The 144,179-nt window shown below is 36.3% G+C and overlaps 1 protein-coding gene across 1 annotated transcript; it reads left to right on the top strand.

Moving 5' to 3' along the window:
* The first annotated feature begins 65,749 nt into the window (after positions 1 to 65,749).
* Positions 65,750 to 132,296, top strand: LOC112052897 (uncharacterized). Its single transcript, XM_024092139.2, has 7 exons — positions 65,750 to 66,138; positions 88,320 to 88,534; positions 109,720 to 109,928; positions 111,990 to 112,125; positions 120,595 to 120,728; positions 124,319 to 124,736; positions 126,312 to 132,296. Exons 2-7 carry the CDS (start codon positions 88,432 to 88,434, stop codon positions 126,368 to 126,370), a joined length of 1,059 nt encoding a protein of 352 aa, XP_023947907.2. The 5' UTR covers positions 65,750 to 66,138; positions 88,320 to 88,431; the 3' UTR covers positions 126,371 to 132,296.
* Positions 132,297 to 144,179: the final 11,883 nt, after the last annotated feature.

The following is a 144,179-nucleotide window of genomic DNA, read 5'->3' as shown; positions in this document are numbered from 1 at the left end:
TGTTTATGTTCAATAAAAACCAACAAGAACCAATGAAACCAAACTGACTTAATAACTATAAATTTTTTTGTACCTATATAAACTCTATATTTTAGTTACCTTACAACACTTACTCTTCTTATATAATATCATGAGGAAATTCCGCAAAGTAACGCCTGCTTCTATCCAAAACTTACTCTTCTTACTTACTTTTTTTTTTACTTGGTTTAACTTATTGCGCTCAATCTCTGCAGTTATAATCAAAATGGAACGCAACGAAAACACCAAGGCACTCGTAACATGAAAAAATAATTCTCCCGCAAAGATTGTGGTTAATCTAGCCCTATAATTAAACGGGTTATCCGATCTGGGGAACGGTTAAGCTGTTTTGCGTGATAGTTCAAAAATTTTAATTTAATTTTGTCAACATGGCAGCTATTAATTAAAAGTTACACGGTAATTAGCCCCGGTTGACCCAAGCGCTGATTTATATCGCTATGGTCGGGTCTGAACTTTCGTGCCAAAAGTCTGACGAACATTTTTTGTAAGAGGTCCCTGTTGAACAATAACTTAGTGGCTACGGTTTGAATAATTTCCGCGATTTGAACGCTTCAGAGTTGAGTCCCGGTTGGCTTGAGAAAAAGGTTCTACATCGTCGGAGGTCTTATTATTCTCAATTTATACTGGGTGTGATTTCACTGACGTAGATCCTGATTTCGCGAATAGTCTATATGCTATTGTAGACTATAATCTATCTCTGTACGAGCTATGCTTGGAGTTTCTCTGCGTGATCGAATCAGAAATGAGGAGATCCGCAGATGAACCAAAGCCACTGACATAGCTCAGCGAGTCGCGAAGCTGAAGTGGCAACGGGCAAGTGATGATGATGATGATGATGATAATGATGATGATGATGATGATGATGATGATGATGATGATGATGATGATGATGATGATGATGATGATGATGATGATGATGATGATGATGATGTACCAGATTTTATCCAGATATCTCTAGTCGTTCTACAACTACGATCACACATACCTTTCGCAATACCGGGATTTTCAGAGATAAAATGAAGTTTTTGTATTAATTCAGGGCATAACTTACCTCTATTACAACCAAATCGGTACAGTGGTGTGGCGTGTAGGAGTTTTATTTTTCTATTATAAATTTTGGTAATATTGGTGTGATAGGCTTGCACTTAGACTTTCACTTTTACCTTGTTCAATATTAGACATTTAATGGCTTAACGTATACTCTCCCATCCAAGAAGATACTTTAACACTGTCTTTTTTTTTACAAGTTGGCCCTTGACTACAATCTCACTTGATAGTAAGTGATGATGCAATCTAAGATGGAAGCCTTATATAGGACTACCTTGTTCGAAGCTTTTTAGAAGCTCACCCCTTTCGGTTTATATACGATATCGTACTGGAACGCTAAACCGCTTTGCCAAGCGTGTTTACCGGTAGGGTGGCCACGGACGAAGCCTAAACTTCAATCGGCTCAGCCAGGGATCGAACCCAGGACCTCTGTCTTGTAAATCCACCACACAGACCACTGCGCCAAGGGGGCTGTCAAATTTTTCTCGACGCGAATTCAGTACTGCATGCTAAGTAGCTAAAAAGGAACCTTTGGAACAACAAAGCGAATCATTGAAGACCAGTTTAATTGAATATTTTGATATGGTTTACGGTATATTTTCGATTATCGTCTTGTTTGTACTTACCTACTACTTTTTCTATATAATGGCATTTGTGTATTCAATAAGGCGTAGCTTACTTTGATGTTAGAATTTAGCCTAAACCTTTTACTTTGCCATTTCCTCAGTCCGTTAAGCGTTATTGTGGCATAGAAGTGGATCCGAATTTTATTATGTGTATCTGTTCATTAATAATGCTCTACAGCACAGATTTAAAAATTGAAAATTTTGAAAAATCCCCGAAGATCATGAAATCAAGTCATCAATGTTCTCATTCAGTGCGCTTTTATTTGAGACCACACTTTATTATATTTGTAGATATTCGGTTATTCTTCCCCACTTTCACCCCCCACAACTTTTAAACGGCTCAACCGATTTTCATCAAACATATCTAAGAACACTCGCCCGTAAGTCGCCTTTAATAAAAATAAACCAAATTGAAATCGCTTCATCCGTTTAGGAGCTATGGTGCCTCAGACAGACAGACAGGCACGTCAAACTTATAACACCCGTCTTTTTCGTCGGGGGTTAAAAATGTAAAATGAGATGCCATATGTTTTTGGTTTATAGGAAATTGGTGCATGACACTCATCTTTCTGGCACGATTAGATGGAATGCTCAGCTAAGCGGAAATCCGTGATTATCACCAATCACAAACATTTAATGTAATCGGGCTTGATGGCGTGAATTACTACGGTATTAAAGTAGGTAGGTAAGATATAAACACAAAAAACTTCGTCATGCTGCTACTGGGAATTAGTTTCAAGAAAAAACTAACAAAACTCATAGATTAGACTTACCAGTCAAATGTGTTAAAAAACATTATAAAGGCGAAGGTGTGTGTGTCTAAGAGTGTAGGTTTGTTCCTCCTTTGTGCTGCGGCTACTGAAGCGATTTGGCTGTAACTTGGAATGGGAATAGATATTAATCTGGATTAACACATAGGCTACTTTTCATCCCGGAAAAATCCATGGTTCCCGCGGGATGAAGTCCACGCGGACGAAGTCGCGGGCTTCCGCTAGTGGTTAATAAATCAAAAGACGTCAGTTACGAGAGAGAAGGTCAAGGGAGATATATTCGTTTAAAGCCCGATAACTCTATAAACTTTGTAGTATCGTAAATAAACTACACGGCCTAAACATATTAAGTTGAAGGGTACACAGTGCTGACTTAAGCAATTACGTAGGTTGAAGACCCTGGGCCCTTAGAATATATTGTAGGGTTGTAAATAATAATTAACCGACAGGACTTAGATCGGGCCTTTACCCTTCTCACGGGACCAGACACATTTTGATGTCTATAACGACAAATATGGACATCCATAATACGGTTAGGTTATCTACCTACCTGCAGTTTAGTCAATTAGCTGTGGTTTATAGTTAATGGATGTGTGGGTGACCTTTCATATGTAAATGTATAAGGAATAATTGATTTATTTGCTTCTAGCAGATGACCCGCGGCTTAACCTGCGCAGCTCTTGTTGCCGTGGGAATATGGAGATAATTATGTTATTATTGCTAAATCAGAAATTACTAACATGATGTTAGTATAGATTATTATATATTAGGATAAACTCTGCGGAATAGTCACCATTCATTCCATTTCATTTCCAAAACCGGAGCATCTTCAAGGAGATTCTTAATTATGAAGTGTCATTCTTGACTCATTGCTAGCTACTTCGCCTTTTTTAAATTTAATAACCATGACTTGTGTTTATATTATTATATGTCGTAGACAATTGAAATGTAATAAAAAAAACAAATTGCAGACTCAGACTCAAATGTCAACATAGACAGTGAGGTTAAAAACCCTGAACAGCAATATAAAAAATTAATAATTTATTAAATCAGTGAATTTGTATACCTATCAAGAAAATATAAATATCTCTGAAGGGCATGTTTGCCGATGAACAGGGACATGAAGCCTGTTCTCAGGTTGATAGACAAACGAAGGGCTCCAAAGGGCTCCTTTTTGTATGACATGCTTATCATACAAACATGAGCCCTTTTGAGGCATATTCAAGGAGCACCTTAAATATGCCCTGTGAAGCATTGCGTACAGGCAACGCTATTCCATCAACCATCAAGTGGGCCACCTGCTTGATCCGTCAATCGTAAGTTTGTACTATTAATACAAAAACTACTTGACCGGTTTAAAAATTCTCTCACTATTAGAAAGTTACATCTCCACCGAAGGATATGTCATATTTTATCCCCATATTCCTACGGGCTTCAGAGCTGTGATAGCCCAGTGGATATGACCTCTGCCTCCGATACCGGAGGGTGTGGGTTCGAATCCGGCCCGGGGCATGCACCTCCAATTTTTCTTAATTCTCTGCGTGTGAGAAGTCCGCCAATCCGCATTGGGCCAACGTGGTGGACTAAGGCTTAACCCCTCTCATTCTGATAGGAGACTCGAGCTCAGCAGTGAGCCGAATATGGGTTGATAATTAAATGATGAATGAATGATGAAATTCCTACGGGAACGGGGTCTACGCGTCTGAATCGGGGTGTATGCTGTTACTGTGAAAAGTTGTGGCGATACAAGGTTAAAATCAAATCTGAAAGGGGCATTAGCTTTAAAACGTCGTTGGCTCCGGATAACTAAAATCGGCTTTCGTTCAATTTGTTTGGTCAATAATCCGTATGTCGACAAAGTTTCGAGAACAGAGAATGGCCCCAAAACCTACGCACTTTCGTGTTTCAGCCGCCCTGTTACCGTTAAGTCGAGGCTCAATAGTAATTGGCCATAAATCGCGGTACTGACATCGGTGCCGATTTATAGTGCAATAGTTTTATTTCGAATCGAAATTCCACACATACCTCGATACTCGTATCGTACACCCATTTCCTGGACTGGATAAAAGCGTATGGATATAAAGTAAAATCCTATTCTAGATTTATTGAATTCAAACCCATTCGAAATACGAGCAGGTACCGTGTTCGTAAAAGTTAATAATCGTAGAAGTCCGAATATGTTACATTTTCGCTGACATTATGGCAATCTCTTCAACATAATTACGTTTTTAATTTGTCTTAGTTTTTTCATTGGTCAGAGAAAAATCACTTTTTGAAAAGCAGCAATAGCTGCAAACGAAAAATTACTGGCCATGACTGGAAACACCTAATTACTATATAATTGAATAACAATAAATACTAATTACTAGTAACCTTGAAATCGACGTAGCCGGCCAAAAAGTGGAGAGAGTGCGTAAATACAAATATTTGGGTACGTGGCTTAATGAAACCTGGAGTAGCGATCAGGAAGTTAAGACTCGCATTGAAATAGCTGGAAGTACTTTTAACAAAATGAGAAAAGTTCTCTGCAATCGCAATCTTAAGATCCCTCTGCGCATTCGACTCCTGCGTTGTTACATCTGGCCCATACTTCTATACGGATGTGAAGCCTGGACAGTAAAAGAGGACATCAGGAAACGTATAGAAGCGTTCGAAATGTGGGCATTTAGACGCATGCTGGCTATAAGTTGGACTCACAAAGTGACGAATGCCGAAGTTCTGCGACGCGTCAATCAGAAGCGTGAACTTTTGTAGACCGTCAAGACGAGAAAAGTCGCGTATCTAGGGCACGTGATACGAGAGATACGAGCTTCTACAGCTCATCTTTATGGGAAAGGTTGTTGGTTGAAGAGGCGTTGGTCGCAAGAAGAAGCTTGGCTGAGAAACATCAAAGAGTGGACCGGGATCGCGAGCGCCGCACAATTATTTCGCCTCGCGAAGGATAGAGACGAGTTCAAGAAACTGACTGCCAACCTTCGCTAGTCGGAGAGGCACCCTAAGAAGAAGAATAAATACTAAAATAAATATGTTACGAGTAATATGGCGACGGCTTAAGACCGTGTTGTTTGGAAGTCCATGCAAGAATTCTATGTTCATCGATGGACGTCCAGCGGTTAATGATGATGATGATGATGGTGAATTATTCTTATTCATCAGTTTTGTATATATATTTTTTTATATGTGTACTTTTTGCGACATGGTAATCTGCTCATAGGCAATAAGCCATTTATGTATCTGATATCATCAAGGATTTATTCGAGAGCTAGTTTGCTGCAGATTCCCTGTTAGCAGCTCCCCCTTTGGCTTGTTATGGAAATCCGTTCCACAGGTCGGGAATGCTGTGTCTTTGTAGACGAGCAAAACGGAGTCCACTCAGACCTCGCGACTCAGAGCCCGCGCAAGTTCATTTGTGGGAACTGTGAGTCTCTCCTGATACCTCAGGCTGCACTGGGATATTTCGTCACGTACAGTTTGTATGCCAATGTCGTGGTACATGTACTTATTGCTGATACATCGCGGGATGCCAAACATTGTTCTTAGTGCTTTATTTTGGAATCTTTCTAATATTTCGATATTTGAATTACTGGTCGTTCCACAGCTGTATGCTGTACGTATAGTTTTGTATATTAGTCCTTTTTTATTTTTAAGAATTTTAATAACATTAAATAATTACGATAAAAATGCACTATTAAAAATTTATAAAAAAAAATCAACCCCGCCATTGCGGGACATTTTAATGCTCAAGGTAACCGAAGGTCAGAGCTTTAGAGTGAGGAACCTCCTCACCATACGCGTCGATTCAAGAATCACTGCCTTCTGCAACCGACCCTTGATCCAAGAGTTAAGCGAATGCTTCATATGATGTTAATCTTAATTAAATTATTTATTAGCAATTATAATATATACTACCAAACCAAATGACATTTTGATAAGAACATGGTACCTCTTGTTAAGCACAGCTTTTCCAACATGTCCACACATTGGGACGGCTTAATCTGATTTAAGAATGTTGGAACCTTTTCCGGGTCCCGGATTACCATAAAGTGCGACTTCTGGGACGCTGTTTAATTGGGTCCTAAGGCTTGTCGCTCTCACGAGTTACTTAACAAAATAAATGTATACATGACTCTTATTCTCAATGGTATTAAGTATTAAATCACGGCTACTTAGGAGGGGTATAATTATTGTGTTTTCAAAGGAGAACCGGCATTCCTGCCTAAATACCAATAACAACATGCGATATACCATTGGATAGGATTCTTTTATGTACTTTAATTAATAATATGGTCAAAGCTCCTACTTACCGTGTGGAAAAGTTATGGCTCAAAAAAGAACAACAATATTTCTCCTTAAAATGGTTTAACAAGCTTTACGTGAGCATGTTAAAACATGATCACCGACTTTATTGCATATTTTTATGTAAATAAAGTATGACTTCTTTTTGCCATAACTTTTTTCACACAGCACTCAGGTACTTCCTGCCATAACAAAAGTTAAAGTTCATAACAAAACCTATCCAATGATATATCGCATGTTGTTATTGGTATTTAGGCTGGCTTTCATACAGTTTTGCCGGTTCTTCTTTTAAACCTTTTTAAATTGACACTCAAATATATACTCGTACCAATAATATATTCAGCAGTGTACGTTCATCGGCTAAAATTGATGATGATACTTATATTTGTTTTATTCAGACTTCTTTGGATTGGATTTAATGAGACATCTCTCAACGAGAGTCGCTAGTATAGATATTCTATATCTATACTAGCGACTATAGAGTTTTCATCATCATAATATTATTATCAGATTTTCTCTCTACCACACTCTGGACCCGCACAGTGAATCCATGGAACATTATTAATAAAATATTTGTCTTTGTAGAACCTTGAATCGTGGTATTTAAATACTACGCTAGAATAAAATAACCTTAATAGGTTCTAATACTTTCAAATAGGCAAAAGGCACTGTTATGGTCACACATACGAGTAACGTCTACTGAAGCGTATTACATAATAAGCTTTTCTTTTCTCTTTTCTTGTTTCTTTTATAATATAAAAGCTTAGTTTTGTTCTTTCTTTCTAATACGAGTACAAGATTAACCCAACACATACACACACACACACAAACATACACACATACACACTCACACACATACATAATATGTTTTCAGTTTTATTTATACCCACTATGATTGATTTTAAATATTTTTCATTATGGATTGCTATGGAAGAGCGGAGCCTTCTTTCACAGGAGTTCATAACTTTTTAAGAAACTAGCCTTTAATTACTTGTTATGATTGATTGATGTCGATTGATGTTACAAAATAAACTATTTTTATTTTAATATTTATTTAACTATCTACTCGCACATATGGTCTTCAGTGACGTAATCTATTAACAGCTTCCGTTATATCGGCATATTTCAGTCCAAAATGGCATACTTGTTTATTTGGCATCGTTTTCTTTATAATTTGACGGCGTCTGTCATATTCTCGGAACGGATTGTGTTGATTTACCGCCGCGCCACCCATGTCGCGACACGGAAATAGATATTTTATTAACCATTACTTCGAAACTATGTTTTAATCTTATGCTATTCACGTGTGATGTGTTAGTGGATTTATGGGGGCACATACTGTAGTCAAATTCATATTGTTTTATTATTTACTAGCTGTAACTAACTCCTGTAGTTGCCTCCTTGGTCCAGTCTATGTAACTTGGTATCACGATCGGGACCGATAGCTTAACGTGCCGTAGCTAGTTACCACCCAATCGGCAAAGACGTACCGCCAAGCGATTTAGCGTTCCGGTACGATGTCGTGTAGAAACCGAAAGGAGTGTGGATTTTCATCTTTCTCATAACAAGTTAGCCCGCTTCCATCTTAGATTGTATCATCACCTAACAACAGGTGAGATTGTAGTCAAAGGCTAACTTGTAAGGAATTAAAAAAAAATGTTTAATTAATATTAATTTATATACCTATTACTTTCTACATAATGAGAAGATGAAGGCCGACTAAAATGCCTGGAAACATCTTTGTAAGAAATTCATAAATATTATAGTAACCTCGACCTAATAAACATTTTAAGTAATTCTAAAATGTACACAAAAATAGTAGTAAAAGCTACGTTTGAAGAATACATTAAATAAACATTAATTATTGAACTAGAGCCTGCGATAGCCAGACATACCTGATTTTATATAGAATTAGTTAGTCCAATATTAATTTATACAAGTAATTTTGTTAGTTCATGCCTCCTATTGTATTTACTTACCTATTTACCTAGGTAGGTAAATACCCAATTATAAAGTTTGGCTCGTAGATTTTAAAGGTAGTTTTTTGATATTTTTTACGCGATATCATGAGGATGTCTTCAGTCACCAGACCCTTAGCTTTGTAGAAATCTTACCTTTTAAACCTTACCTACCTACCCTATACCTTTTAAAGTCCTTTATACCTTTTAAAGTCATTAACTGTGCTTTTTGAAGAATTGCCGCGAACCTAAGTGACTGGCGACTGGGGAATTGAATTCTCAAATTTAATTTATTTTTAAAAACCGACCTTAAAAAAAAGGATGAGGTTATCAATTCATCGGAATCTTAATAGTATATGCGAAGGCCGTCGAAAATATAGAAAAAAAATATTATTACAAAAGCAAAAAACCCGACTCCATAATCGTTATGAACTGAAAAGAGAAAAACAAGTATCACAATATCTATATAAAATTTTAACTATATATTCTACACAAATATTCCTTACATTTGGACTATTCAGGGTTTGGAACCTTGAAACCGGCTACCTTTCAAAATAACCACAGTTCAAACTCCCATAATTGGCTACAGTACATATTCATGATATAGGAGCATAGGCCTATTTTTAACCGACTTCAAAAAGGTGGAGGTTCTCAAGTTGCCTGGTATGTTTTTTTATATTTCTTTTTTGTATAAGCAAGCACTTAACTGCAATCACGGCTGATGGTAAGTGACGATGCAGCCTATGGTGGAGCACGCTAGCCTAGAAAATGTCTATTCACTCTTGACTTGAAAACCTATATTATTCTCTCTTGCTCTTGACTTGAAAGTCTTTATAAAACGAGGCATATCTGGGTATTGCAGGCTCAAAGACCATACTAGTAAAAGCTACATTTGAAGTGGGCACGTTATAGAGAAGTTAATGAGGTTACATTAGCTTGCTGCGGTCCGTCTGACAAACAAGTAAATGCTGTCATTAAATAAATCGCTCCTCTCAAGTTCAGTTCACCGATGTAGATCTCGTTTCCTGAGTAAACAGGTAAACAAACTGAATTACAAATAGCTAAAGGACTGCCTCGTTGGTCTAGTAACACTTGTGATTTTGATGAAATCAGGCCTTGGGTTCGAATATGGGCCGGGAGTTAGGTGCTGAGTTTTTCTTTCTTCCAAGAAATTTTCTAATTCAAAAAAAATATTTATTTATTACAACGTTCAATATTCTTACGAGTACCTCGATGGCCTATTGATTATGTTGTTGTTGTTGTTGATGATTATGTTGTATGTTGTTGACAAATTAATTATCTTATATTCTAGCCCTATCATCCTTATTAGCCTATTAGTTGGACATTTCTATTAATTAAAGAAGGGAGTCGAAGCTTGATGCCACCATGCTGCTTTAATGTGATTTTTGCGGGCTTAGGACGATATTTTTTACTCGGTATTCCGTAAGAATCACTTTTGGATGTTATTTATAATTTATTTATTTTTCTAGTATAATTAAACATTTTTTATCTTTATAATGACCGGGATATTGGCTTTAAGTCTGCGTTTTCTGCTACTAATTGTATTTTTCACTTACTCTTAGAACTGAGATCTACGGAAATTAAGGTGATAATACATTCACAAAAATATTTTAAAATTTATCTTCACATTTCCAATCACATAAAAAATTTAACACGATGTTTTAAAACTCATAATACAGTATTTTCTGGCCCGTTGCCAAAATATTAACTCAGATAATATTATTCATTTTACAATAAGCCTGAAATAATAATTGTAAAACTTTTGTATTTAACGCATTGTTTTTGCATTACAACGAAATTTTGTAAATCTTTGTTTGTCTTTTAAATTTTTGATAAAGTGTACAATAATATACTTATACAATTTCTACAAACTATTAAAATTTTCATAGCTATCTACCAGTCGGATCTCAAGTCTCAAATTTAGTTTGGCCTTTTAAGCGATTCTTTAATCTTACGTCGCCCGATCGTCGATTCTTACAACGGACAGATGAGCGTCAAGACTCACTCAGCACACAAACTTCTTCGTCCGAATGTTCCTTCAAGCTGAGGTCCAATTCTTACAAGGGACGCCCTCACAGATACGTTCCGACACCCTATGTTCTTCTAGCTTTCGGGCTCGTCTCTAATAAAGCCTTCGCCCAAGCCCCTGGTGACGTTGCAACGGTGTCTTATAGGAACTTTTGATCGATTAGGTCTCTAGTTGCAATAACAGCTCATTGGCTCAAAAAATCTGCTCAAAGTTCGATCAATGTTCATTTCACGTAACTAGAGCAAGTTATGTGAACATTTGTTACAAACTTATGTTAGTAGTTTACCAATATTGAACTGAAACCTTAGTACGAGGTTGTATATCACGAAATCGATAACGTTTCGAGTATTTTAGGAGTTTTGCTTTTCAGTTTTTATAGAATTATTTAGTAACTACTACTGTACTAGAGCTTTCTGTGACCAACATTGTTTAAGGAAGTACCTTTTACCTTAGTTATGAGATACATAAACAAAACAGATAAAATCATATTTTACTTTCGATTTTGGCTGTTATTATAGTCATTATTTCATTGTTTTAAAGAAAAATATATGAAAATCAATAGCAAAACAAATAGCGATTTGATTTTGAATCCTTTGGAAGCTAATGTTTTATTAATACTTAAAATACGATAGTAGTTTACACGGTATGTAATATTCGTACTAAGCAAAGTACCAGAGGAAAGGAGGTGGTCTGTTCCCATAATACCGCCACGTAAGTAACTTTACTAATTAGAATACACCTATTTTAAAAGAGGCTAATGTCCACAGTAAATGCATACCTAATAGCAGTCTCAGATATTTAATTTTATGCGCGTGGATGACACCATTCGTTTGTTATCCTAAACGTACAGTATTTTGTGTTGAGGAGCAGGTGCTAATAGTAGAATCTGCTGTGTTAATATTATATCTATCAATACATAGTATGTTTATGTGTGTATCATGACATTTTTTTTTTTATTCTTTTCAAGTTAGCCCTTGACTACAATCTCACCTGATGGTAAGTGATGATGCAGTCTAAGATGGAAGCGGGCTAACTTGTTAGGAGTAGGATGAAAATCCACACCCCTTTCGGTTTCTATACGGCATCGTACCGGAACGCTAAATCGCTTGGCGGTACGTCTTTGTCGGTAGGGTGGTAACTAGCCACGGCCGAAGCCTCCCACCAGCCAGACCTGGACAGTTAAGAAAAACTCAATCTGCCCAGCCGGAATCTGCTGTATTGATATTATATCAATCACTACATAATATGTTTGTGTATGTATCGTGACGTGAATGTGTGTATCATGACGCGACGTCCGTTGCTAATGGAAACGCGTCCAGTCACAGCGCGTGCGTCCGGCATCTGGCCGTCTCATTAATTCTCTCGACAAACACTGGCCGCGCTCTGTGTGAGAGTGACACCACTCGTTTGTTATCCTAACTTATGTTGCGTTCAAGAGTAGTGCTAAGCACTGCTAACTGTAGCACTTACTGTTAAAATCTCATAATATGCATATCTACCACTAGGTATATGTACCTACTCGTAGCTGAATTACGTATGTAACTCAGCGTACGGGGATCGAACTACCACCTCTCGGTGTTCAGTACAACATTGATGAGTTCCTTAATGATAAAGATGCTTGGAGGCCGTTGGATCAGCTTCCACCTTCACACAGAAAGTAAAACTATAAGAAATGTAAACAGTAATTGTTATCAATTGTAAATTATAATACTGTATGACTTCTTCAAAAGAGCAACTGTTGAGTTTCTTGCCGGTATCTTCTCAGCAGAACCTGCCTTCCGAACCGGTGGTAGAATCTTTACAAATAGTCAACTAACGTGTCAAAAGTGCTTGTAAACTGAGCCTACTTGAAATAAATGATTTTTGATTTTTTGATTTTGATTCAGTCCAACCCCTTTACCGTTGAACTATTGAGGCTCAGATAATAATCAAAAGCGGCAGAGAGACTAAATTTATACCGATGCATATTTTTATTAAAATCATTATAACCAGCTGGCCTGTTTCCTATTTTGGTTTTTATTAACAACCCATGAAAATTAAAAACAAATTAATTGACAAAATGTCATCCACATACCATGATACAAATCACAAGTGTCATCCGGTACTTACGGTTATAACTTATAGATGACACTTTCTTGTCCACTTCAATAAGTTGATAACAACGACCGAAATAGTGAATTAGGCCACAGATCGTGAGACCTACAGGAAAATTGCAAAACTGTAATCAGGTAACATCATACAGTCGAATGAAAGTAGAATGCAATTTTTTTTTAATTGCAAGCGTAGAAGCATTACCAGTGTACGTACAACTGGTGCGTTCCTATTAACATTTAAATATTATATTCTCAGTTAAATTTCAAAATTTGGGCTTAAGATTAAATATAAAAAAAAGGAAATGTTATCTCGTCTGTCGTAATGACAGAAATTTAATTAAGAGATCACTATCGCTCTACTCAAAGGGCCCATGGCGTTAATTAGAAAATAAAAAGCCCTCTTTCAATGACTTCGGAAGAAATTCGACGCGAAGGATAACAGTAATCAGCATTTCATTGAAAAGGGAATTTCCTAAGTAAGTTTTATTTGTTCCAACATTTCGGTTAAGTGCTCTCTGTCAATGGAAGTCAAAAAAGAAATCCGTTTATTCAAATTGGCTTATACAAATTCAAATCCTTTATAAAGGTTGGAAATTAATCTGTATAGTATCTGTTTCCAGCAACGGTACCAATAACCCAACCTACTTTAATAAAAGGAGGTTAGTTGTTCAATAAGCATGTCTACTTTCTGCTCGTGTGTTTGCTAAGAAACATAAAACAGCAATAATATTTTGGTCGTACTTCTGACGTAATCCTTAGAAATAAAATTTTTCTCATAAACTGAATTCGAACCTCCTAGATGATGGATCAGGCAGCGTCGCCATTTCAACAAACAAACAACAAAGCAAAATTTCGTTGAATTTTATATATGTTACACATGGATAATAAAGGCAAATTTTATTAAAATTAAATTGGATTAAAAATTGAATAAAACCGTATATATTTTTTAATCTATACTAATATTATAAACAGATAAAGTTTGTGGAGTTGTAGGAGTAATCTCTGGATCTAGTGAATCAATTTTGAAAAGCTTTTTATATCATTAAGAAAGAAACAAAAAATATTTTCATTTGGTTAATAAAACTTAAAACTAAGAAAAAGAAAAAGAAATGCGCACTGAGCCTTTTAAAAGTAACTGAAACTGAGTGTAAGCTGAGTGTAGTGGACTCATATCAAATTTAATATAAACAATATTACATGGAATAAATGTTCAAAATATATGGATATTAATTAATAAAATTTAAGGTTTTATATAATGATTGATTTATTTTTCTATCATCCGCGAAAAGTCGACGAACCCATGCGACAACGTCACCCAGGTCCGACAAAATACTCTCTACGTACGTTTCACCCCGAAACCGGAGCATCCTCAGGAGATGTTGACTCTACAACGTGCAATTGCACGTACGTAGAGAGTATTTTGTCGGACCTGGGTGACGTTGTCGCATGGGTTCGTCGACTTTTCGCGGATGATAGCAAAATAAATCAATCATTATATAATCATGATGAACTTCCGCAAAGTAACGCCTGCTTCTATCCAAAATTTAAGGTTTTGTTAGAAAACCTATTGAAACTCCATTAAAACCACGACTGGCTATAAGTCTTTGTCAGTTTTAAGTATTTATACACCGCAAAACTTCCAGCTGACTCATTTCGAAAATATCACCGGAATATTCAGATTTAGTTATTTTAAGAAATCGGATGATATACCGCGGATGTCGCGGCCTATGGCCTCACGAAATAACTTAAAGAGATTTAGTGAGATCTTGTTTGGATTTGCCTGCTAATGTAGAGTGCTTTTACAGCTGTTTTCAATTACCTATCTAAAGTATCGCTAAGCTGCTTACTTTATCTAGTACGAGGAGCTTTGAATCTAAAAGTAGTTTTTCCAAGAGGAAAAAAAGAACTATATAGTTATATCATATATTATTTTTTATATATGACTCGATAATAACTCGATTCTAAAAATACATTTAACTGCTTAGCAGACCTACTCAGAATATTTATGCTCATGAAAGAAGAGCCAAAAATTTTCATAAAACAGCTTAAAAATGCGGTAGGTGGTTTTAGGTCTATCGACCTAAAACAAAAAGGACCATACTTTTAATACATAAGAGGTTTAAGGCTCTTTGTCAAAATATGGTCCTTTTTCTGGCCTCAATATATTATGGTTAGGGGATTTTATTTTTGATAATGCTAAATAACAAACCGTCTGATCTGTGTTTGAATGCGCGTGCTAGCGAGTTTGTGTACATTACTTATGTTAAAGAAAATACGGGGTATAAAGGCCGAAGTAGCCGCACCGCAAGCAGGACGCGGCAGCGAACGTATTGTTGCGTGAAATGAACGGCTCTGTTTATATGGAGTGTTGGGGTTGGTTGGTTAACGAAGGACCAAGTCCTTTAAGTAGGACTAAACTATGGGAACGTGGAGCGGAGTTGGGTAGTTGGAAGGCCTTGGAAGTGATTACCTTTAAGCTGGGCGATGCGTTGATGACGATGAGATGTGTGTCAGCGAGCCTCGCTTTGCTGACTGACGACTTCGCTGTGCTGGGAGCGCCACAGCGTAGTTGGCGTCGAATGGTGGCAGAATTCAACGCTCACTACATTCACTTTACTTTGCGCGGAACTGAAGTAAAGGTCACTCGAGTGGATTCCACTTAAATTTTATTGGTTTTTAGAGGTTTTAATTAGGTTTTGTGCGGAGGCGCGAACACGCGTATGAACGGGGCAGAGCAAAAAAAGTAGTAACGGAAGTGTCATGGCAGACGTTTTTCATTTCCGCCTTGAGGGGAGTCTATGGCTCCTGTGTTCCCCGACGTCACGTACGTTACCTTTGGCGTGTACCCGTATGTTAATAAATGAAATGGACTTTACCAAACTTATATATTTTGGTTATAGAACAAGGCGTTTAAAAATGTGCCTGGAATTTATTATTATGCATCAAATTTGGTTATAACGTAACTACGCTCATCCCACTATAATGTATCATTTTCATGGCGACAATTCCTTTTGTGTACTAAATATTCAGCATCCGCTTAACTGCCTTGTGTTTAACGAAATATGTAAAGCCTTTGTTTATAATGGACCATCACTTATTGCTACTTAAGCATAAACATGCCTCTGTTTTATAGAAAAGTGCAATATACAACGTATAGTTCATTTTAATATTGTTATCAACCCATATTCGCCTCACTGTTGAGCTTGAGTCTCCTCTCAGAATGAGAAGGGTTAAACCAATCCACCACGTTGGCCCAACGCGGATTGGCAGACTTCACATACGCAGAGAAGTAAGAAAATTCTCTGGTATGCAGGTTTCATCACGATGTTTTCCTTCACCGTTTGAGACACGTTCCATTTAGTTTCCTAAAAAGCACACAACTGAAAAGTTTGAGGTGCATGCCCCGGACCGGATTCGAACCCACACCCTCCAGGATCGGAGGCAGAGGTCATGCCTATTTGGCTATCGCGGCTATTTAATTAAACGTAGTACGTAGGCACTTTAATAGTAAGTAGTATATATAATAACACAAATTATGTAATTAAAGTTATAATTAAAAAGAAATTAAAACCCTCAGAGAGACATGAATTTAGAATGAACATTTTTACGCGTCAGAAATTCTTTCCATCATAATAACCATTTACGTAATACGTAATTTTACGAGTACTCGTATAATCATAACAGAGAAGTTTAAATGGATTTGGCGTGGTAATAATAATATGTGAACTGGTTCAAAGAACATTTTTCGATTACCCTCATGTTTTTCATGTAACTTACAGTTCTTTGATGTAGGTACTTTTTTGTTCGATTTCCCGTTTTTAAAATAATATTCGATTTTTCGTCCCCTCTTATACACCCCATACATTGAAAAACTTGCCGTGATAGCCCAGTGGATATAACCTCTTCCGAAGGGTGTGGGTTCGAATTCGATCCGGGGCATGCACCTCCAACTTTTCAGTTATGTGCATTTTAAGAAATTAAATATCACGTGTCTCAAACGGTGAAGGAAAAACATCGTGAGGAAACCTGCATACCTGAGATTTTTCTTAATTTTCTGTAAGTGAAGTTTGCCAATTCATTTGGCCAGCGTGGTGGAGTATTTTCGCGTAACCCCTCTCATTCTGAGAGGAGATTCGTGCACAGCTGAATATGAGTTGACACGATGACGAAGTACATTGTAAACGGCAATTCCGATTTTGTTGAAACATAAAGAACCATCACTGAGAAACCGGCTTTCAAAAGCTTAATTGCTACAGACACACATAGGTGCGATTTTAAAATTCAGTTACAATATTACTAAAAAAATAAAACATACAATTAAACAGAACGAAATATTAAAAAAAAACATTCAAAAATACGTTCTAATGAATTAAGAAAGCTTTGTTTGTTTGAGTTATGGTCACATTTTTTACATCCAAATAAGTAAGCAATGAACACAAGGTTCACCTAACGCGTTAATTGCGCAAATTGATGGGCACATAAATCGCTGCGTCTGAACGAGCTCTAAATTAACCAACGGATACCGAAACGAAGATGAAGCGACGCATTCTCTCTCGTTCGCTCGTATTTATAAAAGCCTAGCAGGGTTAAGGGCAGGATGGATCACTTCCGGAAACCATAATTATTGTGGAACACACACTCTTTATTATAACATACCACTTCATTCATTTAATTATCACCTTGTATTTTGAGTAAGGTTTTTTACGAGTGAAATAATACGGCGAATAGAAGTTTTAAAATAATAGATACGTAAAAGCTTATTATGGCCTAGCCTAGTGTAGCCTACGTACGACTAGAACATTTAAAACAAATTCAAGAGGCACGTTATAAACGTGATGCTTCCGATAATATTTTTGTTCTCTAAATAATGTAAAACGATAACAATGCAGCCGATTTTATAAGCCAGAAAGAAAATAAGCCAGAGATAAATTATGAAGAAATGCTCGTGCAATGCTATATTATAATAAATTAATAGATGCCGCACGATTTCACCTGCGTGGTTCCCGTTCCCGTCGGAATACGAGGTTAAAATTTAGCCTATAGCCTTTTTCGATAAATGGACTATCTAACACTGAAAGAATTTTTCAAATCGCACCAGTAGTTCTTGAGATTAACGCGTTCAATCAAAAAACTTTTCCGCTTTATAATATTAGTATAAGTATATTAGTATAGATAATAAAAGTGTAATTAAGAAAATTAGGCGTTTATTGCATAAGTTTCCCCGCACATTGGGCGTCTAAACGTCGCATCTAATAGGTGCGGAAAATCAACAACAATTTCACTTAAATTTTAATAGTCAACAGAGATGATTTTTTTTATCTTGTAAGTTTTAAATCAAGCTTTTTTCGAGTAATAAAGTGAGGATATCGTGCGATACAACAATTGTCGTCGACTAATCGTCGAGGTCGAGCTGTCGCAGACGTGTTGTCCAATTTGTGGGGTCACTTTCTACTAAACAATTATCGAAAGGTCGCCTTAGAAGTTTTACAGCGTAATGCAAATATGTTTTAAATACTCTCATTTTAGATATAGTTATATACAATATTTTAACATTTTTTAGGTGTCACTTAAACTAGATTTATTTTAGATTTAAGAAATTACATATCACGTGTCTCAAATGGTGAAGGAAAAACATCGTGAGGAAACCTGCATACCAGAGAATTTTCTTAATTCTCTGCGTGTGTAAAGTCTGCCAATTGGGCCAGCGAGGTGGACTATTGGCCTAATCTCTCTCATTCTCAGCTCAGTAGTGAGTCGAATATGGGTTGATAACGACTTAAACTCGATGATTTTTTTCCGCACACCGGCATTCGACGTCAGTACTCGGAGCTCGCAATCATTAAACAACATAAACATACAACGACAAACGCTCATGATCGCTGCATGTGGACGAACTCTTAATTAAGTGCCGGTTACCGAAACAAAGATGGATGTCGGGCGCTCGGTCTCACTCTGATCGTATTAATATAAGCCGGGGTGAGATGGATCGATGTACTGGTGGAAAATCAGTGCAGTACCAATCTTAAGTATTTTACATTTTACTCGCAGATCCAACGTGGTTTTATCCGCTTAGTTCCTATATTATCGTGGGAATACGGAGATCAAACTTAGCCTTTACTCACTGATAATGTAGCTTTATATTGGTTAAAAAATATTTTAAATCGAAGTTCATAGTTTCAGTGCTTATTAGCTACAAACAAAAAAATGCAATCTTACCTCTTTGTGTAGGACTAACTTTAGTGTCTAACTTATTTATAGGCAAAATAGCTTCGTCTTGATCTTATAAAGCAAAACATATAGGTATTGCTTTAAAATACTTACAAAAAAGTATGGTTAGAGTAGTGAAATTATCACAACTTTACAATACAAGCGAGTACAAGGGTTCATTATATCGTGTTCTTCCTTAATGTTGGTCCCGAAGCAGTAATATAATCAACGTAAATATCCTCGCAGGAGACTGCTATAATGAGAAATCGGGTTAGGGAAAGTTACAGAATTTCTGAATCACGAACAAGGGTATATTGGGATAACTGTGTTTTATGAGTGATTTCACTTAATGAGGTCCAAATTTAGGATGAAATCTTATTTGTCGTGGCAAATTGCTAGGAGCAGCTTTGTTCGATTTTTGGAAATATCATTAACTACTGTCACCCGAGTATTCATTCGCGTGAATTTCTTTTTCACAAATTCCGCGGGAACCATGGATTTTTCTGGGGTAAGTAGCCTGTATGTTGATCAATAACCTTTCTCTATCTTCCAGTGTCAAATCCCATTAAAGCTGTTGATGGAGATTAGCCTAGACAAGCAGATAGACGAAAACAAGGAAAAAAAGAGTTATTGTGAAATACACACACTTTAATTTTATATTGTATAGGTACAGGGTGTTGGGGAGGATTTTCTATAACTCTGGGGTTATATTCTTTACCGAAAATTAAATAAAAATGTTCAAAGGACATGGGTTTTAAAATGAATATTTGGGGAATAAATAATATTTCTTTTGTAAATAGATCTTAAAATTTGTCCCTTACACGCATCCTTATAATTATGACGTAACCAAACTTTAAATTTTTAAAATGCAAGGTATATTTAGGATATATATAGGAGAGTCGGAATTATTTGTATTACTTTGTATGGAAACGAATAGATTTAATTTTTTAGTTACAAAATATTTGTTATACAGTTCGGCTCCTTTATGTGCACTCGTCATTATCTTGAAATTATGGGAAATATTTCCCAGCATCCTGTATATGTATTGAGTATTGATGTAGACGTATAGACTACCTACATGTCAAGGTGAGAAATTGCTCAACCGAAATGGTTACATTAACTCGTCGTCGATTAAGTTGTGTAATTCTTAATGGATTACTTGGGATAGGCGGGGAGAGTGACTTGAGAGACTTGAGTGGAAAAGGGGAGTGTTTGTTAACAGTCAAAGGTACTTTTAACCCAACACACAGCGTTCACAAGTGCGTGACTTCACTCAAGGCATTCTCGCCATTCTAGGGTTTTATTTTGGTTACAGTTTGATTTGTTAAATAAGTTGAACTGACAAATATTGTGAAACCACATCAACATTGGTTTTCTCATATTTTTTTTAATCCACTTTTGAAGCCTTCTGCTGAGACTTATTTATTTAGGTTACAATCATCTAAATATCTAGAATAATAAATATATGTTAAATAAACTTATCAGGTTAATGCTTTGTTATATTTATGTAGTAATATAATTCGCTGCTTCAATTAGAAATAATTCTAAGCAAAGAATATTTTTTTATCTAATTTAGTTACTGTCCTTGTACCATTCATTAGCGAAATTACCCACTGAAAGAAAATAAACGTTGCTAATTGGCTACCATTTAACTTAATTGTAGCAACCGGGGACGGTCAAGTATACATATACTTACTTCTAATAAGGAAAACACTTTTTAAGTAATTACTTAAATATAAATTAGAGACAGTTTTTTTGTAGTAATGGTGGACGGGACAAACACGTGGCTCATTTAATGCAAGTAGAAAACTATCGTCTAAATATATAATTGTCATTTTTTATAGTATACAAAAATTGATTAGATACAACGTATACATAATTATAATAAAACTATTTACTATAAATAATAATATTGAAATTATTGAAGTTTGAATTTTTTTTATAATTTTTTAATAAATATTTTGTATTTTATTAACATTGTTAAAAATTTTAACAAGACAAATAAATAAATTATATTGGTTAAATTAAAATATATATGAATAAATTGACTAAGGATTTACAGAATATAGAATTTGAATTAAAAAAAAAATAGATATGCACGCTATCTTCACCCTTGGGCACGGTACCCAATGGGGCTATAATTTAGGTACATAATTCACACATTGCTCCGTAACCTAAAATAAGCGTAGCTGCAGTTCGTTTTATGTACGACTAGCGGACGCCCGCGACTTCGTCCGCGTGGAATTCAGTTTCTCACAAATCCCGCGGGAACCATGGATTTTTCCGGGATGAAAAGTAGCCTATGCGTTAATTCAGAGAAAAAATTATTTTCATTCCAAATTTCAGCCAAATCTTTTCAGTAGCAAACATCAAAACATCCATACAAACTTTCGCGTTTATAATATTATTAGGTTATTAGGATAGAATAGGATGGTGCGGGTGACAGTTCGGTTTACTGTAGACAGTTTTCCGCTATTCACGATAATAGTACGTAATATGAATGATATCTGAAAAACACTTTATTGTTATGGATAAGAAAGTATGAAAATACATAGGTATTTCCTAATAATGAACTTACTCACTGATAAAACTTATTGTCTAGGTACTAGTGACGCCCCTCTGGTTTCACTCGCGTAGTTCCCGTACCCGTGAGAATACGGGGATAAAATTATAGCCTATGATACTAGCAAATAACGTGGCTCTCCAGAGGTATTTTTTTTTATAATTCGGTAAATTCAGAGGTTATCTATAGTACCACAAACTTTACCTTAAAATAATATTATAGAAAAAGTACCTAAACGAGTTTTTTCATTTCTGGCCAGGTCTTAGTAAATAAAGTATTTCAAAAAACTTTAGAAAACACATTAATAGAAATAAAATATTATTTTGAATGGAAATAATTCGTCTAAAAAGCCTTGAATTAATATTTTAGTAGTTTGCAAAGAAAAGAACTCGTCTTTCTTGATAAATATAAAAAATATTATGTTATCATTACAAGAACTGGAATTTTCTTTCACATTAAAATACTGAAATTTACGGAGGCAGTATTTTAAAGTAAATATGCTCATTTTCTTGTCATTCGTCTGAATAAAAAGTTAAACGAAATACCGAAAGGCTGCCAAATGTTCAGAGCCTAGCTTCGTTAGGAAAAAGTAAAATTTGCCTTGTTTTTAACCGACTTCCAAAAAGGAGGAGGTTCTACGTTCGGCTGTATGTTTTTTTTTTTTTTTTAATTCCGTCAATTATGGACCGATTTTGAAAATTCTTTTTTTGTTTTGTAGGGTTTACTTCCAGGGTGGTCCCATTTTTTTCATGTCAGGATCTGATGATGGCATCCTGGAGAAATTGAGGGGAACTTTCGAAAGTTGTAGAGACGGCTAGTACGTTTGTTAGTGTTTCCATAAAGTATTTTAAACTACTACAACTTTATGAAGGTTTGGAGTTGGTCTGATGATGGAGCCGAAACACAGACGATGGAACTCGTCAAGGATTTACAGCAGTCACCTTTTGTTTGAGCTTGATTAATTTGTATTAATGAGTACTTTCCACCTATATGGGCTGCGACTGTATTAAGGGTCTGGTGATGAAGACGAGGGACAGTGAAGAGAACTCCTCGACGGTTCACAGTAGCTACCTTGTGTTTGGACTTGATAAATTTGTATTGATGAGAACTTTCCACCTAGATGGATTGCGACTGTATTAAGGGACTGGTGATGAAGACGAAGCACAGTGAAGAGAACTCCTCGACGGCTCACAGTAGCTACCTTGTGTTTGGACTTGATAATTTTGTATTGATAAGAACTTTCCACTTAGATAGGTTGTGACTGTACATACGCAGTGGGTATGCTAACACTAAAAATAATAAAATAAAAATTTTAATAAAAAAAATTCAACCGACTTCCAACTCAAAAAATAACTTTAACTAAAAAGCAAAAAATAACATCCTACCTATGTGCTACCTTCTGATCAGTTTGAAGGCGGTGCCAAGCCAGTGTCGTGTTTTAATTAAAGCTGTTTCTGGAATAACCACAGAAATTTTGTAGTTTAGACGTATTTAATTAAAACATCACTGGCTTGGCACCACCTTCAAACTGATCAGAAGGTAGCACATAGGCAGGATGTTATTTTTTGCTTTTTAGTTAAAGTTATTTTTTGAGTTGGAAGTCGGTTGAATTTTTTTATTAAAATTTTTTAATAAGGTTATGAATTTCTTAACATAGGTAATATTATGAATTTATTAGTTTCTTTGTCATCATCATCATTATCAGCCGATAGAAGTCCACTGCTGGACATAATATGCACATAATGCTCTTTCATGGACTTCCAAGCACATCGGTCTCGATCCGCCGGCAACCAGCGGCTCCTGGCAACCCGCTTGATGTCTTTGGTCCACCTAGTGGGGGGTCGACCAACACTGAGCTTTCTGGTGCGGGGTCGCCATTCCAACACCTTGGGACCCCAACGTCCATCGGCTCTTCGAACTATGTGGCCCGCCCATTGCCACTTCATCTCCATGACTCGCTGAGCTATGTCAGTAACTTTGGTTCGTCTGCGGATGTCCTCATTCGTGATTCGATCACGCAGAGAAACTACAAGCATAGCTCGCTCCATCGCCCGCTGAGTGACTTTGAGTCTTCTAATAAGGCCATAGTTAGCGACCAAGTCCCGGATCCGAATGTTATCATTGGCAACACGCACTGTTCGAAGACCTTCGAAAGTCTTCCAAGTCTTCGAAGGTCTTCGAAGTTTCTTTGTCATATCATTATTTTCAAAATATAAATTTGAGGTTCGAGGATTGTGAATTTTGTTTTTTATTTATATTCCTTACCAAAAAAAAAGCTTAAAACTTGTTAGGAGTAGGACGAAAATCCACACCCCTTTCGGCTTCTACACGACATCGTACTGTGACGCTATCGCTTGGCGGTACATCTTTATCGGTAGGGTGGTAACTAGTCACGGTCGAAGCCCCCCACCAGCCAGACTTCGACCTATTAAGAAGACCTCAATCAGCCCAGCCAGATGTTCGAAATTTTGCGATTGTTTATGAATTTTATACACTCTTTTTGGTCTTTACTGTGCTTTATATCTTTCTTATCTCATGTTACGAAATTAAACTATAATATAAGGGTATATGTAGGGTAGGGTAGGTGCAGGGTGGGGTAGATGTAAGGTAGGAGTAAGGGTAGAGTAGGGGTAGGAAAGAAGTGCACATAAATCAAAGCGAAGCTTGAACGGGTCCGCTGGTACTATCAATAAAATTACATTCATTACTCAATTGAAACGAAAAAGAAGTAGGTATAATTTATTAATTATAAAAAAAATTATACTCAAACTAGAAAAACTAGGGATTTTATTTATAAATAAAGCAATTATAAATAATCCAATAATACAAAGAGGAAGCGTTTTTATCCACAAATAAACTTTTAATCTTGCAGATATTTATTTAAGTGTAGCTAGAGTTTACTCACCGCTAATTAATATTAAACATTTATAATACCTGAAGTAGCTGCATTTAAATTTTAAATAGGCTGCTTTATTAAATTCATTCGCCACGGAAGAAAATTAGTAAGAAAATTACTAATTATTATTTAAATAATTTAGCATCATTTTGCCTTTTTCATACCTCTTACTTGTTTAAGCAAGTTAGGTGTTATTTTTATTTTATCATCTCCTAATCTATAATTAAACCTAATTATGAATGCGGAAGAGAGTTAGTTCGTTTGTTAAGCTTTCACGCCTAAGCCACTAAACATAAGATTTGTATCCACTTTTAGTTGAGCTGAGTGAATATTATATAGTATTATATAGTATATAGTATCTATTTGACTTTAATATGATTTATATCTTGTATCATTCCAAATTAGCCCGCTACCGTATTAGCAGAGTAAATTAGACTGCAAATCAATTAAAAAAAATATAATGAAAAAAAAAATCAATATTAAATTTGTTTCAAGCAGACAAGGCTTTTTATCCATAGCTACTTGGCCTGAAAGTTACAATGGCAAATTACAAAGTTATAATACAAAAATCGTTTTGGAGTTTCATAAACCAACTAAGACGTATTTACCTGATGTAACCTTGTGTAGGCAAAATGTTCATGGAATATTTAAGCCAAAATTGAGGTTCCTCCGAGAGGTCGTCCTAACGCACAGCTTCTCAAACTGTTATAACCCATATTTTTATATTAGCAGCGGAAAAAAATAATAACAACCCCCATTGGACCATGGTGAATCTGAGCTCTTGTAGAAGGAGGTGGTCCTAGCCCTGAAATAGTACACCTGATATTTAGTGCAAAAACAGTGCTTATGATAGAGCAATACCTAGTTTATAAATGTCTAGCTAGCTGCTAGTCTAAGTAGATATTCGCTACTCTGGTACTTGTAGCAGCCCTTGTCATGCCAACTAAGCGTTATTTCCGACGCGCGTTGGCCATTGCATTCAAAAAGTTAGTCATTCGTTGATTTCCTAACGCAACGGATCGGTTCCACAGTCCGCTTAGCACGTAATTAACTCTATTTATTAATTGTGTCTTGTATTAATATCCAATAAACAGTGACTTAACTTCATGGCTTTATTTTATCCAAATGCTTGACAGTGACACGCGATTTATGTACAGCTAATAAAAACTAGGTTTCTCACTAAATATTAAAGTACTGACTGACTATATTACAATATGGCTTTGCCTCATTGCACATAAATCACTCATGCTACAATGGCCCTCATTACAGGACAGTGGCTTATATAATTATTCTAGACCACCTCTGTCACGAAAAGCTTTGATAGGTTAGGTTACTGGTCGCACGGTAGTCATCCATAGGTACTTATTTATTAATAACAATATAGGTAATAATACTAATTCAATAATACACTAATTTACTAAGTGTACTAATTAACTAGTTTGTTTTTATATTTATACTAGCGGATCAAGGATATTAAAATTTTTACATCCTTCATTTATTTCAGTACCAACAGGCAGTTGATTCTTTGAGAACCACTGGGACAGCCTTATTATTTATTGGCATCAGTTCGAGAGAGGGATTAATGTAAAATATAACACTATATACGTGGTTTACATTTATACTCCATCTACCGCGTAATCCGTGTACTTTGTTAAGTAACATCTACTCAATGGCTTTCAATGCAGAAGGTTTTTAATTATGGTAGGCAATTGAAAGAGAAATGAGGAGATCCGCAGACGAACCAAAGTAAAAATAGCTCAGCGAGTCGCGAAGCTGAAGTAGCAATGGGTAGGCCATATAGTTCGAAGAGCCGGTGGACGTTGGGATCCCAAGGTGCTGAAATGGCGACCCAGCACCGGAAAGCGCAGTGTTGGTCGACCCCCCACTAGGTGGACCGAGGACACCAAGCAGGTTGCAGGGAGCCGCTGGATGCTGGCGGCTCGACAGTTGTGATGGGAGCCCATGCAAGGATATATCTTCTTTAAAGGAGAGGCGATATGGAGTTTAGACCCACCACGCTGCTCCAATGCAGGTTGGTGGGCTTAGGGTGATAATGATAAATTCATTAACGAACTTTTTCAGATGTTAATGATAATAACCGGGACCGACGGCTTAACGTGCTCTCCGAGATAAGGGGCACCACTAAGTCTGGGCTAAGAATTTTATCTAGCCCCAAGGACACGAACCTCTCATGATTCGTAGTCGCATAGGCTAACCACTGAACAGATGGCAGCTATAGAATAATACAAAAAAATATAAAAACAATTATAATTTGCGGCATTGTTTTAAAGTAAACAAGGTTTGTGTAAATTATTCGAAAATACGAAATACGAGTACAATACAATACAATAAAATTGTTATTACTTCAGAAAACAATAAATATTTACTCATGATAACTTAATTGAAAAAAAATCCGATTCCATATCCAATGTGTATATTTCCAATTAACTATTAAAAGAATCAATGTTTATTTTATTTTATAAAAAATAAAAATCCAAGGTTGTGATATTAACTTTGTATATTTTCGAAATTTTTTAACTGTGGATTTAGTCGAAGGTACATACCTATACAAGCACGAAGTGATACAAAGCCTGTTGGTTTGTAACACAGAACATAAAGCACTTAAGTTATGCTTAAGCGGGCTTGTTATTATCATCATCATATCAGCCGATGGACGTCCACTGCAGGACATAGGCCTTCTGTAGGGACTTACAAAAATCACGATCCTGAGCCGCCTACAGACAGCGAATCCCTGCGACTCGCTTGATGTCGTCAGTCCACCTGGTAGAGGGGTCGACCAACACTGCGCTTTCTAGTAAGAAGTCGCCATTCTAGCACCTTGGGACTACAACGTCCATCGACTATTCGAACTATGTGCCCCGTCCAATTTCACTTCAGCTTCGCGACTAGTTGAGCTATGTCGGTAACTTTGGTTCTTTTGCGAATCTCCTCATTACTGATTCGATCACGCAGAGATACTCCGAGCATAGCTCGTTTCATAGCCCGCTGTGTGACTCTGAACTTTCTTAGAAGGCCCATAGTTTGAGACTAAGTTTGTAATACTGGGTAAAACTGAACTTCCAGTATATCCACACAAACGCGCGTGGTCTGACATATCCTTACCTCTAGTACTTATATCTGGCGAGAGGATTCGTGATTTGACATAATATTATCCTGTAGAATATAAATTACCGGTCAAGTGTGAGTCGGACTTTGGCACGAAGGGTTCTTTTATCTAGAAAACGGCAAAAATACCACTTATATTTTTAGTATTTGTTGTTACAGCGGCAGCAGAAATACACAATCTGTGAAAAATTGAACTGTCGTGGTTCATGAGCTACAGATTGATGACAGACGGACAGTTTTAGCAATAGGATCCCGTTTTACAATTTGGATACGGAGCCCTAAAAATACTTTTTATACATGGACGACTGAGCGTCTGAACCTTTGAAACTTGCTACTTCCAAAGCCACCATGGTCCAAATTCCACGGTTGTATGTACTTATCTGGCTAAGAGCATCGATTGACGAACTTTCTGTTTGTATAAAATTACAAAGGTCTGACTATCACAGCCCCTCGTTCTAAAAGTATTTATAGTGTAAAAGCGATCATGTCGACAGCAACAAATTAAGTGTCGAGATTCAAAGTGGCGTGTCAAATGTGTTAAAATTCTTTTCTCCACATCAATCAATTAACGACGTACCAGATTTTTCGAAGACGCCTCATTTGTTTTGTAATTTATTTTTGAAGTTCTTGAAGATAAATTAAGCAATTAAAAAAACATTCACCCCCATCGACCCCAGCTGACGGGCTATGAAGAGTAGGTTATGTGTCTAGTATAGGTCGAGAATTTTTTTTTTATTCTTTACAAGTTAGCCCTTGACTACAATCTCACCTGATGGTAAGTGATGATGCAGTCTAAGATGGAAGCGGGCTAACTTGTTAGGAGGAGGATGAAAATCCACACCCCTTTCGGTTTCTACACGGCATCTTACCGGAACGCTAAATCGCTTGGCGGTACCACTTTGCCGATAGGGTGGTAACTAGCCACGGCCGAAGCCTCCCGCCAGCCAAACCTGCACAAATTAAGAAAATCTCAATCTGCCCAGCCGGGGATTGAACCCAGGACCTCCGTCTTGTAAATCCATCGCGCACACCACTGCGCCACGGAGGCCGTCAAAATGGTGTTTTCTATGTATTACCCGTCTGCAGGCCACAGCAATCCGCTTCCAGCACTATACACTTCAATGTTCAGATAATTTATCGTCCACTACCGTGGCAAAAGTTAGGTAGTTATCCAAATTCACACGTAACTTAACTTAGTCAAGTAGGCTACAACAATGTATTAACAAGAATGGTCATACGGAAACCAAAAAAACACTAATTCTCCGTCACAACAACAAATCCAAAAAAATGGCTGCCGCAGCGCGCGCGCCACAATGATGCCCGCTCATTTTTCAAAGTTCGCGGCGTCAACGGACGTTGCCATACAAAATGTATGGTACCTGTTCTGATGCGTCAAGACACGACACGCCAGACAAATGTAATTCCGCCTTTAAGCTTGACATGTTTGACAGCATCACGCACTTCACCGGTTTTCAATAATAACACCATAACATAATGTGAGGTGATCGATGACGTGCAAAGAATTTCCATTTACGTAACATTTGCTGCGTCACCTTCCTACGGTAACATTTTATAGTATGGTGGCTTTTATATCAGATATAGATATGTTATGTACCCTCAGACCAATTATTGTATAGGACCTGCCTCGCTAGACGTTACTTTTCTGCCAAAGTATATGATCAACGATCTAATGCGATTATAAAAACTGTCTCTATAGTATCGATGTTAAATAGTTATAATCGTGTTCGTCGGTTAAAGAGCTCCGTAAAAATACCTTTTTGTGTAATTGAATTGTGTAAAAAACGGGTAAAAACTACTAGTTTAGTATAAGATATATACCAAATCTAAGCTCGTTTTCCTCAGAAAATGACAGACAATTTTGTTCGTGACTATGAGTGCGATACAGGTCCTTCTATAATTGGTCTGAGTATGTACCTATAGAACGTTGAACAAAATCCGATTTACACCTACATCCCATTTTTGTGAGAGTTTGTGTGGAAGTATAGTTACTTGTAGGTAATATGTTTTCTGTAGTATGTATGTTTGTTGACTAAAATTTTGAATGGAGATAGTCTATATTCTTTGGATTAACTCTTCAATTCCCATGTCAAGGCTAATAAAGATTTTTTTAATTTCTCTTTATATAACATAGCTTACAAACACTTAGTTATTACAAAAAAAATAAATAAAATGTGAGTGAGCTACCCCCATTTTTTTATGGGCGTGTCACCCACAGGTGACACTGGGCATTGAGGCATTGTTGTTTCCTATACATTATTATTGTTGTAGTATACTTGAGACTATACTTATAGGAAACAACATTTTTCTTATTCTTACAGTAGGAATGAAACGTCCGATTCTACAATAATTTACAAATAAAATATTTTTTTTTTGTGCATTTACTTTTATAAAACAATACAAAAACCTCATTCAAAACACAAAGTTACATTATTTTTACTCCACAACTTATTTATTTCTCTTAGCGTTAATATAGCTTACTTATTTTATCCCTATGTAGTTTGACGTAGGATGTGAAGACAATTATGTCACCCGTCATAAAAATGCCGCGACGGTGGCGTAACAAATATGGAACGGGATTAATTTTTAGTCATCGATCAATTTACACACACCACATTTAGAAGCGGCCAAATGTGTCCAACACGCTTTAAAACGATTTCACGGCTTCTTTCCGTTCTCATATTTTAAAAGGGTTACTTTACTGAGAATGGGAAGTGTTTAATTATCTCCTTCCTGTCCTGCGACTGACTAAGCGGTTAAGGAAGATGTATTTTAAGAGATCTCGCTTTTGTTATATTTTTTAGAGATCCGTTTAAGATTACGTCACTACAGATGCCACGAGCACTGCAAACTCTTCTTTATTCAAATAATTTGGACGAAATATTTCTCATAATTAACATGGATTGAAATCTTTTAAACAGTAATTTATTTTATTATTTGTTATATTATAAAAGTAAAATTATACGGTCGAGTGACCCTCTAAATAAGTAAAGGACAAAGTAGGTACTTAATATTCAAAATTAATTTAAAATTGCTTAATTTACATATAAATTTTTAATTTTACGCTTCTTAGATAGATGAAGCCACTACGTTTTTAAAATCAAATTATCATCTCAAATCAATTTACTCAGACCTTGGAGCCCAATGTCTTCTGCCAGAAGTTCTGCTATTGTAACCCTGTTACTATGTACTACACAATCGGAAAATAAGTTTATTGCCATATAACTTAGTATCTTCATGACAGTATTTTGATCTTTACACAAAAGTTTATTCATTAAATTCGATATATGTCAGAAACCGATAAAAGTATTTCAGGTAAGTTAAGAGTTCGGTGTGAAGACAATTTCCTTTGACAAAGTTTGCTGTGGTACGAATATGCCAGTCATTGACTTGTCTCATTAAGTGTTTATGATGCTTAGCAAAATGTTTGATTGGCTTGTTTGAAATTATATATAGGTAGGTATTACTATGTTTTTTTATACTAATAGTTAACGAAACAAACATGTTTTAGCAGACTCAGAAGTGGATTAAAAAAATAAGAAGAACCTATGCCGAACAAAGGTGGTTCACAATATTTGTCAGGACAAATTAATTAACAAATCAAACTGTAACCAAAACAAGATCATTGTATGGAAGAGAATACCTTGAGCAGTTCCAGGGGCTTCTGACTCCGGATGCAGGTTTAAGGGATCCCTTTCGACATGTCAACATTCACCATTCACAGCTCAAGCAATAATTCCTATTACACTACATAACCCATAAAAAATTACACAATAAGATATGTGGAAAGCTCGAACGCCACGAGAATACTGAAGCTGACCGTACGGCGAGCGCCTTATATCGCCATTCCCGCCCGATCGCTACCCCTCTCTAACTCCCTACTCTTTACGGAAACAAGTCGCACCACCTAGCGCCGGCATGAGCCAACACGAGATCGAGTGACGTCATATCCCTCTCAGACTACTATTACCTACACATGATCCATTTGATGTCGGTGGAAAACCATCGCGCCTGAGCAGAGCACCATTTAGTGGGATATACTAGTAATAGGTCCTATAATGTAACCCCTTGCGCCGGTGAAGCATTCGTGTTAAGCCGCCACCATGACGAGGACCAGGTGCTGCAACGGGTTAACTGAAGAAATCATATGTACATTGCGCACTAAACTTGGCCACAGATCAAGGCCACACGACTAGTCGAAGTGACCAAGCTACATATTGACTTAGCGCTCTGTGACAAGCGAATGCGGCCTGGCCATCAGTGTGTGTCTAATTTATCTCTCTCTCTGTCTTGCACGATACTATAGATAGAGAGATATAGACACAAATTCAAAACTCACACCGTCGAATTACGAGTGTAATAGAACATCATTGCAGAATAGCGCGCTGCGCGTGCAGTTCGTCGGTGAACAACATCCCGACAAATGGTCACACTGGTCGTGGTAGTGACCACAAATCTCTGCAGTCCAACCGTAGCTCTTGCGACCACGGCCAACAACTAATTGTGGTAGTGAAGGCCTAGTGCGTGATGTGCCTTAAGTTCACCGCAGTTTACACAGCTTATTTTGTGCGAACTACAAATCGCAAAGGATCGGTTTATCTTTGCTATAACACGTGTACAGATAGATACAATCTATTCTATTCTATGCTTTGTTTACAAAGGCACATTATGGCGCTGACGCGTTAAGGCGATGAATTAAATATTCAGGAGCGAACCGCGCTTACACATGGGCGTCCATTATGAGTGTGTGGTGTGTTATTAGATAGATAGGCGCTCTTAACATTATCATGACCTAGGCCTGTAGCCAAGTGGCAAGTCGTTTCCCTTTCCACGATCGCAAACGCTTTAAATATTCAAAAATGTATAGGAATGACATTTGCTATCGAATGGTCACGTGATTAAGTTGACGGATCTGTCATACCCATACATTTTTCTAGTTTTCGAAGCATTAGCGTTTGTAGAAAGAGATTCGACGTGCCACTTAGCTACATAGTCTGGTTGGTAACCGACTTACAAAGTGAACCCAATCATAACAAGTATTTTAAATGCGGATGTGAGTTAGTTACTCTTTCACGTCTAAACCTATTAACCGATTTCAAAATTCTATCAACAATGAAAAGCTGCGTTATCAGCGAGTTATATAGGATATATTTTGTCCCCGTGTGCCCACGGGCACGACAACTATGCGTATGAAACCACGTTCGCTAGTAGATTGGATAATACTTACCCTACTTACCCTTAAGGCTTGCATAAATAAGCTGAACTAACCCTAGATTAGCCTTTATTCTTTTTAAGTAATTGTTAAGCAATTACTCTTTTTAAGAAATGCAAATAGATTTTACCCTAGATTAACACATAGGCTACTTTTCATCCCGGAAAAATCCATGGTTCCCGCGGGATTTGTGGAAAAACTGAATTCCACGCGGACGAAGTCGCGGGCGTCCGCTAGTATAGAATAATAATAGTTATAGATATGAAGGCTATTTAATTTTAGTAAAAGTCTACATAAGTTATCAACAACAAAGTCATAAATCCGATAATTTAAACGAAGTTGCAAAGCCATTGAGCATACCTAGCGTGTGTGGGGCGGGCGGTCGGGCGGGCGGGCGGTCGCAACTTGAATACTTTGCTTGTTTCTCACGCAATACAATACCTAGAAACTTTTAAATGTTATTGAAACACACTGTTCAATGTACTTAATAAAACACATTACGACTTAACTTAAATCGTACAACATAATTGCGAAATATGTAAAAATAAAAATCACAATTCATTTATTTCAATTAGGTAGTTTACAAGCTCTTAAACAGCGGCCTCCGTGGCGTAGTGATATGTGCGGTGGATTTACAAAATAGAGGTCCTGGGTTCGGTCCCCGGCTGGGCTGATTGAGATTTTCTTAATTGGTCAAGGTCTGGCTGGTTGGAGGTTTCAGCCGCGGCTAGTTAGCACCCTACCGTCAAATATACCGCCAAGCGATTTAGCGTTCCGGTACGATGTCGTGTAGAAACCGAAAGGTCTGTGGATTTTTATCCTACCTCTAATAAGTTAGCCAGCTTCCATCTTAGATTGCATCATCACTTAACATCAGGTGAGATTGTAGTCAAGGGTTATCTTGTAAAGAATAAAAAAAAAATTAACAAAAGCCCTTTTGAAATGTCAAGTTATGTCATGATTTAAGGGTGGTATCTTAAGTCGAAAACTTAAAATTAAAGTTACTAGGGTTCTTGGTCCGAGAAAAGTCCACAAAAACTCAGCGTAGGTTTATTTTTTGTTTACCACCATTTTACAAACTTATCTAGAACTAAGTACACAAACACAATCGTATAGTACAGTTCAACACCAAGCTTTTTAATCGTTTATATAATTATACACTCTAATGACACTTTCCTATATGCTTGCGATTAATAATTAAAATCATTATCATCACAGATGATGGTCGTCCACTTATGGGCCTGGGCTTTTTGTAAGGACTTCCAAATATCAAGGACTATCTATAAAAGCATTTTTCAACCCGCGACTTCAAAAAAAAAACACCAAGGACTTGAGCCGCAAGCATCCACCTTCTAAAAGCGAAATCAAAATATCAAACATCTCTCATCATCATCATCATAAAATGAATAACCGTAAGTTTTGTCAAAGGGAAAACTAGCGAATAAGTTATTCAACGTTTTTCAGAAAGTGATGAAATCAGCCGTAGATCTTGTGATTTACAGTTTATTACCTAATTTATCTAAATTGTCATTAAACTTTTTAGAATGTTTTAAAAAAAACTACGAATATGAATGTGCATCAGTAATTAAGTAATATTTTCTCTAAAAAAAACTAAGAAAAGTCTTTAAAAAACACATCGAACGGAGTTCGTTCGTCCAGATATTAATTCAATATTCTCCGTTTGTCGCTTGCAATCGAATTTATACACGCAGTTACTGAGACAGAACTGAAAATTGTGTTCGCCTTATCTAATTCTTTTCAATCTTTCAATCTATTCAAATAAAATGTTTGCTCTTATTTTGCGCTTAAATAAAACTCATTGTAATAAAGCTGAATAAAGCCAATATCGTAATGGTAACTACTTATTTATTATCACGACAAAAGCTCTTTTACATTAGCGTCAATGTATTAGAACCAATTTTATAGAAATTGAATTTTGCAATGTTTCTTTCTGTAAAACCTTATCGATATTCTCTTCTGAAATAATTTTATAAAAAGTAACGTAACGTAAAGTAACCTGAACTTAAGAGTGTGCAATATGTAATTTGGTGGTTACAAATGGTTCTGGATCTCAGATTCTGGAAAAGTTAGGAGCCTGATATTTGGGTAAATGATATTTCAAAGTGTTAGCTTCTATACTACTACACTACTATACAAAATACACAATTTGTAAAACTTTTCTCGATAGTTTATTTTTTTGAAAAATACATGTTTTGCTCACATTTTGCTTTCAATCTCAGGAAAAGCAAACTTATTTTCTTAAATTTTTGTTTTGTATAGAAAGTTAGGTATATATCTTGAACATGGCCATTTTGTTTTTCGTTATGTTGTTTAATTTAATCAATCAATGTCAATCGCTCCGTGCTTTTCACTCACGTGAAAGTCATTCGGCGTCTCGCTTGCGCTTCGAATTTTATCCATATCGTACCGACGTGCTGCGCGCTCTTAAGAAGAAAAAACACTAAAAATGAGTCTAGTTATATTGTACTAAAATCTGGGTACGATATTATCATAGACCCGACGCCCCACGGTTTCATCCGCGTAAATAAAACATATCCAATGACACTCACAAATAACGTGGCTTTCTAGTGGTAGAAGAAGAAGAAAGAAGAAGAAGACAGCCGCAAAGTTAGTTTGTGAAACTGGAAGGAGCGTAAACAAAACAGAAACATGTTTATAATTAATCGCGTGTTTGTGAGTGGTAGCTAAGCAAAAGATTTGTTATAAGCCCTGTATCACTCTAAATACATATATTAAATATTAGCAATGTGTTTCTGTTGAGCTAATGTTCCTTAAAATTATAGCTATTTTCCAATAATATAATGATACTATACCTAAAAAACTAAAAATATTAATATCTCTATGGTATTTACCTACTCAAAAACTGTCGGTCTTTTAAGAAATATTGTGTTACAGGCAACAAAAATGTTTTCTGACATAACATAGAAAGGCGGGGAAAGATACTCTTAGTCACAAGTGACACTTTACAATGTGTGAAGACTATTTTTGGATATCCGGCGATACTGCTTTCATGTTATTGGGATGACAGCCCCACTCAGATGTGTTAACTCCCTGGGAGAATAAATCTTAACTTTAATATTATAATTAGGGATAGTGAGTAATTTATTTATTTTGCTATTATCTCATAGTTCATTTTGTTTCACACAAAGCAATCCATGTGGCCAATGACCAATGGCATCAAAGAAGTCATTTGCGAGTACATGAAGGCTCTTCATATACTTTAACCTCTTCAGATTTATGTACCTAATTGCTTTTTTTCTGTTAATATCAATCACGTGGCTTCAAAAAGGCAAGAATCTAAAGCCGTAAAACCAGTCAATAAAAAAACATTAAATACAACAAATGTGTCAGAAACTGAAGTCAAAAATAAAAAGTGTTGATTGATCGAAATGTCAGCATCACCAGGGAAATTCGTTTGCAATTTTTCAGCAAATAAAGGAGTGGAAGTTAGAGAATTTCAATTAGACGCGGCGAGTGGTGATGACGGGAAAGATAGAGTAGAAGAGAACTCGCGCGCGAGCGATAATTCGGCGTCGTTTGTTCAGGTGGTGGTGCATAAGAAACGTTTGCCCACCGCTTCCAGCCCGCCGGACAGATCCGCCCCTTGTATCGCTCCTACCCATATGCCAGCAAGAGGTGATGAAGCATCCGCCGTGCTTCTAACTTGCCCTGCTCTAGCCGCGTTACAGCGATGCACTTGGAATTCGACAGAAGCTAGACAGAACGAAGAGAAACGTACTACCGAGCATCAGAAATTGAAAAAGGCCATACGGAATAAAGTCTGCAAATTGAAACAGGAATTAGTTTTCGGAGAAGAGGTGGATCGTGTTGAGGTGCATCGCTTTGAACGGAGTGATGAACTTGTGTGTGCACAGCGGGTTCAACGTTCTCACGTGGAATATGAAGCACAGCATTGGGGGCGTCCTGCTAGGGCGTTGCTGGGTGAAGCACTGGGTGCATTACGAGTGGTGGTAACAGCACCAATGAATGTAGCCATGCAGTTGGAACGATGTGTATTTGAAAGCGTGTGGCATGTTACTAGCGGGACAGTGACTGTCTTCTCTGATGTCTTGCTCAAGCCAGCGCTAGCTTTAGTCTTCAATTCGCTTGTACGGCCACCATTACTGTGCGTGCGTGCTACTGCTGAGGCGTTGAGAGATGCCGCGCGGCCGATGTCACTGTTACTGGGTGATGTACTGGAGGCAGCGGCGCGACCGATAACTGCACTACGCCTCGTGCATGTTGAGCGTTGTGCATGTTCGCGCCATGCGCAACCGCGGCACGTGGCGTCGGTGTGACGTCACGATACTACTATAGCTAAATGTGTCCGTTATTTTTGACCTGAAGTGATGTAGTTTTTAGTAGCACGCTGATGTAGAAGGAGTAGAGTTAATTTTTGTTAACTCATGTGTTTCTTGCTATTGCTTAATTATATTAGGTCATGACAATTATTATTATTTAATTAACTTAAAATACGTTTTCTTACCTTACCTTATCAGCCGATAGACGTCCACTGCTGGACATAGGCCTCTTGCATGGACCTCCAAGCACAACGATCTAGAGCCGCCAGCATCCAGCGGCTCCCTGCAAGCCGCTTGATATCATCGGTCCAACTAGTGGGGGGTCGACCAACACTGCGCTTTCCGGTGCGGGGTCGCCATTCCAGCACCTTGGTACCCCAGCGTCCATCGGCTCTTCTTATGTCAGTGACATAGCTCAGAGTCGAATGATCGAATCGGGACACGGGATCGAATCCGCAGACGAACCAATCGTCTGCGGATCTCCTCATTCTCGATTCGATCACGCAGAGAAACTTCAAGTATAGCTCGCTCCATCGCCTGCTGAATGACTTTAAGCCTTCTAATAAGGCCCAGCTAAGTCAGTCGTTGACTATGGGCTGACTTTTTCTTAATTTACAAAAATAGGTATGTTGTGTAGAGTTAACCCATATAAGCCTTGATTCGAAATATTCCTCCCAAAAAATATGTAGCCTCCCATTATATTCTGCAAATAGACCCACATAAATTTCCCGGGATGCCTGCGTGCTACTTTTTGTATATTTATGTCAGTGCAGGCTTGGGATGGAAACACAATAAATCAGAGCCCAGTCTGTTTCGATACGACACCGACGACCGACGAAACGACATAAATGATTAATATACCAGTTTTCATATTATAATGTAAACTGGCGAAAGTTACAATAGGGGAACGCTACCTTCATACAACAAAACACTGTATCTTCAGATACGGTGTTTTGTATGTAATGCAATGTTTTGTAGTACAACTTACATACATACACACATAATATACTGACATTTAAATATTGTTCTAAGATTTTAAAAGACTGAGAAATGCATTAATAATTTACACTGTACCTATCTATCAAATAGTAGGAGACTATAACTGTGATTTATTAAATTGGATGATTTTAGATACAGTATTTGCGTTAAAGGTAAAGATAACCCGCGGTACTTACCTGCAGTTTGACAGTCGAACTGTTCATCTAAGCTATCCGTGTATAGCGTCCGCCAGTTTTAATTGACAGTTTTTTCTTATTACTTTGATTGAAGTTTCGATTAGATAATTTTCTACTGTTAAAACTAAGGGACACTACACACAGACGATTAAAAAATACGTATTTCGAGACAATAGCTACGAAAATACCTATGTGACGAATAGGGGGGCAAAAAAACGTATGTAACGAATATCATTCATTGTGGACTGTTGACTGGACACATGCAACAGGAGGTTTAAAAAAACATTTTATTTAACTACTGTAGATTGACAACAAATATTTTTTGGTATCATAATATTTTAACATAAAAATGGAATCGATTTCAAAGACATATTTCAGTTATTTTGATGTTAACACAAAAATACTAATTTGATTTCAATGAAAATAAAATGAGACCAATCTGGAAATATACTCTTTCAAACAAAATAATTATTTTTAAAATTGGTTAATAAATGACAAAGTTATGAGGTAACAAACATTAAAAAAAACATACGGTTATATAGAAAATCGGTTAAAAACTATGGAATTGTATTAAAGTCATTATTAGGATTCCGTACAAAATGACAAATCGGAACCCTTTTATGATCACTTCGTTTTCTGTCAAGACCCTTTACTTTGGGAATGCGTAAAGGTCTATATCATCCTACGTATAGATTCCTCAGTCCGGTTTTTATTTTTTTCATTACATTTTTTTTTTTTGGGAAAATCGGAAGAGATGCTTTTTGGTGTATCACACTGTTTATACTTTGTTGTTAAGCCGGCTAACGATTTATATACTGTGGAAATAGCTCCAAACTAAACTAATAACTAATATTTGAACTATTTTGCTGAAACTTGACTACTTAATAGCGAACATACTAATAGAAAAGTTGGCATACCTAATGGATGCAAATATCGTTGTTGTAGTGAGAAACTTTGTTGATAGCGGTATATTAGACACGCCTCTACAAAAACTTGTTGTAAGACGGATACCAAGATATCTATAGTTTTGGTAGATACGAGGTAATTACAAATCATCATCATCATCATCATATCAGCCGATGGACGTCCACTGCAGGACATAGGCCTTTTGTAGGGACTTCCAAACATCACGATACTGAGCCACCTGCATCCAGCGAATCCCTGCGACTCGCTTGATGTCGTCCGTCCACCTGGTGGGGGGTCGGCCAACACTGCGCTTACTAGTGCGGGGTCGCCATTCCAGCACTTTGGGACCCCAACGTCCATCGGCTCTTCGCACTATGTGCCCCGCCCATTGCCACTTCAGCTTCGCAACTCGTTGAGCTATGTCGGTGACTTTGGTTCTTCTGCGGATCTCCTCATTTCTGATTCGATCACGCAGAGATACTCCTAACATAGCTCGTTAACGAGCTATGTTAATTACAAATATAAAACGCATATTTACAAATATTACATGACTGGCTTGATAAACATATCTAGCCATTCCTAGACAATTCTGGATACAAGAATTAAAAAAAAAACTTTTTCTCCAAGAGTTAAATATCTGCTCAGTGACGGTAAAATGGCGGACGATTGCAACAATAAATATTAAAAAGAAAAAGTAATTAAGTTTAACATTACAAAAGTATAAAGGTAAATGTATACCACTGAACAAAGAATAATAGGCAGATAGAGCGTACGTAACACGGCAGAGGTGCAGCCATTCCAAATACAAATTCAAAAGCAATTGACGTAGATATTGCTGTTCGAGTCAATCAAAATATTTTCTATCAAGTAATGTAAATATTTCACTTAGATTAGTGAACTTCAAATAACTTTAAATCACTTTTACTAAAATTTTGCAAGATTGAAGAGAATTAAACTAAGTACCTTACCTATTAGATTTCTATTTGCATAATTGAATTAATTTTGAAATGGGTCTCGCGAAATTCAGTTATGTTATTGAATAGCGATCAATTTGAGATAATTGATTGCTTTAGAGCGAGGTAAAATAAATGTATGAAAAACATTTTAGTCAGCAAATGGTAATAAAACTTTTTGGCCAGTAAAACTTAAATGTATGTTTTAATTAAACTAAAATAAGGCTGGGCAAACAGACAGACAGATAAAATTTGAAAAAAAAAATTGTATATATTGTTTGTTATTTGTTATCGTGTAAATAACTAATAAGCACATGGAAAAATAAGGTTATTTTCAAATTACAAACAGACATTTAAATCTAAATATATAAATGCGAAAGGTCATTCATCACGAAATCTCGAAAACCGCTTGACGTACAAAGATGAAATTTGCCAGGGAGGTAGTTTATGGATAGTAGACGTCCGCTAAGAACGGATTTTGCGACAGGGCCGGATTAAGGAGGTCTAAGGGAGGACGAAGTCGCAAGCTCCTGCTAGTGCTATATTATGTATTGATTAATAATTATTATTGATGGGTTATTACTGTTGCAATCATTATCTTGGCAGTCGGGTAAAAAAGCCATGAAATTTCTTTTTTTATTATTATTATTAACAAGTTAGCCCTTGACTGCAATCTCACAAGATGTTAAGTGATGATGCATTCTAATATGGAAGCGGGGTAACTTGTTAGGTGCAGGACGAAAATTCACCCCCCTTTGGGTTTCATCACACGACATCGTACCGGAACGCTTAATCGCTTGGCGGCATGTCTTCACCGGGAGGGTGGTAACTGGCTACGGCCGAGGCCTCCCACCTGCCAGACGTGGACCTCGAGAAAACCTCAATCGGCCCAGACGGGGATCGAACCCAGGACCTTCGTCTTGTATATTGGCCGCGCATACCACTGCGCCACAGAGGCCGTCGAAATACTAGTCGTCGAAGTACTAATAGCGTAGTAATTTCCAGTCTTTACCCGATAATATTTTTATATAGAAAAAGTTATAATATGAATTTGCATAGTTAACACGACCTTTCACCAAATACATGTGGGAGTGTGAATTTATTCCACAAGAAAAATGGCATATAAAACTGTTTCATCCCTCAAGTGAGATTTTTCAACAAGTTTCTCAATTTTGGCGAAGGTTTAGGAATTTTATGTCTCCTCCGGGACGCACCCGATCGCTTTGCCTACAAAGTGCTATTCCATATGAATTTCCCTCGCCACTTCTGTGCTGAGTATAAATGTTCGTCCCGGAACTTGGAAGCTTCGGATCAATGCAATAAAGTCCATCACATTTTTTTCTTTTCAACGTCCATCCATCAAAAAGCTAAAGATATTTGTCGTTTTAGGAATATATTTTATTACTAGCAAATATACGGTTATATCAGCACGATTATAATATATAGTGATTTCAAAATAACTACTTTTTGTAGTTATTTTGCAATCTTTTGAAACATTTTTGAGCTTATAGTTACGAATATATAAACGCCATTTAAATGAGAACTTCACTGTAGATGGAGGAACTATTTTTTATCCCAGAAAAATCCATGGTTTTCGTGGGATTTGTGAACTGAATTTCACGTATACGAAGATGAGGGCGTCCGCTAGTATTAAATATATTAAGGAAACATCTCAGCCGGAAGTTAGTTCCAAAACTTCCAGGTGCATTATATTACATACATACCCATTCATATATGTAGATACCAACATAATTACGTATTCATACTCGTAACTAACGCGAAGTGAAACGTCTGTTGTTGAATGCTTATGACAGTTTGAGTTCGAGGATAAACGCCGTCTCTTGTCTGTACCTAACAGAAACTCAGATATATAAGGCCTGGATCTCATTAATAACATCGATTATTATTATCATATGCTAGCTGACCCGGTCAAGCTTCGCTTTGACTTATGTGTGCTTCTTCCCTAACCTTACCCTACCGTAAATAATATACCTAGTAATATTATTGTGAAGGTGCATGACTACGTATTCTTATTTCATCATTCGAGTTGATATTGAAATGTACTCCAGACTTTAGAGTGACTAGGTAAACATGAAATTTAATGCTGAAAAAAGAAATTAAAATGTGTAATTTGAAATATTTACATGCTTATAAACAACTGGTGGTAATAAATAAAAATAAAGCTGCTAAACCCGTGGTAGAGACTTTACAAATAGTCCAACTGGACGTTTCAAAAAATGCTTGTAAAGTAAGCCTACTTGAAATAAATGCATTTTGAATTTTAAATTTTGAACTAAATGCATTCCACATTCAAATGAAGATATTAATAGATAAAGGATTAAACTATTATACGTGGGATAGAAGAGTAAATTAAGCCACGTCAAGTCTTATCTATACTAATATTATAAAACTGAAGAGTTTGTTTGTTTGTTTGATTAAACGCGCTAATCTCAGAAACTACTGGTCCGATTTGAAAAATTATTTCAGTGTTAGATAGCCCATTTATCGAGGAAGGCTATAGGTTAGTACACCTACGGGAACGGGAACCACGCGGGTAAAACCGCGCGGCGTTATCTAGTTTTTAATACCAGTATTGGAGCAGCATTCAAACTCAGCATACAGAACAGTGTTCTATGTCGTTAAATGTAAAATATGGTAAAATGACTTTAAGAATAAATAAACAAAACAGATAAATATTTAGCGATAACACTGCCTTTGCACGCAACTTTTTTAAAGCTTTTATTTTGTTATCTATTTCTATTTATGTATCCTTAAGGATAGATAAGATTTCAAATAAACAAATACTTATTTTTAAGTATTATAAATATGTATTTGAACATTATTATAAATATGTATTTACAGATGTACCTACTACAATAGCTATTAAGCTTGAGCTAAAGTTTTTCTTCCTTTGATGTACCTACATGAAATAAACAATCTTTTCCACGAACTTAAAAATGATCCCTCACTGAATTTAATACAAGGCTCAAAGATATATTGAGAAAGAATCTAAAAGTTTGCTTTGGTTCCCGCAAAGAATAAAATATGACAATAATGTTCATTTCTAACAAAAACCTCAGAGGGTATACTCAGCTCAGTTCACTATTCAATATTCAGAATTATGGAAATTCTATGGAAATCATATTTTTTACATTTATATAATATCAGCTTATTTTATAATGATAATGACTTATATTACACGGGTCTCAATGTTAAGTATACAATTATTTAAAATTATATAGAATCAGCCGATACACGTCCACAGCTGGACATAAGCCTCTTGTATGGACTTCCAAGCACAACGGTCTCGAGCTGCCAGCATCCAGCGGCTCCCTGCAACCCGCTTGATATCCTCGGTCCACCAACACGGCTCTTTCCGGTGCGGGGCCGCCAATCCAGCACCTTGGGACCCCAACGTCCATCGGCTCTTCGAACTATGTGGCCTGCCCATTGCCACTTCAGCTTCGCGACTCGTTGTGCTACATTGACTTTGGTTCATCTGCGGATCTCCTCATTCCTGATTCGTTCACGCAGAGAAACTCCAAGTATAGCTCGCTCCATTGCCCGCTGAGTGACTTTGAGCCTAAGGCCCATAGTCAGCGTCCAAGTCTTGGATCCGTAGGTCATCACAACCTTAAAATAATCTTGAATTTTACAATATTTTTTGTTTTAATAAAAAAATCAGTTATTACTTTAAACTATAACTAAGTATAAGAACGGAGGGTGGAGTGCTTTGACAGCCATCTAGGTTAGCCTCTGTCGTAGGTGTTATTGGAAGAAATGAAAGCTCAATATTACATACCTCGACCTCATGATCCAAACCCACACAAGCTAACCACTGAACCAACTAGTTCCGAGTATTGCAAACCAATAATAGCATCAAATGCTATTAATTCATTTAGCCGGTGTAGTTGGAATCACAATAATCATAATTGTTTGCATAAATTGTGAATTTGGTCAATTATTCGCAATTATTGCAATTGGAATTTATTTTCAAGGCAACTATCACATTTATGTTGTGATAGCAATTACGTTGAGAAATTATTCCACAAATTTCATTATTTACGAATATATAGATAATATTGTTAAAGCGGTGGCGGGTTATGAAGATAAATTAAGTATTCAAGGGGTGAACGTTGCACAAACTTGGGGTAAATTTAAATCTAGTAATAATATTGTAGCTTACTCGTAACAGTTATTGACCCTATTACTGAAATATATTTAGTTTTGACTCTCCTCTGTAGAAATATCATAGTAAAAATATCTATTTTAGTGCCATTAAATTCTCGAAGTGAATGGTATGTATTGCGCAAAAATTGTCACACTTTATATTAAAGGTTGAACAAACTTCACTCTTCATAATATTTTCATATCTTATAATTATTATTTTTTTTAACCCCCGATGCAAAAAGCTATAAGTTTGACGGGTCTGTCTGTCAGTCTGTCTATGTCTCCCGAACGGTTGAAGCGATTTCAATTTTTTTTTTAAAGATAGTATTGATTACTTGATCGAGAGTGTAATTAATAATTTCATGATCTTCGGGGATTTTTTAAAATTTTCAAATTTATATTATTCTTATGAAGGAACTTCAAGAAAATATACCAAAATTCTAGGTTCTTTATTGCCTAAATACATATTTAAAACAAGTACAATAAATATTACTAGTACAACTTATTGTCTAATATTATGAAGAGGTAAGTTGATGGTATTAAAGAGGGTAATCGCTGGATTTATCGAATAGATTTTGAACTAAAAAGTCACTTTTAGAAACTTGCTCAAAGGTGATTCAAAAAATAAGAAAACTAATGTCAAACAAAGGTTATGATTCACAACATTTGTCAGGACAACTTAATTAACAAATCAAACTGTAACCAAAATAAGACCCTAGAATGGCAGAGAATGAATGAAGTCACGCACTTGTGAACGTTGTGTGTAGGGTTAAACGCCTTTGACAGATAACAATATCTAACACTCCCCTCTTCCACTCAAGTCACTCCCCCCGCCTATCCCAAGTAACCCATAAGAATTACACAACAAGAGATGTGGACGGCTCGAACGCCACGAGCACACTGAAGCCGTTCGTACCGCAAGTAATTGCAACGCAGCAATAACATCGCATTATTTGTGAGTATCATAGGCTATATTTTAACCCCGTATTCCCACGGGAATTACGTGAGTAAACCGCGGACTTCGGCTAATATTGTGTACGACCAATCCTGGCATGCAAATTAAAATCGTGTTAAAATGAAATTAAAATCACAAATAAAAACAATACTGACAAACGCATAAACGAGCAAAGAACATGGGACGGCGTAAATTACAAAATAAATTGGATACAAGCAACTCTCATGAAAGAGGCGTAAATTGAAATATTTGCTGGTGATTTCACCGAAGAGTCCCGTTTAATTTGTTTCTTTCGAAGTCGGGTGTTTATGACTGTGAGAACGGCTGTCGTTATGACAAAGTGGGCAGCCGGCGGATGTTCTGAAATAGACATTATATCTCATAATATACGGGGACCTTCTTCGATGCGATGGATATAGACTGAGTTTGAATTTCTGAGAGATATGGAATGGTAACGCATTCATTTTAATTAAATAGCTTTAAATACAATTTCTGAGTGATATTTCAAGAGTGGATAATATGCATTTCAAAGGAAAACATCGTATGATAAATTAATTAATACTTAACAAAACAAGCTTTTATTTAAATGCTTTTAAAGTAGGAAATACTTATTAGAGGTAGTTGCTATGACAAATGAGTCCAAGAGTAGCTTTTTTTACCATATCTTTTTAAATATGACAAATAGGCAATTCTATTCCCCTCCAATGAGTCTTTGTCTAAAAGATTGTGTTAAGAGTGGATTCGACAATAGTCCAGCGGGGCATGACTTCTCGATGTAAGTACGGCAGTGGTGTGCACAAGGTTGTCGATCAGGGTATGCACTAGTAATAAAATAAGCAAACTGGAAAAATCTGTATTTAATAAGCATTAAGAAGACAACTTTTAGAGTATGCAGTACTTTAATGCATGTATGAAGAGCACGCCACTAGAGTACGGCTTATCTACCGTTCAGCTATTCTAATTTTAGTATAGAAATTCCTATGTCCAGTTATTTCTATCAACCTATTTAAATGATCAATATGCGCCATAAGTATTGCCACTGAACTATACCAATTTTAAATCCAATCAAGTGTCAGGAGACTAAGTTAACTTGCTCACATACAAATCATAACATCATAAAAGTTTCCATCTTCTTCTTCGTTGCTACACTCTCGACAGAGTGGTCGTGTTCATTATTTAGTCGTCACTGTGGCAAGCTTTGTGATCCGTAGCTACTCTTCTCGTACTCGTGTAGCTTTTTTATTATATTCGTAGAGCGTACCTTATATTTTGCAAAATATTGAAATAACGTAATTATACCCAACACTGTATAATTAGACGTGTTAACCCGAATAATAAATATGCAAATAGCGCCACGTAACTCTTCCGGGGTCTGCCTACTGTCACTTTCTATTTATGTCAGCGCGAGTTTGGGCCTCGGGGCGTGGTCGCTAATAAATCAAAGCCACAGCATTTACCCCAGTTGCCATGTTTTACAGTATTTTCACTTAACAACACGCGTTTAACGAATTGTTTATTGCGACTTAAGCGTTGTTGAAGTTGGGAATTATGTAACAACTTTAACGGAAGATTGATTTTTTGGGTAATTTTTGTAACTTGTTGATTTTTTTAAGTGAAAACTTCTTAAACGTTCCGCGATGAATACATATTTTTTTAACTTATGACAAATTAGCTTATTACTGCGATCTTAGTAATAACATAATATGTAATTGTAATCTTTAATAATGTATTTTTTTTTGTAATTTTTTTGATATAATTTTTTTGTTTTTTATATTTAATTTTATGTGACTTGTTTTTTAGTTTTATTGCTTTTAGTTTATTGTAGTCTGACATTTTCATTTTTTGCATATTAATTTGCATTGTTTAATTTGACATTCATTCCTTTCTGACAACTGTAGTATTGACATAATATTAATTTGTGTATGCTGTGTTGTTATATAATTAGCTGTGTAGTTATTGCACAGCTAATTATAGGTTATATAATTAGCAGTGCAATAACTACTCATATATTTATTTCAATGTAAATCATTAACATGTGAAATTGTAATATAAATAAATCTCACCATGTTACGAGTAAACGACTAAGATCCGTATTAATAGACATTTATAAAGCTAAGAACACTTACTTCGTGTACATATTTGAGTTACTCACCATATACATAATAAACATTACAATTATGATCTATAGTTAGTTAGAACTTCAACTTTGATATTGAGGAACGTCTATTAATACTTAGATGATTGTGGGAATATCTACTTGGAAGTTTATTTACCCGTACCTCCCGTTTCTACGCGATATCATGCGGAACGCTAAATCGGTTAGCGGTATGTCTTGGACGGTAGGGCGAATACTTGGATAGCCAAGCCGATGCTAACCACCCGACCAGGCCTGACCCAATTTAGAAAATATATAATAATGGATTCGACAATCTCACCTGATGGTAAGTGATAATGCAGTCTAAGATGGAAGCGGGCTAACTGAACTTGCTCGATGTAAACTTTTAACTACCCCTACCCAACCTCTACCTTAACCCTACCCTAAATTTCTTAATTGAAATTGTGTCTGAAGTCTGCCAATCAGTATTTGGCCAGCGTTGTGACCCTCTCATTCTGAGAGGAGACTCGTGTTCAACAGTGAGCCAAATATAGGTTGTAATGATGATGATGATGAATTGACCATGATTGAATTCAACCAAAAAAAACTATTATAAACCGCCATGAACAACAGAGTGGTCATGATATTAATGACGTAGTAGGTACAGTGCCTGTAACCTGTATGATGGCAAGTCGATTCTCTTTCTACAAACTCTTCGAAAATTAAAAGATATATGGAAATGACATTAATTGTTATCGACCGGTCACGTGATCAAGTTATCGATCGGATCTGTCGTTCTCATAATGTTTTTTAGTTTTCAAAGCATCAGAAAGCGTTTGTAGAAATGATGCTCCACAAGGCTACAGGCTCAGCCCCCCTAGCCAAGTGGCACGTCGATTCTCTTTCTACGATCGCTAACGCTTCGAAAACTAAAAAGATGTATGGGAACATTTGCTATCGACAGGTCACGTGATCAAGATCTGTCATTCCCATACATTTTTCTAGTTTTCGAAGCGTTAGCGATCGTAGAAAGAGAATCGACGTGCTACTTGGCTAGGGGGGCAGCTTCGCTAATGTTTGGTCACGATTTTGACATATCGACAGTATGAGTATCTATAGGGTGCAATTTCGTTCGTAACACACCCGATGGTCCGCGCGGGGCGGGGGGCGTGTAGCGATGAATGAAAAACCCACGACTGATGCACCTCACTTCCCCACACGCACGATTTCACACTCGCGCAGTCTTTCTCCCCGTCGCCCGCATATCATGGGAGTGCCAGACTATAACATTTTATCACGATTTTTGACATTTCGGCAGTATGCGTCTCTCTCTAATCAGAGAGAAAGGGAGAGAGAGAGAGATAGAAGCGTTAGTTATATACCTAGTATCGTCTTTCTAAGAATAAAAACACTACAGATAGTACAATATTCATTAGGAACAGAGAGTGCATCTGTGCTTATGCCCGTACTAGTTCACTGAAATATTTTTCCTAGAATCTGCCTGAAATTACCTGTTTTGGCTGAAATTCATTCGGGGCAGCAATATTACTTGCATTAACTAAGCTAGGTACTTTAGAGTAAAATGAAAATCAGGAATAATATCTGCAACAAAACGCAAACTACATTTTGTTGCAGCAATCATTCGTGATTTTCATTTCATTTGTCTTAAAAAGGATACTTAGATATGTTTTTAGAGAACCTATGTTTACATTAATAGTATTTATATGCCTGTCAGTTTTTTGAAAAGTATTTAACTATCATGTCTGTAAGTGATTGTTAAACAACGTTGTTTTTGGTAAACTGGTTTCGATGTCACAGGCCTCCACATCGTTCTGTTCGTGCGCGCATATAACGGACCTTACCAACACCTCCATGGCATCGCACCGCACCGCGAGAGACCGCCGAACGGGCGTCCTCTACCTCGCGAGCTCCTCCTATTGGCCGAACCTGCAGGCGCAGACGCTTACGGCGACGAAGATGGCAACGAGATGGATGACGCACATGCCAGACATGACACAGCCCCAGCGCAGGACAGCGACAGCAACGCAGTCACCGTTGGGCGCTCCACCGGACTTGACACCACCCCAGCGCAGGATAGCGAGTAATTGCAGTCCGCGCGGGGCACTTTGATTGACATCGTCACTACCCTTAGACCGACCAAAATTAACTTTAGGGCACCTAGTAGATACCCTCGCAAAGCTATTACTTTACTTGTACCGCAACGCACTAGAACTGTTTTTGGCGCCTATTCTACTATGCCCAGGCTATGTAAATTATATAACGTACTTAGTCGGTCTATAGATATCCACAAAGACTCACCAAGGACATATCGCAAGTTAGTTTTACTAGATTTGCTAAACTAATTTTTCCTTTTGTTTTTACCAATTCCATTTTATTTTTTGTATTATATAGTATATTCAAATAGTAGTTGTAAAATCTTTCCTTTTCTTGTTACTGTAAAATGTATTTTTTTTTCTTATGTAAACTGATTTAATGTAATCGTCAATTTATTTTAATATTACGGAAATGTGCATGCCGTGTCTACCTTCATTTGATTGTGCAGAGCCTTGTGTTTTTGTTTTTTTTAGATTGTATTTGTGTAAATGCTGCAACAGTCACTGGTGGACCAAATAAATAAATAAATAAATAAAGGTCTCAGCCCCGAAAGGGGCTAGAAGAACATGACCGGGGGAACAAGATCCCCCGCGTCTTACCCTGGCACCGGCCCCCCGTACCCCCACTTGGATTTTTATCCGGGAGGAGATGACCTGCCTGCTGCCACCACATCTTGCAAAAAATTATAAATGCGTTTCAGCTGTGCAATCGATTCTTTAGTTTACACACAAAGACATTGTGCTCTCAACTTACTAATACATTCAAAGGCAAGTCGTCTTCCGAAAACAGAACAATTATACTTGCCTATAAACACGTAAAAGAGTTTTACACGGAGGGTGTAAATAAAATGGAACCTATACCTAAATACTGAATTTACTACATTTTACTTTTTACTCTTCGCTCAGTAGAGAGATTGGAAAAAAGGCAATAAAGTATTCGAGACATACGAGGTCGCCTCCGAAATAAATTTACAAATGCGTCGGTATTAACATTTACACTGTAGTACGGCACATCTGTCGTTATATTGAATGAAAGTAACAATATTTTTATACTGATAGTTGATGGAAAAGGCAGATGGTCCAGTAGAAAACATTCAATATATTACCATCATATAGGAAATACTCTGAGAAACACGTTTTATATAATTCATTGCCTCAGACCAGTTACCTTCTATTAGACTTGTATCACACTAAAATTCACTAACAAAATTGTAGGTCGGTCGAGGTAAACTCTTCGAAAAATTATTAACACCAATAAATACATTCTGTGTCCTTAAAATACACACAATTTTTAATTTTTAATTGTAAAGCACACATGATCATATAGTTTTGACAGAGGAGTAACCTCTTGCGAGGCAGGTCTATGGAAGGTAATTGGTCTGAGTTCGTTGCTGATACCCGTTGACTATAGGTGTAGGTGTTAAGTCACTAAGAGCATGTGATAGCCTGACATTCCTCATTGTGTGAAGGCCTAAAGTTTGTCTATCTATCAGTGGCAAAGAATGGAATTTTGACGAAGGTAAGTCAGCCGTTTCACTGAAAAGTAAAATTCATACCGCTTGATAGAAACTCCGGTTTTTCATACATCCTTACATTTATGTAGGGTTTTTAAATCGGGGGGAATCGGCCTGTATGGGCTTTTTGCCACTGCTGTCTATGCTTCTAAATCTATGGCACTCTTTAGATCGCGCTGCACGCCGCTGCGGTGTGCGGCGCGATCAGCGACCGTTTCGGCGACGGAACAAAAGACCACTCTTGACGTTTTTCATACCATTATGTGTCCGAATATGGTTTTGATTTCACCTCGATAGGTACATCTACGCGTTCAGACAGACAGACAGACTGCAAAGTATATAAACGTTCCATTTATGAATTTCTGAGTTATGAAACCTCAGAAAGTTAATATGCAAAAAAAGGTATCAATAAAAATAAGGCATACCATTACGTCTATGCATTTTGACTATTTCAAACCACGAATTCGTGTTCCATTTTAGGGTTAGTATAAAAAACTAACGAGCGCGTCGTGCGGTCGCAGAGACCGCCCTGCCGCCATTAATCTCCGCTTTATTATAAACACAGAAGCCAACTAAATCATAAACACGTTAAATGGGTACTCTGTAAGCTCTTCCCGCTTCTGCGTCGACTGTTAATAATGTCAGTGCACTTGAGTCACGGCTGTTCCGGAATAGTTTTGTGTTGTTGAACCGTATATAATATTGCGGACGTATCTGGTTTGTTGTGGTTGTCTAAAAAGGGGAAGAGTGTTGAATATATGTCATAGTCTTGGCTTTGGGACTAAAAGCCTGCTACAGCTAGACTTACCTAATTCTGTGAAAGTATTACTGTGTTTGTTCTTGAGTTTTTTATACACTGCTTCTATTAGAGGTAAGTATGGTAGTTAATTATGGAGTTTTGACTGTCGTGGTTTTAGAAGATTGCCGACTAAGATTAAAGCATATTTTTAAATGGTTTTCTTGTTATATTATGAAATTTAATGTCGCCAGTCTTTTAGCTCCATACAAACTTTACTAAAACCACTATTATCCATCTATCTTTAAGAATCACTAGCAAATGGTTGACACAAAGCTAAGGTTCAGGCGACTACATACATGATTCCTCATGATATCTTGTAAAAAAATATTTAATAATACTTGGTTACCTATTTGTACTTACCTAGTATTAAGTAATTGTTTTTTTTTTAATAGGCTAAACATTGTACAAATATTATACTGTAATCCTCATGTTTGCAAATATATGATGGAATTGAATTGATTTGAAATTGAGTTCTCCGCCTCCTAACAAGTAAGCCCGCTTCCATCCTAGATTGCATCATCATTTACCATCAGGTGAGATTGTAGTCAAGGGCTATCTTGTAAAGAGCTAATAAAAATACCTTCTAAAGGCACCACGGGTCAAACTCCATAATTGGCTACCATTGTTACTTAACTTACTTAACTATAAGTACGTTAACTTACTTAACTTTAAGTAAGTTAAGTAACAATGGTAGCGTTCATAAAATAACGTATGTCTGGTTATCACAGCCTCTTATTCTATTTGTATTTGTCTAGGATTGCAAGTGTACTTTAGGACAACTATTTGTACACTTCAGATATGGGATTATTCTTAACAAAAATATGAATGATGATTTTTATAAAAGAATACTCTGCTTATGTTTTTGCTAGCTCTCATCTCAGTTTATCTTCCGAAACAGTAGTGGAGTCAAATGTTTTGTCAAATATTTGAATTATCAACCGACTTCAAAAAAAGGAGAGGATTTATTAACTATTATTGAAAATTAAATTTTTGTTCGAAAGTGTATACTTCCAGATTGGTCCCATTTCATTTTCATGAACATCGGTTTAGTGATTTTGTGTTGAAATTACCTTACCTTATCAGCCGATTGACGTCCACTGCTGGACATCTATCAGCACATCCTCCTAGCACAACGATCTCGATCCGCCAGCATCCAGCAGCTCCCTGCAACCCGCTTGATATCCTCGGTCCACGAATCGTTTCGCCTGTAGGTTTGACGACTTCCAGCCTTCCGAAAAAGCCGGTTTCCGAGCAGGCTTTAGTACCATAGTCCACATCCATACAATGCGGCAGGTTATACAGAATATCTATAAGTAATTAAACTTTTATAATTACGTCATCAAGGTCATTTTTTAAGCGTCTACAAAGTTGAATATGAGAATTGTAAACAGTTCCCCAGAAACCTGCACCTAGAGAAACTCTGCTCAGTATTTTAATGTTTTCATAAGCAAAGTTCAACACAACTATTAATATTAAAACATCTATTATTACTTATTTAATATTTCTGTGAAAGTTTCAGATGTTTAAGCAGTTAATTTGGTTTGAACTCGCAAGTTTAACGAAAGATAATATTTATTTAAGTTTGAAACGAAAATCATGTTTTCGATATTCCATTTAATAGAAGAACATTTTAATTCTCTAATAATTATGAAGCTGAAGAGTTTATTTGTCTGAGCGCGCCAATTTCAGGAACTTTTGATTTGAATTGAAAAATTCTGTTAATGCTGAAGTTGAATTTGTCGTTTATACTGAACGCATCCATTGTGGCAGAATAAATCCCAAGGTCAGTAATGTGTCAAATTGGACGTACTACTATAATACACGTGGTATTATAGAACCCAAAAACAAACAAGTGGCTAGGTAGATTTCAGGACTAGTGACCTTGGGTGTAGGTTTAAGGGATCCCTTCAGAATGCATTCACACTCTCCTTCCCTGCTCGACATGTTCTCCATACCTACACTGAACAATTCAGGATCAATAAATACACCACAAAACGTTATCGAACAAAATTACTAACGCGAGTAGCAGCGTGACGGTGTTCACACTGCCTAACAAAGAACTGAATCCAAACCATCAAATACTCTTTTATTTATACCTATCACTCTCGTAACAATTTTATACAAATACCTCCTTTTTTATAAATATTTAAATAATGTAGCAGTAAGTCGTAACAGTAAATATGGCCATCGCAGGCTCTCAGTCCACTTGTAAAAATAACTTTTGACCGATAAAATAACAAAAACTAATCAGTAACTTAATACAATGTCGTTGACACGGCAATACCCAATAGGTTACTTCCCAATTTCTTTTGCGCCGAATACGACCGCTGTCACTTCCATTGCCAAAATAGATGCTGCGGTCAGAAATACCAAGTTAGCGATACTATTTTTATTTTTAGAAGCTTTTATTAACCGCCTTCAAATGAGGTTCTATATTGGACCATTATTATATAATAATATGGATTAACTCATTTTTCTTTTAACAACTGATTATGATTTTGGATGATGTTCAATATAATTAATTATTAATATGATAAATGTTTTTAAGGAATAAGTACTTTATAAAGTAATAACATTGATAATGCTGAAATTATCATTATAATAGCAGAATGCCCATCTGAGATGATGAGATATCGAAACTTATCACCTATCCTTTTGTAGAGCATACTTTATAATTATGGTAAAAGTAGTGAAAATTCTTTTCACTACTCATTGTGACATTTATCAACGTTTTATATAAATAACTAAGAATAAAAAAAAATATGAAAAAATATAATAAATAATATAGAAGTTTTCTATGGAGCCTGTTAGGCGTGGTTATAGTTAAAGTACAAAGACATAATATGTACGTACAAAATTTAAATTCCTTTATTTCCAGTAGGCTAAGCTTACAATCACCTATGAAATTCAAGTCAAATTTGATTACTAATAGCCACTCTGTATCTGGTTCGGAAGGTAGGTTCAGCTAAGAAAAATCGGCGTGGAAATCAACAGCAACTAGCAAGTAAAGCTATCGACAGAAATGTATTACACTATTACACTTTACACTAATATTATAAAGGCGAAAGTTTGTGTGTAAGTGTGTAAGTATGTTTGTTCCTCTTTTACACTGCGGCTACTGAAGCGATTTGGCTGAATTTTGGAATGGAAATAGAATTTACTCTGGAATAACACATAGGCAACTTTTCATACCGGAAAAATCCGCGGGATTTGTGAAAAACTGAATTCTACGCAGACGAAGTCGCGGGTGAACGCTACTATGTCATAAATGTTTTAGACAAAATATGTTACCAACATATAACCAATAAGTTAAACTTATACAACCAATAACACCGCAATCATCGAAACTTTGGAGGGCGATATTATGTAAATGAGTGGTTCGAGCGCGATTCAGTTTTGCCACTTTGAGATGAGAGCCCAAATCGGCTCTCATCTGAAACTCGGTCGGTTGAGTTTCCGAAGGTTTAAACTTCAAATACGGGATTTCACATTTCTCTATGTATTTTTAGTGAACGCTCGCGACTTCGTCCGCGTAGAAATTATTTTAATTTTTTTTTTCGCCTTACGTACAATCTACTTAAAACTTACTTAGTTATTAGATCTACTTGCTAATTATTAAAACCAGTTGATCCAAAGAAGTGCGTTAATATAGTGACAGATAAATATTTTTAAGTTTTAATTTTTATGATCAGTGTGCCTAGTGGGACCTTTCAATATTTTCATACTGTTACTATCGCGTTGACGTAAACGCGAATTTATATGGAATTGAAACAGTTGTGCAGTAGTGCCGCTAGAAGGCGCTGTTTCAATTCCTTAGAAATTCGCGTTTACGTTAACGCGATAGTAACAGTATCAAACTGCCATTAGGCCCTCTGTTTGTTACACTTTTTGTATCGTCCTAACTGGTTTGGTACAAAATAAAAGAGTAGAATTCATTTTAATTAAAAAAGAAGAATAAACAATTATCGCAGCTTTGGCAGCAATAGTTCAGTATAAAACTACTAAACTACTAAATTTCACTTTTCTCTATACTACGTTTCATTTCAATTTCTATTTAAACAATAAACAATAGCATAGTGAGAACTGCACGTTAGTATGACCTAAATATAGGGATTGTAAATAAGTTTCGCTGTCGGCAAAGTGCTTACCGATCGACGAAGTATTTTTTTGGTCAAATATTTTATTCGCACACATATCTCAGCTATTGCAGTGAAGCTTTACCTTTACTTTACTTTATTCTTTTATTCCAATTTACAAGGAAGTATTACGTTATTTGTCTTATTAATCGTCGAACTCCAAATTTATTTTGTGACCATTCATTTGTGAATATCGAAAAACAAATTACTTTAAGTCAGTGATGTTAAAAAATATTTTTTTTCTTAGGCATACTGGTAATGCTTGGTTTATGTGGTAACAATATTAGTGATTGATAGTAAAAATTGTAATTAATACAATAAGACTTTCCATCATCTTTACTCCGAGAAAGGTTTTAGGCCTAATTAAAAAAAATGTCATTATATGTCATACGAATATCATATATATATGAAAGCGAACTATTCCTACATACGTTTTATTACGTTGAGTTAGTAGTAGTAGAGCTCTTACTTGACAGAGTTCGTTCGGGTATGTACTACTGTCATGCCTATATCTGCCGCTAAACAGTACTGTTGTGTTCCTGTTCAGGTCTAAAGGTCATGCTTTTTGGTGTTATACTTACTAGGCATATGAAACTTAACACCTACGCCGCAATTTGTACATGTTCCTTGGATTCCCTGTAATGTAATATTTATTGACTTTAGTTTTCTGGGCTATCACGGCTCATAGTAATGAGCCATGATAGCCCAGATAAATAGTCCAGCCCAGGATATACCTCTGCTTTCGATTCGGAAAGCGTAGATTCGAATCCGGTCCGATCCATGCACCTCCAACTCTGAAATTATGTGCATTTTAAGAAATCGAATATCACATTTCTCAAACGGCGAAGGAAAATCATCGTGAGGAAACCTGCATACCTGAGAATTTTCTTAGTTATCTACGTGTGTGAAGTCTGTCAATCCGTATTGGGCTAGCGTGGTGGACTATAGGCGTAACCCCTCTTATTCTTAGAGGACATTCGTGCAACAGTAAGTCTCAGAGTGAGAAAATGGGTTGCTAATGATGAGTTTTGTACTAACCATCAGGTGTTCATCTACTTAGTCCGTCAATTAATATTGTAAAAAAATATAATATGACCCAAATATAGATGCTCGTCTGCGTGTGACATAAAAGCTATGGGTTTAAGCCGCCCCTAGTATTATGTAAAGTGTATCAAATAAGGCTATAAACTACTACGCCACGAGTTAAGCTTAGTTGTTCAACTTGATTAGTGTTTCAGGTTGTAAAACATAAACGTGCTTACGTCGAGTGTTAGCAAATCTTATCTAATCACGTCTCAAAATGTTTAACTTAAAGTGGACTTTCGGAACAACCGTTGTGAACGCGTCTTCATAAAGGCGCCTTATTGGCAACGTGACACCATGACGTTCTGGTGACACCCGGTGTTATGGAATGCATACTTAGTGACATTAACCAAGTAACATTCTGGTTACACCCGGCGTTATTAACGTCTCAGACGCATTGTTAGAGACGTGACCCTACTGAAATTATGATGACCCTCGGTTTTGGTAATTTCAGGACTTATTGCAGGTGACGTGATCCCACTAACGTTCTGGTAACACCTGGCGTTATGGTAAGCATTGTTAGTGATGCGATCCCACTGAGTTTCAGGTGACAATAGATTTATTAAAATCTTTTTTATGAAAAATCCATGCTAGCATGTCTTGTAGCGACATGACCCCAGTGACGTTCAGGTGACACCTGGCGTTATCAGCTTCAGGGTAACGGACTAAATTTAAGGTGCATAGATTAAGCTCCGTTTATAGCATATACCAAGTTGTGTTTCATCGTTAAAATCATCAAAAAACCCAGATTCGAAACGATTGAAATAGCGGGCCTTCGCTAACTTTTTATAAAAATAACTTCAGAGACTGCGTGTGCTAGAGACATGATTAAGTCTAGCGTCATGTATACTTAAAGCAAATTCGCAGAGCGCTGCAAGCGTCAGCGCCAGTATTAAAAACATACATATTATGTACCAGGAAGGCCACAAAACAGCGCTGCAAATTGCAGCGATATTTGATGTGAACTTATAGTGATTCGACGTGCATTTTTAGAACAAAATGTACGATCAGCGAAGTTTTAAGTTAGAAGTTTTGTAGTAATGACAAAAACGAGTAGGTAGGCAATTAAGCATTTAAATTTCGTAGCTTCGATTTACCATCACTCACATTCTTTACACTTTAAAAGTGTAAAGAAATTGTCAGGTTAAATGAACCATTGTTTATTGCTTAGACTTAATAAGCACGGTCATCACAATCTGACAGTGGTGATTTCGCTGACGCAGTGACAGGCGGTGCTAAAAATTTTGTGAAATTGACGTATATGGTAATTCTTAATAAAGTACTAAGATTTTAAATAAAGTGTATTTTTACACCTTCACGCCGCAACTACGGAATCGATTGGCTGGAATGTGGAATGGAGATAAATTATACTCTGGATTAACACATTGGCTATATTTTCCCGGAAAAATCCATTGTTCCCGCGAAATTTCAGAATTTCACGCGAACGGAATTCCAAGCAGCCGATACCAGTACTTACCTACTTTTGACCGACTTCCAAAGAAGAGGTTCTGTAAGTATGTCTTTTTAGCCTTAGTGTTTATATGTATTGGCTTATAAGAAGACGTCACAGTGACATCGAGAAGTCGGTTTGAAGAGAGAAGAAATAAAAGAACACTACTAGAAGAGATTTATAAAGCGAATGTAAATGGAAATGTTGAAAGGGGAAAGCCTTGTCAAACGTTCCTGGACCATTCTGAGCGTTCCATGGAGGGGCCCTGTATCAGCATTAGTTGGGGGGCCCAATAAAGGTACAGATTTATCACAAAAGAAACAAAAATGCCTAAAATAAATATGACAGTGACGTAACCTGTTTAGGATGTTTACAATTTTTGGGCGCACGCTTAACTCGGGAAAAAAAGAGATTGCTTTTTTCGAATTTTGTCATTTCTGAAATGATCACCACTGACGGGAAGCAACAGATTAAGTGAGATAGTGGATTACATTTTACTAATTTTTGCTTTCAGACGTAAGAGGCCCTTGTATTACTGGGCCCCGTATCGTAGATACGGCTGATACGGAGGTAGCTACGCCCCTGCTCAAAAGTACCTTATTTGTACACTAGCTGACGCCGCGCGGTTTCACCCGCGTGGTTCCTGTTCCCGTAAGAAAACGGGGATAATATATAGCCTATAGCCTTCTTCGATAAATGGGCTATCTAACACTGAAAGAATTTTTCAAATCAGACCAGTAGTTCCTGAGATTAGCGCGTTCAATCAAACAAACAAACAAACAAACTCTTCAGCTTTATAATATTAGTATAGATGACAAGTAAGCCCTTAACTGTGATCTCACAGGATGTTCAATCACGATCCAGTCTGAGATGGAAGCAGCTTAACTTGAAAGAGATACAAGTATATTCTACTCAAATCTCTGAAGGTTTCTACGCGGCATCGTACCAGAATGTTAAATCGCTTAGCCGTATGTATTTGCCGGTACGGTAGTAACTAGCCACGGCCGATGCCTACCACCAGAGGAGACCTGCGCCAAAAAAGAAAACATAACATCCTAAATTCACCGAGTTGGGAATCGAATTCAGAACTTGTCTGTTGAGTGCCACAGCACTACGCTAAAGAGGTCATCAAAACCCTACCCCAAGTCGACGAATAAATAATAATGAAAGGATTAATGCAAGAAACAAGGGAATACAGTCTCATTATCTATGCTTTTGCTGAAGACATTTGTTTGTGCTGAAAGTCCACCTTAAAACGTATAATTAAACTTTTTAAGTTAATATCTCAATCCTCTACTTAAGTCCTAAGTAATGGTTTTCTCAATTAATTTTCCACTCGAAGTCACGAGTCCTCCAAGATTTTCTGCAAACTTCGATGTTGACTACGAGTTTATAGGACATTTAATTGGTATATCATTTAAACTGAATTGCTTACAGATACAAACCAAGAAAGTTAATATTGATAGAAATACAAATAAATAAATGGAAAATAACACAACAGATCATTTATGTTTTTAGAAATATTCTTTATATATTTCATACATCATGATTATCAGCCTTAGACAGTACAGAAAACGGGATATGGAGCTTAGACTCACCACGCTGCTTCAATGCGAGGTGGTTCACGCTGCTTCAATTCTCTAACGCCTATTATTATACTGAATATTTCTTTGAAAAAAGAAAAACTCAGAACCTGTTACATAGCCCGATCTCATGATTCGAAACGACATAGGCTAACCACCGGATTGTATAGTGTATATACATATTATTATAAGCTTTTATTTAGTTTCACCTGTCCCGTTGTCTGTCTGTCGGTCTGTAACAGTGGCGTAGCTTGCCTTGGTTGGGGAGGCCCAATAGACGAGCGGAAAATCCCGAAAATCTGTTTAGTGAGATTGTGGATTAAATTTTACAAAAATGTTTGCAAATCTATTTCCTGATTTCCGATTGAGCTAAAATTTTGCATGCATATTTAAATTGATGCAATATTAAAATGACATAGAGCTGATTTGATAATAGAGCTTGAAGGTGGCCATAGGAACTCCGTAATTTAGCGACGCAATCCTATCGAGTTTGAGCTGGTTTGATTCGTCTTGACAAGTACTTTGATACTGTATAGCAACCAGGATCTGATGAAGCTGGAATGAGGCCATAGGAACTCCGTAATTAAGCGACGCAAATCTATCGAGTTTGAGCTCGTTTGATTCGTCTTCATAAGTACTTTCTTACTAGTTTTAATTTTTTAACTTTTTAGTATTAAAATGTTATTCACTAATAACAAAAGCTTGTTTTTTTTTAAATTTTTTAATGTTAGACTTGTAATTCTATAACCCACTCTTACGTCGCTGAACAACGATGTGACCTGACTGTGAGATACAAACTTAACTTCTTAGGATTCTAAAAACACTTTTTTTTTTATTATTCTTTACAAGTTAGCCCTTGACTACAATCTCACCTGATGGCACGCTTAACTCGGGAAAAAAAGAGATTGCTTTTTTCGAATTTTGTCATTTCTGAAATGATCACCACTGACGGGAAGCAACAGATTAAGTGAGATAGTGGATTACATTTTACTAATTTTTCTTTCACACGTATGGGGTCCCTGTAATACTGGGACCCCGTATCATAGATACGGCTGATACGGCGGTAGCTATGCCCCTGCTCAAGAGTACCTTATTTTTAAATGACAAATAAGTCCTTAACTGCGATCTCACAGGATGTTAAATCATAATGCAGTCTAAGATGGAAGCAGCTTAACTTGAAAGAGAAGTATATTCTACTCGAATCTCTAAAGGTTTCTACGCGGCATCATACCAGAATGTTAAATAGCTTGGCCATATGTATTTGCCGGTACGGTAGTAACTAGCCACGGCCGATGCATACCATCAGAGGAGACCTGAGCCAAAAAAGAAAACATAACATCCTCAATTCACCGAGTTGGGAATCGAATCCAGAACTTGTCTGTTGAGTGCCACAGCACTACGCTAAAGAGGTCATCAAAACCCTACCCTAAGTCGACGAATATGAAAGGATTAATACAAGAAACAAGGGAGCTATGCATCGTAGTATGTGGAAGAGGATTCTTACCCCAACGATAATGAGGCTGTATGCATACGAGTGTATACAGCCTCATTATCTATGCTTTTGCTGAAGACGTTTGTTTGTGCTGAAAGTCCACCTTAAAACGTATAATTAAACGTTTTAAGTAAATATCTCAATCCTCTACTTAAGTCCTAAGTAATGGTTTTCTCAATTAATTTTCCACTCGAAGTCACGAGTCCTCCAAGATTTTCTGCAAACTTCGATGTTGACTACGAGTTTATAGGACATTTAATTGGTATATCATTTAAACTGAATTGCTTACAGATACAAACCAAGAAAGTTAATATTGATAGAAATACAAATAAATAAATGGAAAATAACACAACAGATCATTTATGTTTTTAGAAATATTCTTTATATATTTCATACATCATGATTATCAGCCTTAGACAGTACAGAAAACGGGATATGGAGCTTAGACTCACCACGCTGCTTCAATGCGAGGTGGTTCACGCTGCTTCAATTCTCTAACGCCTATTATTATACTGAATATTTCTTTGAAAAAAGAAAAACTCAGAACCTGTTACATAGCCCGATCTCATGATTCGAAACGACATAGGCTAACCACCGGATTGTATAGTGTATATACATATTATTATAAGCTTTTATTTAGTTTCACCTGTCCCGTTGTCTGTCTGTCGGTCTGTAACAGTGGCGTAGCTTGCCTTGGTTGGGGAGGCCCAATAGACGAGCGGAAAATCCCGAAAATCTGTTTAGTGAGATTGTGGATTAAATTTTACAAAAATGTTTGCAAATCTATTTCCTGATTTCCGATTGAGCTAAAATTTTGCATGCATATTTAAATTGATGCAATATTAAAATGACATAGAGCTGATTTGATAATAGAGCTTGAAGGTGGCCATAGGAACTCCGTAATTTAGCGACGCAATCCTATCGAGTTTGAGCTGGTTTGATTCGTCTTGACAAGTACTTTGATACTGTATAGCAACCAGGATCTGATGAAGCTGGAATGAGGCCATAGGAACTCCGTAATTAAGCGACGCAAATCTATCGAGTTTGAGCTCGTTTGATTCGTCTTCATAAGTACTTTCTTACTAGTTTTAATTTTTTAACTTTTTAGTATTAAAATGTTATTCACTAATAACAAAAGCTTGTTTTTTTTTAAATTTTTTAATGTTAGACTTGTAATTCTATAACCCACTCTTACGTCGCTGAACAACGATGTGACCTGACTGTGAGATACAAACTTAACTTCTTAGGATTCTAAAAACACTTTTTTTTTTATTATTCTTTACAAGTTAGCCCTTGACTACAATCTCACCTGATGGTAAGTGATGATGCAGTCTAAGATGGAAGCGGGCTAACTTGTTAACTTTCGGTTTCTACACGGCATCGTACCAGAACGCTAAATCGCTTGGCGGTGCGTCTTTGCCGGTAGGATGGTAACTAGCCACGGCCGAAGCCTCCCACCAGCCAAAAACGGTAGCGGTAAAGCAAAGTAAAACACCCGACATTATTATTACTCAAATAGCACAAAATACACAACGTCGGACGCAAGTGCAAGTGTGATGACAGAAAAAAATATTTACTAATATATTTGTAATTATAGTAAATTATAGTAGTAGGTATTGCGCGACCAGAATAATGCAAGAATCTTTTATAAATTATCCACACACCGATCAGCGAAGTTTTAAGTTCTTCAATTGTGGCGTATAAAAAGACTTAATAAAAGTTTTATTAAATTTTCCTCTTGAAGCAAAATTAAATCAAAACTTTAAGTATCTACTTGAACTCTCAAACTCGATTTGCATTACCGGCCCCGGAATGACATAAATTTAAGTTAAAAGTTAATTTTGTCAATCCGGATAATTCCTCAAGGTTTAATCAGACTAAGTTGGGTGTAATTAATGATCAGTGAGGGCATAGTCTCCGAAAGCTTTACCAACTAACTACGAGCAATACGCTTCTAAAAGTCACGTGGTTTCACCCGTGTAGTTCCCGTCTCCGTGGGAATATGGAGACAAAATATAACCTGTTACTCGCTGAAAATGTAGCTTTTCATTAGTGACAAAATAAATTCAAGTAAATTTCAATTATTGATACTGATTTTCATGTCATCATTAACAACGGCAATTCGGCTCACTGTTTAGCACGATTCTCCTCTCAGAATGAGGGAAGTTAGGCTGGTCAATGCTGGTTGGCACTTCACACACGTATTAGTTAATCAAGAAGTTAATTAAGTTTTTGGCTGGTGGGAGGCTTCGGCCGTGGCTAGTTACCACCCTACCGGCAAAGACGTACCGCCAAGCTATTTAGCGTTCCGGTACGATGCCGTGTAGAAACCGAAAGGGGTGTGGATTTTTATCCTCCTCCTAACAAGTTAGCCCGATTCCATCTTAGACTGCATCATCACTTACCATCAGGTGAGATTGTAGTCAAGGGCTAACTTGTGAAGGGTAAAAAAAAAAAGAAAATTCTCAGGTATGCAGGTTTCCTTACGATGGTTTTCCTTCACCTGTTGTTAATGCACATAACTGAAAATTTGGAGGTACATGCCCTGGACCGGATACGAACGTATCCTCCGAATCAAAGGCAAATCTTGTTTTACGGCACGGATTTTTATGTAAATTAATATATTAATTTATTATAACACACTGCTAAAACTCACGTAATGCAACGTCAGAGTATGCCCGACAAGTTTCGATCCCATACGAGGCCGTTAGTCATGATTACTTTGGATCGTGCCGCGTTGCAAGAACCAGCTCATGATTAAGGGCCCCGTATGGGTTCAAAACTAGTCGGGCATACTCCGACGTTGAATTACGTGAGTTCTAGCTGTGTTTTAATATGAATAACACGATAGTTTAAAGTCAAAAATAAATTAATTTATAAAAAACAAGCGGACGCCCACGACTTCGTCCACGTAAAATTAGTTTTTCACAAATCCCTTGGAAACCATGGATTTTCCGGGATGAAAAGTAACATATGTGTTAATCCAGAGAGAAATCTATTTCCATTTCAAATTTCAGCCAAATCGCTTCAGTAGCCGCAGCGTAAACCGCAGGAACAAATAAACGTAATTAAAACCGCGGGGCGTCATATAGCGGCATTTCTACGTTTTTTAGAAATTTTATATTATCTCCGAAACTATATACACATACTGTAAAGGACAAATCTTATCTCTGTAAAATCTTTGTGATTATTAAATAATTTATTTTGATAAGGATTTAAGTTTAGTTGTATAAATAATGACGTAAACCTAAGTATATAAAATTAATAATTTTTAAAACATAAAAGGTACTATATCTGCTAATATATAAAAGATATAAATGTGGTGCTGGAGAAGAATGCTTGGAATATCCTGGACACAATTCCGATCCAACATTTCAATCCTCCAAGAACTGAGCATCAAACAGTGTCTTTCTTCCATAGTCCAATGTCGCATACTGACTTTCTTTGGTCATATTACACGAAGAGATGACACGTCCATAGAGAGACTTGTGGTGCAAGGAAAGGTGGAGGGCACAAGAGCACGTGACAGGTCACCAATGCACTGAACTGACCAAGTAAAAACCGCTCTCCATGGATCGCTCCACGAATGTTCTATGAGAGCCACACTACGGGAGGAATGGCGACGGATAGTGAGGCTTACCACCGCACTCAAATGACGACCACGACCATACTGCCAAGAGTGTAACGACAAAGAAGAAGAAAATATATGGTTTTGTAGAACTGAACTTTTAATGGTACATAAAGCCTTCATACATTTATTTTAAATTTTTCACAATGGTTAAGGCAGCGCATGCGATTAAGTCTGTATAAGAGGAGTTTCGGTCCGACCTGTATGACAAAAACTGTGATAACTCTGCTAATATATGTGATACAAATATAAAATATAGCACTCCTCGATAACGTAGCATTCTACTGGTGAAAGAATTTTTGAAGTTGGATCAGTAGTTTCGAAGATTACCCCTTTTAAAGAATGTTACAACTTACAAACTTTACCTCTTTATAACATTAGTATAGATTAGTAAAATTCTAGATGAAAAATTGAACGCTACCCTGGGCGCAACGGCATAGCTTTCCCTTTAGTAAGTTTCGGGAGGGCGACGGGACGCGGCGGAATGAACGCCGCTCCGTCAGTACCAAAACCGAGCGCGCTAGCTCTGTACGTCTCCTACTCTGTACGCATACAACGTATCGCTCACGTCGATCAGTGAAAATGTTTTTGGATGAATAAATTAGCATGATTGATACCGATGCTTTTAAAAACATTGGATGGTTTCGGATGAAAACTTTAGTTGATTGATAATCGAAGTTATCGTGTTTTTGACAAACTTTGGGGAACTTTGTTGAGTGCGCTTTTGTTTGCGTTTTGTAAAGGCTTTTAATACGTTTGGATATTACGACTCCTTTTTTAAATTCGGATTTTATTTGTGCTGGTTTATGTAGGTGGTTATTTAATTACGAGAGTACCAAGGATTTCTTTGCTTTAACTTTCGGTAAGTTTATAAATAAATCTTAGTTAGTAAGAGTTAATATTAATTAATAAGTTAGTTAAATAAATAATAAGAATAAAAAATAAGTTGAGTGTGGGTAAACATGGCATCAAATAAATGAAAACAATACGTACTTACTTGGTAATCATTAGAAATATATACTTAAAAAAATATATCGTATTGGTATTATTATTTAAGAAAATAGTTTTTCGTAACTACTCGTATATACGTAAGGTTGTAAGTACCTCGAATCGGAGCGAAAAATAACGAACTTAATATATCACTAGCAGACGCCCTGTGGTTTTCCGCGCAGTTTCCGTTCTCGTAAGAATACAGAGGTAAAATAAATCCTATGTGACTCACATATAACGTGGCTTTCTATTGGTAATTATCGAAATCGGTGCAGTGATGTAGATATTACTCCCTAGAACCTTCATACTTTAACCAATTTGATAATAGTAGGTACCTACCTATTTGTCTATTTTTGCTCCTTTTATAGATATCTAAGACGTCTTGTATAATTCACTATTTTAGTTTTATTACTGTTGTTGTGCCATTTATGAATAAGTACCGCTTCACTGTAGGTACATAATACAATCTCATTAATTAATAAAATATATTTGTTAATTAAATTTTTAAGTCAAATTATACCTGATATTGGACCCTAAAATTAAAAAAAAAAATGATTCATCTAGTAAAATAGGCACTGTTTTGACCTAATATATAAATTACATAAAAAAGTTTCCACATAATAGAGATGGCGCATTTAAACTCAAAGAACCGCACACAGCTCGATTTCTTTATACAAAACTCGAAACGTCGATGACGTCACAGTCAGCATGCATTATGAATGCATCAGCGGATAGTGACGTCATACGTCTATACGTACTTTAATCGCAGTATGTCTTGCAAATATACTTAAGGATAAATGAGAAAAAAAATGAAATGTTTTGCAAAGTAGGTTGGCAGGTATACCAAGCGATAACGTATCGAACTAAAGGCTTTAAGTATATCAAGAATTTTGAAATAAATAGTCATAAAGTTATTTTTTAAAACAGGTGACAATAGAACATTCTAGCCAATGATTATTTTATACTATAGATGTGTTACGTGTCTACATAATCACCGCAAATAGTGATCCGAATTTAGCGACTCCACTGAGCGTACACAAGCACAATTTTGTGTTTACTTATATTTGTGTATATATATCGTTTTTACACTTCCTAAACATATAACTCGACATTGTAGACAATATTTAGGTATTATGTGTTTCTTTCTTTAACTTAACTTTCTTTGTTGTTTAATAAGCGACTAAATTAAGACAATTATTATGCACATTTGTCCGCCTCAGTTTTGATGCGCTAGTGCCATATTTCTAGTATAAAATATCAATGATTCTAGCCAACAAGAGGAAAGTAAAGTAGACAAGCAATGTTGTAGAGGTATCTTAGACTCTGGAAAACTAATAATGACTTCTTAACGGAAATGTTTCAATATTTGTGTAGTATATACCTACTATGAGTTTCATTTAAAAATGTAAAGATACTGATCAATTTCATTCAAGTTCAAAAAGTACTCGTAGGTTTAACTACTAAGTTTGAAACAGCACATAATTATGTGTGCGAATTGAACTCACACTTGGTCAGTTCTTTTACATTGCGGACAATAATTTAAACTATCTACATATTTTTTATAGAAAAGAGGAATCTATTTATTTTTTAACAACCAATACTACAAACCTAATAAATAAAGACATGAGTGAGAACCATAGATACCTCTGTTGTCATCGACCAATCATGCGGGGCGATGACAAAATGGGATCAAACCCAAAAACTTTTCGATTTTCATAACCGTGAAGTTATCGAGGTTCTAATAGGTAGGTATATAAGGCGTAAATTTTGATCAACACAGCCTTGCTATTTCTACTATTAAATGAGAACAGCTGTGACCCAACTTAAACTTAAATGTCTGCAATTCGAGAATAAGAAGAAAGAATTAACTACACTATAATTTCCTGCAAAGGGAGGAACTCTCGAGGCCCGTAGGTACTCTTTGTAACATAGGCCAACTTTCGTCGTCTTGTTTTTCTTTCTTTCTTCTCAGAACTCCGCAAAGTAACGCCTGCGTTCATTTAATTTCTTTTTTCTTTTCACTGTTCGCCTTCGTACCGCCCTTACCATTTTACAATCGTAAAGCAGGATAGCGGGAGGTTTTTCATCTCTATGTCGTTAGTGTTTCTGGCAATTGTTCTTTTTTTGTGTTTCTGAGTGTAAATCTGGATGTCTGTCAGTGGCAACTCAGCTTCCTAACGAAAAAGTATATGTTTAAGTATACAAAATTCAAAATTCATTTATTTCAAGTAGGCTCAGTGGCTCAGTTTACAAGCACTTTTGATACGTCAGTTGACTATTTGTAAAGATTTTACCACCGGTTCGGAAGGCAGGTTCTGCTGAGAAGAAACCGGCAAGAAACTCAACAGTTGCTCTTTTAAAAAAAAATCATGCAATTTACAATTGTACAAAAGGAATTACACAAATGCCATACAACAAGAAATTACCAATATTGCTTCTGCAATTATCGGCGAATTAAAAATTTGCACCGACTTCAGGCACCACCATTTTAATACGGGACTAAGTGTTTCGACATTTATTTTTAATCATCTTTAACTATATTACAAAGCCATACAAGAATAATTAGTCGTAATTCGTCATTTGTACCTGAGAAATTCCATTCACTTACATCAATTGAAAACACAGTTTTTCACATATCGTACAGGAACGGTGGATTTTTCTGGGATGAAAAGGTGTTAATCCAGACTATAATCTATCTCATCTTCAAATTTCAGGTGATTCGGTTCAGTAGCCGAGGCGTGAAAGAGTAATAAACATTCACACCATCAAAATCTGGCTGATGGGATGCTTCGGCCGTGGCTAGTTACCACCCGACAAAGACGTACCGTCAAGCGATTTAGCGTTCCGGTACGATGTCGTGTAGAAACCGCAAGGGGTGTGGATTTTTATCCTTCTGCTAACATGTTAGTCCGCTTCCACCGTAGATCATCATCACTTACCATCAAGTGAGATTGTAGTCAAGGGCTAACTTGTAAAGGATAGAAAAAAACATTAGGTTTTCGCAGATCTCGGAAATCCATGGATTTTTCGGGATAAAAAGTAGCCATTCCAAATTTCAGCCAAATCGCTGCAGTAGTAGCGGCGTTAAAGAGTAACAAACATCCATTTAAACGTTTGCGTTTATAATATTAGTAGGATAATACAATCTGACGTCAGAGTCTACGATATTTTCACAAAATTGACATCATAAAATGTTTTTATTGCTAGTCACGAATTCGCTGTCACAAAAAATCCCGCCTCGATTGGAGCCTTTCAGCTTTAGAAACATTTTATGTGGACATTTAAACCTTTGAAATTTTATTAACTGAATTTAGATAAAAAAAATACAAGAATTTAGATTGCCCAAAGGCGTGATAATTAAATTGAAAACGTCCCTCCAAAATATTGGTTGGACCGGCTGAAAATTCCAATTATGCTTCGTGTTCCCTTTGGAGGTACTTCGATTAAACGTTTCTTGGATTCCGGAGCAAGAGCTTTGAAAAGATTTTTTTTGATCATTGAAAAAACATTTTAATTCGAAACAGTCTGCCGAGTTTGGTAGACAGTCGTTTCGCGGTATGAATTGCTAATGAATTGATCTTTTTCGCCAATGCTCTACCTATTATCTTAGTAGAGCAAAATAGACATAATTACATGTATGATTTCGGAGTCGTCGGTAATGGAGCCAATTGGTAAAGGCGCTTGAGTCGTAACCAACTAGACATGGGTTCGATTTCCGTCGGTTCTGCAGTTTTCGATTATATTACGTTACCAAAAATTTTTAAATTATCTTCAAGTGTGGGTAACACTATTCCACAAAAAATATAGTAGAGTGAAGGGAATTTAGTTTAAACAGCAGATGCCCGACGGTTTTACCCGAGTAGTTCTCATTCCCGTGGGAATATGGGGATAATTTTTTCCGTAAAATATAGCATAAAACAGTCACAAGTTTCCATTCATCATCATCATTAACAGCCGATGGACGTCCTCTGCTGGACATAGGCCTCTTGCATGGACTTCCAAACAAAACGAGCCGCGAGCATCCAGCGGCTCCCCGCAACCCGCTTGATGTCTTCAGTCCACCTAGTGGGGGGTCGACCAACATTGCGCTTTTCGGTGCGGGTCGCCATTCCAATACCTTGGGACTTCAACGTCCATCGGTCTGCCTGATAGTTCGAAGAGCCTGCCACTTCAGCTTCGCGACTCGCTGAGCTATATCAGTGACTTTGGTTCTTCTGGGGATCTCCTCATTTCTGATTCGTCCAAAATTCGACAGTGCCTGAAGACGAAAGTCTTCGAACAGTGCGTGTTGCCAGTGATGACTTACGGATCCGAAACCTGGTCGCTAACTGTGGCCTTATTTTTTTTTATTATTCTTTACAAGTTAGCCCTTGATTACAATCTCACCTGATGGTAAGTGATGATGCAATCTAAGATGGAAGCGGGCTAACATGTTAGGAGGAGGATGAAAATCCACACCCCTTTCGGTTTCTACACGACATCGTACCGGAACGCTAAATCGCTTGGCGGTACGTCTTTGTCGGTAGGGTGGTAACTAGCCACGGCCAAAGCCTCCCACCAGCTAGACCTGGACCAATTAAGAAAACCTCAATCGGCCCAGCTGGGGATCGAACCCAGAACCTCCGTCTAGTAAATCTACCGCGCTCACCACTGCGCCACGGAGGTCGTCAAAAAGGCTCAAAGTCACTCAGCGGGCGATAGAGCGAACTATGCTTGGGGTTTCTCTTCGTGATCGAATCAGAAATGAGTTTCCATTAGTAAAAGTATTTTCAAAATAGGTTGAGTAGTTCCAGATATCACTCCTTCAACCTCACAAACTTACAAACTTCATCTGTACCTAATATTAGTTTGTATTAGTAATTGTTGTAGTGAAACAAAAGTCACATAATTGCAACAATCGTTCAGAATAAGTAATTAATTGTAACCTCATACCTTTCTTTTATTTAAAAGCCTAACAGTTGGTGTGTCATGAAAATTTAGCTTCCTTGATTTATATAAAACAACAAAAAAAATAACAAATTAACTTATTAATATTACTTTCCAAGAAAGTTATATTGATTGACCTTCCAGATACACGTTTCTGTTTTTAATTATGTTCTTTTACTAAGATAAATCAAATAACTGCGTAAAATCAGTCTGAGTAACTAATTAACGTTAATTTGTGAATTGCGAAGCGGATTTTTCTCTTTTTATTTTTAGAGAGAGAGTACTAAATTTTATTATTAAGTAATGAGTATTAATTAAAACTAACATTAGAGAGCGATAAAAGAAGGGCGAGGTTTTTACCTTAAAAATCGTACATAAATAAAATATTGTTTATCTACTCTCGTAGAGAGCCATGATATATCCAGTGAGTTTCTCCATTCAATTTGGAGGGCTTAGGTTCGAATCCGATCCGTTGGATATGCACCTCCAACTTTTCCAGGTTTTCCAAGGTACCTGAGAAGTTGAAGGTGCATAACCCGGCAGGCTACATACTTCGAAGAGCCAATGGACGTTGGGACCCAAGGTGCAATGGCAACCCCGCACCGGAAAGCGCAGTGTTGGTCGACCCTCCATGAGGTCGTCCGAGGACATCAAGCGGGTTGCAGGGAGCCGCTGGATTCTGGCGGTTCAAGACCTTTGTGTTTGGAAGTCCATGCAAGAAGCCTATGTCCGACAGTGGACATCCATCAGCTGATAATTATGATGATGAAAGAAATTAAATATCACGTCTTTTTTACCACTGCAAGCGAACTACTGAAACCATAAACAAACGAAACTCCCGTACATCATATATTAGTATAGTGTAGACTAGTCTATGTCACGTTGATGTCCGGCGGGGTCTGTAAATATTGTGAATGCAAACTGAATTCTATTATTATATTTTTGTGGAATAGCGTTACCAACACTTTAGTTTAAACCAAAAACACCCTAAAACATATTTTCACCACTGGAAGCGAACTACTGAAACCATAAACAAACGAAACTCCCGTACATCATGTACCAGTATAGTGTAGACTAGTCTATGTCACGTTGATGTCCGGCGGGGTCTGTAAATATTGTGAATGCAAACTGAATTCTATTATTATATTTTTGTGGAATAGCGTTACCAAAACTTAAGTTTAAATCAAAAACACCCTAAAAACATATTTTCACCACTGCAAGCGAACTACTGAAACCATAAACAAACGAAACTCCCGTATATCATATACCAGTAAAGTGTAGACTAGTCTATGTCGCGTTGATGTCTGGCGGGGTCTGTAAATATTGTGAACGCGAACTGAACTCTACTATCATATTTCTGTTACTCACACTTTAGTTTTAATCAAAACCACCCTAAAAACATATTTTCACCACTGCAAGCGAACTACTGAAACCATAAACAAACGAAACTCCCGTATATCATATACCAGTATAGTATAGACTAGTCTATGTCGCGTTGATGTTCGGCGGGGTCTGTAAATATTGTGAATGCGAACTAAACTCGCTCGGGGCTGTATCATGTACAAAGGGGGCGACGCGCCACAAAGAGCAATGGAACATTTCGCTCAGCGCTTCGCACGCTGTCCTATATTTTCTAACGCGATGATGGGCCGGTTTTACCCACTTCGCCGTATTACATCCGTGTTTACGTCAATTTACAGTTTGACACGTTTATCAATGACTCTTTAAGGAGTCACATTTGTGATTAATCCAAACGAATTTATTGGAGTTTTCGATAGTTAAAAAACTCAAAGCCACTCAGCTTGCGACAGATATGCTTAGGGTTTCTGTGCATGATCGAATCAGAAATGAGGAAATCCGCGAAAGAACCAAAGTCACTGTCATAGCTCAACGAGTCGCGCAGCTGAAGTGGCAATAGGCAAGCCACATCGCTTGAAAAGCCTACGGACGTTGTGGTCCCAAGGAAAGTGCAGTGTAAACATCAAGTGGATTGCAGATAGCCGCTGGTTGCTGGCGGCTTGAGACCATGTTTGGAAGTGCAAGCAAAGGTCCTATGTCCAGCAGTGGACATCCATCGGCGTTTAATAATGATGATGATATCGGTAGCTTAGGAGAATTTGAAAGCATATTTTTCCGTTTGACGCACAAATATAAATTGGTTCGAACATTTGGGATGGGTTAACAATTCAATAGAAACGAATAATCATCTAAGCGTGAAATGGAAATACCAAAATGCTGACTGTCAAATGGTTACCATTTTGAAACATTTTACTTATTACACAACAACACACATTATACAACAAGATTATAAAAACAAAAATGCTAATTAGTCATCAAATATGAATAAAATGACCTATGGTTCTGAGACTTGGTCGCTAACTATGGGCCTCATAAGAAGGCTCAGAGTCACACAGCGGGCGATGGAACGAGCTATGTTAGAAGTATCTCTGCGTGATCGAATCAGAAATAAAGAGATCCGCAGAAGAACCAAAGTCACCGACATAGCTCAACGAGTTGCGAAGCTGAAGTGGCAATGGGCGGGGCACATAGTTCGAAGAGCCGATGGACGTTGGGGTCCCAAAGTGCTGGAATGGCGACCCCGCACTAGTAAGCGTAGTGTAACCCCCCACCAAGTGGACTGACGACATCAAGCGAGTCGCAGGGATCCGCTGGATGCAGGTGGCTCAGTATCGTGATGTTTGGAAGTCCCTACAAAAGGCCTATGTCCTGCAGTGGACGTCCATCGGCTGATATAATGATGAATTAAATCTTAACTAAATTGATTTTTCATGTGATATAGATATCCGTATATACACTCGTATAGTGTAACATTACTTTAGAACCATCCGTATGTATTATACTCGTATAGTGTAACATTACTTTAGATCTCAGATCAATTAATTATTGTATAGGACCTGCCTCGCTAGAAGTTGCTTTTCTGTCAAAGTATATGATCAACGATCTAATGCGATTATAAAAACTGTCTCTATAGAATCGATGTTAAATAGTTGTAATCGTGTTCGTCGGTTAAAGAGCTCCGTAAAAATACCTTTGTGAGTAATTGAATTGTGTAAAAAACGGGCAAAAACTGCTAGTTTAGTATAAGATATATAACAAATCTAAGCTCGTTTTCCTCAGAAAATGACAGACAATATTGTTCGTGACTATGAATGCGATACAGGTCCTTCTATAATTGGTCTGAGCTTTAGATAGAAACATATCTTGCTAAGATACTAGTCTAAACGACGTACAAATTCCTCTTTGCATCCTATATTTTAGTTTGTCCGGTTGTGCGAACTGCGAATGTCTAACTAGGAGTAGCTATGAATTCCCTTTGTCGCAGGCTGCACTGAACATTCGGTACTTAGCCTAGTATTATCACGAAATACAGTTCATAAGAGAGGCTGCATTCACAGCCACCACAAATAGGAAATGCAAACGGATTTGGACATTTCTACTTTTTCTAACCAATCGACTTTATGTACTTACATTAATACGTGATAGCCCAGTGGATATGACCTCTGTCTCCGATTCCGGAGGGTGTGGGTTCGAATCCGGTCCGGGGCATGCACCTCCAAGTTTTCTTTTCAGTTGTGTGCATTTTAAGAAATTAAATATCACGTGTCTCAAACGGTAAAGGAAAACATCGTTTTATAGGAAACCTGCACGCCAGAGAATTTCTTAATTCTCTGCGTGTGTGAAGTCTGCCAATCCGAATTGGGCCAGCGTGGTGGACTATTGGCCTAACCCCTCTCATTCTGAGAGAAGACTCGAGCTCATCAGTGAGCCATATATGGGTTGATAACGACGACGACTTACATTAATGATTGCTCGCGTCGTAGCGGAATGTGACCAATCATTAATATAAGGTTTGTTTTTTGACCGAGATAGAGAATAAAAAAGACGGGGTTTGTAATCAATATTATTTTACCGCGAAGAAATCTGCATGTCTGAGAGTTCTCAATAATGTTCTGAAACACCTGTGAAGTCTATCAATCACTCAACCAGCGTGGTTTCTAAACCTTTATCTGATAGAAGACCCGTCCGTTGTAATGGCCTAATGATGTTGGATGATGATGATCATGATGACGCTATTTGACATTGGAGCGGTATTCTCAATTATTTTTTATTTGAAAAATGATAAGATTTCTCATAACTCCCCCCCGGCTTAAACAAATAATTTGTTACAATATTACAGTCTCGTATATTATGCCTATTCGAATATTTATTGAATTCTGAATGTAACTTGAATAACATGGATGTATTATTATAAAGAAATTGTAGTCAAAATATTCAAGAAATAATGTTATTTCTATTTCTTATCACAGATCTATTAAGTTGTACTCGTACATATGATACCTACATGTATTGAAAACAGCTAGCAGTAAAAGGAGAACGAAGAATCCCGAGTATTTTTGTTACCGTTACAATTTGGACGAATTGTTCGTAAAATTTTCGTCAAATATATATGAAAAACTAGCCGACGCCTCGCAGTTTCATCCGCGTGATTGTTCATGTTCCCGTGAAAATACGGGGATAAAATATAGCCTATGACACACACAAATAATGTTGCTTTCTAGTGGTAAAAAAAAAAATCAAAATCGGTTTAGTAAATATAAAGATTACCCTCTGCAAAACCATAAACCTTACCTCTTTATAATATTAGTAGGTATAGATGGTTGGACTCTTTATTGTTTTATTTTTCATCTTAACATGCAAGTGTCCACCATATTGAGACGCATCTGTTATTCACGGCACACCTCTTGGGTCACAGCCTCACAGGGATTGATTCGTTTAATAATTTTCAACTGAATCGTACTAGTAGATTCGGTAAAACAAACGTATAGACGGACAAACGAGTGATCCTGTAATAATTTCGTTTTCGTACTCAGACGTTCGGAAGCCTAATAAAACTTAAAAAGTTATACTAACTGGAAATTTTTAAAACCGACAAAATGATCTCAGATTAGCAACGCTTCCCTCTCCAATGCTTATGACTTATCAGAGTTATTTCTTAGCGTAAATATATTTTTAATACTTCCAGTGATGTTATTACATTTTGGATAGATGAGAGTTACATACATTGATTTTGTTACTTTCGGTTTTTTTTGGAATGACACCCCACTATGGAAGCAATTTGAAAGACGTGTTTACGTTAAAAGTACGATCTTCGTTTATAAAACTAATCAATAGGTTTTTTTTTCATTACTATAATATATTTTTTGTAATTGAGAATGAATACAATTAGGAACTTAAGCTAACTTATCCTAATAACTATAAAAACCATGCCCACGTGGAATGGTGGCAAGAATACTGGCTGCATTTCCGCGTTGGACAGCCAGGCTGATCCTTTGCGCAAAAAATGAGCCAGCCCTTCTGTCACCAGTCGAGGCAACTAGCTGCGGTGAAATGATTCGGTAAATTTTTTTGGCACTGCGACTCCATGGTCCAAAAAGTACAAATATGTAACTCTCATTCAGAAAGGTATACTTGTGCCACTTACCGGTTTCAGCTTTTTCTGCTGCGGCTCCCGATCTTGAATCTGTCTCCCTGATATGACACGGTTCTAATGTGTCAACGCATGTAGCGTCCCACATTAGGGCCCGCCCCATTTCCCAGGGAACCAGCGTCAATCCATCAAGTCTCTAGCCATCATCCAGACTTATTCCTGAGGGCTCGATTAGCGGAATGTTTATGGTGGCAAGAGCCCTTTTTATTATATCACTAGCGGACGCCCGCGACTTCGTCCGCGTGAAAGTCGTTGTAAACTTTCAACTACCCCTACCCTAACCTACCTCTACCCTACTCCTTACCCTACCCTATCCCAACCCTACCCCTACCCCTACTTTACCCTACCCCTACCCTACCCCTGCCCTACCCTACCCTATCCTACCCCTACCCTACTCATTAAGGCTGCACTTCTTTATTTATTCCTCCCACCGCGAGTCGCGTCGAGCGCGGCAACCGTTACACAAAAATAATCCTTACAGCATGAATTAGTATTCACGCGCAATGGCTTAGCGTATTTCATGTATAACTTTGGTGTTTCTTTACCGATTTTTATGATTCTTTTTTTATTCAATAGGTAATAATGTTAACATTCTTATTAGGGATGACTGATGAGTGTTATAAATATAAGAGTAGACAAATATAATTAGAAAGCTCCGAACTGGTAAGCTATCGGGAGTTACACGTGTTATTGTGAGTCAACCATAAAAGATAGACATATATATGCTGTTGTGTTTTTATAGATAATTTTAAGGAGAACATTTCCGTCATACATGATTTCTATGTAACTTTAACCATTAAGGCTGTACACGCGACGGAAGCTTAAAAAATTGAGTAACTTCTCCCGTTTTCTCAGCATTTCTCTTCACTGCTCTGCTCCTATTAATTGTAGCGTAATGAAAAGTATACTATAACCTGCCCAAGAGTATGTAGAATAATTGTACCAAGTTTCGTTAAAATCCGTCCAGTAGTTTTTGTTTCTATAAAGAACATACAGACAGACAGACAAAAATTTTACTGATTGCATTTTTGGCATCAGTATCGATCACTAATCACCCCCTGATTTTGGAAATATACAGAATTGACCTCTCTACAGATTCATTATAAGTATAGATTTAGAGAGCCATGCCGAGATAGCCACCACTACTTTGGCATGAAAGCCCGTGGGTTCCAAATGTACTTACCTCTTTTCCACATAGACATTTGTGCTCTTAGCACAATGGTGTACCCATATTATAATAATATTTAAAAACATGAATAAGCAGTCCATTAAATGCGCCAACTGTACTGTACACAAGCGATGTGTACAAATTGTTCCGCTTAAAATACATTTTAAAGGTCTTGCGAAATTGCTTAAAACGGTTCAAAAATAATGAGACGGCAGTTTTCGTCCATTAAACAACTACACAAAGGCTGTTTGGCTTGCCATTTAAAAGAGACAAAGCGTTGCCTTAATCAGCGTTATACTTATTAAAATTGAAATTTCGTCGACTAGCACGACCTGGGACAAACTAAACAGCGTTTAAGATGAAAGACTGTCGTTTACTTATTATTATGTAGAGTATTTTTAGTTTTTTAACTATTATTTTTATTAGCTTTTTAACCGACTTCAAAAAAGAGGAGGAGGTTCTCACGATGTGTGTTTTTTATGTTTGTTACCTCATAACTTCGTCATTTCTTAACAAATTTTGAAAATTCTTTTTTTGTTTGAAAAAGTATAGTTCCAGATTGTTCCCGTTAAATTTTCATGAAAATCGGTTCAGTAATTCTGTATAAAAATTAAAATAACGAAATTTTCCGTACTGTGGCGCTTTATGCGCGTAGGACAAACTTGAAACTAAAAATAGAAAAACAAAATCTTTTTAACAAAAAAATACACCGACTTCAAAATCACAAAACTAAAAAGCGAAAAATAACATCGTATGTGCTACCTTCTGATCGCTTTGAAGGCACTTCCGTTTAAATTTTTTTATTAAAAAAAATTATTATTCTAATGACACACGTATCACCTCGAAAAGGGATCAGCATCGTATCAACTCGAGTCCTCCAGTATTCTTTGTATGAAACTCCATACTGCAAAGCGCACTAATCAGAAATGTAACGTTATTGCTCAGAATACAGAAAACCACCAGAAGGAGTGATAGCGCAAAGAAGTGAAGCCATTTAAACTACACATTTTACGATTACTCACTCTGTGTTTGTCGTGTTGTTTGACGTGCTATACAGGTGACAATTTTAATTAAATTAAGCCGTCTTGTGCTATTCCTTCGTGTAAAAATGCCGTTGGTAAAAAAAAGAAACTGAATAGGATCACATTTCACGTATAAGTAGCACAAATAAATATTCTTATGTTAAAATAATAAATAATTTTTACGTGAATTTAGTTGTCATAGAAACTGATGACTTCATTTTGTAAGTGTTGCCAATGTAATTGTTTTGATTTTCCCTACTTTTAATTTCAATTCAAGGATTTATTGTTTATGTAAAATATTAATCAACTAAATAGGTAGGCATAGGTTCCGGCAATTAAGTTGAAATAAAATTGTGGTAATCAGCGCAGATAAAGAAAGTGTAAAATAATCTTAAAGCTTTAAAATTTTACAAATAACAATGGCGTGCTATATTATAGTAAGTTCGTTCGTTCTTGTCTGTTTGTGTGTTTGTTTGCACATTTGTTTGTTTTCGTGTGCTTGTTTGGTGTTTTGTTTATTTGTGTACCTACTTGTTTGCTTGTTTGTTTGAGCAAGAGGATTAAATAAAATATTTTTATCTTCAAAACACATTCTTAAAAGATATTAAACCAATTAAATGGCCTTATTTATACTTGACTTTTAAGAGACATAAAAATTAGAGAAATAAGACGAGATAATAATAACTGTGCACGCGATTGAAATACATATTTATAATAATAATATAATATAATTATATGGAATATATAAAATTATTATTGTAATTATGTATTTCTTTAGTTTGTTAGTTGATAAGTTTTATAATAACCGTCTTATTATATCTATTATTTATTTGTCCTTGTCTTAAATTTTTTAGAGTTCATTTTCTTGCTGACTCTTAGCAATCACTAGAAAACCGGTCCCACTGTTTTTATTATTTACCATACAAGTTAACATTTAATGTGATGAACTGTACACTTATTGTTTTCCTTTTAACATTATAAATTTTTACCACAAAATAGGGAAAAATTTAACAGCCTCATGTACTAGCAACATTACGCGGGTGAGAATTGCGACGAGTGCAGGCTGTTGTGTACAATTTTTGGACACACTGCGCACTATAGAATGACATCTAAACGTGGCTTCTGGTGGTTTTCTGTATTCTGAGCGTTATTGCCTCACCAGTAATGTAGTACGCTTACGCCTCGCTGTCGCGTCGCCGTGCTTACGGAAGGATATTTTATAAAGCCGCAATATTTTTGCAAAAAAAAAAAACCACTACCTGTCTAGCCAGTCTCCAGTTCTGTGTTAGGGTAGCGTAGCAGAGGTACTTACAGGACAAGTTTTCAACTTGTCTTAAATACCTACCCAAAAATGTCTTACCGTTTTCGGACGATACGAAGAGATTCTTAAGCATGCGGTCGGCGAGCCGTAAGCGTAGCGTCCCCTAGACGTAGCCGAGGCGACGTTTTGTTGACGGCGAGGCGGTTAGGTGCCAATCCCTTTCCGAGGCGACACGTGTGCTACAACCTTTAATTTGGCATGTCTACACGTCGTTAAGTTTCACCATGTTTTAACACGTCGTTAAGCGACACAAGCACAATCCGATTAAATACGAAGTCAATGACACAACCTATACCCAACTTTTTTAAATATCAACTCCTGTACACAAAAAGAACAAAATAATACGTAATTCTAGAGGGTATCTGCGAGATTACCAAATAGCATCTTAATAGCAACATTTTTTTTAAATTTGAAATGGCGTAGGCACCTATATTTCATTATGTTGTTGCAATCATTTATCGCTTTCAAATCCCCAATTTCCCGCCATGTAATCGATGTCATTAGATTTTATATTTTGAAATAGACACACGGGGAGCGTAATGCAAAATCAGGATTGGGCTATAAAATGGTAATAAATTTTATTATCGAATAAAAAATATGGCCCCAGTAAAATATCGAATATTCCACCCATCGAATGGACACTCAAGGGCCTTTAAAATTTTATTGAATTTTTCGGATTCAGACATTTATAGCATTAAAAGCCATTACGGCATTTTCATTTAAGATTCTGAAATAATACAATGTAATGAAAGTGTCGTTATTGACTGGCAGATAATTCCCGTGGCTCGTAGAGAACGTTAATGGCAGGCGTCCACTGATCAGCATCGTACGTATCGGACGCATCGCATCAAACGGATTTCAGTATTCTTTGTATAGAAAGTCATACAAGTGCATCCACTGATCCGCATCGAAGGTATTTCATCTACCGTGGAATTAAAAACTCCGTTTTTTAAATTAAAATCCAAAATTACTGTTTAACTAGTCACTTTTGTCGGAATCCCAATGTGCTGGATTTTTTTGGGTTTTGTGCTGATCCTCACATCAGAAGCTCAGTGTTGATCGATTTCCTACAGGGTGGACAGTAGATATACTAAACGGTTGCAGGTGCATCTAAATACAGACAGTACAAGACAGTATTTTTAAATCGTTCATTATCATCATATCAGCCGATGGATGTCCACTGCAGGACATAGGCCTTTTGTAGGGACTTCCAAGCATATTTTGTTGGTCCATATACAAAGAATTGCCCGATACTGACCACGCTAGGCATGCGGGTTGGTCAGCGCAGGGCCAGATTTCTCGCACCGGTGTCGCTGCTGCCCGAAATCGGCCTGTGCCATTTAAAAATGTAGCCATCGTGAATGGATATGCCGTCATTTGTCGGTCGTCAGAGCCTCGTCAGTCCATCTGCAAGGTGCACCACGAGCAGGTGAGGTTGGCAGTTGGAGAGACTGACTAGTACTAGCCTCCACCTTACACCCCTTAAATCGTTACAAACCGATAATGAAGAAAATTTCTGTGGGAGCATCGGTTCATTAAATATCTTTAAAGATGTTTACCTGTTCCTACGTATAAAGCAGCAAGATATATATTTTTCTATTCTTTACAAGTTAGCCCTTGACCACAATCATACCTGATGGTAATCTTGGATGGAAGCGGGTAACTTGTCAGGAGTAGGATGAGTACCGTAACCGCCGTATTCCGCGCGCCTTGCGACTTGTCTTTGTTGAGCTCCAATTTATCGATTGACTTTTGCTTTAAAATTGTTTTCTGAGGCATTACACTGAAAGCTTCTTGCACGATCGAGCTCCTCTTATATAAATCTAGAAAATATTATAATGTATTTAGAGTTCCGAAGCCAAATGATTAAATAAAGACCTTTATATTTTCGTTACACTGAGCATTTTAGAGTGCTTTTACACTTTCCGATAACTGTAGAAGTAGATAGTTTTACAAGATGCTTAAATATATGACTCATTCAATGAATACGAGGCGGAAACCGCGTTATGGGGTTTTAACTCTTTACTTTTAAAATTTTCATGACAATTGTGAGAAAATAAGGCAATCCAATACAATATTAAATAATAATCACATTACACTAATATTATAAAGGCGAAAGTTTATGTGTAAGTATGTTTGTTCCTCTTGTACGCTGCGGCTACTGAAGTGATTTGGCTGAAATTTAGAATGGAAATAGATTTTGCTCTGGATTAACACATAGGCTACTTTTCATCCCGGAAAAATCCATGGTTTTCGCGGGATTTCCACGCGGACGAAATTGCGGGCGTCCACTAGTAATAAATAATAATCAACCAAGTAGATACTTTTGAGATCAGATTGATGAAAGTACTGGTTCATTCTTCTGGGCCCCCTCCCATTGGGGAATTCCTCCCCTCTCCTTTAAAAAAAAAGGATGATGATAAATTTGTTTTAAATCACGCATTGTTTCTAGTTGTACTATTCCACTGAAAAGCGCCTCAAATTGAAGGATTTAACTCTGTCTGTGTCAATATGATAAGGACTGGGGATGCCGGGGTCCATAAAACGCAAACAGGGCACAAAGGCCGTTGAGATTGGTGAGATGCGATTGGCGACAGCTGGGGTGGAGAGCGTTTCTAAACGAGGACGTCCTTACAAAACTTGGGCTAGGCGCCGGGTGTTAGGCCTTAGGCCGTATGACTTTCATTAATGTAAATATATTGTGAAGGGCTTGAACGGAATTCTGTTCGTTCGGTTAAATTTTGAGGGATGTTTAGATGTTTGGTGCTACATACGTGACTACTTCAATGGTCTATTGGTTAGCCTGGTCAAGGTCCTAAGTTCAAAATGTAAGAGCTTTTTTTCTTCAGAGATAAGCTTGTTAAGCTTTCAGAGTATGTGCGTTATATTTGTAATACCGCGGTGGATCAGTGGTTAGGTTAGGTTAGATAAATAAATAAATAAATAAATAAATAAATTGTTCTAAACCTGATTTTTTTTCTGTTGTAACTTTGAGTTAGTCGCTATACATCCCAGTGCCTCGGAGAGCACGTACACAAAATATTGATTTGATTTATATTTTAGTAATTATTTAGATACATATTAAATACATCATACATATTTTTAAGAATCAGGAGACTTATGTTTTTGTATTACTGATGGAAATTCGTAAATTGGAGGTAGTAGAAAGCTTAAGGCTGCCTGCCGTGCCGGATTCATCACTTTCTGATTATGTGATGCATAGCTAATTCACAAATTTTGTCTTTGTCATCTATACAAATATTATAAAGAGATATATCTTGTAGTACTGTATGAGGTAATCTATGGATCTACTAAGCCAATTTTGAAAATTCATTTACCACTAGAAAGCCACGTTAATTGTGAATGGCATAGGCTATATCTTATCCCCGTATTCTCACATAAACGAGAACTACGCGGGTGAAACGGCGGGTTATAGTCTGGCAAATTTGTTGATGACACTCCTATAATATGCGGGCGACGGGGGGAATGACGGCGCAGGTGTTTTCATTTATCGCTACACGCCTCCCGGCCCGCGCGGAACATCGGGAGTGTAACGAACGAAGTTGCCAAGCTATAGTTTGACATAAAGTAAGAAAGTGTCTTACTTACGGTTCGACCTCATAGACTATCAGACACTTTGTGATCAAAATCTTTGAAATTATCTGGAACTTGCCCAGGCGGTCTTACAATCATGTCCCACTAAACTAGATAGCTTCCCAGTGCAAACGCTTCGCAAAATTATTTTTGTACCTAAACGTGTTCAAGACAGTTTTCTTCGGGCCACTCCGACGACCTTGTTTATTCGCGAAACATTCCCCACATTTGTACGAAAGGCCAACATACTAAGTTTGTATGACATCCAAGAATAGTGTCACTGAGGAATATGAATACGGCGAAATGTTATTTAGTTTACCTTTTGTATACCTCTTTATTTACTTCATGTACACCAAGCGTTTAGTCAGTTTTACTTGAGCGCCAAAGGAAAGTTATGTTTTCTGTATGTATCTAATTTAAATTAAGTTAAATTTCTTTGTTTTAAGTTTTTTTTTTTCAAATCAAATCAAATTAAAAATCATTTATTTCAAGTAGGCTCAGTTTACAAGCACTTTTGACACGTCAGTTGACTATTTGTAAAGATTCTACCACAGGTTCGGAAGGCAGGTTCTGCTGAGAAGATACCGGCAAGAAACTCAACAGTTGCTCTTTTGAAAAAGTCATACAGTATTATAATTTACAATTGATAACAATTACAATTTCTGATAGTTTTATTTCCTGTGTGAAGGTGGAAGCCGATCCAATGGCCTCCAAGCGCTTTTATCTTTAAGGAACTCATCAATGTTGTAGTAACCTCGACTAAGTAATTTTTTTTTAACACATTGCTTAAAGCTATGCTATTGTATTATTTATTTATTCTTTACAAGTAAGCCCTTGACTACAATCTCACCTGATGGTAAGTGAAGAGTGAAGTACATGTATTAACGCTTTTGAACATAGACTAAGAAATAAATAGACAGTCGAAAGATATTCGATTTTCACAATAGGTATACTGAATCACTTTTTGATCATATTATGATGGTTCATCATTATCAATAGTGAACCAGTGATAGTCCAGTGGATAGCCCAGTGGATATGACCTCTGCCTCCGATTCCGGATGGTGTGGGTTCGAATCCGGTCCGGGGCATGCACCTTCAACTTTTCAGTTGTGTGCATTTTAAGAAATTAAATATCACGTGTCTCAATCGGTGAAGAAAAACATCTTGAGGAAACCTGCATACCAGAGAATTTTCTTAATTCTCTGCGTGTGTGAAGTCTGCCAATCCGCATTGGGCCAGCGTGGTGGACTATTGGCCTAACGCCTCTCATTCTGAGAGAATACTTGAGCTCAGCAGTGAGCCGAGTAAGGGTTGATAATGATGATGAATGATCATTATCAACCCATATTCGACTTACTGCTGAGCTCGAGGCTCCTTTAATAATGAGAAGTTGAATTGTTAAAGTTCTTTGACCTATTGTTATGTGTGACTAAAATACCATCGTTCCTATATCCTTTCTATTGATTGGTTTAAAGACGGTGCTCTGCCAAATAGGCGATAAAATACATTTTGTTTTATTTTGGCACCGCCTTCAAGCCGATCAATAGAAAGGACATGTTTTTTTTGGCAATGGAAATAAGAATATAATTTGAAATAAGTCTTATGAGCAACACAATTATTTATATATGTACCTAAACCTACATAACAATAAAAACCGAGTAACCTATTGGGAGTTCGCACAAGTCCAAACTTAGATTGCGAATACAAAAACTTTTCTTGTATAATTATTTACTGGGATTCCAACAAAGTATGTATGATTTCCCCAACTTCGGTAACATTTCTTTTTATGCTTGAAATCAGGTAATATATCGTGTTACGTAATAACATTGTCTGTGTTAGAATGTTTTTAGGGTACCGCTAAGAAAATAGAATGGAATTGCGGAACTCTTTTCGAATCACTTCGTTGTCGGTCTGTTTGTCTGAATAGACTCTTATAGACAGGAATGTAAATAACATAGAACTATCACGTTGTTTCATTTATCAAATACTAGCTCACGCCACGTGGTTTTGCCTGCGTGGTTCCCGTTCCCGTAACACTGAAAGGACTATCTAACACTGAAAGAATTTTTCAAATCGAATCAAATTTAAACGAAATCGGTACAAAATTTCTAAAAGACGCAAAAATGCCGCTAAAAGACGCCCCGCGGTTTTACCAACATAGCTTCTGTTCCCGAAAGAACACGGAGTAAAAAAATTGCCAATGATACTCGCAAATAACGTAGCTTTCTTTCGGTGAAAGAATTTTCAAAATCGGTTCAGTAGATCCAGAGATTACCCTTACAACCATACAAACTTTACCTCTTACAATCTAAATATATATAAATAGATTTTAGATTTTATTCTGGATTAACACATAGGCTACTTTTCATCCCGGAATAATCCATGGTTCCTGCAGGATTTGAGAAAAGCTTAATTTCACGCGGATGAAGTCGCGGGCGTCTGCTAGTGATAAATAACCGCAAAATCAAAATAATATCACTTGATTTGTGATTTTATTTTAAATCATCGTAATTCAATTAAATTTAAATTACCACGTCAAACCTACCTTACAAATTAAATGTTTAAATTGACTCAACCTAGGAATCGCATTCAGGACCTCTGAAACATCGCCAGAAAGGTCGTCTTAATTATGCTGTAAGTGCTATTTGAATATGTATACCGCTACGAAAAAGTAATCCTCATTTCAGCATACAAATCACGTAAAGGATTCTTCCTTCCCGTTTACCCTTTATATTCTACGCCTCTAGAGATTGAATTTAAAAATGTATTGCAGAATAGACCCATGCATATTATGTATACCTCTTTGAGCCTCTTAAGGGCTTAAGTCCATAAAAAGGATAGGTTAGCTTAATGCGATAGTCTCTCTGTTTATTTAGTATCCAACCCCTCGGCCAAAGTATAAGATTTTGGTATAACATTTTGAGCACACTACTATCAATATAAATATACTTTATATATACATATATATATATATATATATATATATATATATATAAAGTATAAGTAAAGTAGTATATATATATATATATATATATATATATATATAGACTTAAAGTAACAGTATATTTGAAAAAGCATAACATGTTATCATATAATTATCATTCATATAAATCTATACTAATATTATAAAGCTGAAGAGTGTTTGTTTGTTTGCTTCAACGCGCTAATCTCAGGACTACTAAAAAATTATTTCAGTGTTATATAGCCCATTTATCGAAGAAGGCTATAGGCTATATATTGTAGGCTATTTATCGAAAGAAGGCTCTAGGCCCGTTCCCGTATTCCTACGGCAACGGGAACCACGCGGGTGTAACCGGGCGGCGTCAGCTAGTTTAGTTACTTATTGTTGTAGTTTTAGGGTAACGGACAAGCATGTAATCTTCAGTAATCTTAAATAACGCATCAGGGTGCCTCGTGGGAGTTTTCAATATTTTCATACTGTTACTATCGCGTTAACGTAAACGCGAATTTATATGGAATTGAAACAGTTGTGCAGTAGTGCCACTAGATGGCGCTGTTTCAATTCCATAGAAATTTGCGTTTACGTTGACGCGATAGTAACAGTATCAAACTGCCACTAGGCCCACTGGAAAGGTTTGATAAATTTCTTTAGAGTTTTACAGGGGAAAGCGTATTTAACTATTGTAACGGTAATAGTTAAATAGTCTCTATTTACAGTAAAAACTTATTACTATATTATATTTACAGTTGAAGTGGCGAAGTAAAACTCATTAAAATAATACTATTTTCTTTTTGTTATAAAAGTAAAAAGAAATCGTTAAAAATTAGACGCTTAGTTTTCCTTTTGTTCACGTAGGAAACTAACTTTTCCAACCCACGTTATTTGCTTTGGAAAAACCGCAATCGAACTGTGGCAAATGAAACGGCGAACTTTTTAACTCGACATATTTTATTGAAATTAAAGCTCTTTTGACTCTTCAGAACTCCTCGAGAGTCAACTTTTGAAAACCGTTGTAATAAAATGGATATTTAATTTTTAATCTGATAGGTGTTTCCAGTCTGTTTTGCTGTTCTCCAGTTTGTCCAGTACTAACGAACGCCCCACAGATTCACTGACGTAGTTCCCGTTCCAGGAATACGGGAAATAAATATAGCCCTTTTTTGCTAATAATGTAGCTTTCTACTGGTGAAAAAAGCGGTCTAGTGGTTTACGAAAGTGTGACAATCAAACTGACGAATACTCATTTTTATTTAGGATAAAAAGCAGATGAAACTATTATTCCATATTTCACTACGTAATCCTAAAGAGAAAACGATACCTACTATAAAAACACCGCAAAGTGCAAACCAACACTTGACCCTATTACGTACTTATAAGTACTTCGCTGTACGTACGCTTACACTCAAGTATCCTCCATGTAATTACTTTTAATTGCTAATAAAGAAATAGCACTACTAAATAACGAACCACTTTCTGTAATGGGATAGAGAAATATTTGCCGTAGAGGAAAATGGGAAAAATTAATTGACACTTCCATTGTTTTCTTTGCAGGTACAGTGAAGCGTTGACGCAATAATGAGATTGTGTGTGTGGCGAACTACTCACTTTCCAAGTGTTTGAAGTGAGTAAAGTGACTTAAGTGAAACGGAGTGGTCGGGGCTATATGAGACGACGACGGTATCGGATGTCAGTTGGTATGGAGGTGATATTTTCTACTGGGAGCCGCATTTTCGTGGCGTTTATCGCAACGGCCTTCTGGGGAATGGGTAAGATATACTATACTACCATACTACTAGTTTATTATTTATTATTATTATTTATTATTATTTAACAAACAACACATTGAAATTAAGCCTAACCATAGTGCAACACAAACCACAGTTAGTTTTACTGTGCACTGGTTATTATTGCATACAATAAATACAATATTTAGGAACATACAGAACATTATTAACAAACAGAAGAGGATAAATAAACAGATTAACAAACAGAAGAGGATAAATACCAAGAATAATCATTATAGGGTAGTTAAAAAAAAAAAAAAAGTGTGAGTGAACCGGTGCTGCGACGCTACACAGGCTGTCCCAAAAAATAATTCTTTAGTTTCCGCTTATGTACGTAATAATATTGCTAGAACATTGTACGTGTTTATACGTAAGCTACTTGTTATTTTATTGAACTGAAAATTCTACACGTAAGTATTACCTATAGAGCAATTATATTTTTTTATACATTTTCTAGTATTTTATACTATTGTAAGAAAATTCCACGTGTTTCTACGTAACCTACTTATTATTTTATTCAACTGAAAATTCAATACAATGCGTAATAAAGAATAAAATAATGTTGTTAATGATTTACTAAGGAGACTTAGTAACGATAAATAATAACGGTAAATATATATTTGCACTGAATTTATTTTCATACTCAGGGTTTTAAAAATTAAAATTAAATTTTAAACAAATTGAACATTTTTATAATATTTTAATTTTTTTTATTTAGTTTGTAATGTAATATATTATTTAGTTCGTTTGGACTTTTAAAACTCAATAAACACATTATTATCTCGAATAAGCTCATTATTTAGTAATGTAAATGAGGGACATCATTTATATTAAAATCAATATTAAGTTTTCAGCCTGACGTACAGAAAGCTCAAGTTGAGATGAGACGTAAAAAACAAATCTAAGAAAACTAGTTAAATAAAGATGAGAAAGAAAGCTATTGAACGTCTTCAAATCTAATAACAATAAAGATTTTACAGCAGAAATAAGTCACGTACACTTTTCATTACACTTCGATATAAGAGATTTAAGAATTCACGAGTGAAAATAATATAAAACTTTATTTATCTAACATATCAACGTAGGTGGGTACTACTTACGTAAGTAGAAAATCGATTAATCAAAACATTGTTTAATTGAAGCCTTTGTGAGAAATGAGAATAATTGAGACTGATAAATAGAAATAAGAGAAATTGAGACTGAGAAATAGGGTTGGTACCTGCGTTTTAAATAACGAACAATGAGATTTTGTATAGGATTGCGTAATCCAGGGCTGAAGCTCACTAAAGTTTCCGCTTTACAAGGCACGAGTAAAGTAACGAATGATCCCCTATTCAGAATAATGGAATGAAGCGAAATATTCTCGCAATTGGGCGAGGGGGATCTCATTTCGCCGGCGGTGACAAGCGGGACAGATATCTGAATAATAAAATAAAAATATATTGCGTTGTTTATGCTGCGCCATTGGGAGTTTAGTGATGCAATTTAGTTAACCGCTTTAATTAGTGGATTTGGATTTTGATTTGTTTCGTGTGTTATTTTAGTAATGATTATGAGTTTAACGTTTTACGACGTATAGTAAGCTCTACAATTTATAAATGAATATGTTTAGATTAAAAAATAATAAGTGTAATTTGATTCACTTTAATACTTTGCCTAATCATATATGTCGGAGAAAAAGTAAAGTAATTAATAAAAATATGGACAGAACCGCTGACCTAACCTTGGTCATCGGCTCTGTCATTTACAATAGGTTTACTTTGCTTAACCTTACTAATCGCTTACACAATACACTATTAACTTTATTATTTACCCTGATATTTATGGTAGAGGAACCACATCGAGCAAGTCCCAGGACTTGTGACAAGGGTGTGGTTTAAAGGCACCTTTTAAAACTAGTACTAGTAGACGTATATTATGAGCTTACCTGGCAAAATAAAAATTGGGGGTGAGGGTAGAGGGTATTTTTAAAAGAACTGCTGTTAAATTGTAATACTAAAATCTCACCGTCTGATGAAAATCTGCATTTAAATAACAGAAAGCACATTCGAGAAAATTGTCAACTTACATAAATACTGGTCCATATAGAACCTACTTTTATAAGATCGGTTAAAAATTAGGTATTTTCAAACCACCCCGGACATATTTCATTTCACTAAGCCACAAAAAATAGGCGAAGATTCTATCAGCAGTTCAAAAACTGGGAGTAAATATCTCCGTTCAATCAACCTTCAAATTTGATACGGAGTGACACCTGAAAATATCACAATTTCCCGCCAGTCGAGAGCTTTACGCCCTATCATAAAGTGTAATCTACCGCGAATACTACTGTGTTAAATTGATGAGTAGGATCGAATGGGAAATGAGGGCTATGCTTTTACATCAAGGCTGCTTTTACATCAAGCCTTAATGTAAAGGCTGTCTTTACATCAAATATGTTCAAAGTTGTAGTGTAGGTAGGATAAATCATTTTTACCTAGCACCTTATCACACGGCTTTTTTGTAGTTTAAAAAGCGAAAGACGTGACATAGCACTGAAAACTGACTGATACAGATAGTGACAATAGCATTAATTCTTTACTCACATACAAAGAGTATATTTTTCATCGACGCCCAATTCGACAATAATACGGCCAGGGTGAGCTCTGAGCGATGACTTGGAAAACCGTAGGTTTTAGCCGATATTTATTTGTTGTTTCATGTCTATTAGCCTCAGAAGCCTCTTAACATCTTTAATATACTTTAACTTTTATATTTGAAAGTATACCAATTCTTAAACTGTTTGGTTGTTGGAGTCAGATATCATATAGGTACCTACCTCGATAAAGCACTAACCAACCTACTTTAGCATCGTCTCATTATAAGGAGATATTACATCAAGTGTGTTACCTTATCTGTGAACAAAATAGCAGTCCGTATTAACTACGTCAAAGAGGATCAGTTTTTTTCTCCCTAAATCGAGAAAAATGTGACCGGAACGTCAGCTATGTCTGCGTGCGAGGAATGCCGTCTGAAGTATGGCAAACTCATCCTTGGAGGTTGAATCACTTTGTTTTGATAGTTTTGCTTAACTCACTAGGTAAACAAAATATTGTGTACTGATGGATTAACTAAAATACAATGGAAATTTTTTAAAGAAAGATGAACGATAAAAATTTTTGTTGGCTTATTAAAGTTTATTCACTTTACATTTTAAATATAAGGTCTTTTTTATGGTATTTTCCTCACAGCAAGAGTTATTCAGTGAATAATTTAATATATTAAATAAGTCCGCTCAATCAAGTGTCAAATTTATTGCGAGTGACAGGTGAGATTAACACACAATTCCACACACCTGCGAGAGATTTTCAAAGTATCATAAAATCAAACCAACTGCAAGCACAGGGACTGGCTCTAAAAACTAATTAAAAGAATCATTAGTACTTAGGTTAAATAAAGTAAGTGACTATGTACAACAAGAATAAGACAGGACATATTATAGAAACTCATTGCAAGAAATATTAGTAGCTTAGTCTCTAAATGCAAGTAAGTACCTGGTGTCAAATGACGTCGTTAGTAACTATGGACAACAAGAATAAGACAGGACATAATATAGAAAGTCATTGCAAGAAATATTAATAGCTTAGTCTCTAAAGGCGAGTACGTACCTGGTGTCAAATGACGTCAAATGTAACTAACGTAATAACTTTCTCTATATATGTATCAAAATTTATAACAAGTGGTTCGTTGCTTGCGTATCTTCTCTAGTTCATTTCTATGAAAAAGCTGAGTTTGCCAGCACTTTTGAAAAATCAAATTTATTAATTTTTAGTGACTCTTTAGAGGTTTAGAAGGCTGTTATCTGAATGTTATCATAAATGTAACTCAGTAAAACTCGTAAGTTGACAAATTATTATTTATTACTTTTACATACCTGCGAGCATGTAAAGATGTCGTCGTTATCAACCCATAATCGGCTCACTGCTGAGCTCGAATGAGTGGGGTTAAGCCAATAGTCCACCACGCTGGCCCAATGCGGATTGGCAGACTTCACACACGCAGAGAATTAAGAAAGTTCTCTGGTATGCAGGTTTCCTCACGATCTTTTTCCTTCACCGTTTAAGACACGTGATATTTAATTTATTAAAATTCACACAAGTGAAAAGTTGGAGGTGCATGCCCCGGACCGGATTCGAACCCACACCCTCCAGAATCGGAGGCAGAGGTCATATCCACTGGGCTATCACGGCTGTAAAGATGTAAGCCGAAACAATGCCTTTCATTGCCAAAAATACTTTGCAATAATAGTGTGTTAAATAAGACATAAAGACTAGCTGGTTCTGCACCGTCATATAAAGTAAAAAATGTCACTATCTTATTTTAAACGAACAACTGTATCAGTTTCTATATAGCTAATTTACTTTTAAATGTCAGACTGAAATAAAAGCTGCCGCCATTTTCCTCGCGGTGCCTCGTTAAATTTTCAATGAATATATTTAACAGCTCAGTTCAATCACCCGTTTAATTTGATTTGAAGGCGTACGTGCATATCGACTTTACATACACAGTGATATTTAGGTTTACCTAAGAGAAATAATAAGTAACTGTAACACTTAATGTAATAGTAGTATGTTATTAATTCGATGCGATAGAATGTAGTGCTAGCTGTAGTACTTATCCTAAGTAGATAATAATATAACACTAGCGGGTACCCGCGACTTCGTCCGCGTGAAACCCTATTCCTACCCTTTCCCTGTCCTGTCATATCCTACCACTACGCTACTCCTACCCAAGTAACTTATGCCCGTCTCCTGGTTCTAAGCTACCTCTCCACCGATTTTCAACCAAATCGGTTCAGCCGTTCTTGATTTATGTAACTGACACGACTTTCTTTTATATAATATAGAGATTGTCTTAAAGCATTACACTTTTTATACTCTCTAATATAATTTTATACTCTCTAATATAATATAATTTTTCAATACAGTGTTTTTATGTAACTTTTGAAATCGTCACTTAGTACAATGTCACTTAATGTCAAGTGACAATGCAGTCTGTAAAATATTCAACAACGTACCATTTAGGAGTGGGTGCACTATATTAACTCATACCTATTAATAACCCTCAATGAACGTAGGTTCACTGTCTCCTAAATATTACCGTCTCGCTTGCAAGCTTTCATGAGGTGAGGCATGCAGACCGTGGGAGTCCAATGAGGTTTATATCATGAAAAGTTGAGGACAAAAGCTAATTCTGGTATATTAATAAATAACTCCATACATTCATTATTAGGGTGTGTCACTTTGTTTACTAATATGTAATAAATAAAAAGGTAAAAAGATAAAAAGGTCATGAAAAGATTTTCGTACTACTTTTTTTTTTGTAATTTTAAATTGAAATAAAAAGTATAAAAGTCCTTTGTTCTGCCTTAAACCACTTTCGATATAAAATAACACAATTATAAACAAACAGTTAATCAAACGACAGGTTGTCTCTGTCAAACGACAGGTCCCCCCCACAAATGATATCGATTTCAAAGTGACGTGACACTTTTCCAATACAAAAACACCTACATTCTATAGTACGTTTTTTTAAGCTTTTGACCTAAGGGTTCTTACGTCCTAAAGAGATTTCTTAGTTTTCTGTGTTAAAAACTTGTGTAACAGTGGAACAAAGTAAAAAAGTATTATTCAAATCCATTATGCTGTTTTCGAATTTTAGCCTCACAAAATAACAGATTATATTTTATACAGTATCTATAGATATATAAGGATTAATAAATAATGCCGCACTGTATTTTTTATGAGAGCGTGTCAAATTATTCACTGAATATATTAAATAGCTCGGCTCAATCAAGCGTCAAATTTGATTTCAAGTGACACGTGAAAATATCGCCATTTTACACACGCGCCGCAATTTTACAAGCGCGGTGCGCGGTATAGCGCTTCACCATACATCGTAAAATTAAATCTACTGTGATTAAATTTTATTTATTTTGTAGGAAATTTTATCCTTGCTAGCGGATATCGGTTGAATTTTTTGTTGGTAAATTTTTTTGCCCCAGGATCATAAAAAAGCTTTGCTATATTAAAAAATATATTTTCATTTATCTCCGAATCTTTTAAACATTTAATGTTTACATAAAAATCGTTTACGTTACAATTAATGAGAGTCAATCATCCCCTGTTTTCCAACCCTTTATTCATATAGTACCAATTCGAATATCCTTTTGAATAAAACAGAATCATCAATTTAGGTCCGATTAGTATAAAGGCTTGTATAAAAAATGTACTTGTCGAATTGAGCACCTTCCTCCGATTTCTCATCGGTTGAAAAAAAAAAAAATAAAACCACTTAAAACTTATAAAAAAATCGATTTTATCATTGCAGGGCTTTTGAGTGCCCACGATCAGCGTAGTTAGTTCTCCGAAGTGAAGTTCCTTTCTCATATTACGCACTGTTTCAAGAACTGCCTTCTGTATCCTTGATACAACAGCCAAGCAAAAACTTCTTAAGATGCAGGTCAATTTTTTTGCTTTAAATTGTCTGAAACAATCATCGAAGAAATAACATAAATTCTATAACCCGTGTAAGTCAATCCACCATTCATCTGCTAGATCTCACTATCAATACTATCTTGTAAGACATAGAGGTGAATTCGAGACTCGCACTGTAGTTCTATATACGTCAATAACAGATTAGTGGTACAGTAATTAATCGTGTTATTACGTCTCGTATGTTATATGTGCCGTGCCTTGTTAAGCCGTGATAGCTTAGTGGATATGACCTCTGCTTCCGATTCCGGAGGGTGTGGGTTCAAATTTAGTCCGGGGCATGCACCTCCAACTGTTCAGTTGTGTGCATTTTAAGAAATTAAATATGTATATAAATATGTCTCAAATGGTGAAGGAAAAACACCGTGTTAACCTATTACATAACAGAGATTTTTTCTCTCTGCGTGTGTCAAGTCTGCCAATCCGTATTGGGCCAGCGTGGTGGACTATTGGCCTAACCCCTCTCATTAGGGGAGCTTAAAATTGACATTAATTTGTTTCTAGTCAATCTGCGTGTTTTTTATTTGATAGATGTCCCGGAGGTTAACGGTAATTTTTGATAGTTTTATTTTAAGTATATTTGCTGATTTGTTATACTTAATTTAATTGCTATTCACTTTTTAATAACCTACTTTAGAAAATGTTGTACTCTAAAAATGGTCGAATGCATATTGTTAATCTATGTATTCTCAAGAAATAATGAATAAATAATTTCTGAGAGGAGACTAAAATAAAATTGAGTGGCTCAAAAAAGAAAGGGAGATCAGTGAAGGAGTCCTCAAGAAGAAATTAAAGAAAGTTTTCCTTGGGGACCCCATCACTGACTGACGGATTTACTTTATAGAAATTGTCTTGCACCTTTTGTAATTTTTTTATTATTTCATTTTATAATATTAAATTCTTAGGTTACCTTAGTTTTAAATATCTTATTAAAATTTGATTTAGCAATTACTTTTACATAATTATTAGAATAATGAGCGTCAACTCGCCAACAAACTGCCTGTACAGTTTGGCGAGAGTATAGATATGTTCAATAATTGTTAAGTGTTATCAATAAAATAAATAATAAAAAAAAAACTCGAGCATAGCAGTGAACCGAATATGGGTTGATAATGATGATGTTATATGACGTGTTGGTCATTAAAATATTATTCCAAAGAAACATTGACAATGAAAACATGTAAGTGAATATGAAGCAAATTTCTATCTCTTTACAAATGAGAACAATATTCGTGTCGGGTAAAGTCGTTACAACGGCATTTGTATCTTTCATAGACAGGAAACTAACAATTTCTCGCCTCGACTTGAGTGGCAATTGTTATAAACTCCGATGTTCCTCCAGACGTTACTTGCTCACTTAATTCTGTTCATTCAAGTGTACTTTGACACTCTACTATGATTTCCTTGGTTACAAAGTTTGGGAAGTTGAAAACGTCCAATGTTACAATTGTATAACTCATCAATATAATAATAATAATAAATAAATAAATATTCTTAAACAATACACATCACTATCTAGCCCCAAAGTAAGCACACAGAGTAGCTTGTGTTATGGGTACTAAGATAGTTGATATTATAATATTTATATACTACATATAAATACTTACATAATGTATAAATACACACAGACACTGGAAAAAACCCATGTTCATCACACGAATATTTTCCAGTTGTGGGAATCGAATCCACGGCCGTGGATGCAGAAAGCAGGGTCACTACCCACTGCGCCACGCGGCCGTCAAGTACAATTTTATTTATATGTATCAAAATATTGATACATAAAAATAAAATTTAGGTGTCTGTCTGTGATTTCAAGATACCTGTGTTTTCTCAATTGCTTATAATTATTTTCCCGCCCGCAAACAGCTTGCACGCTGTTGGTGGCAGCGCACGGTGAAAGGTGCGCAGAATTGGTTGCGCACAAAAAACTAACGCTGTCTTTCGATTACCGAATTTCACTGCTCATATATTTTTCATACCGGGGGATATATATGAAAAATCGTTTCTTATGGAGTAAACTCAAACAAATATCACGCGTTTGCTTGACATCCTCATATACAAACTTTCATAATTTGTATTTCAAAATTTAACACTAACAACAATTACGTAAATAAATATACCTAATAATCAATAATTACCGATAAAAAATACTTCATCTTATTTATTTAGTTTTTGTGAACAGTTTTTAAAATATTTAAAAACATAAAACGCCATTTTTCTTGAGTAATATTGAAAATTACTGATGCGACGCTTCCTTATACGCAGGAAAAGTACGAACTATTCGTAATTCTTATCACATGATTATAATATTGGTTCGGATTAACACAATAACATCTTGGTTTCACAATTCAATCAATTTCAAATGATGTGGGTATCAAATCTACTTGCTCGGGTATCCGTTTATAAATAGACGGGCGACCTTTTCCTAGCCGATCAAATTTTCCCTACATTATAATAACATTTATTGGAAGGATCGCAAGGAATGTAATCAAATTAGGAACAAAATTACCAGAATTCTGAAAAGATCTAAAAAATGTATATTATTTCATGACAATGATGGAAAAAATAATTTATTTGTATAGTTCTCATGTTTTAGAGACTTATTAACGAATTTTAATGTGTTCAATATAAGAATAAGTAGGTATATTCTTTTTAAATAATATTACGATAAATAACTTAACGTTACGTCACAATGTCATGATACATGCCATCGTGTAAAGTTTTATGACACAATGTAATGATAGATTTTTCACTTCATGTCATGATCATGAAGGATTTATCTACATAACTTTATATGACTCATACACTATATTCTATTCCAGTTTGTTCACTCAACTTACAGGTGAGCGAGCGGTTCTTTAGCTGGTTCAATGGTTGTAACTCTAACATTAAAGTTGATAATAATTTAATGGTACATTTTTATTCTACTGCTTCCTTACATGTACTTACAAGATTCTTACTTACAAGATTCGTACTTCTCATATTTGTACATTTCTTCATTCAGTATTCAATTAAATCATTTATTTGTAGGTCTACTTGTCTATGTATATCTCTTTCAGCTATGACACATTATGTGAAAGAGACGTAGAACTTTGACTAACTCAAATACTAAGCAGATTGGTAGAAGTACTATCCTTATATAACGATTATTATCTCGGTTAGTAGTACAGAGATCAAACTCTTAACGAGCTATCCAAAGCACATGGGAAACGTACAAGTAAATACCAAACTCGGGCAACTAACCTCGGTGAGCCACTCAGTTCCGTACTAGAATAAACATTGAATTACCTGATACACCTACGTAGACAGATTAGTAAAGTTGGAACAGGTTATTTGTTGATGCGTTCGCAACACATTGGTAGTACTAATGATCTAGTCATCAAGGAAAGTGCCTTACAAGTTACAAGTTTCATGATTACGGGTGGCATTAACAATCATTATTTATGATATTGTAGAGGAGAGGTATCAGTGCTGGTATAAAATAAGGACATTTGATGACTTGGGCTCAGTTGTTTGTGAGGCAGCGTATACACCGTCACGCTGCCAGTCGTGTTAGTGATTTTGTGCAATAAAGTTTGCAATTATTGTTATCATAAATTGTTTATTGTGGGCATTTAGAACATATCGGGCAAGGAAGGTGAGTTTTTATGCATTCTAAAGGGATACCTTAGACCTACTCCCAAGGTAACAAGTCTTAGGACCTGCTCGAAGTGTTTCCTCTGTCACAAAATAATGTTACAATCACCCTCGCAGCTACACGTCACTCATATACTCATACCTCATATAGTTTCTACGCAACGCAAATCAAATCAAAATTAAATTATTCCAATATATTTTTTTTATATTATGTTGAAGGAATGTAATAACGTAAGCGTTAGAAGATCTTGGAGATGTATTTATTAAAGGAATTCGTAACTTCTTGGGCAGTAACTGATTAGGTATTCATAATTCCATTCAAATTAGATTATTATTATATTAAAAATTCAGACCATCCCATACATTTTTACCAGCCATTTTGTAACTACAAAAAGTAGTAGAAGAAGAAGAAGAAATACTTTATTACAAACAAAAATACAATTATAAATTAAAACATTTAAAAAGATAAATTAAACTTAGCATGCAAAGGCGGCCTTATTACTATAAGTAATCTCTACCAGGCAACCCCTGACGAGAGAAATTGCGAAGAAAGAGCGGGAAGGTGCAATACATTATATGTAATTATATATATAAATAATTAATTAATTTGACGTATTGTCAAAAATATTTAAAAATTGAAATTTTTGTCTCAACTAAATAATATAAGACGCTTTTAAAAATAGTGTCAACTAGCCTATTTCAGTCTACCCCACGAACAAATAAACTATTGCGGCTTATTAATCCTTAATACCTTAGATAACAGAACCAGATATTAATTTAAAGTTTTGAGAACATCTCTTCACTATGTTAGCGGATAGTTAAATTCAGTTCAGATCGTCAGTTTAGTATGAAACTTGGTATATAAGTTGAGGTTAGCTCAAACAGATTAAGACTATCTATACCATGACATGATTCATTAGTTATATATCTTTATCATGATTCATTAGTTATCAAATAAATGCATAATTATTGTAGGTATTTAGTAGATTTGAGCCAGATATTTGTAGACCTACTTAACAGACAGACGTTGTCCTGCCTTCTATATCATCATTAACAACTTATATTTGACTCACTGTTGAGTACCAGTCGCCTCTCAGAATGAGAGGGGTTAGGCTAATAGTCCACCACGCTGGCCCAATACGGATAGGCAGACTTCACAGAAACACACAAAGTATGCAGGTCTCCTTACAATTTTTTCGTTCACCGTTTGAAACAAGTGATAATTATTTAATTTCCTAAAATACATATAAAAACCTGAAAAGTTGAAGATGCATGCACCGGATTCAAACCTACGCCCTCCGAATCAAAGGCAGAGATCATATCCACTGGGCTATCACGTATCTCAGTAGTAGAGTCACATAAGTAACTGCGGTAGCGTATATAACTAATCAATGCTAAGTGATAAAGTATGTAACAGTCTTTGTACCGCAAACCTGCCGGTAGTATGGAGTCCAGAGTCATCAATATCAAGCCCAGGCGAAGTGATTGATCGCCGAACGTTGTAGACCACTCTATTCCTCTTGTTTATACTCCTATTGTATTGCGGGCACTTTAGTGTTGTGACCGGTTGATTTTTATTTGTTAAGCCTCGTTGGCCCAGTGGTTATCTTATGTGACTTCGGATTATAAAGTCCTGTGTTCGAGGCATACGTAATAATGAGCTGTATTTCAAGTCAGTAGGTACAATTTTTCAGTCCAGAGTTGGGAAGATGGTGGTTACAATAGATATAAAAAAAATGTTAAGATACATAATATCCCTAGTAATTATCATTTACATTTGATAGTGAAATTGATTGTAATATTCTTTGTATATGATAGTCAGGACAAACTAATGAGACTTGCCATAGGCGAAGTATGAAGGAGACGGTGATACTAGGTTGGAAAACTTTCGATGAAATTTCTAAGGATTCACAGGATCAAATTTTTTCACGCGGACGAAGTAGCGAGCTAGTATCAGTCGTAAAACTCAAAGCAATTATAATAAACATTTAACTAATTACGCAACTAAAAGGAATCTACCATTATACCGGGAAATCATATCATAAAGGGACAATTATAACAAACGGGACGTCCTCATTACGCAAAAGATAATTTTAATAAATGAAATATATTATATACCGTGAGGCAGTGATAGCTAGACATACCGCATTATAAGAAGGTTGAAAATTATCAGCATTTTTTTAGAAGTAATAAGCTTGCGCTTGACCACGATTTCAACTGATGGTAAGTGTAGATGTAGCGTAAGGTGGAACGCCCTTACCTAGAAGATGCCTATTCACTATCATCTTAAAGATGCCTAGCTTTCACTGTTTTGGTCTTTATTATAAACCTAATAAAATAAACATCGAATCAATTGACAAGATGTCATCTACCTACTATACGATATCCACTAGTAGTCACCGGATGACATTTGTACATAGAATCTCAATTTCGTATAAGTCAACTAGCATACAAAGGTACTGACTTAGCCTGAAAGTTGTAAGAATTAGGAAATACTGACTTCCAAAGAGTTCCATATCCTAGTCATGCGCTTAAGAAACGAAGCAGCAAATCGCTTTGTAAGAGTTCTAGGGATGGAAAACTACCCGGTGTCTTGCAGTGCGATGGTACAAGTTCAGATATGGCTCCTGTGCACACTCTCCGAAATATATATTGTAAAAAACCGAGAGACTAGCAACCTTCCTGCGATGACCAAGGCTTTGAAGTCTTTGGTCCTCCTATATAGTTTGGACTGTGGTAGATTTGCTTGAAACTGGAAGGTAGCAAACCTTCCAAAGCCATTCCAGTTCAAACTCCTAATATACACAAAAAGTTGAAAAAATAATCTAGGAACTAGCTTATTTCGTAAAAAAAATATCATTATAGTGAACAGTGTATCTATACTAATATTGTAAAGCTGAAGAGTTTGTTTGTTTGATTGATTGAACGCGCTAATCTCAGGAACTACTGGTCCGATTTGAAAAATTATTTCAGTGTTAGATAGCCCATTTATCGAGGAAGGCTGTAGGCTATATATTATCCCCATATTCTTACGGGAACGGGAACCACGCGGGTGAAACCATGCGGCGTCAGCTAGTTTAATTATATTGTGTTTACAAACATTTTATAACTTTCGAACGGCAAATATGTAAAATGCCTTCCTAAAATGAGAAGTCTGGCAGTCGCAAGCCCTCGGTCCATTAAAATGTTAGTGGAAATATTATTTCACATTATCGTACAATAACGTAGGAATGACGCCCACGGCCACTGCGGCCTTCGTTCCAATGGAGACATTATTAAACATTAAATATAATAATATAATGCGACAGACAGGACAGGCCGGCTTTACGTTACTCGTCGAGAATAATTAAATCAGTTATTTGCGAATTAAATGTTTCCATCAACAGATTTCAAAAGCAGTTCTTAATTTAACTGTAGATGAAACACAATTAGTTGTATATTAATATTATGTTCAAAACAATTAAAATTAAATGAATGAATGTCATATCTGATTGATAGGTTGATCGCGTGACCTATCGATAATGAATGTCATTCCCATACGTCTTTTAGTTTTCGAAGCGTCAGCGTTAGTGGAAAAAGATTCGATGACCTGGGACCTTAGCCATGTGGCACGTCGATTTTATTACTACAAACGCTTCGAAAACTAACAAAATGTATGGGAATGACAGATCGATAATTTGTTCACGTGACCTGTCGATAGTGAATGTCATTTCCATACATTTTTAAATTTTCGAAGCGTTAGCGTTTGTAGAAAGAGAATCGACGTGCCACATGGTACAGGCCCTGGCTAGAGATCTATGGCCTGTATTTTTATGATGACCATTAAAAAAAGGTAAAGATTATTAATTAAGAAATACGTCCATAACCTCTACTAGTCGTAAAATTTTCTTGAAAGTAAAGCTACTGTTACACATGCTCATTTCAAGCACCAACTGCTTGCAGTTTGCATGCTTGCAGCATGCTTTATGCTACTATTGAGCAGTTGCTTCTTATTAGCATGTGTATGTGTAACATTGCTAATAATGAGCATGCTTATTTCGAGCTTGCTCAAGAATCAACAGTCGTGCGAATTATGAGCATGCTAGTTGTTACGCGGGTGGAAAGGGGCGTGCTTTTAACGCGTCTGAACAGGTTTGCTTATTGAGTATGCTATTCGATCAGCATTGCTATTCTGTATTCTTTTCACCTTCGTCTCTCCCTGTCTAACACGATACTATAGACAGAGAGTGATATATTCAAATTAGCATATGTAATTGGAATGTTTGCTTTGAGCATGCTTATTCAGGAGCAAACTTAAAAATAGCATGCTTGTTGCTAGCAAATGTAAACTGATGATAAGCATGCTCATATGGAGCATGCTTAATAGCACGTTTTAAGCATGCTCTTTTAGAGCATGTATAACAGTACTTTATAACAATAGTTACCTGTATCAATTTCTGTTTTGAATCAAACTAAACACATTACAATTTGTTCCACTGGTGTGAAATTCACCAAAATAACTCTTAGTACAAGGCTAACTACTAAATTATTAATCGACATTTAGTAACAAAATGTGTACATTGAAAATAGTGGTTAAATTTTAACTGAAAGTACGAGTAATATTCCTGTATCATCAATATTTAGGTTGAGTGCTGAGTGATTGATCTTCGTAGTCTGCAATTTACTGAGGTTGTGCGGGATTTAAACTACTTTGTAGCTAACAAGATTTCGCTATTAAGGGCTTTATTTCCATTCCTGTTTATCTATTACAGTAGCAAACGCGGGTTTACCCACGTAGTTCCCGTTCCGATGAAGTCGCGGGCATCCGCTAGTTCATTAATTAAGCACATTAAATAGCCAAACAGGCAGAATTTCACTTCACACTGTCGACACTACTCAAAAATCGTCTCGAATGAAGTGCGCAGTGACTTATGTTAGACTTGTTGGCCTGTACCGCCATTTTGTTATCCCTTCCATGATGACGTCGTATCTCGTCGAAACGCTACTCTTCTAACAATAGAGTAATCATTATTTTTTTTTAAGGAACTTTATGAATAAAGTTGACCTACACATTTTCTTCCTCCTCTTTCCATCATCTATTAGTGGAACTCACCTTCAATATATTTTATTGATGATACCTAGAAGAAACTTGCATTGTTCCCTTAATAAAAATTATACCTGGTCCAACTAAATAATATATTTTACAATAAGTTTTTTGAGATATGAATGGACAAACACTTACGTATAGTATAGGGGTAGAGTAGGGTGGAGGCAGGGCAGTGGTAGGGCAGGGTAAGGGCAGGGTAGAGGTGGGTTAAGTATAGGTAGAGGTAGGGGCTGGGTAGGGTACGATTAGGATAGGGGTAGAGTTGGGAAGGGGTAGGGTAGAGGTAGAGTAGAGGTAAGGTAGTGGTATAGTAGGATTTTTTTATTAACGATAAAGCGAAACAATATTTTTGTAGTCGGTTACTTTTAGATCCGTCCAAAACTAGGTCTTACTTGACCGTTTTTTGTTCTATCAGGCTCTAACAGTTAGGTGAAAAGAAATGTGATTTTACCGAAACAAGGGCTTTTAATTAGAACCTCCTTTTCACTGATAAGTGTCCTCAAGATGAACTTGCTCTTTTTCTTAAAGGCTAACAAAGAGTTTTTCACGAGAAACGTGAAAAGGTTCTTAAGGCCCTTTATATCAAACAACAAGAGAGGTCTAGTTTTCTTATCTTTTAATGTACTCTCGAACAATAAGAATTATTAGATTTATAGCTACACACACATAGTTACTAATCCCACATAATTTACGCTTTTTATAGTAAGTATTTTGTTATTTTTACGTTCATCATCATTTTAAGCGTACTTATAAGTTTTGAGGAAAAAAGCCTGTTTATTTATAAATACTACTATATACCCAGAACTTGCACCATTATCCTTAATTGTCCAAGCTAACCACGGGACTAACGAAGCGGATTTTATTATAAGACTAGGCTACGCCGCGCCGATCACCCGCGTAGTTCCCGTTTCCGTGAGATTACGGGGTTAGAATACAGACTTTGACTATGAAGAGGTAAAGTAGGGGTTTAATGGATCTACTATACCGATTTTGAAAATTCTTTTATCAATAGAATAACTACGTCATTTGAGAGAGTCAGAGGCGTATTTCATCCCCGTATTTCCACCGGAATGGGAACAACGCGGGTGAAACCGCGGGGTGTCTGCTAGTATATTTATATTAATGGACTTAATCTCGCGGTTTCATCCACGTGGTTCCCGTTCCCGTAAGAATACGGGGGTATATAATATAACCTATAACCTTCCTCGATAAACTAGGCTATCTAACACTGAAAGAATTTTTGAAATCGGACACTGGTCCTATTTCAAAAATTCTTCCAGTTCCTGAGATTAGCGCGTTCAACTTAACAAACAAAAAACTCTTCAGCTTTATAATATTAGTAAAGATATGATAAAATCAGCTACCTCACTACTCAAAACACAGGCTACGCTGTATTACTTAGGGGTTAGATAGTGATATGTGTATTGTTTAAGTAGGGTAAGTCCAGGATAGATGCCCCACTTTTCGAAATTGCTAAATAACTCCGAATTTTATAATCTTAGAGCATTGCGTTCTTTGGGAGATATTAAATATATTTCTTAATGTTCTATATTATCTGAATCTTTCTGATATAGACTGTGTAGATTTTGTGTAAATTGCAATTTTATGAACCTCTAAAAAATGGGATAGACGCCTACTGTGGCGGATAGAAGACTTATCATGAAAAAACTTCTGAGGATAGGTGCCCTTAGTGGGGATTGGCAACTTAGATTGAACATTGTAATTGGTTTGTTCTGAAATCAAACAACTATATTATTATAATCAGTCTTTATGGTGTTTTATATAACTTTCATTTTCATTTCTTGGCCATCTTTATCAAAGTTATACTTTAGCTGTAGCTTTTTAGCAAACTGGTATGCTAACTGACGTATTGCTGTTCGGTCCAGCGGAAATCCATCTTCTCCTAATTTGAATGTAAGAGCCACGGGTCGTTTTTTGTTATTACAGCATGTTTTCATAAAACAAATAAAAGTAAATGCTGGATATATATATTTTTTTTCAGTAATAATTATGCCAGACAGTAACTACAATGATATGATGTAATACACTGTAGCAATACTTACGTACGTAGCAATGTATTGTTTATATAATGCCCATATTTTTTAAATATAGGGTAATTCCAGGATAGATGCCCCAGTGGGATAGATGACTTGATTTTTATTTCACAATGTTAGGAGCACTGTAGGAGTTAAATTTTACTGTAAGTAACGAGTCCTCCCCCTGCAAACCTTAGTGTCGGGAGGAATTTCGACCGGAGTGTATGCGTTTCGTCTGTGTGAGTAAAAATGTTCCGCGGTGAGACGACAAAAGGCGCCAAAATAAGATTCGTAAGTTCTTTCAACAGTGTATTTTTTCTCTCGCTTATAATGTCAATTTTTTTTCTATTTGTCTGCTTGCATTGAAGATTAGCCTATGTAAACTGATACATTTTATAGTAATTGGAACTCAACTTTTGTTTTTATTGATAAGGGCATCTATCCCCTACAAAAAGTATAGTTGCCCCGTTTTTTATTAGGATAGATGCCCTTAAGGTCAACTATCCCCGACTGTTTATTATAAGTGTTGTGTTGTTGCAGGAGAGCAAAATGCCTCGTAAATAGAAAAGGAAACAGGGTGTTGTCCCTCGAACTGTAACCTAGACCGAAGACAGTATGCTAGCAGCGTTTGAAGAGATGAAAAAGGGAGAGTAAGGCGTAAATCAGATTTCTAGAATATAAGGAATACCATCTAAAATATTAAGACGAAGATTTGCCGTTAACAGCAATTCTTATTTTTAAAGTTACTGTATGTGTTGTTGTTTTAAATTTGAATTACTTTTACTTTGTATTGTATTGCATCATATCATTGTAGTTACTGTCTGGCATAATTATTACTGAAAAAAAATATATATATCCAGCATTTACTTTTACATAACATAACGCTGCTTTAGTTATTATATAATGCCTATATTTTTTAAATATAGGGTAATTCCAGGATAGATGCCCCAGTGGGATAGATGACTTGATTTTTATTTCACAATGTTAGGAGCACTGTAGGAGTTAAATTTTACTGTAAGTAACGAGTAAATTATATAATAACTAAAGCATATATAGCGACGAATCCTGTTCCAAATATATGTAGGTTAAGTAGCAAACTATACGTATTCAGCTAACGAGTGTCTCAAAAAGCCTTATCTATGGCTTGTTTTCAAAAGGGGTGCAATTAGAGGCCTTTATGAATATATCTTAACACAAAGGATTCAACCCAATTAAATTGAAAATAGTTTTCAGAGTAAATTTTGACATCCATTCACTGTATGCTTCATGGAACTGTGTTTGTTTTAGGAGGCTTTTAAATACGATGTATGTTGTGGTTGAGCTATACATATAAATGAAATTGAAGTGTCTGACTGAGATTTGAAATTAACTGTGTTTTCCTCAAGTGCTTATAATTATTTACACGATACTAAAGCTCACGCAATATTTTTGTTTTTTCTGTCTGTATGTTTGCAGAACTGATTTTAATAGGACTTTCATTGCATGATAAAGGAGGTTAAAAACTGAATTTCACGTGGACGAAGTCGTAGCCATCTGCTAGTAAAACTAATAATAATAAAAGCAGTGCTTGCGTTGAGGTAATTTTGTTCATTTTATTAATTATTAATATTCAAATTTTAGCTAACTAACCTAAACCTAAAATTAAAGTAATTGACTAAAAACTAAAAATCAAGTAATTGTCTTTGTGACAAATCTCGTGATAGAAGGTATAAAGTATAACCCCTGTGCTTATTTATGTCAGCATTAATCAGAAGGTGGTTGCCCGTGAAATTATTAACGCATTTTTGTAAATTAAAATTTTATGTAGTACAACATAAAATTTTAATAAAAAAAAAACCTAAAACGGTACCCATTAAACTAAAAAGCGAAAAATAACATCATATTTTGTTCTACCTGCTGATCAGATTGAAGACGGTGCTAAGCCAGTGTCGTATTCATTTAAGCCGTTTCTAAAAGAACCACATGAAAGAGCAATTTTTGAAATACCTAAAAATTTTGAACATTCTTGACTTGTTTAATAAAACTATTCCTAACAAGTTAGTCCGCTTCTATCTACTAACTATCAGGTGAGATTTTAATCAATGGCTAACTTGTAAAGAATGTAAAGAATAATACAAAAAAAGCCTAAATACATTTCGTCTAGAGAAAAATTACTGTCTCCGAGGGGAAATAACTTTTAAGACTTGTTCCATATAAGTACTCGTAATTCATCGACAAAAACTACATGTATGTTGTATTTACAACTATGATCTGTTGTAACGCATGTTCTTTGTACAAGATTTGTAAGTCGTCATTCGCACGAGAGTATTTTTAACGGACGTTAAAAAAGCGTTCAAATACAACAAATGTATTCCCAACTATATGTTCACATAGCAATTTTGGGCTTTGGAAATAGACCTTCATTCAACTTCATACTATATCTACGCTTTGCTCGCCAAAGCTAACGCTGGGTTTTAACGCATCGCTTTTTTAACTCTCGTGCGAACAACTAAATAGATTTAAAGTTCCATTCCAGTCTGTGGCACCTACCTGTATCAGTTTTAACCCTATACACATTTTTACGTAGACCTTTACAAAAACATTGGGTAGTCTTCTTAAAAATACTTGGTTTAATAATTAATGTTTTTCATTATTTTGTATAACTCAGGAAAGCTTGTTTAGATTATTAATTACGACGCTTAAATGAATAACTGATGTTGAATCGCTAGAATATCTCAAAGGATTTTCTAGATTAAGTAATTATCTAAATTAATTCATTAAAAATAAATAGGTACACACAAAATCTCGACTTTCTTTAGACGCTTAGACTTAATTTAATTTGTGTACTTTTATTAAACAGCAGTTTAAATAATGGAAAATTTGCGAAATATTAAATTTTTAAGAGACTTTAATACGGTCATGTTATTACATCAAAAATATAGAGTTTTCTAATGTTCACTAAAGAGATTGTTTTGATGCACCCAGGTTAAAACCGTGTTATTTAGATTTTCTTTTTTATTTTTATTCTTTACAAGTTAGCCCTTGACTACAAACTCACCTGGTAAGTGATGATGCAATCTAAGATGGAATCGGGCTAACTTGTTTAGAAGGAGGATGAAATCCACACCCTTTTCGGTTTCTACATGACGTCGTACCGGAACGCCAAATCGCTTGGCGGTCTGTCTTTGTCAGTAGTGTGGTAACTAGCCACGGCCACAGCCTCTCACCAGCCAACGCTGGACCAATTAAGAAAACCTCAATCGGTCCAGCCGAGGATCGAACCCAAGACCTCCGTCTTGTAAGTCCACTGCACATACCACTGGAAATAGGCATCTTGCATGGACCTCCAAGCACAACGATCTCGAGCCGTCAGTATCCAGCGGCTCCCTGCAACCCGCTTGATATCCTCGGTCCACCATTGCCATTGCGCTTTCCGGTGCGTGGTCGCCATTCCAGCACCTTGGGACACCAATGTCCATCGGCTCTTCGAACTATGCCACCTTACCACGCTACTTCAGCTTCGCGACTCGCTGAGCTATGTCAGTGACTTTGGTTCGTCTGCGGATCTCCTCATTCCTGTTTCGATCACGCAGAGAAACTCTGAGCATAGCTCGCTCCATCGCCCGCTGAGTGACTTTGAGCCTTCTAATAAGGCCCATAGTCAGCTATATCATTACAAAATTATAAAAAAAATACCGAGAAAGACGACTTTCAGTGATCTAAGGCACGGGGTAACACCTACAATTTAACAGAATTTATACATTTAGCCCGCTAACCCCTATTGGAATAGTGTGGTGAAGCTCAACTCCATATCACCTGGAACGAGAGCCGTTTACGTAATTTGTTAACGATGACAATGGTTAATACGTGGTTGAATAAGTTTTAATTCTTTCGTAGGTGTTCGTGGTCTTCACAACTTGGAGATCAATGTGCCAAGCGCAGTGCTAGTAGGGGAGACAGTGACCCTGGAATGCTCCTGGCAGTTGGAGGACGAGGAGGCTTTGTACAGCGTCAAGTGGTACCGGGGGAGGGAAGAGTTCTACCGGTACATACCCAAGGAGTTGCCACATACCAGGGTCTTCCCACTGCCAGGAATTGAAGTGGATGTAAGTCAGGTTTTGAATTTATGTGTGTTAATAATTAATAACATTAACATAATTTAGCAAGCACACCTTTAAATATATACCTAAGACATTCATTATCAACCCATATTCGGCTCACTGCTGAGCTCGAGTCTCCTCTCAGAATGAGAGGGGTTAGGCCAATAGTCCACCACGCTGGCTGAATGCGGATTGGCAGATTCCTTCATCGTTTGAGGCACGTGATATTTAATTTCTGAAGGTGTAGGTGCATGCTCCGGACCGGATTCGAACCCACACCCTCTGGAATCGGAGGCAGAGGTCATAATATCCACTGGGCTATCACGGCTCCTAAAACCTTACAGATATTTACATCATTAAATTTGGCCTTCAAAATGGATAGTCGAATGACTATCATCTCTACTAATATTACGAGTCTAAAGGGGAAAGATTTGTATTTTAGTATGTAACTAATAAACTCAAAAACTACTGGACCGATTTGAAAAATTCTTACACTAATAGAAAGCTACATTTTCTGGGCATAGCATTGGCTATATTCTATCCCAGTATTCCCACGGGAATACTGGGATATTTCTATACGCGAATGAAACAGCTAGTTTATTCTAGTTTGTACAAATATTATTTAGTTTCTTCTAGTTTGTACTAATATTATTTATACTGGTATTAGAAAGATGTAAAGTTTGAAGTGTTGTAGAGGTAATCCCAGAATCTACTGAACCGATTTGAAAAATTCATTAATTCGAGTAAGCTACATTATCGAAGAGTAACATAGGCTATATTTTATTTCCGTATTCTTACGAGAACGGGAACCACGCGAGTGAAACCGCTGGGCACCGGCCTTATATAAACTTGACTTTTAAAAGTACATTCGAAATAAAAAATGGTAGTTACGTTCCTTGTACATCGACAACCAGCGAAACGAATTTGATATTTTTTTAATTTAATCAAGGTTTTGCTCTTCAAATTCAGTATAACTACAATTTTCTGTCTATTGACTTTGTTCATGGAATTATTGCCTGGAGGTACAAAAATAAATTGGAAAAAGCATATTCTGCTTAACAATATTTTATACTACAAAAACAATTACCTGGGATATTGAAAATTATGGATGAACAGCGAATTCCCTATCTGCGTGATTATATTTAATATATCAATCAAGCTTCGAACAACAACGGCATTATTATGGCAATTTATTTTATAAAACAACTCTATTATAATTACACGTCAGTGACGTCAATCTATTAAATTAACGTTCCAAAATTTCTATTCAAAATTTATAAGTGAGGCCATTAGTTCAAAAACCATTTGCCGTAAAATAATCTCTATTCAAAATTACCTATTAACGGGTCCATTAATTCACCATTTCTCCTGTAAAATTAGATGATAAAGTTTTGTATTAGCTTTAGAAAGTCGTATGTAATCGTACACGTAGGGATGTGTAGAGTATAGTTAATGATTTGTTTTCATAAAGATTTGCAGTGCTTTTAATTCATATCCCATATTATGGTTTAAAGGCGAATTTCTCAAACAAACCAAAAGACCAATTTATTAAATTTTATTTAAATAAATGATTGTTTGTTAAAAGCGAAAAGAAATGTGATGGTAAAACTTTCGTAATTGTATTTTTTAGGGTTCCGTCCCCAAAGTGTAAAACAGACCCTATTATTACTCTTCGACCTTCGTCCATCCATTAGTCACCAGGATGTATCTCATAAATTCTGATAATTAACTGTTGAAATATTCACAGATCGTATTACTATTGCCACAATAACAATTAACTATCTGATTTTACCGGCGTGGTTCCCGCAGGAATACGTAGATAATAGATAGCTTATAGCCTTCCTCGATAAATGGGCTATCTAACACTGAAAGATTTTTCAAATCAGTGTCGCAGTGTTGGTCGACCCCCCTACCAGGTGGACTGACGACATCAAGCGAGTTGCAGGGATTCGCTGGATGCAGGTGGCTCAGTATCGTGATGTTTGGAAGTCTCTACAAAAGGCCTATGTCCTGCAGTGGACGTCCATCGGCTGAAATTATGATGATGATAATGATTCTTTTATTCAGATATCCCGGTCGGGCGCGCGGCGCGTGGTGCTGCAAGAGGCGACGCCGGCGATGGCGGGTCGCTTCCGCTGCGAGGTGTCGGCCGACGCGCCCACCTTCCACACAGAGATACGCTCGGCGCCGCTGGAAGTTGTCGGTATGCCATATCATCATCATTATCATCATCATCATCGTCATCATCATCGCTATCATCATCGTCATCATCATCGTCATCGTCATCGTCATCGTCATCGTCATCGTCATCGTCATCGTCATCGTCATCGTCATCGTCATCATCATCGTCATCGTGATCGTCATCGTCATCGTCATCGTCATCATCATCATCATCGTCATCATTATTATCATTATTAGCCTATTTAACGTCCCAGTACGTGTCAGACCTCTTTCTTAGACCTGTCCTATCATCATCATCAACATCATCATCGTCGTCATCATCATTATTCGACGGCCTCCGTGGCGCAGTGGTATGCGCGGTGGATTTACAAAACGGAGGTCCTGGGTTCGATCCCCGGCTGGGCAGATTGAGATTTTCTTAATTGGTCCAGGTGTGGCTGGTGAGAGGCTTCGGCCGTGACTACTTACCACCCTACCGGCAAAGACGTACCGCCAAGCGATTTAGCGTTCCGGTACGATGCCGTGTAGAAACCGAAAGGGGTGTGGATTTTCATCCTCCTCCTTACAAGTTAGGCCGCTTCCAACTAAGACTACATCATCACTTACCATCAGGTGAGATTGTAGTCAAGGGCTAACTTGTAAACAATAAAAAAAAAAATTATCATTATTAGCCTATTTCAACGTCCTATTACGAGTCAGGCCTCTTTCTTAGGAGGAGGAGGTCTCTCAAAGGAACAGCGAACAGCGTGGATGATCTATATTTCTTGTTAAAAGCTTAGAGTTACTACGCTGCTGCCAATGCCATTTGGCGTGCTTAGGGAGATGATTTTATAACGATCACTGTAAGATATAAAATAAAATCTTGCTCTCCGATGTACGGTGCTGTTGACACTCACAACTCCGAGCTGAAAATCATTACTAAGAATTTGAGAATTAAAAGCTCGATATTCTTACATTTCATAGAATTCTCCTCTATTAAACAGACTCGAACCGTTTAACAGTAGCGGTCATTACAGTGTCCAACATTATCATTCTAAGCCAATAGTCCAATAGTGTGGTGGTTCCAAGCTCCAAATCCCCTCTGCTACACAGAGGGAAGCGTATTAACGTTACTTCAAGCCTTAGAAAATCTGAGATTATTTACGAAGATTTGAAGGTTAAGTGTACGCTGTTGAAGTAGGTATTCTATATTAAAACGGGTATCCAAAGCTGCTCTAGTTGGACCTTACCAAATTTGGCTAGGCAGGGAGAAAAACACGAGCGGAGAAGGGGAGTGTTAATGGATTATCAAGGAATTCCTTAACCCTACGCCCATTGGTCACAAGTCCAGGACTCAGTTTGGAGTTTTTCTCGCTGCCACGCGATGGACCTGGCACCCGCACGGTGAACCCATGGTGCTGCTGCTGGAAATGCTAAGATATTCATCTCACATATTTGGAAGTATTGTAAAGATATAAATGTAAATGCATTCTACTAAAATTCAATTTTGGTACAAATTTCAATTATAGGGTTGGCTATTATTTTACGTTACCCTTCTATATCTGGCATAAATAATAAGCTTTAGATATCCGGTCAGGTGCATTGGATAGTCTCTATTACCAACATAAATTACGTAGGTCCATTTCCTTTTGGATGTTTACTCTCCCGCCGCTGTACGGATTCGAAGCCACAAGCCGAAAGTAATAATATTGATACCAGTTTATTTACGAGTACGATGGGCTTCCCTGTATTTTACACAGAACCCTTGAGCTCGGTGTAATCTTACAATAAGAAAACGGTCTGTAAGCTTAGAATATTATATTGCCTGTACGTTTCGTGGCTGCTCTGCTTATAGTTATGAGCGTTTCAGCGAAAAATGTTCATCAGTTTTTTCGAGCAAATTTCGCAAAAGAGCTTATTGAGTAACGTATAGACTACTTTTTATCCCGGAAAAAATCATGTTTCCCGCGGGATTCGTAAAACCCGAATTGACACGAAGTTGCCGAGCACCCTCTAGTTAAAAAGTAAACATTAGCCATGGGCATAGCTAACAATTTAAACATCGTAAACTGTAATAATTGCCTTTTGGCAAGGTATTGGAGCAGCATTGTGTTTCTTAACTCCATATCTTCTAAACATCCCTCTGTATTGGGCTTTAGGCAGTTAGAATAGGCTGATATTGATGATTATTTGGATAAATAAAACTATATTTGGTAAGATTTATATTGCCAGGCACTCGGCAGGTGAATTTTATCGAGCGGACGGAGTAAATGCGGAACAAACGGGTGATTGACAGATTCATTTACATTATTTGAAGCCCTTTGTGCTCGAACATAACTGAAACGCGCCGTAGGCTTCTGTTTATTGGATGTCTAACTGTAGCTATTGCCCCGTCAACCTTTTTAGTTATAGTTACCTCTTTGTGATACAGCGCTTTCGGGGAAGTATTACTGACTTGCTCACTCTGAAAAAATGTCTGAAAAAATGGTTGCAGGTAAAATTACAGGCAAATAACTAAGTAAGACTGTAATGATTCAAAATTACGAAGGTATTAGGATTATTCATCATAGTCAGCCGATGGACGTCCACTGCTGGACATAGGTCTCTTGCATGGACTTCCAAACAAAACGGTATCGAGCCGTTAGCATCCAGCGGCTCCCTGCAACCTGCTCGATGTCTTCGGTTCAACTAGTGGGGGGGTCGCCATTCCAGCACCTTGGGACCCTAACATCCATTGGCTCATGCCCATTGCTACTTCAGCTTTGCGACACGCTGAGTTATGTCGATGACTTTGGTTTGTCTGCGGATCTCTTCATTTCAGACGTGGAGCCTTCTAATAAGGCCCATAGTTAGCGACCAAGTCTCGGATCCGAAGTCATCACTGGCAGCACGCACTGTTCGAAGACTATCATCATCAGGCACTGAGGAATTTCGGACGAAAAGATGTCGCGGAGTTTCCCAAACGCTGCCCAGCCGAGCTGGATTCGACGATTCACCTCTTTCTCGAAATTGGACCTACCTAAGTGGACTATGTGTCCTAGGTATATATATTCGTCTACGATTTCGAGACGTCTTCAACAAGTGTTGAGGACTCTGCGCTCTTCGCTCGGTCATTAAATAACAGTAATTTTCAAGGCATCTCATTATGCGACATGATTTCTATTTTAAAGTCCACCTATTCGGAAACTCTGCTAATTACATTGAGCATGGTATTAAGGTGGATGGATTGGCCTCTGGCCAGTAGTCTGATCCTGAAATACGGGATATTCAGATTTAACATACTAATTTTTGTTAATCATGTTTCTCTGCCAGCTAAACAGGTGTTTATGGATACGTACAATTCATAGAAGTGTATACCTTTTAGCAGACTCAGAAGTGATTACAAAAATAAGAAAACTAATGTCAAACAAAGGTTCACATTTGTCAGGACAACTTCAAAATAAGACCCTAGATTGGCAGAGAATGACCTTGAGTGAAGTCACGCACTTGTGAACGTTGTGTGTAGGGTTAAAGGTACCTTTGAATGTTAACAAATACTCCCCTTTTCCACTCAAGTCACTCTCCCCGCCTATCCCAAGTAACTCATAAAGAATTACACAACTAGAGATGTGGACGGTTCGAACGCCACGAGCACACTGAAGCCGTCCGCATTGCAAGTCATTGCAACGCGATGATAACATACCTATAATATAATAATATTAAAAGGAATACCATCATACTTAAAAGAGAATAAAATTAACAAAGCTGTCGACCAAACAAAAACCATCATTCTCAGACAACGTACAAACGGAACCTGAGTTTTACTTGTTTAAGCTAAGTTTAGCTGATAAAAATCTCAGCTCTCAGCCATGTAAATCAAAACAAGCTCCCGTAAACAAATAGTACCTTCTTCAGTATCAATTTGTAGTCCGTCTCGAACACGTAGCAGATTGTTTATGTACCCGCATCTCTGTCGAAGCTCAGCGCTGCCAACGGGAATGTGAAGCGGACGTGCCGAACACTGCTTGTTTAGCATTTTCTCCATTGCGCCAATAAAATTCACCTGCCAACATCAGTCTATGAATAAAGTCAGACAAAAACGATAAAATAGATCTGGGTAAAGAGTAACTGTCCTTGTATGTTGTTAGTAGTAGAATCAAGTATCTACGCAACTATTTATACATAAGAACAAGAATTCAATGTCGTAGAACGATTTGTAGTAGTAGGGGAACCGATGAGGGCAGATAAACATAAGAGAATATACCTTGCACGTTGTTCAGTACCTCCACCAAGTATGAGCTGGTGCGTACGTTTAAGGCAACCAAAAAAAAACTAACTTCATTAATACTCAAGCTGCATGTCATAATAAGATAAGGTAGGAGAGTTGATAGCTAAAAGGTGTGCATTTCAATAATCTGAAAATAGTATATAACCTAAATATTTTTTTTTCTATCAAATCTAATCGATTTCAATGACGCCATTGTAACTGCATATTAAGCATCCCGGGCTCCCTTATTAAAGTGGGAGAGCCGCACCCACAAGCGTGTCAAATTAAGGTAAGGTAAAAGGTAACTAGCCCTTACTACTAGCTAGTAAGCTAGCTTTGCAATTTTGGAACCCCCTCCTCTTGGCTCAAATCGTCAATTTTAGAATAGCACACTCTATATTTCGTACTTTGTAACGGTTAGTTACCATCTTGTTAAATATTTTTAGTATTATGTTATTTTTAACCGACTTCAAAAAAGAAGATTCTCAAGTTGATTGGTATGTTTTTTCTAATATTATGACGGGTTTTAAACGTACTTATTAAGGGCTCATAATTGGTGGAAATACTCAACAACATGCAAGGAGTCCTCCCTTATTAGTATGTTCATCACGCTGGTTCGGGTGAATTGTAAAATCCCCTCTTCGGCTCCCTTACCTTTATAGTATGAGATAAAGTAGAAGGCAAAGGCGTTCTTGAGTCACCAATAAGCTTACAAGAAAAATAGCGACAGATTCTACAACTTGCTACTAACTCTAAATGTGACAATAACGACAGCCCTGCAAAGAGTTGGAAAACCAAGAAGAATATTCAAATTATCATAATATACAAAAAATAGACACATAAAGAGTCGCTTTATAGCTCACTGCCCGTGTTTGAGTTATTCCAATAAAATTCGTCGACAAAATAAATTTATGCATAAAACAAGCGATACACATTTCCGTTTACATGAATAACACACTGTCGCGATATTGTAGGTACATATTTTACCCGGATTGAGAACAAAAAAGACGCAAATTTATGTGCCGTTCTTTGTGCCATATTTCGACTGTACATTTATTTCTACTTATTACTTGGTAAAGACATTAATGTCGTAACGTAACAAAATGTGTTTCAGAATCTTCTTGTAGATCAATCCTAATGTGTTTTCATAACTAATTTATTTACTAGCGGACGCCCAAATCAATGTAAACTTTCAAGTCCTATTTCACCACTTTAGAGATTGAGTTTTAATTTTTTTTGAATCCCATTATATTTCGTATTTTTTTATGATTTATGAACAAATATATACATACTTACAAACTTTCAACCCTATTCCACCCCCTTGTAATTTTATTTTCGCAATAAAAAGTATCCCATTGTAGTAATTACCGTGCCAAGTTTCATTTAAATTCATTCAGCAGTTTCAGCGTGATGCCCGGAAAATAAAAAAACAGACAGACAGACAGACAGACTCTAAAAGAAATATTTTTTGCTTCAGTGTTGATTATATAATGACCCCCAACAAAAAATTTCAAAATATCTTCAATGTACAGAATGTACAAAATGTACAGAATTCGTATGTTTGGTGAACAAAAACTAAATTATTTTAAACGGCACTTTACTGAACCTTCGATTCAGAATCCTGCTTTCCTGAGAATTTTCTCAATTCTCTACGTTTGTGAAATCTGCCAATCCGCATTGGGCCAGCGTGGTGGACTATTGGCCTAACCCCTCTCATTCCGAGAGGAGACTCGTGCTCAGAAGTGTGCCGAATATAGGTTGTTATTGATGATGATGATGGCAGTAACATCTAAACAAGTTTAAAAAAACAGACAATCATGATTTACTCTAACTACGAGTACTTTCATGTGAAAAATAATTTCCATGTACTAAGAAAATGCCAATATTATTCGTTTGTTTGTTACATTTGTTCAGGAGGCATATTGCTACAGATACCAAACACCTATGTTTTATATGTTGGTAATTAGTCAATACTACTTAGAATATTATAAAATATATAATATTGTATGCTTTCCTAATTACAGTATCTTCTTTTCGTTTTCTCCAATTAAAGAGAGAAAAGTTCATTATTTTCTAATAAAATATTTCAACACATTTCTTAAAATTAAACATCAATGCTTTGCTAGTGTTGGTTCATATTAAAACTAATTAAGAAATTTCTTAATTAGTTTTCATCAAGTATTTACCTTAATAAGTAGAAATGTTTTAAGCTTGTAAATCCTTACAGCTACACTGATCATTATTATTCAAGAGTTTCTAGTTTCTCAGATTTACGTTGTTTGGAGTGGTTCTCAGATTCCGAGTTGCGACGAAGATCGATGCTCTCATTATATTATACTAGTCTCTATCCTAGATGCCTTAAAGTTGGACGTAGTGCTTGATAGATTACTCTCGTGAACTGTGGAACAGTACCTACATACAATTACAGTTGGTATACTTGTATCAAATGAACTTTGATTATTATTACTACTTACATTATAGGTTTTGGTTTAAAGCATCTAACATGAGAAGAATATTTTCTTAGTTTACATTAACTTATATAACTTCGCCATCATATTTTTACTATTACTAACTCGATGCATTAGTTCAGTCATATTTTAAATTGAGTGTGAGTTCACATTTTTAATTGATGTGGGTATTATGTCATAAGTCCCTCGATTACAGGTGGCATTAATAATATTAATAATAATAATAATTTATTATTTAGGTTATTGTAAAGGGGAGGTGTCAGTTTTGGTATAAATAAGAGGGTATTTAATGACTTGAGCTCAGTTGTTTGTTAGGCAGCGTAGACGCCGTCATGCTGCCAGCCACGTTTGTGATTTAGTGGAATAATGTTTTGTGTTGTAACATATAGAACATGTCGGGCAAGGAAGGTGAGTGTTGGCTAGTCGGAAGGGATCCCTTAAACCTACTCTCAAGGTCACAAGTCCTGGTACATGCTCAAGGTGTTTCCTCTACCACAAAATAATGGTAAAATCACTGTCGCTGCTACCCTTCACGCCACAATAATTATTTATTTGTCTATTATTGTCTATTTTAATGACCCACTAATGAGCCAGGCCTCCCTCCTTAAAGGAGAGGGTATATGGAGTTTAGACCCACCACACTGCTTACATTTAAAATATTAATTTTGTTGTGATAAATGAACTTTGAATTTTGAAATCCTATGCAAATAATATCGGTTACTAAATCCCACTGAACTAAAACCTATTGACGCGGTATCAGATAATTTGCGCTAATCCAGCCTAAATTACTAATTTATTTATTTATGTATTCATCACTACGTATTAATAAAATATTGATATGTCAGGCTGATTTCACAATTACTTTATTTTCACAAGTGCTTATTATTAAACGATACCAACCACAATCATGCGACATAAAAGATTAATAATAGTCTATAGTTCAATAACCTCCGATTTTAATGGAACATTTTAATGGAAGCTAGCTTCCATTAAAATGTTCCATTAAAATCGTTTCCAAATATTAGCCCGGACAAACAGAAAGACTGACAGACAAATTTTAAAAAAGCTTCTATATATTTTGGTATAGTGTACAAGTAAATTACTATAAGCACTTGAGAAAACAGAGCCTGTAGCCTCGTGGCATGTTGATCTACAAACGCTAACGCTTCGAAAACTAACTAAATATATGGGTAATACAAATCTGTGTGCCTAGTGGGAGTTTTCAATATTTGCATACTGTTACTACCACGTTGACGTAAACGCAAATTTATATGGAATTGAAACAGTTGTGCAGTAGAGCCACTAGATGGCGCTGTTTCAATTCCTTAGAAATTCGCGTTTACGTTTACAGTTAAAGCATCAAACTGCCACTAGGCCCTCTGATCGATAATTTGATCACGTGACCTGTCGATAGTGAATGTCATGTCCCATATTTTTTTTTAATTTTTCGGAGCATTAGCGTTTGTAGAAAGAGAATCGACGTGCCACATAGCTACAGGTCCAGTTATTTTGAAGAGACGAATATCTTAGCATTCCATGGATTCACCGTGCGGGTGCCGGGTCCATCGCGTGGTAGAGAGAAAAACACCAAGCAAAGTCCAGGACTTGTGACTACTGGATGTAGGGTTAAGGAATTCCTTGACGATCGATCAACACTCCCCTTTTCTGCTCGTGTTGTTCTCTCTGCCTATCCAAATTTGGTAAGATCCTATTAAAGCAGCTTTGGATACTCGGTCTAATATAGAACTAGCTGCACAAAGACACTTTTTATATGTATTCATAAGGATTTTCTTCACAGAACCACCGGAATGGGGTCCGAAACTGGTGTCGGACCGGTCGTGGTACGGCGTCGGTTCCACCTTGAGAGCCACCTGCGCGTCTCCACTAGCACAGCCGCCGGTTAATCTCACGTTCGCACTTAATGGACACGAGGTAACTTACCATATTCGTTATCAACCTTTAATCGGCTCACTGCTGAGCTTAAGTCTCCTCTCAGAATGAGAGGGGTATCCAATAGTCCACCACGCTGGCCCAATGCGGATTGGCAGACTTCACAAACGCAGATAATTAAGAAAATTCTCTAACTTACCACATTATTTTTTACTAATTATGAAGAGAGAAAAAGCAGTTAAAATGCGTACATAAAAATTTTAATAAAAAAAATTCAACCGACTTCCAACTCAAAAAATAACTTTAACTAAAAAGCAAAAAATAACATCCTACCTATGTGCTACCTTCTGATCAGTTTGAAGGCGGTGCCAAGCCAGTGATGTTTTAATTAAATACGATTAAACTACACGACACTGGCTTGGCACCGCCTTCAAACTGATCAGAAGGTAGCACATAGGTAGGATGTTATTTTTTGCTTTTTAGTTAAAGTTATTTTTTGAGTTGGAAGTCGGTTGAATTTTTTTTATTAAAATTTTTATTTTTTTATTTTTAGTGTTAGCATACCCACTGCGTGTGTACAGTCACAACTAAGTGGAAAGTTCTTATCAATACAAAATTATCAAGTCCAAACACAAGGTAGCTACTGTGAGCCGTCGAGGAGTTCTCTTCACTGTGCTTCGTCTTCATCACCAGACCCTTAATACAGTCGCAATCCATCTAGGTGGAAAGTTCTCATCAATACAAATTTAACAAGTCCAAACACAAGGTAGCTACTGTGAACAATCGAGGAGTTCTCTTCACTGTCCCTCGTCTTCATCACCAGACCCTTAATACAGTCACAATCCTTCTAGGTGGAAAGTTCTCATCAATACAAATTTATCAAGTCCAAACACAAGGTAGCTACTGTGAACCGTCGAGGAGTTCTCTTCACTGTCCCTCGTCTTCATCACCAGACCCTTAATACAGTCACAACCCATATAGGTGGAAAGTACTCATCAATACAAATTAATCAAGCCCAAACAAAAGGTGACTGCTGTAAATCCTTGACGAGTTCCATCGTCTGTGTTTCGGCTCCATCATCAGACCAACTCCAAACCTTCATTAAATTGTAGTGGTTTAAAATACCTTATGGAAACACTAACAAACGTACTAGCCGTCTCTACAACTTTCGAAAGTTCCCCTCAATTTCTCCAGGATACCATCATCAGATCCTGACATGAAAAAAATGGGACCACCCTGGAAGTAAACCCTACAAAACAAAAAAAGAATTTTCAAAATCGGTCCATAATTGACGGAATTATCGCTGGACATACATAAAAAAAAAAAAAAAAAAAAAAAAAAAAACATACATACAGCCGAACGTAGAACCTCCTCCTTTTTGGAAGTCGGTTAAAAATGACGACCTCCGTGGCGCAGTGGTATATTTGGAGGACTTATTAGACGGAGGTCCTGGGTTTGATCCCCGGCTGGGCCTATTGAGGTTTTCTTAATTGGTCCAGGTCTGGCTGGTGGATGGCTTCGCCCATGGTTAGTTACCATCCTACCGCCAAGCGATTTAGCATTCCGGTACGATGTCGTTTAGAAACCGAAATGGGTGTGTATTTTCATCCTACGCCAAACAAGCTAGTCCGCTTCTATCTTAAATTGCATCATCAATTACCATCAGGTGTGAGATTGTAGTCAAGGGCTTACTTGTAAATAATAAAAGTCTCTATACTGAAGTGGCAATTGATGGCCTACATAGTTTAAAGTGCCAATGGAAGTTCGTGCCTAAGTTGGCGGACTTTCCACGTCTACAATCATCATCAAGGCATCAAGGGGGGCTAGGACCCGCTGAATACATTCGACTCAAAACTGTTCTGTTTGGAAGTCTCTACAGAATTATGACGAAATCCAAAGAAAAATCCTTAGCTATATACGAACAACTTTTTGTTGTCGAGGCCAACGCAAGGCATGTACATGAATGCGATACTTTCTTATTGGTAAGCGCCTGTCACGGCTAGACTTTCGTCATTTTATGAAAGCTTTTTTTTATTAAGTAGTACCAATACTTATACTACATAAAAAAAATATATACTTACGGCTTATGCTTGACCACGATCAAGAGGTCTAAGAAGAAGCGTGCTTGCTTAGAATATGCCTATTCACTCTTGCCTTGATGGTACACCAATTTTACGTGTCAGGAAACAGAGACGCCGGAAGGTCATTCCATATCTTAGCACTGTAGTTCTTATTAGAGCGACGATCAACCGAGTCTTCAACTTCAGTAGTTCATGCTCCTACCATAGTTAAGTACAGTTTAAGTTAAGGTTAAGGTTAAATTTTAAGAGTCTCTAGTATGTCTAAAAAAATGACTCATATTAAAAAAAATAAAAAGAAACTACCTACTTCTATGACCAACATGGTTAAAATTTCATAATTGTCTACCCGCATATGCATACCTTTATACATAATACAGTAGTATACGGCACGTAGATCGAAAAAGTTTCTGCTTTTATAAAATGACAAAGGTCTGACCATTGCAGGCTATCGCTCTATGTATCGTTTCTTGCGATGTATTTTTTGCCACCGCCAGCGGCATGCGGATCATTAATCAGAAAGCAATAACGGGCAATATTAGCTTTCAGCAAACTAACCATTATCCACTTAGGATCACATTTCTATTATTTATCGTGAAAGTAATTTCCGATTCTACACAAGTTACGTACATTTACTACAAAAGTAGCTGTTATATTATCATCAGTTATAATACAAATGGTCCTTATCTGTAATTAATTACTTTCGTAGAATAAAAACATTTTGTAGGCTTTCCACCAAAGTTCTAAGCTTAGTCTACCTAACGAAGTTTTCCTTTCTTTTGTCCCTTTGTTATTTACGGTTTCAAATTCCGGATAGAAGACATTAATATTAATTCATAAATTTATGTTCTGAATTCAAATTTTTCCTAATTAAAATTCTGAATATTAAACCAGATAAGGTAACTCTAAGACACATTTTTTACGATCTCTCTGACGTTGTTAGGAAACTTTACAACGGAGAGTCTGGGGAGAGAAATCCTGGGCTCTTTTCCCCTTTTCAAGTCAAGTTAGGTTGATCGTCGTTAGTCGTAAAGCTTGGAAACTTCATTCGTAACACTCCCGATGGACAGCGCGGGGCGTGTAGCGATGAATGAAAACCCCACGACTGAAGCACCTCACTTCCCGCACACACAATTTTACACCCGCGCAGTCTTTACCCCCGTCGCCTGCATATCATGGGAGTGTCATCAACGAACTTGGAAGACTATAACTTGTTACCATCATAAGAGCAAAGATATAACGCTAAGCGAATTACCGTTCTGTTACAATTCCACGTAGACACAGGGCCTAGCTTTCTATAAAACTTGCAACTAGATATAAATAAGCTACAAGTTTTGTCGCATTTTTATTGAATTATGCTGATTTACTACTGCAATGGTAATAGATCTATAAGGTTATGCCCTGTCTTGTAGCACTTTTATGGGTAAATAAGCTGTTAACATCTTATATTGCAGTCAAATTAGGTTTCCATTGAATTAAAAGTTATATCGTCAATTCATATTAATGCCTACAAAATCTTCTATTTGTATATCTAACAAGCTCTTTCTATCGCAGATCGACATGGAATCGTTCGTGCACGAGATCCCAGACTGGTTCAAATGGGATCCGCCCCCAAAAAGCGAGACGACAACTACAGAGCAGCCCGAGGAAGATATCAATTTCAACATATTCCACGACGAGAGCAACATTCAATATTTGGACGAGTCTTATATAAACCTTCACAAAGAGGAAATCAGACGGCCTCCCAAAGAGGATATGAAGCCGGTATTCGAGAGGTTGGGACCAGATAATAGGTTGCCCTCCGTAGGCGAAGTTTTATTCGTCGTCCGCCACGAGGCGTTTGAACGAGGCAGCCTAAGACTGACCTGCATAGCGAGTATATACAACTTGTATGCGGCACGCGCAGAACTAATTTTCGATATGGAGCAACCGGAAGTTGCTTCGGTGTTGGGAGTTCGTAATTGTGCCATAGGTGAGTGTTATTAAATTTGTATGACCTACATTTAGCCTGGAATACACGGTGCAGAATTAAATTAAATTTTCTCATACATATTAATTTAAAATTGAAACTTGAATTTTATTAATTGCAAAATTGAAGACCCTCTTGTGACACTGCATTCGTGAATTTATATGTAGTTTTTATTATTATTATTTTTTTATTTAAATAATTTAACAGCAATCAATTCGCAACTGTTGATAAAAAAAACATTTTAAAGCTTATTTAATGTTTTTACCGACAATTTATATAACTGCAATCACCTAAATAAAAAAATAATTAAAATTAAAATCTATTGATATTTCGCTAAAGTTTAATGGATTTATTATACAAATTAGAAGTTATCAAGCTATACGCATACGAGAGACAGTAAATCTAGGGTATTATGATTAAAGGCTGATGGATCATCGATAAGCCTAACTGGAAAATTATTCAAATCAATGCGTATATCGATTGTCCTTTATAACGTCGTATTACGGGTGTCGTGTTTAGTTAATGACTATCGATTTTTGTTAATCTGATACTTTATCAACACCATCAATAATTCCATGTAATGTCATAGTTACAAACTGTTGTATTGCATTTTTTCACCATTGTCGCTTGACTACAAGTCTAGATTTCAATAGATTATGGCAGTTTCAAAACCAATCATTACATTTTACTTTAGGATAAAAACAATCGATACTAATATTATAAAGCTGAAAAGTTTGTTTGTTTGATTGAATGTTAGTTGATTTGAATCTCAGGAACTACTGGTCCAATTTGACAAATTCTTTCAGTACCTAATAGATAGCCCATTTATCGAAAAATATTCCCACAGTAACGAGAACTGCGCGGTGTCAGTTAGTCATTGATAAATCTCCAACAAGCTATACCTCATATGAAGCTAACAGACATTAACGTAAAACACCTATAGCAAATTAATGTAGTGAGGACGTGTGTGATGTATATAATCCTACTTCCTATCCTACTTATATTATAAACGCGAAAGTTTGTATGGATGTTTGGATGTATGTTTGGATGTTTGTTACTCTATAACGCCGCTACTACTGAAGCGATTTAGCTGAAATTTGGAATGGAAATAGACTTTACTCTGGATTAATACATAGGCTACTTATTGTTCCGAAAAAAATCCATGGTTTACCGAGATTTGCGAAAACTGATGATTTTGATGATATGAATGTTTGTTACTCTTTCACTCCTCAACTACTGAACCGAATTAGCTGAAATTTGGTATTAAGATATATTATAGCCTGGATTAACACATGGACTATCCCGGAAAAATCCATGGTTTCCGAGGGATTTGAGAAAAACTAAATTCCACGCGGACGAAGTATCCACTAAGGCGTCCGCTAGTGTGTAGTCATGATAGTGTAGTCTATACTAATATATTAAAGAGAAAACTCTGAAACTACCGAACCGATTTCAAAAATTAGTATAAAGGTTACATTTCGTCCCCTTATTCCTACGGGAATGGGAACTAGTGAAATATTAAATTAAGGATAGGATTATAACATACTCATATTTATACGGAATATTTCTTTGTTTCAGGTTCCTCAATTTGGCGATTTTCAAGACTTATACCAATAATTTTGTACACTATTCGGTAGTTTTATCATTCGGTTTAAAAATTAGCATATAATGAGCCATTTAGTTTAAGATAATGTGCTGTCTTACCAGGCAGTGGCGTGCACAAGGTTCTCAACTAGGGTAGGCACTGTACGTACAAATAGTACAAAATAGAAAATTCCTCCTCCAATACAGGTTCGTCATAAATTCTCAGGGTATGCATTGCGTTTATGCATCTATGAAGTGCACGCCACTGTTACCAGGATGCGAATAAGAGTTGCAATATTAATTTTATATAGCAGACTACTTTGCGGATACCCGTGATATTTAATATCTAGGAGTAGCTGTGCGATTCCGGTACGAGTAATTTTATCTCGTAGACGAACTTTTCACCATGATGTCAAAATTAAAATGTTATTTTTCGTCACTAACAACAAAGTTGCCTTAAAAATAAGCCTCCGTAATTTGACGGCCCCCGTGGCGCAGTGGTATGCGCGGTGGATTTACAAGTCGGAGGTCCTGGGTTCGATCCCCGGCTGGGCAGATTGAGATTTTCTTAATTTGTCCAGGTCTGGCTGGAGGCTTCGGCCGTGGCTAGTTACCACCCTACCGGCAAAGACGTACCGCCAAGCGATTTAGCGTTCCGGTACGATGCCGTGTAAAAACCGAAAGGGGTGTGGATTTTCATCCTCCTCCTAACAAGTTAGCTCGCTTCCATCTTAGACTGCATCATCACTTACCATCAGGTGAGATTGTAGTCAAGGGCTAACTTGTAAAGAATAAAAAAAAATAAAAAAAAACCTCAGGTCACAACGCTGCAACTTTATGCTAGCCACTCACCATCGGATAAGTCCACATGCCTGCAATACTAACGGCTTGACGTGCGATAAAACTGATCGTGTGTTGGTTGCAATCGGCATAATGTCATGCACATCGCGATCAACACACGATCAGTTTTATCCGCTGTCAAGCCGTTAACGCTTCAGGCATGTGGGCTTACTTGATTATCAGTGGCTGACATTACAGAATAGCTATGCTGTTACACGTCATTTCTATTGTTTTTTATTGTTAATTGATTTAAATACCATGAATGTAGTACTTTACGTATGAAGCAACTGATCTATCGGTAAGACAGCGTTGGTCTAGTGCGTTTTAAGCAACCACACGCGTCCGTTCTGCGTCCACTGACATCGCTGCGTCCAATCAAAAATCAAAATGAGGAAAAAAATAGACGCATCTTGTGATTGCAATCGGATGCATTCGAGTGGACTTCTCACATTGTACAAATTCATGTAACATATCCGTATGTGTTGGTTTATAAATGTTTGCGTTATTGTCAAACAGTAGTTACATAACTCTTAGATAGTTAGGAGCCGGGTTCATACCAGATAATATTCTGCATGACATTGAATTTGATGCAGCTCATACAAAACTTTGTATGGCCTCTTGGACTCGTTTACCTAATGCCTGTATACGCCAAACTTCTAGTCCGCTTTGAAATTGCAACACGCTAGACTTCACAATACTAACTACTCCGCTGGGATATGTTTACACTGCGTAACCATACGCCTCGTGTTCAGAGCAGACTTTAAGTTTGACGAATACTTACTTTGGGTATTTTCGTCAACGTTGGGCATTAGGGTCATAGCTCATTAGAACTACTCAGCACCCGAGATGCACTACCTTGCATAGTGCCGTTAATATCCTTGTTAATACTTTTACGTTATTAATAATAATTTTGTGTAAAACTCGCTCCGAACATCGCATCGCATCGCTTGGAAACTGTCCATAAGTATTTCTAAAATAGGCAAGTGACGTCCTCTGATGTACGTAGATGCTTCCACACGTGGAGTGGACGTCAACCAACGCCAACAGCTAATAGACGCCGAAGAGAGATGAAGAAGGTGTATAACGCGTGCTGAGTGCCTCGAATGAGCTATGACCATTAACCCACTTGTTACTATCGTTTGATAAAAAGATCAAGTGAGAAATAAAATTCTAAACAAAAAAGTGGGTAGTTTTAAAAAAATATTTATGCTTTTGCAGTTAGTTGTTAACTGTGTGAAGCTATTAGAAGTGGTTTGAGGGTGTTATCGTGTGCCGTGATTTACTTATGCGAGTTGTAACTTAGTGGTTTTTCGTTATGGATTTGTTAAGGTAAGTTAAAAAATGTTTAATCCGTATATTTATATATGTTTTGTAAAATCATGAAAGTAGTGATCTTCTTTTATTTGTAAGTAAAAAAATTTTTGCAATTGCATTAGATTTACCGAAGTTATTTTTGTGCGAAAGTTGGCGTTCCTTATATCAAACAGTAGTAATATCAACTACTATTATTTATTTGTTTTAGGTGTCAAAACATAGCGTTGAGCTTGAATGAGATTATTGAGGAGTTGAAACGTAATGAAGAACAATCTATTCCAGACTCCTAACTATCTTTCCCCCTAAAAATTGTAACGCTGAATTCACTGATGAAGATTCTGGGACTGAAAATATCTCTTCAAAATTGACTTGGGCCACAATTGAGAGCTTCAGCTGAAATAAATGTCAGTAAATCATCGCCAAATTCGGATATGAGCGACGAAGTTACTAACGTTGAGGTCTGAAGGAAACAGGAACAATCCGACAAAATAGAAAAAAATAAATATTTGCAGAAAACAGAATGTGGCAGGATAGGATAAGGTACAACTTTACCAGAGCCGAAGAAAGTGTCGTGTACAAATGGAATGTAGTTACTGTGGCAATGCAGCAACAGTCCAACTGACTATATAAATTAAAAAATCTTCACAGCAACAGAAAAAATACATTCATATTGATCAGTCAGCTTTGATAAAAACATATAATGAAAAGATGAATGTAGAAGAGCTCTGATCAAAATATTGGACTGTACCAATTATATTCTAATAATGGGAAAAATGGTATTTTTCGTTGCTTTTCCACTGTTTGGATATGGCTGTCCATAATGTCTGGCAGTTATAAAAAATTAACGGAGGAGATTACGACCATATCAAAATTTCGAAGGAGTGTTTCCTCTTTGTTAGAAACATACAATGAATGCATTTCCCGAAAGCCAGGTCGATTGTCATAAGGTTATGATGACAGTTCTTGCTATGGTAACATAGGCCATAATAATCCAGTATAAAAATGAACAGCTGCGATGTGCATTTTGTCATAAAAATACCAATTTGTTCTGTAAAAAATGTTCTGTAACTCTTCATCCAAAAAGCTATTTTGAAGCTTATCATACACCAAATAACTGAATAATATGCGGCTGTATGCTACACTCGTATGTTACAAATAAAACTTATCTTGGTTATGGTGTTTTTTTTCTTTTTATTTATCACATTCGCTCGAATAATACCTAGTACATACAAGCACAATACAAATCAGCATAAGGTAATGAATTTTACTAGCGTTCCTTTTATCAAACACCATTTTCCGCAATTTCCATACAAAAGAAAATTTATTTAATATTTTTTTAGGTCCTTTGGGGTCATAAATAAACTGTGTACAAAAAATTACAACGATCTAGCAACAAAAGGTATATCCGTAACAACTGGGTTAAGGTTGTAGCTCAATTACACTATACCGTTCATTTTCATTTGGAATGAAAGTAAACTCTTGCATGCCTACGCACTAACAATTAGTAATTACTCTCTCTCCATCCGCCGATAGTTTGTAGGAAATGCGATGTTTCATACAACTTTATGTAAGTGAGCGGTAAGCTAAAGCATCAACTATCAATTGGCTAGGCATACCATACAATAGTAGACAGCATGCATGCTGTCTACTATTGTATAGTCACACACACAGTGTGGATGTAAAGATGGAGTATGATTTTAAAATTGGCGAGGTAATCGGTGGTAACGTCTAAGTGAGCTGTGACCCTAAGTTAAACACTCTGTAAACACCCTTGAAAACACCCACCAAACCTTTTAAACAACCTGTGGATCACCGGCCCTTAACAAACTATGTAAATAATATAGATTTAGATCTGGTTGGCCAAAATAAAGATATTAAGTATTTAAATTATAAGAGATATAAGAGTGAATGAAAATTTATTTAATAAAATATAAAAAATAGTAGAGCAAGTGTGATGTATAATGTATGCATTGATCACCTTTTTATTACTTACAAATAAAGTAATTTTAAAATATAATAAAGAAAAACAATTATTATTCAGAACTACGATTATATCTTCCTTCATGATTTTAGCGAAATCTATATAGGTTACCTATTTTAGAATTGTAACCTTATCAAAGACTGATTACTTATTTATATATTTAAAAATAAATTGTTTTGTTTAAATATCCTTAATAGTATGTATGCATTTATTGTACGTATCGTAGTTGAATTGTTTTGATAGATAAATTACAGTAAGACTATATTTAAAATATATTTATGTGTATTTAATTATTTATATAATTTCCTTAACTTTCCTAATGTCCAAACGCAAGAATTGATCCACAAAATTACTCAATCGTAACAAACGCTGAAGCTACGAATAATCGAACGAAAGCAAATAATTAAGAGACATTCTAGGGACATATCTCAATTATTCTAGGGAGATTCTCTCTAGAACGGTTAACTATACTGCAGAAGGTTGTGCACAAATACAGAATTATTATTCGGTTAAAGCGTCTTTCAATTAACATGGATGATGGTGACAGTCGCCTGTATGACGTTCATAATACGTGCTATTATCGTGAATGGCAAACATTCAAGAGTGAAACGAAGTGTCACCCGCACCATCCTACATGAAACGATCTGTAATTCCTTAGCCTGGTAGGGTGACAATTTGACATGATCAATAATTGAGTTTGTAATCAACGGTTTAAATGTAAAATCCAAACGCTCTGCTGAAAATATCAAACGAAAATATACCTAATAAAAACGAGTGATATATATATTTCTTTGGCTTCCGTTTTTGTACATACGTACTGAAGCGGAAACAAAAAACACAAAATCTAAAGCCAGTGTCACTTAGAATATCGAATCTATTAAAGCAGGATCATTGGAAGTAGAATAAAACACGCCTAACCTAAAATCTAAAAATAATATGCTTTTAGGCAGTCATGTAAAAGAGATAAATCTTATATCTCTTTCACGCGCGCGTTTCCCATCTATCTGAAAAGCTGGTTTGACAGAGTTGAGGCTTATAAAGGAAAATGTAGGCTACATATTGTCTACACACGTCACGTAGGGCGGTAGCAGTTTGTGAAAACTTTAAGCATTTTCTTTCAACTTCTTGCACACTATGTTCGTTACTAAGTACTTGTAGTTTTGAGAACAGTACGTGTGGAAGAGACTCGGAGTACCTACTGTTCAGAATTTAAAACTGGCGATGTTATTGACTACCTCGTTGGCCCTGTAAAGCTTTTGTCGATCACAGATCACGAGGTTCTAGCCAAGCCAAGCTTTTTTTTCTTTATAAGTATATTTGCGAGAAAATCTTGATAGCCAGACAGACAAGCTGACAACAGAGTGATGAAGTGAACAACTTTAGGGGTTCCGACTTTTACTTTAGAGATCCTTAAAAAATAAAGAAAATGTATGTATTTACCTCTCCTTGCCCTGAAAAGTACGAGTACATTAACCTATCGATTCAGGTGTGACATAAGTGAATTAAATGTTTGTATTTCTTTTTTAATGAATGCATTAAAAATGCTTACCAGTTTCGCTGTTTTTGTTTTTATCCAAAAAAAATTTTTTGGGACTATTGTGTAAAATTTTTCATAAATATAAATTGTATTTTTTAAAACTCCATCAATTATTTAAAGTATATATAGTATATCTATTTATTATATTTAAGTATAAAAATAAAATTGGTTATTTATAACGAGAGTATGTATGGTGTAATATAAAACGATTTATAATTGAAAACATATTTCATTGTACATAGACACTGTATAGAATGCAGAGAAACGTATCGAAGTTACTAAAAATAGAATAAAAGTGTTGAGATAATTTGGCATTTTTATATTTTTACCTTGTTATCCTAGTAGGTATGAATTTGAGACTAATATAACTTACTAGAAATATTATAAATGCAAAAGTTTGTATGGATTAATGGATGTATGATGTTGTTACTCTGTCATTCAAAAACTACTAAAAAGATATATTTATTCATATTAATATTACCTTATAAGATAATAGCTTAACGAGTTGCGAAGATAAAGTGGCAATGTGCGGGGCACATAGTTCGAAGAGCCGATTGACGTTGGGGTCGCAAGGTGCTGGAATGGCGACCCCGCACAAGAAAGCGCAATCTTGGTCGACACCTGGTGAGGTGGATTGACAACATCTCGTCGAGTCGAGCGAGTCGTAGGGATTCGCTGAATGCAGGTGTCTCAGGATTGTTATGTTTGGAAGTCCCAAAAGGAAATCGGTTGATATGATGATAAATATCCCCCCAATTCGTCGGAGTGATTGTGCTACGAATCTGTATAACTTTAGTCCAGCGAGCAGGGGTTGAACCTCTTGTTGTTAAGTCCTGCCTGTTTTTTTTATTATTTACAAGTTAGCCCTTGACTACAATTTCACCTGATGGTAAGTGATGAGACAGTCTAAGATGGAAGCGGGCTAACTTGTTAGGAGGAGGTTGAAAATCCGCACCCCTTTGGGTTTCTACACGGCATCGTACCGGATCGCTAAATCACTTGGCGGTACGTCTTTGTGGATGGGCTGTTTACTAGCCAGACCTGGACCAATTAAGAAAATCTCAATCTGCCCATCCAGGGATCGAACCCAGGACCTCAGTAAATCTACCGCGCATCCCACTGCGCCACGGAGGCCGTCAAAAGCTAACCTAAAGCTATTGAGGTTTTTTAATACACATATTTGGACTTGTCCTGTTAGTATAACAGGACAAGTCAAATATTTAAGCATGTAATAAAGGAAATCATGATAGGAACTGCGCAGTTATTTGATTATATTCCTTGACTATCGCTACAAAAATATTACCCTTAATAACATTGTAATTTTGTGTCGAAGAAGTTCCACGTAAGCCTCAATCAATCATGGCCGGAGGGCGGCTCAACAATAAACAGCGAAATACGGTTTCATTTATGTTATAACGTTTATTGAGTACTGGTTGTACAAATATGAAGTACTTGGTATACTCAATCTATTCTGAGAAGTTCGTTGGTTTTAGATGCAGTAATAAGGTGTAAGACCACGCGTTTGTGTGTTATGCAGGTCTGTAGCTCGCATTAACTGAAGATCAGTTTTGTTGAAAGACATTCTTTCGGTTTTGTACAAACCAAACAGACTTCCAAAGTAGACAAACTCTATAGTATCTTGAAAACACCGAAGACGTCTATACAAACGTCATTGAAATTATTATTTTTTTATTTTCAGTTGACCGAAGCAATTAACAATATCCTAATAGTAGAAGATACGAATTAGAAACGACCTTCACCCATCTGTTATTTTTATGAAAATAAAAAAACTAAAAAAATATGTTGCGAGTATGTTGCCTCAAAAACACCTGGCCAAACTATCATTAATTATAGCTAATAATTGTTTAAAAAATATGGTTAGTAAGGCAAGAAGTTTTTAGGAAACCTACTCACAGTATATTTTTTAACATTTCATTCATTAAACAGATGGGTGAAGGTCGTGTCTAATACGGATCTTAGACTATACAGAATCACCTTTTAGGGCACAATCCTTACGACCATTTCATATAAGTATGTGGCTTAGGAGATCCGGGTTCAAGGCGGGGTCGAGCTGTGGAAGACTGAGACCTTCTAGGAAAATTTCAGTGAAAACTCTCAGCTTGGAGAAAGTTGGTGGTGCTACACCCCGTGCCTCGGAGGATGCGTTAAGCCCTCAGTTCCGTTCATTATCATAAACATCCGACAGTGGTTGGTAAAATATCAACGGGTCATTCCACGTCAAATCGACCAATAGTTGGACTCGACCCCTTTCGATTTGGATAAATTTTGGTCAGAAGTTTTCTTTTATCCTATAACGAAGTTCTGCCGAAGAAAAAAAATTTAAAATTTTTTTTTCAAAAATTATGCAAAATACAAAGTTTCACTATTTTCCATATTTTTTAAATTTATGTTTTAAAAATCTCAAAAACTATTGCAATTAAAAAAATCGCTTATGGTAAACTTCAAAGGGGATACTTGGGGCTATTAAAAAAAAAAAATCCAAAAAAAAATTTTGAAAAATCTCCAATTTGTGAAATTTTGAATTTTTGAAAATTGTCAAAATTGTCCGTCGACAATAAATTTTTGGCTCAAATTTTTTTGTGTACTACCTTGTACCAATCTTAAAAGATCCTGAAATTTTTGGAACTGTGTTTTTTGTTTTTTCAAAAATATGAATTTTTGAAATTTGTTAAAAAAAAAATTTTTTTTTTAATTTTTTTTTTTTTAATCAGTTTGGCGAATCGCGTAATTTTGAAATTTTGAACAGTTGAAATTTCATTTAGTGGCATAATGATGAGAAAAAAAACATTAATGATATTTGTTTATTATTGGTTATTAATTTATTTAATAGGGCTTTTTACGTGTAAGTTTACTTGACATTCTGTTACGAAAATTTTTTTTTCTTCAATTCTTCAGTTACTGTTGTTGCTCCTTTTCTTTTTCTTAACCTGAAAAATGTTAATATGACTTAAATCTTTAAATCCAAACTTAAAATAGATAAAGTACTAACACAGAAATTTCAGATTTTTACCTGCTTTTAATATCTGGTTCTTCAACGAACTCGTAGATATCTGTATTTTTTAACCGGAAATCCTTTCCTTCCTCAGATGAGGATGAGATTTTTACTCTCATCACATCACTTGAAATGGGAATAGCGGCATGACAATTTCGGATTCCTTGTACTGGCAGAGCATTTTTAAATCTCTGGTTAAGTTTTTTTTGAGTACGCTGAATCTGCTCATTTGAAACAAAGTCACAATTGATTCTGTGAACATTTTCTTTTGCCCATTGGAATAGCTCATCAGGTGTTTGAATTTGGTCGTCAATTTTTTCTCATCATTATGCCACTAAATGAAATTTCAACTGTTCAAAATATCAAAATTACGCGATTCGCCAAACTGATTAAAAAAAAAATTTAAGAAATTTTGTTTTTAACAAATTTCAAAAATTCATATTTTTGAAAAAACAAAAAACACAGTTCCAAAAATTTCAGGATCTTTTAAGATTGGTACAAGGTAGCACACAAAAAAATTTGAGCCAAAAATTTAGTGTCGACGGTCTATTTTGACAATTTTCAAAAATTCAAAATTTCACAAATTGGAGATTTTTCAAAATTTTTTTTTGGAAATTTTTTTTTTAATAGCCCCAAGTATCCCCTTTGAAGTTTACCATAATCGATTTTTTTAATTGCAATAGTTTTCGAGATTTTTAAAAGATAAATTTAAAAAATATGGAAAATAGTGAAATTTTGGATTTTGCATAACTTTTGAAAAAAAATTTTTTAATTTTTTTTCTTCGGCAGAACTTCGTTATAGGATAAAAGAAAACTTCTGACCAAAATTTATCCAAATCGAAAGGGGTCGAGTCCAACTATTGGTCGATTTGACGTGGAATGACCCCAACATTATCACTCCGGCCAACCTGCAATGAAGCAGAGTGGTGGTAAAGCCTCTATATTCCCTCTATTATAAAGAGACAGGGCTGGTTATGTACTGGACCGTTGAAATAGGTTGATAAACGATGAATGATGAATTGAAATGAAACACTTCGTAACAGAAACAAACAATAGCTTTTATTCTTTTGCGTCCCAGAGTTAGAACTCAAGACCATACTCCACAGTCTAAAATACACTAGACCAACAAGTCAGATAACTTACATAATACCTCATTACGTACCAGGGCACATAGCGTTTCGCATTCCTAACAAGGTATTGTATAGGCGCAGCACCGAGACATAGACATTCCAGCGATAATTTATAGCTGTACGAAATGGCGGAGTCATATAGCGACAGAACATGAATAATCACTTCAATCTAAAGCGCTCCTGTGGTTACGAATGGATTAAATAGAAAGCCCTACACTCTTTCACGATTTATTCGAGCTACACCCTCTCTTGGTAAGGAAAAAATATATACCGACCCGAAACGTGTGAGTTTTTTTTTGCATTAAGTAAAACTATATTCTGAGTGCTTTTCGCTGCATTTTTGATGTTAATTTGTGTCTTAGGTAGAGGTTTGGGTGGTTTTTTCATTGAACATTTTAACTGCATGTAAGATTTTAAGAGTAATTTATTCAAAAAAATCTAAATGCTGACGATATATTCCTACACGTATTTTTTTTTTTTTTATTCTTTACAAGTTAGCCCTTGACTACAATCTCACCTGATGGTAAGTGATGATGCAGTCTAAGATGGAAGCGGGCTAACTTATTAGGAGGAGGATGAAAATCCACATCCCTTTCGGTTTCTACACGGCATCGTACCGGAACGCTAAATCGCTTGGCGGTACGTCTTTGCCGGTATATAACTTTATAGCACTAAACTAACCAATAGTTAAATCATTCTAACCGTTCTCCGGTAATATTCTTAGTTTGAAATCTGTCTGAATTCGAAAATATTGGTTGACGATGATGATGATGATGATGATCGATGGCGTCATGAAATGATCACGTACATAAAATATGGGATCACAGTATTGCATTGAATAAGTGCCAAGCCGGGGCCAATTGCTAGTATTATGACAATATAAAAAAACAGTTTATAAAAACATGCGCTATCATAATAGAACTTTTAGTTTTCGTACTCTAAAGCTAGCTACGAAAGCTGTGTCATATAAAATTATGCAGTGTAATTAAAAAAACAAAATTTAATTAAGCGTGCCCCAAATACGAAAGTGATTTAGCAGGCATGTATGCAAGGCTCATTTTTTTACAGAAAATGCTCTTGAAATTTTTGCCTCCACAATATTCTTCCATGTAGTAACTACATATTACGTACTTCAAAGTCTGGTATTCGTTAGGCGACTTTTCCATTAGCTTGACGCCAGTTAATTAAGCTTGGTTTTTTTGTTGGGTAGACTTAATGTTTTACGTTATACATACGAATTAAATAGTACTAATGTTTGCTAATATTATTAACGCCAGTGCTAATATCTTGTAAGAATGTCTTTTTTTTTCGCACGAAGTTCTTTTATGTGGCTGACTAAAACTGAACTGGCAGAAACCGTCAGGTTATTATACAAACTATAAACGTAGGCATCCACTTATATACGCATCGTACGTACGACGTATCGCATCAAAACGGATTTTTGATTTTACGGTGGATAAAATCCATTTGATACGATCCGTACGATGCGGGTTCAGTGGACGCACTTGTATGACTTTCTATAGAAAGAATACTGATAGATATGAATAGATAATAATTTTAGATTAGATAATAATTTTGGCTCATTTAGCATTCATACAAAAAATATTGTTATTGTATTAAAAACATTTTTTAATCATTTCATAAAAATTAACATGCTTCAAGAGAAATGGTGTAAATGAAGTCCCAGTAATGCCTATTCTATATACTTCTGTAAACATTGGCTGTTTGATGTTAGAGTGACATGAAAATATGTGAAATTTCCAAATTTTCCTTTATTAGACACCGTTTCCACTCGTTCTGTATCGTTGAGTTCCTCTGAAAATAACATTTCAAATAAAACGTTATTAACACACCGCTAATTTTAATATATGCCAAATTAACTCCACGAACTGTTAAGTAGCTACGTTACATTACATTATAATTATTTTTGATTAGATTTTCTCTAACAACCAGTGATGTGTTTTCATCTCTAGAGCTACCATCAATAGGTTTTTAGGTATCTTAAAACCAAGTCGGGTTAGTTACACAAAAACTCAAGAAAGGCTGGTACGATTTTTGTGACTTTTAATTTCTTAGATGTGTCTTTGTCATGAATAGCAGCATTGTCATTAAGCCCAATATAATTAATAAATGGATTTAGATTTTTTACTTTAAGACATCGGAATCTATACTAATATTATAAAGCTGAAGAGTTTGTTTGTTTGATTGAACGCGCTAATCTCAGGAACTACTGGTCCGATTTGAAAAATTCTTTCAGTGTTAGATAGCCCATTTATCGAGGAAGGCTATAGGTTATATATTATTCCCGTATTCTTACGGAAACGAGAACCACGCAGGTGAAACCCCGCGGCATCAGCTAGTATTCTATATAAGAAAAATCATTTTAACATACATAGAACAGCTCCGGTGTTTTCACTGCATACCATAAAGATCACTTTCTGGGCAGGACAACGTCTATCTGGTCCTTCGAAAATTTTCTTCAGGTACGCGAGTAAAACCGTGGCCATAGGTAGGTAGTACGAGTATAAAACAAATTGGGTTAATCAGACGATTTATAACTCTAGAACGAATGAAAGGATCTGGGTCTGTAGCCATATGTACGTCGATTTTTTTACAAACGCTAACGCTTCAAAAATTAAAAAATATATGCGAATGACATTCACTATCGACAGGTCAGTCAATCGCATACATTTTGTAAGTTGTAGAAGCGTTAGCGTTTGTAGAAAGAGAATCGATGTGTCATATGGCTACAGGGTCAGCTACTACTACTTTCATCCCGAAGTACCCACGGGAACGGGATCTATGCAGGTAAAACTGTGGGACACTGCTAGCTTAAGTCACCTCGATGTGACATTTGTAAAGTTACTCGTACAAAGTAATACTAGTCTCAACATCAAACCATTCCTACGAGACAATGCGGGCTCTGAATATTACAATCGCAATATCATCTCACTGCAGGCATTCGTTCGTTACTTAACGAGATAAAACGAGCTTCAAATTTATAGAATGCTAGAAAATGGGACGATTTCATAAGAAAATAATTTAATCATTATAATATAGAAAACGTTCACTGTAACTTAATGTTATATAGTTATTGCCTCCATTACTGTGTCATAACGAAATTTTGAAAAATATGTTAATTCATGGTATAGTATATCTTCGTTCCGAATTTTAGCCAGATCCATTCATCATCATTACATTTTGAGTGAAAGAGTAACAAACATCCATAAAAACTACCGGTAGGAAGGTATAAAACTTGACATAAAAATTAAAAGTCAAAATTAATTTATTTCAATTAGTTTTAGTTTATAAGCAATTTCTAAACGTAAATATTAGATAATGGTTATAATTATTAACATATTAAAACAAAGTCGCTTCCAACGTTTCTATGCTTCATCATCATCATAATTATCAGCCGATGGACGTCCACTGCAGGACATAGGCCTTTTATAGGGGCCTGGAAGGGAGGTCGACCAACACTGCGCTTTATGGTGCGTGGTCGCCATTCCACCACCTTGAGACCATAACGTCTATCTGCTCTTCGAACTATGTGCCCCGCCCATTGCCATTTCAACTTCGTGACTCATTGAGCTATGTCGGTGACTTTGGTTCTTCTGCGGATCTCCTCATTTCTGATTCGATTACGCAGAGATACTCCTCGCATAGCTCGTTCCATCGCGCTCTGTGTGACTCTGGGCCTTTTAATGAGGCCCATAGTTAGTAAGTTACCAAGTCTCGGAACCGTAGGTCATCATTGGAAACACGCACTGTTCGAAGATTTTCAGGCATTGAGTTTCTATGCTTAGATCTTTTAAACTACGCACCGGATTTTATCAAAAGATAACGTGATTAAAGGAAAAAGTATGGTTATGTGTGTGGTATACTAAAAAATATCAAAGTTTAAGGTTTCCATGCAGTCATGCTACTTAAAATTTAAATTTGATAAAGAGCAACAAGAAGGTAGAAATCTAACAACAAGTCTCAAGAAATTGTTTAGTAAACAAAATAGCAGCAACTCAACACGACGTTTCTTCACAAAACAAGGGAATGAGTGAAACTCGTTAAAGTTTTATGCTCACTCCTCAACAACACGAACTGTTGATCTTATCTAGTTTTGTGAAGTGAATTACCAGTTATTAGGTTAATAGGTCTATTCCAACAAGCCAATTACATACTACGAGCAAGAATGTTTTAAATTTATTCTCGAAAAAGAAAAATAAAATCAAATTTACTTACCTACTTGTACATACTATTGTGTTAACCTAAAAATATAGCTTTTTTTAAAAACCAAAGGTAAGAATGAAAGGCGACTGGAATTTGGAATTCAGTGTGTTTGCGAGTAGGTTTCAAAGGTCCAGATCATAAGTTCAGAATCTCAACCATGGTCCAATCTAATCATTTAAAAAAAGATTTTTAGGAATACCACCATGTTTTCTTAACAATTGTTCAGCTTTTTAAGAACCACTAGAATATTCTTATAAGAAATGACCTTCACCCATCTGTTTAATGGATGAAAAGTTACATCGTCGAGTATAAAATAGCGGAATCACACCCGCGGAATTTGGAATTCAGTGTGTTTGCGAGTAGGTTTCAAAGGTCCAGATCATAAGTTCAGAATCTCAACCATGGTCCAATCTAATCATTTAAAAAAAGATTTTTAGGAATACCACCATGTTTTCTTAACAATTGTTCAGCTTTTTAAGAACCACTAGAATATTCTTATAAGAAATGACCTTCACCCATCTGTTTAATGGATGAAAAGTTACATCGTCGAGTATAAAATAGCGGAATCACACCCCAGGAGGACTGTTGTATAACGATGTTTTGTTTAACTCACAAGTGCGACTTTAGAATTCACCTCTATATCTCTCTGTCTTACACGATAAATAGAAAGATGTAGGTGAATCCGAAACTCGCACTTTGGAGTTAAACAAACATCGTTATAGAATTGAGATCCAAACAGGCTTTTAGTTTATTATTATTTATTCATTTTTCCCTACCACCTTCTATGAAGGTATCTTTATTTAAGAATGAACAGGCATTTTTAGACAGGCGCGTTATGAAAGATCGTTACATTACCATTAGCCGTAATGGACGCCTTACGCCAGCCTATAATTAAAAATATTTGATAGTGATGCCACTATTTCTTTAATTATAGGCTTGAGTTATAATAATAATACCCAGTAACCTATTTGGAAACATCATGTATTGGCTTTTTGATGTTGTTGTTTAACTTACAGGTTTGAAAGCCAGAATCGATTGAGAGAAGTCGAGTCAAAGCTGATGCTCTTTTATATAGTAAATCATCACCATTAACAACCCATATTCAGCTTACTGTTGAGCATGAGTCACACCTCACAGAATGAGAGGGGTTACGGAGAAGCCAGACGGTGCAGTGCGGTAGCGGCGCGACGCCGGAGCGGTGTCGCTTCGGCGGCTTGCATATAAATATCAATGATATGCCACACGGTGCGTTCCAGCGTCGCATCGCAACACGGTGCGGTGGAATCGCGGCGCGGCGCCGGAGCGCTGACGCTGCGGCGTCCTGCATATAAATCAATGGTAAGTCAGATGGTGCGTTTCGGCGCCGTACCGCAGGCACACTTTTTGCTACGGCGCCGCACACCACATGTGTACACTTGTACAGTGATGCGGTAAAACGTCTCCGGCGTGGCGCCGCATCACACCGTGTGGCTTCACTCTTAAAACGGGGACACACGATGCGTTGCGTGGGGAGGGGAGAATGCGTTGCGACGTCGGAGCGGCACCGCTCAGTTGTTTATGTGTCACAATATTACTTTATTAACAGACTGTCCAACGCCGCTACGGCGCCGCTGCGACATAACAACGTTGCGGCGCCGCACCGCTCGTGTGCCCGCTCATACGGTGATATCTTTGCGATGCGGTGCCGCAACGCATCGTGTGCACTCGCTTTTAGGCTAATAGTCCTTCACGATCATCCGGGATCGATGGCTTAACGTGGTTTTGTAAGCAAGTAACAAAAAACTACCCTACTCCGAATTGAGAATATTCTTCTCTGGACCTCCCGCCCCGTAAGGTGCTGATATACTTGAGCATTCACTTGTAATGAGCATTCGTGCGAGTGTTACATCACAGAACATTTTAGCGAGCATTCTATCGAACGTTCTAGCGAGCATTCTATCGAACGTTCTGGCGAGCATTGTAACGGGCAGTGTGCCTAGTGGATGTTTACAATATTTTCATACTGTTACTATCGCGTTAACGTAAACGCAAATTTATATGGAATTAAAACAGTTGTGCAGTAGTGCCACTAGATGGCGCTATTTCAATTCCTTAGAAAATTGTGTTTACGATAACGCCATCGTCACAGTATCAACCGACACTAGGCCTTCAGATGTGCTTGGAATGAAACTTTGAATATAGCATTTGCTATATTCTCAAAATGTTCGTTGCAATATTTGGCTCTATGCTTAGCTCGGCTCGTTGTTCAGTTCTACAAATATTAAAACAAGTGAATGATCAAGTCTATAAGCAACTTTAGGCTAACCATGATCCAACAAAGCAGTTATCATTATTTTTGTTAAAAATTAAAATTACCAAGCAATTAAAAAAAAGTGAAACTACAAACGTTCGACGGCTTGTGTAGAGAGGTTAATTAACTAAAATATTTTCCAACGTTTCATAAATTAAAGGATTAAGTTTTATTTGCTACGCCTTTATGAAAATTTAAAGTGTTCTTTAGAAATGGAAATTATATATTTTAATGAGAGTAATTAGATTTTTGCGAGTTTTATTTACCTTTAACAAACAGCTTATTTATCCAATTAAAAGTAATATTTTGCTTTCTCTAATATAATATTTTTTTTAAATGTTGCTTTCATATATTAGATACTTTGGACTAGGGATCAAATAACATTATAGAAAATAAAAAAATATTCGCAACTTTGAATAACCCCTGTTATAAAACCGTATTAAAATATACTATTTTTTTTTTTAATTTAACCGTTGAATATATTTTTTGTTATGCTTTTGAAAGTTTACCTAGCTAAATCCTAATATATATAACAGAAGTCTTAAAATGTTTAAAAATACTAGAAAGTTTTTTCAGTATTTTGTTTTTCTTTTTTATCTTCATGATCAGGAGCCTACGATTTGATATACAAATTTTAGACATATGGTATCGTATTCATAAATTAGGGAACATATTAACTCTACCATTGGATAAATACGATTTTGGTTTAACATTTCCTTTTTCACCATTAAAGAGCCGGCACTTCTCTTCCACTAAAAGCCGCAACGCATATTGGATTGGATTCATTGAAAATTGAAACTCAATATTTTTTCATGGAAATAAACTTTACAAGATATTTTAAAGCTTAAAACTGATATTCGAATAAAATATTAAATCTATTGGTAATCATTGATATTTTGATTTTACAACGTAGAACAGGAAGACAAGGACTTGAATATTCCTCAAAAACTTGGATTCTGGAAATTGTAACTCAATATATATTGGCATCGAGGGTACCAATGCAATACAACTGAAATAAGTGAAATTCTATAGTACATCTCACAATAGGTATACATAATAAAAATAGTAGGTATATTATGTATAGGTACAAAAAATATTCTTATTAAAGAATTTCGGTAACCAATACAAATGAAAATTTGAAACTAAAACTTGTATAAAATAAAAGTCATATCTTAATAAAAAATGCATAAAAATAAACGATCAATTAATAACTACTGAATAATTGATCGTTTATTTTTATGCATTTTTTTATTAAGATGACTTATTTTATGCAATACTACTAAGTTATACTTGAACAATACTTTGAAATATTTGTATTCACAACAGTAATATAATCATAATAGCTTATTTTCATAAATAAATTATAAAGACTACAATTTTAATAATTTTAATCCAGACACTTTTACTAAAAGATTAATTTATATTATTTAGGCTGAAGAAAAATTTACAATTTTTTCTCTTGATTTTATATCGAAAATCTTTTTTATACTTATCGTAAATTCTAAATTAAGATTGACTTTGACACGGTACTTG

Source organism: Bicyclus anynana, chromosome 7 (genome assembly GCF_947172395.1).
Source record: "Bicyclus anynana chromosome 7, ilBicAnyn1.1, whole genome shotgun sequence".
In the NCBI taxonomy this organism is placed as follows: domain Eukaryota; kingdom Metazoa; phylum Arthropoda; class Insecta; order Lepidoptera; family Nymphalidae; genus Bicyclus; species Bicyclus anynana.
Note: the sequence above shows the minus strand (reverse complement) of the source record. Positions and strands in the feature narration are given on the sequence as shown.

Coding starts and splice junctions, on each gene's coding strand:
- LOC112052897 (XM_024092139.2), top strand. CDS start 88,432: ATGAGACGACGACGGTATCGGATGTCAGTTGGTATGGAGGTGATATTT. Junction 88,535..109,719: donor AACGGCCTTCTGGGGAATGG/GTAAGATATACT, acceptor ATTCTTTCGTAG/GTGTTCGTGGTCTTCACAAC. Junction 124,737..126,311: donor AGTTCGTAATTGTGCCATAG/GTGAGTGTTATT, acceptor TCTTTGTTTCAG/GTTCCTCAATTTGGCGATTT.